Genomic DNA, 141,243 nt, shown 5'->3' on the forward strand with positions numbered 1-141,243 from the left:
TGAAATGAGCTATCGCTTGATACAGAGAAGGGGAATGCCCTTAATTAAATAAGCATTGAAGTTACCTCTGTTCGGCCAATGATCTTGGTATCATGAAGTAATCTATATTTTAACTGAACTTAGCTTGGGAAAAAGCTATCAAAATCACCGTCTTGGCAAGAATACCTCCTTAACTGCCCAAAATATCGGGCCGTTGCCTGCCTTTCCCCGGTTCCATTCGCAGTGATGTAACAAATTTTCACCGCTGTGATGACGAATACCGTTGTTTCCGTTGTTTATAAGGTTACAGACCCCGCTACACCACTACCGATTTGTCTTTTACCAAATATCGACGTCAAATGAAACGATTCCTTCAGTACGTGACTCGTTGCGTGACACGTTAACGCGAGAAGCGTCGTCTGTACTCTTGATGACAACGGCCAATCAGATTGCAACATTATTGGCAATTGTGGTAAAGTTTTCCTTTCAAATCAGTGTATATGACATTATAATAAGTAAGATCTTTTGACAGGGAGCCCACGTCACAAAGTGTGGTTTTCAGTGAGGCCCTGCATAAATCTAACGTAAGGATAACAGAAAATATAAATATGGTTATCAAGAAAAGGATAAAAGGGCATAATCAATAGAAGAGACTCCATATTTTTAACAAGACGTCTAAAAACTGAAAAATCGGAAATGTTCCTAATGCCGTCTGGGAGAGCGTTCCAGTCATCTACTGCATGACAAACAAACCGATGCTGACCCCATGTACGCTTTGATTGTGGTTTACAAATGTTGTTATTAAAACGAGTGTTATAATCATGCATGTCTTTAAAATGATTAAAATTAAAATTCCAATCAATTAGTCCATTCAAGGACTTAAAAACCAAAAATAGACGATGAGATCTTCGTCTTTTTTCCAATGTATCCCAACCAAGTAGATCAAGAGCTTCTGTTGCTGATGAATGCTTTGGCATATCTAAAATTAATTTAGCTGCTTTATTCTGGAGTAATTGGATCTTGTTCATCAGAGTGGTGTTGGATTTATCCCCCCAAGTCACATCAGCATAATCAAGGATTGGCAGCACCATGGCTTTTACAAAGAGTTCCCTTGTATTTCTTGGCATAAGATGTTTTATTCTCTGTAAAACGCCAAGCCTCTGAGACACTTTGGTCTTAATGTAATCCACGTGATCAGTCCAAGTCAGATTCTCATTGATAATTACGCCCAGATACTTGAACGAATTGACTCTGTCTAACTCCTTCTCCTTGATTATTAATGTGAATTCTTCTAAGGTGTTAAGTTTCCTTGGACCGCCAATGAGCATGAATTTAGACTTCGAGATATTTAGTGTAAGTTTATGCTCGTAGAGCCACTGAGCTAGCCTGTCCAGATCCTGATTCAACATGGTCTGTAGGTCACGGGCTGATTGAGAAGAGCAGTAGATAGCAGTGTCATCAGCGAATAAGGTGACCGTAGTGTTCCGAAGGACCTTGGGTAGATCGTTGATGTAAATGGCAAATAGTAATGGACCGAGAATAGACCCCTGAGGAACACCAACGGAAACCTTCCGCGCAGGAGAAGAGGCTTGACCAATCACAGTCTTCTGGTAACGAGAGGATAAGTAGGAATGGAACCACTCAAGATTCTTGCTGCGTAATCCTAGAGATTTGAGCTTCCCGAGTAAAATGACATGGTCAACGGTGTCGAAGGCTTTCTTCAGATCAATAAAAACTACACCATTTACTAAACCTTTATCCATATTACTTAGCACTTCATCGGTAAACTGCGTTAGAGCTAAGGCGGTAGATCTTGCACGTCTAAAGCCAAACTGGTTCACAGCAAGCAGATTGTTGGAGTCGAGGTAGCCGTAAAGTTGAGAATGAACAGCTCTCTCAATTACTTTACTGACCGTGGGCAGGATAGAAATGGGACGATAGTTATCTTTATCGGACTTATCACCTTCTTTGAAAAGAGCAGTCACTTTCGCACATTTCCAAGATGATGGGAATTGACCCTTCTCAAAAGAGAGGTTTATGATATCCCTCAGAGGTGAAGCAAGTACATTTGCTGCATCACGGAGTAAACGTGCACTGATGTTGTCTAGTCCTACCGCTTTATTGGTTTTCATTAGGCGCAGCTGCTTTTCAACAAAGGCTGACGTCACATACTTGAGAGAGAACGATAAGGTAGGAACTGCATCGTACTGAGTCGGTTTTAAACCACGAAAGGCCTTTGCAAGGCTCTTACCGATGCTTGAAAAGTGATTGTTTAGAGTTTCTGCAATGTCTTTGGGGTCAGTCTGCAATTTTCCATGACCAAAAACTGCATTAATTTCATTGTGGTTAGAGGGAAGTGTCTCTTTAATTGCTTTCCACATCTTGGAGCTGTCACCTTTAGTATCTTCTATCAGCCGACAATAATATTTCGATTTCAGCTTCTTTTCCTCGCTATTCGCACAGTTCCTCAATTTTCGGTACATTTGCCAGTGATACTGCGAGTTCTTACGCTTCTGAGCCTGTTTCCAGTGGTAATCTCGATCACTCCGAATTTCGAGGAGTTTGTTCGTAACCCATGGTGTCTTTGTCCCCTTCACACGCTTTGATTTTATCGGAGCGTGGTCGTTTGCAATGCTATTGAAAAGACCTTCCCAGAGGAACACGGCATCATCAACATCATTAGCACTTTCGATTATGCTCCAAGGTAAGTTGCTGAGATCACGCAAGAATGCTTCTTTGTCGTAGCTTTTAAAACAACGATACTCGAGCAACTTTGGTGGAAGTTTCTTTACACCTCCCTTGATAGTACAGAACACAATGCTATGATCGCTGATGCTTGACTGCAGAACATCGGACTGCACGACCCTGTGAGTGTTGTTAACGAACATCAAGTCTATCGTGGTGCTAGAATTCTCAGTGACCCGAGTAGGTTTACAAATAATCTGAGAAAGACTGTGTTGTAATGCAAATTCATCAAGTTTACGGCGTAACTGATTCTTGGTGGAATAATCAATATTATAGTCACCCACCAAAACAATATCGGAGTTTTCAGTGTCGATGTGATTTAGCGAATCAGCTAGATTTGAAATAAAACCATCGATGTTCACATCATCAGGTCTGTAAGAACAGCACAGTATCATTCGTTTGCATTTAGGTCTCTTGATTTCCACCCACAGACATTCAAAGTTATGCTTTATGAGATCAGACATAACGACAAAGGGGATTCCATCCCGGACGAAAATTAAAACTCCTCCACCACAACTTTTGGTCAAACACTGTCTATCCTTACGCACAAGCGAGTACCCTGGTATCGTGATCTCATTGTCCAAAATATTTGGAGCTAGCCAGGTTTCAGAAAGAGTCAAGATGTCAAAGGAGTGTTTGTGGACAAGTTCCTTTACATGATCGAGTTTGTTTACCAAACGATTAACGTTTAAATGAGCAATCTTGAAACCCCGTAACATGCGAACGTCAGAATGAAAATCGTTATTGTCTGACCGTTGCTGAGTAGTAGTATTGCAATGAGAGTCATCCAAACAGTCTATGCCAGGGAACAGACAAGTAAAACACATCCAGGTAGAAGATTCATTAGTTGCGAGAGAATAATATTCGTCAACGCCCATGTTCAAGCATTTAGCATGGTGCCATTTGTCGCAACCGTCACACTGAATAGCTCTTTGGTTTGAGCGACATCCTTTAGAACAAATAGCACACGGATCTTTCACCGGACCGGGGTTGGAGCTCACATCCCCGGCTAAGAGCAGTAAGTACGAGGCAGAAAGACTGACGTTAGCCAAGTAAATCGAAGCTTGAAGTTTCCAAGATGGCGACGAGGCAACACGTGTTGAGCGTCTTGGTAGACCAGAGTTTCGTCCAGGAAAGCTGGCAGAGTTTAAATTAAGGGCCAGAAACAAGTTTCCATCATCAAAAAGCCTTTCGGGTACAGATGAGTTGTCAAGCGATGTTGCAAATAACAATACTAGGACAAGAGACGCGCTACACCGAGAGAGCCAACCGATCGCCATTACATATTGATCCATCAAGGCCGAGCCAATCGTCTTAAAACTAGATGATTGGAGTGAGGTGGCTTGAAATTGTACCTGTCACGTTCTAAAGTCGATGGAAATGGATACACACGAATCTAATCTATACATCTGCCATGCTACTTTAATGATTCAATCCTGTCTTACATTACCTGCTTATCTAAATCATGTATGGCGCACGAAGTGTACCTTACAAACACTACATCCCTTTCTTTTTCATTTAGAGCCACAACGATCCTAAGATGTCAACACAACGGAGAGTCGCTTAAAGCCTAGTACAATTGAAACTCATAAAACGGCTAGCCACAAAATCATTCATCCTCCCCTTATGAACAGTAAAAGTCACGACAAAGTTTCTGATAATGGCACTTAAGTCAAAACATAGTCCTTGATAATGACACTCAAGTCATAACAAAGTCTTAAAATCTTTCCGGCGGTTTTCTGACTCTAATCGGTCTCGTCACAACCGGGCTGCTCAGTTTTTCTCGTTCTGCTTCCGGTTCCACAGGATCAGTAACATCAAGCGTTGAAGTTGTTTCCCCCGGGTTCTCTGATGTCTCCTCATACTTCTTTACATGGGTTGTGTTTCGCATTAGTTGAATTCCATCTGGTGATTCAATAACAACACTGTTTCTAGTCTTGGTGATAACATCGTAAGGCTCAAGAGCAAATGATGTTGATAATTCATTTTTACGCTCTTGTTTGACTAACACTTAATCACCTGGAGCTAGGTAAGACTTGTGGGTATTCCTCTTCTTGTCTGCATACCATTTGGTTTTGGCTTTCATTTTTCCATGTCTGTCTCGCATCCCGCTCTCTGTGCTCTCCTCTTTCAGTTCGGGTAATTTAGTACGCATATTTCTGCCAAACAAGAGTTCCGCTGGGCTCACACCTGTGGTAGTGTGAGGGGTTGACCTATATGCTACCAAATACTTGCGCACTTCTGTCTTCCATTCTTTCCCCTCAGCTTGAGCTATTTTCATCCTCTTGAGGAGGGACCTGTTTTGTCTTTCCACTTCACCATTCGCTTGTGGCCATAGTGGCGTGGTCTTCCTGTGTTCTATACCGTTATCCTCTAAATACTTTTCAAATACTTCAGATCTGAAGTGTGGACCGTTGTCACTTCTGAGTGACTGAGGTAGTCCATGCGTGGTGAAGATTTTCTCCAAACACTCTATGACTTCTTCTGACGTTATGGAACGCATGACTTCTATTTCATAGTATCTGCTGAAGTAATCAATGATGACTAAGACAGATTCTCCTGAGGGTAATGGGCTTAACAGGTCAATGGCCAAATCTTGCCAGGGGCCACTTGGTAATGGTGTTAACTTGATTGGCTCTGGGTCTGCTGGGCTGCTTACAAGCTGACAGCCATAACAAGTTTTGCAAAACTTCTCGGCTTCCCTGTCGATTCCAGGCAACCAGACTTTTGATCGCAACCTCTGCTTCATACTGACAATTCCTGGGTGTCCTTCATGGGCAAGGTTCAATACTCGAGGTCTCAGCTTGCTCAGTATGACAATCCTGGTACCACGAAGGATCAGCTTGCCAATAACACACAGTTCGCTACATACTGACACACTGGTACGTACTGCTTCTGCTGGTCACCTTTCCAGTTTCCATCTTTAATGTACTGGCGTAGTTCCACAAACTCTCTGTCTTCTGATGAGGCTTCTTCGATTTCACGTGTTGTCATCGATTGAGGAGTGGCAGTTGCTGCGACGAACCTGACAAATTCATCCGACACCTTGTGCGCCGATGATGGTTCTGCTTGTCCATTCGCATGCAACAAGCGTGACAATGGGTTAGCAATATTCTGCTCGCCAGGTAGGTATTTGACTTGGAATTTATATGGCTGTAATCGCAGGATCCATCTTTCGATTCGTGCACACGGTTTGGACCTGCTCGAGTAGATTGTTTCCAGCGGTTTATGATCAGTATACAGTGTGAATTCAATGCCGTACAAGTACACATGGAATCGTTCACATGCCCATATGACAGCTAAGGCTTCTTTTTCTGTTTGCGAATAACGCCTTTCCACCGCGCTTAAACTCTTACTTGCGTAGCTAATGACTATTTTCCTGCCTTGCTGCTCTTGGATGAGGATCACACCGAGGCCCACCGGGCTTGCATCTGCTATGATTAGTGTCTTGGCATCTTTATCAAAATAGCCAAGATTATCTGCACTTGATAGTCTCTTCTTAAGCTCATTGAATGCATTCTTCTGCTCTTCTCCAAATTCGAAACGAACACCCTTTTTGGTCAACTTTCGTAATGGCTCCGCGGCTGTAGCGAAGTCCGGAATGAAAAGGGCATTGTAATTTGCCAGTCCCAGAAAGCTTCTGACTCCTGATGCGCTTTGCGGTTCTCTTGCATCAACGATCGCCTTTACCTTGTCTTCAGCAGGACCAATACCATTGTTACTTAGCACCAGTCCCATGAAGACCATCTGGGTCATATGGAACTTACACTTCTCTGCATTCAGTGTGAGGTTCTTCTCTTTCAGCCTTTCCAAAACTCGCTGCAATCTTCTGTCATGTTCCTCAGTGTTCTTCCCATGAATGATGATATCATCTGAGATGTTGGCAACACCTTCGCAGCCTTGTAATGATTGTTGGATGACGTGCTGGTATACTTCTGGAGCTGAACTTATCCCAAACATGAGGCGCTTGTATTGGTAAAGACCACAATGTGTAGTGAACGTTGTGATGCTTCTGGAATCTGGATGGAGTTCTAACTGGTGGTAGCCCCATTTTAAATCCAGTTTACTGAATATGGTGCTCTGGTTGAGGCTTTGGAGCACTTCGTCCACTGTAGGTATGGGATAACGTTCTCTGATAATGGCTTCGTTAGCTCTGCGCATGTCTACACAAAGGCGTATTTCGTCATTCTACTTTGGGACTACTACAACTGGACTAACCCACGGGGTTGGCCCTCTACTGGTTCAATTATGTCCATGGCTATTAATTCTTCAATCTTCTCCTTAACCTTGTCTCGAAGACTAAATGGGGTACGCCTGACTGGTTGCGCCACTGGGGGTACATCTGGATTCACATACAACTTAACTTGGAAATCTTTCAACTTTCCCACACCCTCAAAGATCTCCTTGTAATCAGACATGATTGTCTCACTACATGTCACGGTGCAGATCTGGATTCCTAATTTCAACACTCCAAGCTTTATGGCAGTTTCTCTTCCAAGCAGTGCCGCCCCTTCGCCATTAATAACAACAAATTCAGCTTCGGCCTCTTTTCCCTCTACTCTCGCTTGTGCTGAGAATTTTCCTAGAACGTTCAGCGGCTGTTTACTGCCATATGTATAAAGCTTCTTATCACTCTTTCTCGACACACACTTAACGTATCAAACTTTTGGTTAGGATTTTGGCTGTACAATAAGTCAAGCTTTCGCTCCTTATATGTCCTTATCTATTGTTTGAAGGAAAAGGGTTTTTTGTTCGCAAGACAAAGGTTAGTAATCACCGGCGCGTAGCCAGCTCACCGAGCGCGAAATTTAAATTTCTTCGGAAGCGATTAGTGTTACAAACACAGCCTTTGTGGGGGAGGTTGTGGTAATGACTGTTGCAGCCTAGACACATCTAAAAGGGGTGGGGTGGGGAAGTTTGTGTCAAGAAGAGCGAGGTCTGGACGATAAGTAAGCGAAAACTTACGCATAATAGCTTTAATAAAACGACTCTGAAAGTTGATTGAAACTTTTCGGAAACTCGTGAACCATTACAACTGCAGCTTCTTCCTGAATTCAAACTCTCCTAGGCTAAATACAACTTATACATGTCATTTGATCTTTTTCGGGCCCATTCACGTTCCCAAAGCCCATTTCGCTTCTCTTAGCCTGAGCCGGCTAAGAGAAGCGAAAACGGCTATTGGGACGAGAATGTTTCTGGCCACGATACTACTCTTCCCAGTGGACCGCTGAACCCAACGAATTTTTTTACCGCTTTAAAAGTAATGTTGTGAAATCAAACACGTAGTACATTGAAATGCACTTGACTTTGACGTATTACGTGATGTTCATTTAAAAACGTTACTCTAGAGCTCAAGGTGGCAAAAAAATTCGTGGGTGTAGCAGTCTACTGAGAAGAGTAGTAGCGCTTTAGCAATCAAACTTGGAAGTTATTTGTATTTGAATAAAAACCGCTGGTTCACAGTCGAATCAGAAGTGTCTGTTAAGTCGGCGCGTTATCATGCTAAGAACTCTAACAGTGAAACAAAGTTTAAATCCTCCGCTTTTCCCTTTCGCTCATTTTCCTTAACTCCATTTCATAACGCGCAATATGAGTATAAAATTTGGCGCCAACTTAAGATACACGGAGGGCGGACAGTAAAAAATGATCCTAAAAATTACCTCTATTAATTAACTGCGTGCGTGCCGGCAGTTTAGATTCTTCAGCGCAATGAATATAAAAGAAAAAAAGTCCGCAAACCGAAGGGAACAAAGAAAGTGTGACTTCACACCTTTTTACGTATAAGTGACCTCACTTTTCCTTTGTCTTGCGCTCAAAACTTAGCACTCTAACAGTGAAACAAAGCTCTATCCCTCCGCTTTTTCCCCTTCCCTCATTTTCGTTAACGCCATTTAAAACCTGCCATGCGACTACAAAAGTTAAAAAGAGAACGTTTTTCTCTGCCTATTATTGTAGTGACCTGTTGTAGTCACACTCAAGCAACGTTTATAAATAGAGGGAGGCGGCAGCGGGCAGACTAATTAAGGGTATTCTTCTAAAGTTCAACAATAGCATAAAAAGGTTCGCAAACCCCATCCGCAGTCAGAAATTGCTTTCTACAGTTTGCGAATGAGCGTAACGCTAACACTATGAGTAAGTTTTACGAAGTCTCCAAAGTACTTGACAAGCGCGCAGATGCCGATAATCGTGTTCAGTTTCTTGTTCGCTGGCGCGGTTATGGGAAAAAGTACGACTCTTGGGTGGACGCCGAGGACACGAACGAGTACCTGAAGCAAGTGTTTCGCACTCGAAACCAAGGTAACCCTGGCTTGCTTCAGACCTTGAGCGTTCTTATCGCCGAAAAGTTGAAGATGAAGAAACCACCGTCAACAAGCATCGTGAGACGTGTCTCCCCAACTATGCCGATGGATCCCGAGACTTTCAGAGTTGTTCAGTGGGCTACCTTCAGCAACAAATCTTTTGCGAGCGACTAAATTTTCAGTGCCTGTTCAATAGCTTGACACGATAATGCCTGCTGGATGGTCATTAAATACTTTCAAAACTTCAACTACTTGTCGGTTCCAGTCCGGCCAGCCTGTTGAGTTAGCTCTATTAGAGCGAAGGAAAGTATTTTATGATCATTCCAGGTGTTTGCATTGTCAAGGCGGAAATGGTGCACCCGTCGCTTGTGAAGATGTGGTGCAGAGGATTGTTTACGGGTCAACTCTACTGAAGGTCTCATTCTACCGAGAGCGGAATAAAGAAGCCCAGAAGAAGCCCAAGGAGCGTACAAGGCTAACTTGGGCAAAACCCAGAGTCGTCAATAAGTAGAGTACAGTTCGGTGACTCACCGTTAGGTAGGTCCCGTAAATAAAAACGACTCCTTTAGGAGCCACCACACTACGAGAAAGAAATGACCAAATTGCAATAGAATGTGTTATTCTGTTCTTCCACCTTACTCTTTTGCAGCCACTTAGTAAAGAATTACTTCCCGCCTTGAATGAGGAAGCCGCGGGTTTGATTTCACCCTTAACGAGTTTCGCCCATAAAGCGTTTCGCCCAGACGTGTAGTGTGTATATGAAAGAACATTTTCCTTACCAACAGAGTGAAAGTCAATAACTTTTCATTTAACTTGGATGAATTGCCACATAAAAAGCAAATATTTCTACCATTTTAAATTCCTTTCAAATTTTTGTCTTGATTTGCCCACAATACATGTGTAAGAGATAACATTTTACATACTAGCACAGAAAAAGTCAATAACTTTTCATTTGGCCAGTTAACCGATAAAAGGCTAACATCTTATCAAAGTTGTTACCAACTTGTAATTAGGACCGCGCGTCTATTCGTAAACAACACTGGGTAATTATACATTGTTGCTTTTCGTATTTAAATTACGACTTCACTTTGGAAACAATGGAACAATAAATTGTGCCAACTTCGCACCTTTCCGAGTAAACTTCAGTTTTCTTTTCAAGTTAAAGGTGGAGATTTTTGTAAGACAGAATGTTTTTTTTGGTTAGAACTTTCAAACCGCACGCTTTGCAGGAGTCAGAAAAATTAACGCTTTCAACAGCTGGACTCTGAGTCAGATGGCCCGGGTTAAAATTCCTGGCTGGGGCTTGACGTTGTGTCCTTAAGCAAGACGCTTCACTCACATTGCTTTGTCTTCTCGGATAGGACTATAGCCGGAGGTCCCGTCTCCTGCACCTATCAATTAGTTAATTTCGGCAGGGGACGTTAAAGAACCCACGCCACGAGATTACTGCGATGTGGTTTGGCCTGGTTAGTGGGAATGGGGGGAGGGGGCATCTGTAAAATTTCTTTTAATTGTAAATTACAGTTAACAAACAAATACATGCACTGTTTTCAGTTTATAGAATGCAACTTTAAGCGATTCAACTCTACTTAGTGTCTAAGGGCCTGATTACATGAGCCGGGCTGGCCCGGTTAGCCGGGCTGATTTCTTTTGTTTTGGTGTTCGCCAAAGCGTGAAAACAAAAGAAATCAGCCCGGCTAAACGGGCCAGCCCGGCTCATGTAATCAGGCCCTAAGGTACAGAATTAGATATACAGTAATAACCTATAAGTTGATGAGTTATAAGATATTTATCAATCGAGAGTGTTTTATTTGAATGTTCAACAAGACTGAAGGAAGCAAAGAGGAAATGTCCCCTTTGCTGTAAAAAGATCAAACTTGTGGTAAAAAACTATTTCTAGTCGGTCAATGAGTGTGTAGTTCCATCTCCCTTGCAGAGGGAATATTTTAAGGTTCCCCACTCACTCTGGAAACTTGGTATTCCAACATATCACAGGTCTTCAGCCTTCTTCTGCCTCTTCATGGTGGTAAATTGAAATGGACCCTTCTGGATGACACTGCAGGGCTTCGTCTTCAGAGGAACTGTCTTCTTCAGTTTCTGGACTCTCTGATACTCTGTGGTAAGCTCTCTTCTTGCGCTTCAGTTTATTGCACCTGGCAAATAGTTGCCGGGTTTCTTGTTCCATGACCTGCAAAAATTTTTACAGATTCAGGAATGACTTTCATTTCATATATTTCTCTGTATCTGTCTACATGGAACATAACAGCTGTGCAAAGTAAATATTTCCTGCATGCTTAATGATCAACTTCTTACAAGCTGTGTGTAAGGCCTGTAATAAAACAATCTGTTGCCTAACACTTACTTGCACTGTATACTTTGAGTTCTTTCCACCCTTTTGAGAGCCCCTGTGGAATGTCTGTGATTACCAGTGGTTTTTTTTTCCACTGGTTGGCAGTTGAAGTTTATCAATGTGCCATGCATTTGGAGGAACTGGGGGACATGATAGACAAATGCTACGGTACAAAAGACATAAATACAAAGTAAGTTTAGGAGGGGACAAATGATAAACTCATTACCTCCATCTTTGGATTACCAACCTATTTCTGTTTGAATGGTGATTTGCATGCATTTCTAAAATAAGTACATAGACAGTTAGGAAAATATCACCTGGAGGAGTGAAATTTTAAAACTCAAAATTCTCAAACTTGGATAGAATGAAACTCTAGTGGAAATTTTACTCGGGCTTCCATAGAAAAACCAGAATCTTAAATGGCAAGTCGTTCTGGGGGGTCATGGTCACAGGCATTCCTTGCTTAAACTGTGGAAACTGGGGATGAGAGTGCAACAACTTCTGTTGTCATGTGCTCGCTCTTCGTAAACAACAAATGTACAGATGTTGTGTTTCGTGAAGACAGCGTGCAAAGATTTACAAACGCGCTTGCTGTTTGTGGTGGGTCCACGCTAAATAACTATAATGCCGAGACGAACACCTCACTTGTTGAAGAAATTAGAATGTTCGTGAACACAACTTCGAAGGTTATGCTAACAACAGCGAATTGGATTAGGATAGTGACAGAAGCAACTTGAGTAGTAAGGTTAAATATCTAAGCTTAGCTTTTCCGTTAAATATCCTGTTTCTGTTATTGGTTTTATTGGGTTCAATACATGTTTAGTATGATTTGGTATTTTGTACATAACCACTATAATTATTATATAAGCGATCATGAATGTTGGTTTGCTCTTCGCATGGAGTTGTAAGTGCTTAATAGAAGTGTATTTTCATACCATGAATGTATGGTGTGAAGTCATCATCGTAGAACAGTTCCATAAACAGCTTTCCCAAGTCTCTTGCATGGCCTTCAAAATTATTTGGATGGATGTAATCAGGGTGATCCTCTTCCACCTGTAGGGCCCTCATCAGTGTCTTGAATCCATAAATGTCACAAGAATGAATATAACCATTTTAAACCATAAAATCTTTTTTTGTATTTCTTGTTGTAACATTTTCATTGCTAAAAAGGGCTTAATACGGAGTGAGGGAGTAAATAGAGGAAATATGGTGAACTCACTCTCCACAGCTCACTGACTCCTTCTGCATCCATGTCCCCAACAGCTTCCTTTACTCTCAGGATGTCTACCTTCTCTAGTACAATTTGTAGTTGTTTACCATCCAGTGCTGTCCACTTTCTTTCATATTTCTCTGCCGCTGATTGAATTCCTCAAAAAATTTGAATTCTACCTTTATTGTACCCATCTCAGCAGTCAGCACTTCTTTACATCCTTTATTTACAACTGCTTCAATAACCTGAAAAATTAAAAAGAAAAAACATGATGAGAGGAAAATATGCAATTGTGTGTTGGTAATAATTATACTGAGTATGATCCCAAAAACACATCCTTAGCAACTCATTTATCTGATGAAACAGTCGTCCCATAATGCGTAGAAACATGTGGAGTGTATCGATAACAACAAACTGAAAAGGTATTTTCAGTGGTGGGGGCTGTTTGCAGCCTTTCCTACCATCGGTAGTGGACTTTTTTGCTAAGCATTCACAATCTGCTACATCTCTCTCGATTGGCCATTCCTCAACTAAAACAAGAAATTGAAAGTGAACTGTTTGTCTAAACTTGCACATTATACTTTAATGTTCTTTTGCCTATTTTGTGGATGGAATGGCACAAACAGTTAACATTAATGCAAGGTGAATGATTGTTGGTGTACAATGATTATTTGTGCTTTGTGAGTGGGTGGGCATATGGGTACATTTATTCAAATATCAACGAGTTTTTCTCATTCCATTCATGAATCTTGGTTTCTTTTGTATGCCACTGCATTTTTTTTTTTCAGTTTTTTTGCACTCCACTAATCTTTAATTGTTACAACCAGTAGTAATTGCTTTCAATTGATTAATTTTGTAAGCATACGTACCATCCAGGTCATTAATCTTGTCTTTGGTGCAAAAGCACCATATACAAAAAAATTTTGAACAAGCTGCATTCAGCCCATAAACAAGGGCCAACAACTTCCAGTCAGAACAGCAATACCTGTACATGAGGAAAATGTATCTATTTTTAGTAGAAGTTTAGTTATTATTACATACTAATGCAAATACTGCAATCTGATTGCCTGAGTTATTGCACGTGTATATTTAACCATTATTTACTAAAGTGAAGGTGAATAATGGTGGTTATTTACCAAAAGGAGGAAATTCATTGTTATGGCATGCACACTCGGCCTCATCAATTACAACAAAAGGGATTGGATTTTGCTAGGAATAGTTGTATAGCTACCCACCATTCAACATCGAAGTGTTCTCCATCAATCTCTAAACCCTCTGATTTTACTGTCTCAATTTCTTTGAACGTCTTGCCTAAACACTCCTTTAATTCCTCATAGTCCTCTTTCCCTATTCTAATCAGAAAACATTATTTTTAGAATATTATTATTGTTGAATGAAATTGTTTGGAAACAAAAAATGGATTTCATTATGATGATAGTGTTTTACAGAGTAAAATCTCTCTAGAAGTTCAGCAGATCAAGAACCTCCAGCCTGATCTTGTCTTGCTTTAACTTTAACCACAGATTTTTGTCAATCACTTTGGTGCTTGCACCCGAATCAATTAACATCGCAACTACAACTCCAACCACAGTCACATCTATTTTCTCAGGTGATGTAGCAGAATTCACAGTAAATGCATATTCATCTTCATCTCTCTCACTTCTCACATACCTGACTGACTTCTTTGTTTTCCTTTCTTTTGTCTTCTCTTCCCGCCTAGGTTTGGGAGGTTTGGCTGTTTTCGTTTTACACTGTGGACTGAAATGGTCAGCTCCTCCGCACTTATGGCAAGTTTTTCCTTTCGCGGGACACTCAGGGTCTCTTCCAAAATGTCCTACTTTTCCACATCTGTAACATGCTCACTTGGCAGACTCCTTTTCTTTGTCTTCTTGCTTGTCACGGACGAAATCCACGTCCTTTTTGCCTTCCATATTGTCCAGCTGTGACCGAACTCGCTCGTGATTTGCCGTCGAAAGTAACAACTCTAAGGTTAAGTGCTCACCCTTTTCCAGTAGTTTCTTCCGTAGTTCATGTGATTTACATCGCTGCAAGACTTGATCACGTATCTTGTTATCAGCTTGGTCGCCGTAGTCACAGTCTTTGACCACATGTCTCAATCGTGTAACAAACTGAGCCACGATTTCGTCGTCCTCTTGTTCCATGCTGCGAAACAGGTGATTTTGGTATGTCGAATTTACCTTTGGAATGAAATAATCGTTCAAAGCCTTCACCGCTTTTTCGTAATCTTTCGCCTCACCTGTGTCAGGTAACGTTTCGAAAATTTCCTGAACAGCTTCGCCGGCCGAATGAAGGAGTAAAGCTCTCCTCTGAATTTTATTATCCGCTTTATCCACTTGGATGAGTAAGCCTTTGCTATCGGCATAAACTGAGAAGCTTTTCAACCAACGCTGCCATCGCCTTCCCACGCTTGAAGGTTCACCATGTGGATCGAATGGTTTCACACTCGTTAAATCGTCTAGCTTTATTGACGCCATGTCTGGGCAGCTGCAACTTCTCTCCTCGTCGCCAGATGTCACGTTCTAAAGTCGATGGAAATGGATATACACGAATCTAATCTAATCATCTGCCATGCTACTTTACTGATTCAATCCTCTCTTACATCACCTTCTTACCTAGGTCATGTATGGCACACGAAGTGTACCTTGCAAACACTACAGTACCGTTTTCTGAATTTTAAACATAAACTTTGAAATAAAAGCTAGCGCTAAGAGGTCACGACGTTTCGACCTCACTGAGGTCATTTTCAAGTGAGTGAGTTATCCGAATCACCATAAATATGTTGAAGCAAGTTGAAGACGATAAAATGTGGCGAACGCTAAAATATGTGAAAAAGTGTAAACAATATCTTTTGAGGCCCATTTCCAACCGAGATGCCTTGCGCGCCCGGATCATTTTTCATATATGAAAAATACGCTATTTTCCTCGTAGTTGCCGAATCGCTTTGATATCTTCTTCCATCTTACTAATTAGGGCTTTCAAAGTGCCATCTTGAGTCACGTGCGAACAACAAACTATCGTAGTATCCATATCAGTAAATAGTTTTTAATTCTTACATGTATACACCTTTGCCATAATGGCGGAAAATCTGATGGAGGTCTGAGAGTGGTTATGAGTAATTTCACGAAAGCGAGGCCACCCGGGCAACACATGGCGACGCGACTATACAAACTCTCACAATTCCTCGAGCTTTTTAACCGAAAATGACATTCCTGGAGCTTCCTTAGGAGATAGAAATCTCTCGCAATTCAAGACTGAGGACTTGAGACTATGGTTGAAGGGCAGAGGTGACCCAGCGAAAGGTTTAAAGACAAAAGCAAGCTTGTGACAAGGCTAGTTTCGAGCACAAGATGCGTACTTCGAGGTGTTTTGATTGCTTGAGAAAATTGTCAATTGTGATTACTTACACTTAAATTGACCTAATTTCTTATACTTTAATACATCAAGAGCGGAAAGGTTAAAAACATCATTGATCCTGATCCCAATAATCTTTATTCTAAACGAAAACAACTGCGCTCGGCAAACAACACAAGTTCACACTCCGCCGCTAAACGACATGTTCCCGTCAAATTCTCTGAATCTAGTATGTGGAACTACTCACTTCAGAAGATGCCTCTGTTTACCAGAGCGGAATAAAACAATCATATAACACGCTCTGGGGTCTAGATAATTGTAGATTTCCATTAAAATAGCGTTGTTAGGAAACGAAGTGTAGCAGGACACAGCAAAATTGTCGGCGCGAAATCTTTCAATAGAAAAAGTCTACTTTTTAAACATTCATTCTTCTTTGAAATGCTTTCTATTTCTCTTTAGAGCTCTTCTATTCTCATTTCATACTGTTTCACAAGCGCGACAACACTCTGATCACTCTGAATGCATGCATCCTTCGACTCGACCAAATCGGTCTGAGTTTCGACGTCTTTTGTCTTTGCCTAATTTTCGACATTCTTTTCATTAGGTTCTACAGTTGTAATATGACTCTCTAGCTGTTCATTCGATTTATCATTTACGCTGCTTTCCGAGTGTGCACACCATGAATAAATCCCTGAATGATTGATGAGTAGTTGTTTTACTAGTGAATCTTTGAGGTGGAGGCTTTTTTCGCGCAGCGAAGTACGCCACTGAAATACCGAAGGTACAGCATTGGTTTGAAGGCATATTTTTTCCGCAATACTTTTCTTCAAGTCTTCCATTTTAAAATGGTGCGAGCAGACCATGGTTGAGTCCAAGACTTTGAAGCTTTTTCCTTCCTCTCGACGGATTGCATGAAGCCATTGCTTTCTCGCGAGTTTTACTTTGGGAAACTTGAAGTAGTTCAGTTCGACGCTTCCACAGGAGGCAAGCATTTTGGACTGAACTTCTCGGCTGATATGCTTGCTGGGTCAAAACCGATGACCGAGATCTTTTGCAAACATCTTTCCTTCCAACTCTCTAAGCTTTCGGCATGCTCAGAGAGCACTGGGATACCTTAAGATGAATGCCAGATACTTCTATCGCTTTTTTCTTTCTGGATATTCATGTAGTTGGCGAAATAATACGGCGATAAGAGAGAGGGCTTCACTATAGAAATCGACTAATTATTCATAAATTTGACACCCGAGGGACACCAACATGGCGGACGCTAACTTCAGCAAAGCTTGTGACGTCACCTGAAACCCAAGAATTAACTTGAGCCTTAGCTATATTAGTAGTCGATTCTTTGAGAAATAAAGCTTTTTGGATTGATTGATAAATTGTGCCAGAAACTTTTCGACAAGCGCTCACAAGTGTACAAATCCATGCCCGGGTGGCCTCGTCCCCATGCACTAGTCTTAGTTTTCACTCGGCCGCCGCCATTATGGCAAAGGTGTATGACGGCGAAAAACGTCATTTGAAAAGTTGATGCCGCCGAAGAAGCGGTCTAGAGGAAGGCCGAGTCTGCCCGGCTCGGCAAAGGTTTTTCGACTTCGAGAGTCTGTGTATGATTTATGGAGGGCAAGGAAAACAACCATGGGTTTCGGTAACACTACAGACAGTGCTTTTGCAGAAATGTTATTGCATTGTTCCTACGATGGAATTAGAGACTCCGGGGAGATTTTTTCGAGGTGAGAATAATTATTTGACTGATTTTTACTCGAGATCCTGAGATATGTATGTAAGCGATCTCATTTGTACAAGTCATTATTCTATAATTGAAATGCGTAAAGTAAATCCGTTTTGGCCAATATTGGTTATTTGTTTATATTTTATTTAGTCACTTAATCAACATCAAGTAAGTTTTGTACAAGTTTTATACACAGACTCGATCTATGATTTTTCAGTCGCAAATATTTAGCTGCAAATTTGTTTACTGTGTTCTTCACCAAATCTTTGTTTTTCTTTTTAATAGTGTTTGTGGATGACTATCAGAGTTCGCCATTTAACAATAGCGCGATTCCAAAACAAAAACAAACGACTGCAAAGGATCTCGGATGGAAATGGGCCTTTAAGAAAAGTACGAAATTTTTTAATTTCGAAGACATGTTTAGATGCTACGAACATCATCGTCAGTTACAGATTTGAAAAACCGTTAGGACTATATAACAACTAGGCGAAACATGCATAATTAATTATGATTAAGTGACAAAAACTACATATTTGAGTGAGTAACAAAGTGTTGGAAAGGATATAAAGCCTAAAGCGTAAGCGTCATGTTGACGTGATGAACTTGTTGGTTTAAATTAGGCTTTTCCAAGTTTATGTGCATAGCCTCCTTAAGTTTAAGTTAAAATTTAGTAGGGGCGAATCAAGGATTTCAAAACAATCCGCAGAGCGAGATTGACGACAACTTTCTGAGTTTTGTAAATGTTTCAAGATATGCGAGGACTTGTCTGAAGAGAGATGTTCACAATATACAATGGAAGAGAATAAAAGAATCAAGGAATAAAAGAATAAAATAATCGTAGCACGAATTGTTCTAAACAAATAGTTTGGCGCGAATTGAATCGCACTGTTTGTTTAGCGTTGGTTTCAGTTCTTTGATAAAACATATTTCAAAAACCAGACAGTCAAATTTGTTCTGACACTTCCTTAAGATTCGAAAACTCTACAAATGTAGTACAAAAACAGTTGGCTGACCTCAGTCGGAAGATCAACGTAGATATTAGCCCAGTTTATACAGGTAAAAAGATCAAGAATGAAATTAGAGTCAGGGAAGACAAACCGCCTCTGGTGAGTCAACAATGCGTGGTGTATTCATTTCAGTGTGGCCTGTGCAATGCAGGCTATGCCGGCTACACTTACACTTACAGCAACGAATTGAAGAACACATCAGTGTGGCCTGTGCAATGCAGGCTATGTCGGCTACACGTGACGACACTTACAGCAACGAATTGAAGAACACAAAGGATCGGCAATCGGACGCTACCTCAGAGAGCAGCACGACATGGAGCAAGAAGACATCACACAGAGTTTTCGAATCTTAAGGAAGTGTCAGAACAAATTTGACTGTCTTGCTTTTGAAATGTTTTTTTTTTATCAAAGAACTGAAATAAACGCTAAACAAACAGTGCGATACAATTCGCGCCAAACTATCTGTTTAGAACAATTCGTGCTACGATTATTTTATTATTTTATTCCTTGATTCTTTTATTCTCTTCTATTGTATATTAGATACAATGAATATCTGAAGTTCATATATCTATCGTGCATTATACGTACCATTGTATATTGTTTACACTTTTTCACATATTTTAGCGTTCGCCACATTTTATCGTCTTCAACTTGCTTCAACACATTTATGCTGATTTGGAAAACTTACTCACTTGAAAATGACCTCAGAGAGGTCGAAACGTCGTGACTTCTTAGCGCTAGCTTTTATTTCAAAGTCGACTTCTAAGAAACTACTTATTAAGATTTAAACATAAAGCCTCGCAATTTGCTGGTCGTAAATTACAGTAAACAACAATATAAGCAGGGATAATCTACCACACGAGTCTTGCAATTGCAAGAAAACCAACATTCCAAATTCCAATTCGATCTGGAACAGTGGACAAGAATAGCCACCCAGTGGATGTCCATTGTTAAATCATTATTTATTTATTTATTTATTTAATTTGTACGTCTACGAGCTTTGTTTTTTCGAACAGTTGATATCATTTCTGAGTGTTGAAATTCCCTAAAAGTATTGTTCAATAGAATGTTTTAATTTTAAAAACGCATACATTCAGAATTTTTAAAAATTTTAAATTAACCCAAATCTACACAATTTTCTATCGGTGAATTCTAGTAAACAACGATTTAAGGTGGCTCGTACCGGTTTTCATCTTTTTGATGGTTTGTAACTTTGAAAGAACACAACAGAAAGACTGACCAAGGCCAGTTGAACACTTTTACGGGGTTGAATTACATAATCATTGGTTATCCAAAAATAAGTGTCATTTCGTCACTAGCAGTTTCCATGGCAACGCTTTCATAGGCTTATTCAGACGTATTTTTTAGCTTGTATTCGAATGACATTAGATTTTGTTAGACATTTAAGAATAAACACTAGCGAGACAAACACACAACGTTTCGATGACTCCATGTCATCATTCTCAAGTGAGAAGGGAATAATTAACTATTCATTTTTATTCCCTTCTCACTTGAGAATGATGACATGGAGTCATCGAAACGTTGTGTGTTTGTCTCGCTAGTGTTTATTCTTAAATTTTTAGCTTGTGGCTCAAATAATTCGAAAACTAACCGGGTGACCCCCTGATTTTTTTCAGTGATTGCTTTTGGCACTTGAAAAGGAAAATGCACAAAGATTTTTAAAAAATTCTACGGAGCGGAATTTCAGAAAATCTACAAAAAGGTCAATTTTCACACATCACAAATTTCTCTCCGTAGAATTTTCTAGTTTTTTTTCTGATCTAGATTCTATAAGATCGACATTTGCTCATGATCTGTTTTAGCTACCGCTGACAATTGCGTGTGCTCGCGCGAGCACCTACGATCTGATGTTTACAGACGTTTACTGCTTAGAGAATCAGTAAACAGCCGTCAAAGACAGCCTCCCGAGCTCATCTTAAAAAACCTACACATGACTTCTGGCTATATCATATTATTTTCCTTCAAGTTTCAAAGTCTTCTTCCACTTTAGGTAGATTATCCTTCACTTGAGTTCTTCATTTTTCGCCGTCGCAAGATTTCATATCGGTTGAATATTTCTTTTAAATGTGAAGTGAAGCAACCTTTACTTCTCCGAAAATAGTCTTCGTTATCTTAGTTTCTATCTCCTGCATTCACAGTGGCCGCTCAACACATCAAATATAAGCTCTTAGGTAAACTTCTCACAAAAGTAGGAAAAAATTCCACGCGCCGCCATCTTTGTTTTGAATTTTCATCTTTTGATCCCGCACTTCTTTCGCACGTTTCTCTCACGCGCGCCACGCAAGAGTGACCTGTTCCCCACGCGAAGGAAACTGGTACGAGCCATCTTAAGCATGCCCAATCTACTATACGCGGTCTTGAACATGCAAGAAATTCGTTCGTTTTCACTTCTGAGCAGCGAACAATTTGGTCACGAAATATTCCCTGGTCATTTTTGCCATGTTATTTATTCATAGTTTTCGGGTAGAACACGGTTACCTGGTAAACCCAATACAACTGTAATAAACTTAAATTTTTTCCGCACACAACTTGTGTCTGCACGCTATGTTATAGAAGAATCGCTATAAATGCACTCAAGTAGTTCAAAGAGCACAAGGTGCGCTTGGCTGTGTTTTTAGTAACTCTGGCGCCTTTCTCGGGCTCTCCGAACTTCCCGCGTGCATCCATAACTCGATATACGCACGCAAAGCATGGAACAATTCTTCATTACTACAACTGCTTAACATACGTCAATTGTTCGCAGAACGGCTTGAAAGTTTTCATTTGAGGTTAAGCTAAGAAATGTTTACCTAAAATCGTTTCAAGATTGTCGCAAAAACTAAATATATTTCTTAGAATTAACGTCGTTCGTACTCTTAGAACTAAATTTCAAAGTTACAGATCTCTAGAGGAAGATGGACAATAAATATTATTTTTCCTAATAGCCACCTCGAATTAGCATGTTCATAGTTATGAATTAGAGTAATCTCAAAGGGATTGATTGGTTGCACCAAAGTTATAATAAAGGGGTCCCGTGGATTGATAAAAAGCAAATATAGTCTTCACCGATAAACAGATCATCAATTCGAGACAGGTAATTTTGAGAATACTGTTCGAAAACGACAGTTACCATAGTAGCTATTAGGTATTACGAGAAAAGTTTTGCTTTGATCAAAACCATTGTCAGCCTTTGGACAGCACCTCGCTAAATCATCAACACTATGTAAATTTTTTCATACTTCATCACAAAAAAAAAAAAATCCCCTGCGACATTTATGACGTTCATCATAATATGATTAACAATAACTTCATTTCAATCATAATGCAGCACTGAGTATCGAATTTTTCACACAAGCTTGACTTGCAAATAGATAATAGTTTCCCGCCAGATTAGCAACAAGTTTAGGCTAAGGGAGCATTTTAAACTTGTTGAAGTAAGCTAGCTCTGTTGTACCTACCCTCCTGAGATAAAAGATGGATACGAAGTAGAAAGTAAGTATCTGCACTTTTCCTCGGAAAAAATTTCTTCCATAAATGAAATTTCAGAGAGTTACTCGGGCAAATATCCTTAACTTGTTTTTTTCGTTTTTGTCTCTGTTTGCCGATGTTATTGATTTTCAATTCCCTTCGACCTTCGTACGTGTATGTTAAAGTGTGCGTCTAAGGATATTGCTGAGCTACTGAAATATTGTCGGAGAAATGGACGTTTGGCCGATAAGCGAAGAATCTTTGTACATCTGTGAACTCCTGAGGACAAAAGTTCATCCTAGGGCGTTATATTCCAATATCTAAGACAGCTAAAAAGGGGTTCATGTGCCTTCCATTAATTTCTACAACCCTACCATACCCTTGTCATCCACAGACCGATCGCTATGCTTCGTCACTTGCGAAGAGTCAAGTTCCTTTTATGGGCATGTCAAGTGTTTGGGTAAAGTATTCCATATTCACGGCCCAATGTGTCTATATGACACCTTCCTGTTCCCTCCAAAGCAATATAGCATCATATACATTTAACTTAAATTTGATTCAATATTCTTGAAACGATACAGGAAAGGTTTCTGACAATAACTTCGCTCAAACTCAATTTGTTGCTGTGCTATATGAATAACCGAAGGACAAAAAATATTCAGTCATATTTATCGGCTCTATCTAGAACTAAAGTAACAATAGGTGATATTTACTATATTGGTACCACATAACGATACACAGCAACACCCTACATACGGTGGATGACGCATTTGTTTTTTTTTTTGGGACTCAACTGAGGATTCGATGCCTTTATGAACAATATTCGCACCTTTACATCCAACATGACACGAACTCGACGTGACACATTAGTACCTTAATTATTTGTATATATCACACGTCTTAGAATATATATATTTGAGTCATCTTTCGCAATATATCTATTGCAAAGCCGCCATAAACATAAGTAAAAAAACAGGCAAAACAGAACAAACAAATAAAAAACAGCCGGATATGGTCTCGTCTTTGAAAAGGGAGAGCTCTCTTTGAAATTTCTTTTGTCCTCTTTGAACGGCATAAATTTTAACAGTATAATGATTGAACGGACACGCTCCACACAGCCTGGGGTATTTTGGCAGAGTTTTGGGTCCAATCTACTTGATCCAATGCTTATCTTGGTCAGTTTGTTTACCGCTTCCCCATTATTACTGAGTTAGCGGTTTACGCATAGTGAGTCACACTCAGGACACTCCGAGGTATCTCGAGGTAAGTTTGCAGGTATCTTACAAAATGGGATTTAATCATACCCACTAAAATAATGCGCACTAAAACTTAAATGTTTTAGTGCGCATTATCCGAGACAAAAGAAAACCACTTAAATAAGGGGACCAACTGTAAAGGGGAATTTGGAAGCCCAGATTTGTAAACAAAGACGAGATCAATTCTAAAAATACAAATACAGATATGCATATTTTGGAAAAATTAGATAACACTTAAAAAAGAAAGATGACAAAATCTTACGCTTCAATAAACTCGTGTTTTGAATTTTAGGTAGCTGCACGTCTTTTAATCTCAAGAAGAACTACTTTCTTCAAGTTTGATGTAATTTAATCAATTTAATCAAGTTTCATATTGACAAACAAATCAACGTTTGGTTACGATGAATATATGAATATGTATGATGCATGACGTTCGCAGTAGATAGCGCTATTTACGCAATAGCGAAAATCAGACCTGAAAAAAAAAAAAGTAGCTGAAAAAAGATTTTTAGATTTTCTGACTTTTTTCAGGTCTGATTTTCGCTATTGCATAAATAGCGCTCTCTACTGCGAGGATCGTGCATCATACGCATCTCTAACCGCAGTTCAAAATATATGAACTCCATATATTCATCGTATCTTATTTATCATCACGGGTTTATTACGAATCAACTTAATGGCCTGCTCCCAGTTGGCTCAATTGGTAGAGCGCTGCACTAGTATCACAGAGGTCAGTGGTTCGAATCCCGTATAGGCCTGATTTTTTTCAGGTCTGATTTTCACTATTGCATAAATAGCGCTCTCTACTTCGAGGATCGTGCATCATACGTAAATCAACGTTTCTCAGCGTCTTAATACAGACTTAATACAGTTTCTCCCAGATAAAACTGTGAGTTCCTGTAAATGTGCACTCTGTTTCGCGAATGCCCTCGATCAATTTTTCTGTCAAAAATCTCCAAAAAAACAAAGGAAAAGAGGAATGTTAGGTGTAGCGTGTTAAGATTGATGTCCGCTTCAAGATGCTATGACTCATTGCATGACTATTTTGCATTCTGTGTTGAGATATTGAAAGGATAGTCAAAAATGCAACTAAACGGTATAATTTCCCAAATATTTATTCACCGTTTCGTATAACTAAAAAGCAAATGATAGTGCAAAATGTCGCAGGGCCTATCCGCATTTAGGTAAGGCTCAGCATTTGAAAATTTCATTCCATTTTGGATATTGAATAAAAAGGAAGGAATTGAAGGAGAAGAAGAACAATATTTACGGGTCTCACGACGGTTATATTTGAAAGAGGTTTCCTAACTATTTAAGATATGGTTTTAGCCTGGGAAGATGAATTAAGTTGTGTAAATCCGTTAAACCTCCAACGCTGGCTGCGTGGAGGTCGGGATCTGTGATAGCTGCAGCTAGAATTTAGTCCCACAATGCTTTAATCCAAATCGTCGTTAAAGGATTAGTTGTGCAAAGTAGCTCTACTTTATAAGATAAAGTGGTGATACGATATCATTTGCACTGTTTATAAGGAAGCCAGATTACAAGTAACGATAGGAGAAAACGAGATTCATCCTCTCGAAAGATACATAACTTCCTGACACCAGGCTAGTGCAGGTTACATGGGTACCCTTTTACACGTCACTGCGGCGGTGCCTGGGAAACCATCGCCGAAGAAACGAACTTTCCTGAACTGCATTACGCGAAATTTGTGGCCACGGAATAAACAATTCTACGTCGTGTAGAAATAAATATAACTCACTCTAATTCCTCAACGGCGTAAGTGACGAAGGTTGAAATTAAAAAACAATCAATTACAAAAATTACACAAAACGCGATCTAAAGAAATAGCAAACAACACAACGGAAAGAGGAGTATAAAACACTTATACTGTTACGGCCACAGAAGAGACCAAGATCAAATACTGCAATATCAAATACTGCAATATCAAATACTGCAATATCAAAAACTGCTAAAGAACCCCTAAAAGAGAGAAAACGAAAGGGAGGAGCGAAATTGGCGCCACTTTACTGAACCGCCACGCTTAGTGCGAAAAACGAGCAAAAATAGGCATAATATTGCTATCGATATCTGTACATCTATCTACTATGCGAGATAGTGATAAAGCGGCATGGAAATGACAAAAACGGCGTTAATCATGAAAAAGTATAGGCATTAAAGGACGCTAGTTACGGAATTCACATCCCAGATCACGAGGCTAAATTGCCAGCATTTTGAATTTGCGAACGATGCTCAGTTAAGCGGGATTTTTATAGAGTTTGCCTGCGTTTGGGTTTGTGACTGTTTTTTCACTTTCTACTCTTACAGGATATGAACAAGAATACATAATGGAATGTAAGTATGTGAATTTTGTACAAATACAAATTCTTCGCAAATAATGAAAATTATTATTATTCTTTTCAATAGTCCATTTTACAGTTGTGCTTGGTTGCCAAGCCTTTGAATGGGAGTGAGGCTAGAGATGACCTTGTTATGATACAAACCTCGCTGCCTTTCAAATATAAATCACTTTGTTATCATGCTAACTAGATACAGGTCTCTATCACAACAAGGCCATCTTTAGCCTCACTCTGAATCAAAGGCTTGCCAACTAAGTACACAACTGTAAAATGGCCTATTTTGATGGAAATCAGGAAAATAGCCTTTGTTACTGCAGATTGTTTTTCGGAGGAAAATGCTGCGAGCCTCAGATGCTACCCGAAATATAAGCATTCGGATGAAAATTGAAGACTTTAGAGTATCTAACAATCGAACAATTCTTCTCATTTTATTCTTCGTAGTTATCTCCTTACATTTCAGAAAGCTAAAGGGAGTTGTGTACCTCACAGGTAACAGCCGGTTTCGATACCTATCGAGTTCCCTACATCACTATTCGCTACCCACAATTTTCCAATTCGCTACTCACTCAATTCGAGTTCAGTTAGCTGAGGTAGTGAACTCGGCCTGTGCGTAGACAACATGTAGCGAACTCGAACTTAGCTAACTCGTCATGTGGCGAGACCTGCGTAAACCACCTTAAAAGTTTATTCAAAATTGATGGCTAATTAGCTACTAGAAACGACGATAGGAGCATCAAGAACGTGGTTGATAAGCAACTTACTAAATAAAACACAGAGCTTTCTTACGTTCTAATCATATATTTCAGGGAAAAACCATGGATATGAAATTTACAAGGAAATCAAGGGGGAAAAGGACTTTGAAAGAAAGATGAAGGAGGCAGATACAGTAGGAACACTAAGTTCAAAGCTTTACAAGCAGCGTACTTCTAATAACATGTTAAACATTTCATACATCATGAAAAAAATGTTAATTTTTCAAAATTTTTAAAATTAATTTTATTTTCCTCTGATTGTGCATGTACATACACCAAATGCAAATATGGCGTCCAATTTGAGTTGCTATTGTTCTGGACTGACTAGACCCTCACAGATGTAATAATCCTTTTGTATTTCCACGTGAAGACGAAGCTAGTGAGTGCAGAACAATGGCAATTCAAATTGGACGTCATATTTGCATTCGGTGTATGGTGCGTGCTTCCAAAGCATAGTTGAGTCTTTAGTAACCAGATAGTACTTCCAAAAACGGGGGAAATGATAAAAAAGTATGTTCATTGCTTCTTTAATTTCTGAATTTCCTTTTTCTCGTGGAAGGAGTGTATTGTACATGATGGCAAAAGTGCAGGTCCAGATAGAAAATATTTCAATTTCATATAAGTAAAAGAAATCATCCATGAACGAGGTAATTATGATTGAAATTTTTTTTCGTAAAATTTTTTTTTTTTGTATCAGATTCTACCAAAATGTGTCTCCGATGGAATTAAACTTGGCATTGAAAAGGAGAAACTCAAATTCGTCTTTGGTGCAATTGCTCTGTTCAGCGGTAGGCGTCCAACGCATCCCATTGGTGTCGCAGCTCTGGGGATTGGGACGGTTGTGTCTGAGCCAAAATTCCCTCCTTGTGAGTTCCTTACACCTTGTAAATCTTTTCGCGTCTATCTCCGCCACGCATCTCTGAAAGGTAAAGATGACGCGATGTTAGATTTTCGGGGTGCCTCGATACGATTTGCTGATAGTGACAAAGAAGACAGCCCTTTCGATATTATCATGTCAACTGGGCGGCCTGCCGTCTTATCAAATGTACAGACGATTTATGATGCACTGGAATCCTATCGAAGTGGTAATGTGGAAGAGTTTTATCTGCATAATCCTGTTCGGTAAGTTGCATTCTAGAGAGCGTTGCTGGATACCTTCCCCAAGTATAAATTATGTAGATAATACATCGGAAACAAATAAACAAAAACGTAAGTAACTAAACAAGTACATGCCTAGATAGATTCATACAAAATGAAGAAATAGCAATTATATAATGTGCTGAGTTATACAAACATTTTTATTGCTGCTTAGTTAACGATCTTATGGAGGACCGAACATAGATTACGTCATCATATCAAATTAAGGTCCATGTTGCCATGCACTTGTTCAGTACGTAATACATGACAGATGATCTTAAAGAAATTATATAAAAATGTAAAATTAACGAAGTTTTTCCTCCTATCCCCTTCCCCCCCCCCCCCCCCCATTTCGAGATTCAATGTTTTGGTCAACACATGTGTGAAAAGCGTTCGACTGCAAAAGGGAGAGTTGGTTTTCGAGCGCTCTGAATGTGGCCGGGCAGCGCTTAGGAAAACAACATCCAACCACCTCAAACAACCGCAAGATTTAAACAAATACTTAGCCATGCAAACCTAACTTTTGATGAGGTGGTCTCTCATGACTGGAAAAAAGAATTCAAATTTGGGATTCCTTGACAAGGGACATTTTTAACTTGCGAAAATTTTCTCAAAGCCTACAGTGCTAACCATTATTTCTTTAGAAATTTATACCATACTTACTGATCCTTTCAATTGTCTTCGTCCTCCCTGGTAAATCTCAGATTTGCCAGCAATATAGACGGTCTGCGCCGTGCACCAAACTCCTATTACGACCAGCGATACTACTCCGAGACGATCTATGGCCTTAAGGCCTTTGACAGCATTGAACGTTACGTTAGATTCCGACTGGTACCAGCTGATGGGTCGGTAGAAACTGGTTTGCTGTCAAAAGATGAGCAAAGAAAGGCCTGGTAAGCTGGTATGATTACTTAAAGACATCTCTGACTTGCTTGTAGCGAACGTACGTCACTGTATGTTCTAATTTTCCCTACCTTATTTCTAAAATAAAGTTTCCGCACCACCTAACATACATCTCCATTTATTACCATTGTGAGGGAACGAGACCCACCCCCCCCCCCCCCACTCTCTCTACAATTAAACAACCAACATGTTATCTTAGTCATATCCATATGTTCATGGACTTAATGAGTACACATTTTTTGACTTTATTTATTCTTTTTCTACATCACAACTACCTTTTGACTTTACATATTAATTATAGAAATATATGAAATGTCTAGATCCTAACTCTAATTAATATTCTTTTTTAGCTTTTAAAATCTAAAGTTCTAAGATATTAGCTTGTTCAACACTTATATCACGAGACATGAGGTCGGGAGATTTGGAGACCACTCCCCATCTATTTGACGTCAAATAAATTATCTTATCTTACCTTAACCACGCAAAATCGAGATAATTGTTGCATAGTGTTTTTTTCCTTTTTTTTTTTCAAGTTCCTTACACTGGTAATGCGAAATAATACCACAAAAACTCAAGTATCACCATAATTTGATGTCTTTAGAATACTTTTATACAAGTTATCAACCAAGATTTTAAAGCCATGTAACCAGTTTAAACAGGTCTTCAGTTTCTTCCTATCCAGCGCAATCAGTTGAGTTAGCCTTCTGTTGAGTGTTCCTGTTGTATTTTTTTAAAGGGAGCACGAAAGACTTCCAACTGAAACTAGGTCAAAGGAATATTTGAAAGAAGAGTTCAAGACGAGAATATCTCGCGAACCAGTCAAGTACAAGCTTCAACTGACTCTTCACGAAGTACGATCAGACGATTCTCCAAGTATCCTTGATATCGGGCGATACTGGGACGAAAATACTCATCCCTGGTTGGACGTAGCTGATGTCACATTAACTACAATCCTATCCCCTCAAGCCAACGAGGCATTAAGATTTAATGTCGGAAACCTACCGAGCTGCATTTACCTTCTACAAGCTCGAGGTACGCAGCACTCTAACTGTATAGCTCATATCCGGAAAGAGGTATACCAAAGGACGCAGACAGTACGATTATGTAGGAAGGCAAACATAAAACCAGACCACGTGGCCACGTACAAGATAAGCGTGGAAACTGGTGAAAGGCTAAGGGCGGGAACTGATGCTAACATTTCGATATCGCTGACAGGTATTTATACCCAAAATATATTCTGACATTCCTTAAGCTAATTCTGTTACGTTCAGAGATCTTTTCAAACGTTTTTCTTCTGTTGTTGCTGGCGCATTTTCTTCAGGAACTAGAGGAAAAACTGAAAAGCTTCCTCTGTCCTCTTGGTCCAATGACTTTGAAGCTGGACACAAAGACGAGTACACCTTGCAAGCGATGGATGTTGGAGAGATATTGATGATCCATCTCCACAGTGACAGTGCATATTCGTGGCATAAACATCCGCATTGGTTTGTTAACAAGATCACCGTGACGAGCTCAGAGCAAAAGGAACCATTTGAATTTCCATGTTTTCGCTGGGTGGTTTCCGATATGACTGTTTTTCAAGGAAAAGGTAACTCAATTTTTCAGCTCGAAGTAGAATCCTAGATGAGCTTACCTCCAAATGAAGGCAAATGCATTTCAAGAGTATACTCACCAGGAGAATATAACCGAGAGAACTTATACCCATGACCCATGATAACGTTTTTTAGTCTATTTTAAATTTCGCACCACGCTGAGAAGTTATTCTTAAGTGATAATGCGGTCAACGATCTGATATCATAGGTCACTGCGGTTCCGGCCGTCAAGTTTCTGAATCAGTTTTAACATACGGTAACCTCTTATTCTCTAAAAAAAATTATAAATGTTTGCCTCACCACTCAAATGCTTAGCGTGCCTACATCAAGTTATGGATGCACGCGGGAATAGAGAGCACGAGAGAAGCGTAAGAGTAATTGCATTATTTCTCATTACGTATGTATTTGTACACGTTTTGACACCCTGTTAATTCTTGTCAGCTTGATTATTTCGTTGGCCGTCGTCGATAATATCCTTAGCCATTTTTATTGTGATGGCTATTGAGATAGCTCTGGGTTAGTATCACTTAGTTACCCAATAAACCTTTTTAACGTTTGTACAGCCATCCTTCCTTTCCAAGATCAACCAGAAGTAGTAAAGAACCAACGTATCCTTGAGATAGAGGAACGTAAAGAACAATACCTTTGGGGACGTCTTCCACCTGGTATCAACGATCTGCCAGGTTTTATACATGCTCCTAAACATGGTGATCTCCCAAGAGATGCACAGTTTTCTGACGAGGAATCACGTTCATTTCATCATGGCCGTCTTCGTGGAATAATTAATCTTGGGCTTTCTTATCTGCGCAGTATTTTTGTTAGCTGGGACAGCTTTGAAAACTTTCAGAGAGTCTTCACTGGTTTGACAGGAGATATACCTAAAATTTCTCAAAATGATCTCTGGATGGAAGATAGAATGTTTGGCTATCAATTCCTTAACGGCTGCAATCCATGTGTTATTGAACGATGTGACGAGCTCCCAACCAACTTCCCTGTTTCAGAAGAAATGGTTTCAAAGTTTCTCGACCGAGGAATGACGTTAGTTGATGAAATTAAGGTTAGAAGAACGCAAAGTAAACAAACCAGAATTAAAAGAACAAACAAACAAAACAGCTAACGAACAATCTCACCACAAAGAAAGAAAGTTTCTATTCTGAAATGCATGAGAAATGAGGCCTTAAAAGATTTCCGTCAATCACCATTATAGACAGTGCTGAGTCATCTGCATTTTAATATGAAAGTTTGCATTAATCAGAATTGACCAGTCAGGTTTCTGTATTGGTAAACAAAACCTCCTTGTTGAAAACTTTCCATATAGATCAGAAAACTCTTTAATTTAATCTGTCTTCTAAAGAAGTCCAAACTAGATCAAAATTATCGACTAAAGTTTATTCAAAATATTTTTCCCCTGTCTCGTTGGTTAGTTCAGTTGATGCCAGGTGACTTAATTGAAGTTATACGTCAGTTAACTTTTGTAATGCAACTGACCGTGGTAGACTTGGGCATTTTAATTATCGCCAACTCAGTCTGACAATATGCAATAGCAGAGACTAAAACCTGTCTCTTTTAATCAGGCAGGACACGTCTATATTGTTGATTACAAGGAACTCAGGGGAATTAAACGCAATGGCGAGGAAAGCAACTCCAAATCTTACTACGCAGCTGAGCCTCTATGTCTCTTTTATGTCAAGAACTCGGGAGACCTGGTGCCTATTGCGATTCAACTTTTTCAAGACCCCAACGAAGACAACCCAGTATGGACTCCAGCCGACAAGCACCATGACTGGCTTCTAGCGAAAATGTGGTTCCGAAATGCAGACCATCAAGTACATCAGGTCAGTAGCAGAATGCTTAATCGACTACAATCTTGGAAATTGAGGTCGGTTAGATTAGTGGTCGCCATCCGATCTTGAAGTTACGCCGTCTAACCAGCACGAAATCCTTTATGAGAATAAAAAAAGAGATTTCTTCCACAAATGCCATCCCATTGAGCAAAGATCCGATGAAATAGGATGTAACGCATCAAATTAAAATAGTCTTGAGTTTGTTCACTGTTTTTCACAGATGGGGACTCATCTAACAAAAACTCATTTGCTGATGGAAGCGTTTGCTGTTGCCTCATGGCGGCAATTGCCGTCTATTCACCCTATCTTTCAGCTTCTCTTTCCTCATCTTCGCTCTGTAATGGCCATCAACACCATTGGAAGAAACGAATTGATTGCAAAAGGAGGAATTGTCGACAAAACTCTGAGTATAGGTGGTGGAGGGCATATTCAGCTACTGGAAAAGACCTACAAGAATTTCAAGTTTGAGATGCTCTCTTTCCCAGACATGTTGAAAAAAAGAGGCGTGGAAGACACTGAAAAGTTGCCTAATTATTTCTACAGGTAAGCTTTAGATATATGTAAACAATACTTATCAGCAATGAATACATTCTGATGTAAATCTTCTTTCACAAACACGCAAGGACAAACGTTTTTGAAGGTATGTTGAGGCAAAATGCATACATCAGCGAGTCTAAATCAACCTTTTATCTGCGAAAGAGTCGGCAAGTTATTTCTCCATCTCTTAACGTTATCAAATGTACTTATCAGGGATGACGGGCTCCTCATGTGGAAAGCCATTTCGGGTTTCCTACAGGAATTTGTCGCCATCTTCTATCGGTCGGATGAAGATGTTAGCAAGGATAATGAGCTGCAGTCTTGGGTGAAGGATATCCACGATAACGGTTTTCCTGTGAGAGAAGGCGACGTTGACCACGAGTTTCCCAGCAGTTTGCAGACAAGTGGTCAACTTGTTCACCTACTGACGTGTATAGTGTTTGGGTGCTCATGTCAACATGCGGCGGTGAACTACGCTCAGATGGAATTTACCGGCTTTGTTCCGAATGTTCCGCCTGTAATGCGTCTTCCACCACCAACGAGAAAGAATGAAGTAACTCTGAAGACCATCATGGATACATTACCCAGCCACTATCAAACTGGTTGGCACGTTGCCACTGTGTACACTCTAACGAGAATGGCTGAAAATGAGGTAGAGACTATGTGTTCTGGTTTGCGAGAAAGGCATGCATGTGTAAAATCAGAACCAGTTAGGAAGAATTTAAGGGTACGAGTCAGTGGGTGAAAATGCAATAATTCTAGTGTATCCTGTTGATGTTGATAATACTAAATGTTAATGGTTACAAAAATAATGATTGCACTTGGGATAACATTACTCGAACTGTGTACTCTAGTACTGTGTACTCCAGTACTGTGAACTCCAGTACTTGAGTGCGTGGGTGTTATTTGGCTAGATGCACAATTAATATTAGCAATTCTGATTTATTTTACGTGGATCATTTTGTTTTTTCAGCGTTTCATTGGAGACTATTCTCAGAGCTTGTTGATGGGGAAAGAAGTGGAGAGTGCCATTTCTCGTTTCCAGGCTTCCCTTCAGTGGATATCTGATGCAATCAAGGAGCGCAACGCATCTCTTGAGTTTCCCTATCCTTGGCTGCTACCGGAAAAAGTTCCCAACAGCGTTGCCATTTAACTTTTTTTCTGTTTTTATTACTTTTTTTTTCAATTATATTTTCAACCAACAGTATCCAGCAGCTGATTCTCGATAATGAGTTTACTATGTATTCTCGCTTGATTCTCAAACAGTCTGGGGTCGTGTTCTGTTTTTGAAGAACTTGGCGGAACGCAAAGAAAAAGCTGCTTATTTTTTCCCAGGGAGAGAGAGAAGAGGTTTTTGCGGACATTATGCTTATTCTTCTAGTTTTTTTTTTTTTAACAAATTCCGGGGGTAACATAATATATCAACCATGTTGGTGTCATTTTTCGGCTTAGTTGTCTCTTTCGAGTCCAAACTCTTATTTCACTTGTAGAAATACTTATAGAAACACTTATGGAAACACTTGGACAAACCAGATCGGATAGTTATAAGGGGCCAAAAAAAATGGCACCTACACCCATTAGCAAATAAAATTCAACTATATCATATAGCCAATGCTGGCAAACTAAAAAGAAGGTAACTTTAAGTAAATACACTTAAAGTAAACTTTAAGTGTTCTTAAAGTATGAGGTCGTATCGGGTTAAATTTATCATTCATCTTTCTGAAGCATTTTGTTATTAACACAATTGATCGGTAATCGGACTTGAAGCTGGCATCACTTCACCTGAGCACTGTGCCCAGTCACAAGAAGGGCAGTTTCATTCCTGCTCAAAGCAAAATAAGCTGTTATTTCAGTCAACTGAAAGCTTACGACTGCAGTATGCCAAGCAGAATGGAATTGGCATGTTGTCATGTTCCTGTTTCTATTTTCTTCAATAAATGATGATTACACTACTTTTCTTTGTTCAATTATCTAACAAACTTGCAGTTGAATCGCAATTTCACTTTGGATAAGTATCGAATTGTTATCGTCTTGATGCAGACTAGAAGTTGCCTGTTGACATTGTCGCTCAAGGGATATTCATCTTCACACTGTTGGAATTCACAGAGAATTATAAATCTTTTCAAACATTAGAGCATAACTGAAAACGCTCACAATGCTTTTAATCAGACATAAATACAAACCTATTAGGTTGCCTCATCAAAACTGTGCGAGTGTGACGGATGACCAAAGCTATTTACAAATTTACACGGCTTTTTTGCTGTATACCTAAAGCCAAGTTCAGGTGTCGTGCTCCTGCCATGTCAACCTTAATTCAGAAATTAAGTTCGAGAAAAGCACGGCGTCTGAATTTAAATTTTTAATTAAGTCCGGCAAGCAATTGAGTTCGGCAAGTCCTGCCGTGCTACACGCCTATGGCGCGCAGCGATTCGGACGTTGTGCCTCCGCTGAGCCAAACAAAATTCATAAATTATGCTGAACAGATATATTTTAGCGGAATTATTCCCTTAAATATTTATAGCTCATGTACACTTCAAAGGAAATGTTTACCAAGTAGATACCGAGGCTCACACTTTTTTTATAACTCTCGTGTTTCCTCTCGTGTTTCCTCTCGTGTTTCCTCTCGTGTTTCCTCTCGTGTTTCCTCTCGTGTTTCCTCTCTTAATCAACTTGCACAAGGATTGATAAGGAGGATAGATACCATTTATATACATGTGGTTTGCACGTTACGTCATCGCCGCTATGTTGGTGGACGTAAACAATAGATACCTCATTAGCTTCTTTTGTTCGTCCACCAGCACTTGTTATTTTCACCATTGTTACCTGTGTCTCTAGAGATTGGTTACAAACCATCTATTGCGTATTTTTGTCTTCGAACTCAGAATAACGATTAAATTTTGCAACATTTCTTGCTAAAGACGGACCTAATCGCAATTAAGTTAGGCAGGGCAGAAGCATGACGTCTTAACCTGGCCTAACTCTTGGTAAGTTTGCAACGTTTAGTAAAACCATGAATTTTAGGGCGCCAATTCTTCAAATATTTGTAGATTTTGGATTCGAGTTGTTTGCCAAATGCCAAGAGGCATTCATTATTGTTATTGATATCATAGCAAACTAAATGTCCTCCCAAATTGGTGTTTCATGTTCCATTTTTGTAGGGGTAAAATAAAATCCTTCTCGCGAATGTTCGATTGTTACCGATCCATGTGTAGTCATTAAACCAGAGGAGTGAAGTTTTCCGATTTTACATGAAATTTATGTGGAATTCCTTCGTCCGGTGGAGAATTTACCTATTGCATGAAAGCTTCGACAAAGTTACAAATTTGATGCTAAGTTTATGTTTCGACAAAAAATAGAACATTAAAAAAGAAAAAGAAAATGTAGAAATCACCCGATCTACAGCCAAAAGGAAACCAAAACGCTTTTAAATCATGAGTTACCTCCTGAAAACTCTTCTTTACAATTGTAATATTCTGGTACCACGCATTAGACTCACCTATCAGACAGGAGATTTCACCACCAGATATTCCAGCCTAAAAATGAATCTTCGAGGCTTGAAAGCAAACTTTTCACACCAATATCATCATTGACATGCAGAGTACACATGTTGGCTTGACTTCGCGAGCGAATATTAGAAAGTTTGTCCACGTTGACATCGGCTGCAGGCACGTTCGTGGCTGAACAGACCGATGCGGGAAAGGCAGATCCACGGGCAGTATCCCCAGAGAAAGGTGGTATTAGGAGTGAAGGTGGAGGTGGCGCGGGCTTTCCTCCTCTGGCGCTTGTCTTTAAGTACCTCACGTCTATCCTTCTCAAATTGAGCAGTGGCTTGGTTGAATGTGTGGCGCCAGATAGCATGGTCTGTAGCCAGGTCAGACCACTCTTTCTGATCGATGTTGTAGGTGCTGAGTGACTTCTTTAGGCTGTCCTTGAACCTTTTCTTTGGAGCCCCTCTCTCACGATGTCCCATGACAAACAAGTTAGTTGCATCACCGGCCAACCTTTTCTATTTAGACTCCGCTTGCTGCTCTCAAGGAACTATTCAAAATGATGAGCCTCTATCCGCTGTCAATACGGTGGCTCTCTTTTCTATTCATTGAGGGGCATGTATTCTCACTTACAGAAGTATGCTCAGTTTTAGAGATCAAAAAGGCCCAAAATGTTGACGAGGTACATGCACTAACCCGCAAGTTTGCTCTTTAAGATTGTGAGTTTATCACGGATGGCAAAATTCATTTGCATATTTACAGGACTATTCAAAAACAAAAGGATCTACACGAATTCAAACAGATGGCTCTCTCTACTCCAGCTTATTAAGCGTGCGACTGCTGGGGATCAGATAAAGCAATCAAAAGGTTGATGCAAAAAGAAAAATTGAGCAAGCTTCAAATAGTTCGTAATATTATAAAACAGCCTCCTAATCAATGTGGAATATGAATACCTTGAGCAAAGAAAAACTGTGAAAAAGATATACGTCTTTTGCTTTAACTTTTCAAGATATGTCATTGCGAACTTTCTATGACTGTTCCTACGAAAATGCCTAAGCAAGATTGAGTGTAATTACTCTCAAGATGCATTCCACGTGCACCCTTGCATTGCAACGATTCCTACATGCTGAAGTAAAAACGACAACATTTAAGCATGTCGTCATTTATTGTCTACTTGAGTCCCCATTTAAATCAAAATCAGCCTTCCTCTATCAGAAACATCTTATTAACTTTTTTTAATGTTTTTCTTCCGTTTTTAACTTGGCTACTCTCTCATTAGAGACTGAATTCACCAAAAAAAAAAGCGTTGTACCCAGACTTACAACACTAAGAATAACTTGTTGCGACTCAAAAGTAAGCTTCCAACGATATCAAACTTTACACTCGTTGTTGCAGACAGCCAATCAACATTTCACTTCGATTTTATATCGGCCATCCTTTTGAATTGGAACGAATGTGGGCCTCTATTATGGTAATTTGATAGTGTTAAAAGTTCCCTGTTGAAAACTCGTTTACCTCGACATCTTGATCCATTTGCGGACAAAAAGGTGTTGTACAAAATTATCCCTTGAGGGTCATTTATCCAAGCTGCACGAACTTTGGACTACTTTTTCGAACTACTTTCCGGGCAATAATGGTCAAGATGATTAGAAACACCCATTTGATGCAATTCACTTGCTCCATAATCAAGATTGTGCGGATGGGAACATCAGTTTTATATACTGTTTTAGTTTAGTGCGTCAGTGCAACTGAAATTGATGCTTATTTATCTCAGTTTATGGCTCATTAAGTACATCGCAGCAATATATTATCCAAGAAATCAAATTGCGAGATTACCACATCCGTCCGACCGTACTCGAAATAATTGAATAATTCTGAAGATGTAGTCATTGTCCTCTGTTAAAAATGTTCCTTGCTCACTAATGCTCTTTGTCACAACCTCCTTTGCATCATAGTTAAGACAAAAACTAGGTCAATTAGGGATACGTTGGTAAAAAGCTGTCTTTCCTTAACTGGGAACCTAAAACAAAATAAATATGCTATTAGCTATCCGTTATTCGTTTTCTACGATCTTCGTAATATGAACTATGGTCTTATATAGTGAAGAGGAATGTAAGCATTGAAGTTACCCCGGGGGGTTCTCGATGTATTCCTGGGTGGGGAGGTGCGGCGCGGCCCCTCATACCCTGACCATATTGAAGACAAATATCGCTGATTTTCCTACCCTGTTTAAGACAGAATTCCGATTTTTGATACCCTGTTTAAGACATTTAATGTGCCTGGTATCAAAACCAAAATCAACGGAATTCAAAATTAATTAAAATTAGAGCTTGTAAAAATTTTGCTGTTTATCTTCCAAGAAAAGATATTCTGTTTAAGACAAAAATTGATAAATCGATACCCTGATTAAGACAAAAAATGATAAATTCGATACCCTGTTTAAGAGAAAAATCTCGAAAAACATACCCTGCCTGGCCGCACGTCCCCATTAAGCCCTTATAAGGCAGTACCCCCCGGAAGTTACCTATGTCCGGTCAATGATCTCGGTATCAACAAGTAATCTTTATTTTAACTGAACTTAGTTTGGGAAAAAGTTACCAAATAGCTTCAAATCAATTGCAAGGAGCATTAATTGAATAAGGATAGAGTAATGTCTATAGATGGCTTTTGTAAGAATTAGTGCGTTTTTCTGTATTTCCCTTAAACATTTCTTCCAGGAAGAGAGATAGTCAATCCAGTTTTGCTTGCAAGACCAGCTTCACCGCGGTCTACTTCGCAGGGTTACTCTCTGTTGTGTAAAAGCTAGATATTCTACAGCTAACAAGCTGTAGATGCTTCCGATTTTGCCGATGCTCTATTTCAGATTGATAACATTAAGGAAAACCTTGAACGAGTAAAAAATGTACGAGGGAAATTATTGTTAAGAATGGAAAACCAGAAAGGGATAAGCGGTGGCATATTCTACTCTACTCGTTCTGATCACTGGTTTGCTCACTCTGAGCTGCCCTCCATATGAAATCTTAGCTTGCAAAATGAAAATAAAGATACAGAGCTCCAATAATATTTGACAGGTGTTCTGGACGTGACTAGTTCTCAGCAAATATTCGAAACAAATACAGTCAAATTTGTCATATCTCTTTGCTCGACGACTGAAATATCAGTTTTTTTTCTAACCGAAAGTTCACGACTGTGAAATTGTAACTGTTTTGTTTTTACCCAGTTGAAACGTTCCTATCAATGCAGACCCTCAGATTGACTGTCTTAGTTTCGATAGGATTTATCATTGAGATATTTCATCCAGCCATAGTTAACAATTATTCACCGAAGTGGAGATGATAATGAATGGGGAGGATGGATATTTACCGAGCTTCTAAGCAGCGAGGTAAATACCCACAACTTTCACCAACACTAAGGTTTTAAACTACTTTAGTAAATATTACACAGAAACCAAAAGAAGGAGTTTATTTCTGTCAATATACCCAAAATTGTCCGAGATTAAACTCTTGACTTGCGATTTTCTCTTTTCGGCTGCTCGGTGGTGTATAATACTCGCCTGTCTCTTTAAAAGTAGCCAATCAGCGATCGCAAAAAGCACTATACATCTGCGAAGTAAAACCTAATCGGAGTTATTGTGCACAGTTTTTAATTGAACACACAGCACCTCTTTGCATGCTCATGTTAGCACAATAATTGATTTTTTCCTCTCTAGAGGCCATATAATTTATTTGCATTGCAGGATACTAAGTGTACATGTGTACATGCTTCTAATTTAAATTTATGATACTTTTTAAGCACATTTTATCTTGAAAAAGAGAAATTTACATTGTCATCTCACTTGCTATTTACGTTGATCTTGTACTTGTCTTACTTGTGCCATCTACGATTAAAATATCAAAACGGCTTCATCTTAACTTGGATAAGGAATATGAAATTTTTAGGGCACTCAATTGCTCTTTGTTTGTTTCTTTTTTGAAACTGTCACTTACTGATATTTTCTTGAAGCTTTTTGTCATACACCTACGATTCTCAAGTACGATGCGATTCTTACGGTACAACAAAGAAATCGAACGCAGTTTAAGCCAAAAATCAAAATTTTCTTTATGCCACAAATTTTCGTCAGCAGCCAGATTAATAAAGAAATAAATGACAATTTTTGGCCGACTTACCTGTTAAGTAGGTCTGTCGTGTAATTATTTCAATAAATTTTCTTAACTTCAACGGTAATGGTGTTTCGAAATAATACATGTATTTTTTTAATGTTTTCAGTAATTTTTTTTGCAAAAATTTACTTTTTCGTGGAGAGGCAACAAATTATTTCTTATCGAAATGAAAGATTGTATAATTATAAGCAAGGAAAATAGTCAGAACAGCGGTTGATCAGTCAGTGTTTTTCCACTTTTTTCTAGCATGATAGATGTCATTGATAGATCTCAGCATTAACATTTTAATTTTTTTTAATTTCTTTTTGGCCGTTACCAATTATTTTCGAGACTTCTATCACAACAGGTGCTTTTTCATATATCACTATTTTTTCTACTTATTACGAGAGGGGAACATCTGCAAAATTCATTCAAAAATTTGTGGCCTCTAATTTTTCTCCGCGGAGGCAAAAAGAGAGACATTTAGTGAGTCAAGCCGAGCAGGTCTGTCCTCCTCCATAAAGATTGCTAATGGGTCAGTCTTCAAACGAAACTCGACCTCGATGTTTCATTGAGACACCTATTATGATACTTATTGGTGAACAAAATGCGCCTTTAGCGTTCAATATTTTGGCAAACATCGTTCTCACGTTCACCGCAGTTTTGGGAAATGCTTCGATTCTTCTCAGCTTCGTCTATGTGCCCTCCTTGCGATCAATCTCAAATTATCTTATTTTTGGTTTGACCTTGACTGATCTTGGAGTAGGATCCATCGTCCATCCACTATACATATTTGTTTTATTTTCCGTTTACAAGAACAGAGTTCCTCCTTGTTCGGTTTTGGCAGCTTACAGCATAGCGACTTCCTTTCTAAGTGGTATTTCGCTCCTTTATATCACAATCATTGGGCTGGATAGATATTTGGCGATTAAACTGCACCTTCGATATCGACTACTGGTGACGGAAAAAAGAGTTGTTATTATGCAGATGGCTTTGTGGTTAATTAACTTTCTCCTTAGCCTTGTTTGGCTAAAGGGATTTCGTGTTTACTCGACTTTTGCTGCAACTGTTGTATCTGTGTCCCTTCTCGTCACTTTTTTCGTATATGTAAAAGTATATCAAGTTGTTAAGAGGCATAAGGTGCAAATTCAAGACCAAATGGAGTCACAGATGTCGCGGTTTGAAAACTTTCGTTCAAAGCGTTTACGAAGGTCTGCCATAAACACACTTTATGTTTTCTTCATGTTTTTACTCTGCTATCTTCCATTTTGTGTAATTACCGTCCTCAACAACATCTTAAAATATTCGAGCAAAACTAACATATTAGCCTTCGAGTTTTCTGCAACACTTATGCTTTCAAATTCATCCATAAACCCCATAATGTACAGTATGCGTCTTCCAGGATTCAGGACTGCAATCAAGAAAACGTATCGCGGAATACTTTGCTTAAGAATTTCTTAGGCTTGAGTCGAAGTTCTCTTACTAGCTGTCTTAAATATATATTTCGTGTATTATAAAAACGCCGAAAAGCATCCTTCGTACACTACATAGACTATATATAGAATTACTTATTTTTCTCGTCTTCGTTTATACCTTATCTAAGTGTTCTTACATGTTTCGTCATTAAGAGAAGAGCTATTCAGATTTAAATTTCTCATGCCGCTAAAGAAAGCAACGATTGATATAGCGACACATGTGAACAAATACTAGTGGGTCTCTTTCATAAAACCACGCATCTTGCTATCATTTTTAAAATGTGTGCCTTTGATAGTTGGTTGGTGTACAGAACTGGTATATATGGCGAGTTTTTTGAAGTCAAATAAAACTCGTTTCGAAAAACAGTAAGCAAGCGGCTCTTTCGAGCGACGAAATTAATTTTTGAGTTGACGATACATCATTCCCCAAACGCGATGCGAAAACTAAGTTTTCTGACTTGCTTTCCGACCCTATGGGCTTTTCAGTAGAACAGTGAATAGCATTTTTAAGTGTCCTTATGTATCAAATGAAGTTTTTTCTTATGTTCAATGAAAGATTTTGAGTTGAAATTGTACCGTTTTCTGAATTTTAAACATTAAGCCTCGCGATTTGCTGGTCGGAAATTCCAGTAAACAAAAATTCAAGCAGAGATAATCTACCACACGGGTCTTGTAAATGCAATAAATTTGCAAGTCTGAGAGCTTCGTTTTTCGAACATTTGATATCATTTCTGAGTGTTGATATTCCCTAAAAGTATTGTTCAATAGAATATTTTAATTTTAAAAACGCATAATTTCAGAATTTTTAAAATTTTCAGTTTACACAAATCTACACAATTTTCTACCGGTGAATTCTACTGAACAACGATTTAAGCATGCTCAATCTGCTATACGCGGTCCTGAACATGCGAGAAATTCGTTCGTTTTCGCTTCTGAGCAGCGAAAAATTTGCTCACGAAATATTCCCTGGTTATTTTTGCCATGTTATTTATTCATAGTTTTTGGGTAGAATACGATTACCTGGTAAACCCTACACAACTGTAATAAACTTGAATTTTTTTCCGCACACAAATTGTGTCTGCATGCTATGTTATAGAAGAATTGGTTCAGGTCATATCGCGCTATAAATGCACTCAGGTAGTTTAAAGAGCGCAAGGTGCGCTTAGCTGTGTTTTTAGCAACTCTTACGCTTTTCTCGGGCTCTCCGAAGTTCCCGCGTGCATCCATAACTCGATATACGCACGCAAAGTATGGAACAATTCTTTATTACGACTAATGCTAAACATACGTCAATTTTTGCGCAGAACGGCTCAATGATTTGGCTCTTTTACAGCTAACGAGTAACCCCATTGAGACCCTCATCAAAGAATAAATGTTTAAATGTTTAGTGTTTAAAGAGGAAATGTTTACCAAAAATCGGTTCAAGATTGTAGCAAAAACTAAATATATTCTTAGAATTAACGACGTTCGTACTCGTAGAACTAAATCTCAAAGTTACAGATTTAAGGAGGAAGATGGAAAATTAATATTGTTTTTACAAACCGCCACCTCGAAATAGCATGTTCACCGTTATGAATTAGAGTAATCCCAAAGGAATTGGTTGGTTGCACCAAAGTTATATTGAAGGGGACCCGTGGATTGATAAAAAGCAAGTAGAGTCTTCAACGATAGACAGATCGTCATTTCAAGACAGGTAATTTTGAGAATACTGTTCGAAAACGACAGTTACCATTGTAGCTATTAGGTATTACGAGAAAAGTTTTGCTTTGATCAAAACCATTGCCAGCCTTTGGACAGCACCTAGCTACGTGAGTTTTTTCATACTTCATCAAGAAAAAAAAAAACACTGCGACATTTATGACGTTCGTGATAAATTGATCAACAATAACTTCATTTCAATTATAATAGAGCATTAAGTATCAAATTTTTTACCCAAGCTTGACTTGCAAATATATGATAATTTCACGCCAGACTAGCAACAATTTTAGGTTAGGGGAGCATTTTAAACTTGTTGAAGTAACTTGTTATATCTGCCCTCCCCCCCCCCCCCCCCCCGGGGATAAAAGAAGGATACGAAGTAGAAACTATGTGCACTTTTCTTCGGAAAAAATTTCTTTCATAAATGAAATTTCCGAGAGTGAGTCGGGCAAACATCCTAAAGTAAATATCTTGTTTTTTCGTTTTTGTCTCTGTTTGCCGTTGTTATTGATTTTCAATTCCCTTTGGCTTTCTTACATGTATGTTAAATTGTGCATCTGAGGATATTACTGTGGTACTGAAATATTGTCGGAGAAATGGACGTTTGGCCGATAAGCGAAGACTCTTTGTACATCTGTGAATTCCAGAGGAAAAAATTTCATCCTCAGGCGTTATCTTCCAATATCTAATTGGATGATAACGTAAGATATCTACAAGACATCTAAGGGGGTTCATGTGCCTTCCATTAATTCCTATAACCCTACCATACCCTTGTCATCCACAGACCGATCGCTACGCTCGTCACTTGCGACTAATCAAGTTCCTTTTAAGGACATGCCAAGTGTTTGGGTAATGTATTCCATATTCACGGCCTAATGTGTCTATATGTCACCGTCATGTTCCCTACAAAGCAATATTGCATCATATACATTTCACTTAAATGTGATTTAGTATTCTTGAAACGATACAGGAAAGGTTTCTGACAATAACTTCGCTCAAACTTAATTTGTTGTTGTGCTGTATGAATAACTGAGGGACAAAAAAATTTTTCTTATGAACTTATCGGCTCTGTCTAAAACTAAAGTAATAAAAGGTGATATTTGCTATATTGGTGCCACATAACGATACACAGCAATACCTAACATAAAGTGAATGATGCATTTTTTTTTTTTGGGGGGGGGGGCACTTAAATGAGGAATCGATGCCTCTATGAACAATACTCGCACCTTTACATCCAACATGACATGAACTCCACGAGACACATTAATTCTTTATTTATTTGTATATATCACACGTCTTAGTATATACATTTGAGTCATCTTTCACAATATCTCTATTACAAAGCCGCTATAAAACATAAGTAAAAAACAAGCAAAAGAAAACAAACAAATAAAAAACAGCCGAAGATGGTTTCGTCTTTGAAAAGGGAGAGCTCTCTTTGAAATTTCTTTTGTCCTCTTTGAACGGCATAAATTTTAACAGTATCATGATTAAGCGGACACGCTCAACACAGGGTATTTTGGCAGAGTTTTAGGTCTAATCTTCTTAATCCAATGCTTCTTAGTCAGTTTGTTTACCGCTGCCCCAATATGAAAATGAAACGAAAGGTCGGAGCCGAAAACGGCGGCACTTTACTGAACTGCGCTTAGTGCGAAAAACGAGCAAAAACGGGCACAGTACTGCTATCGATATCTGCACATCGATCTATTAGGCGAGATAGCGATAAAGCGGCATTGAAATGATAAAAAAAGGCCCTAATGAAACAATATAGGTCTAGTTACGGAGTAAAAAGAAATAGATAGTGAGCTCAATTTACATCCCAGGTCACGAAGCTAAATTGCCAGCATCTTGAATTTGCGAACTGTGCTCAGTTAAGCGAGACCCTTAAAGAGTTTGCCTGCGTTTGGGTTTGTGACTGTTGTTTTCATTGTCTACTCTTAACTAGGATACACAATGGAATGTAAGTATGTGAACTTTGTATGGAAACAAATTCTTCGCAAAAATGAATTTTTTTTTTTTTTTCAATTTCAATAAAAGTCAGGCAACTAGGCTTTGTTACTGCAAATTGTTTTTCGGAGAAAATGCAGCGAGGCTCAGATGCTACCCGAGAAATGAACATTCGGCTGGGAAGCGAAAGGCTTTAGAGTGTCTAACAATCGAACAATTCTTCTCATTTTATTATCCGGAACTATCTCCTTATATTTCAGAAAGCTAAAGGGAGTTGTTTACCTCAAAGGTAACAGCCGCTTTCGCTGCCTATAGAGTTCGCTACATCATTATTCGTTACCCACAATTTCGAGTTCGCTACCTATTCAATTCGCGTTCAGTTAGTTGAGGTAGCGAACTCGGCCTGTACATACGCAGCATGTAGCAAACTCAACGTAGCGAACTCGTCATGTGGCGAAACCGGCGTGAACCACCCTTAAAAAGTTTATTTAAAATTCATGGCTAATTAGCTAGCTAGAAATGACGTTAGTTACATCAAGAATGTGGTTGATAAACACCTTACAAAATAAAACACAGACCCTTCTTACATCCTTATAATATATTTCAGGGAAAAACCATGGCTATGAAATTTACAAGGAAATCAAAGAGGAAAAGGACTTTGAAAGAAAGATGAAGGAGGCAGATACCGTAAGAACACTGAGTTTCAAAGCTTTACAAGCAGCGTACTTCTAATGACATGTTAAACATTCAACTCATCATGGAAAAATTAGTATTAATTCTGCAATATTTTTAAAATCAATTTTATTTTCCTCTGATGGTGCATCTACGTGGTGCGTGCTTCCAAAGCATAGTTAAGTGGATGGAGGGATGGATGACCTTTATTTAAACACGATAAAAATTTAAAGCTACAAGCTTGTGGCGTCGTGTATTTCTAATTAAAAAAATAAATCCTAATGTGAATAAAATGTCAAAATATTAACAAGATTAGTAACTAGTGCATTACGAATTATTTACGAAAATTCATTACCTGACGAGGGAATTCCGCGCTAAATTGCACGCGAAAACCGATATATCGCACGAATCGCGAAGCGATGAGTGCGATATCGGTTTTCAAGTGCAATTTAACGCGGAATTCACGAGTCAGGTAATGAATTTTCCTTGAATCTCATAACTGAATGAAAATAAGAAAACAAGAAATTAAATCGGCAATATTAATGTTTGTTTGTATCCCGAGCGCGCGCTCTAGGAAGCCATTTCAAAGCAAACTGTCAGAAGTGTCATTATGTTAGCGAATAGAAAGCAAGGTTAGTCGTACATGTCATGTATTCTATCACGAATATACCATAAGCATCATGGGATGCAATAAACCACAAGGTTGAACACGGTATGGCTGTCTTATCATGCAGTACGTAACATGGTGTCAGGAGTAGGATTAGAATTTCTCCAAAATACAAAGTTAACACGGCGCTAAGTGACAACAGAGATTTGAAAGTGAAATATGTACCAGGATCTGAACTCTCTGTTGCAGATGCACTAAGTAGAGCATACTTGGAAGAGACTAAAGAAAACCTCATCCCAGATCTAGAAGTAAATGAAGTTCAGCTTACAGCGCACCTTCCCATCTCACAAGAAAGGTACAGTGAATTCCAGCAAGCTACTACAGCTGATCCAATCCTGCAAGCCTTAAGCACAGTTGTTTGAAGTGGATGGCCTTGTCACAAAGCGGAGCTACCATTAACTGTCCGCGAGTATTGGTCGTACAGAGATGAAATCTCAGAAATCGATGGGTTGTTATTCAAAGCACAGAAGCTATTGTTCCTCAGAGTAAGAGAAAAGAAATGTTAGAGCTCATTCACAAGTCACACCAAGGCATTGTGAAATGCAAGCAGTGAGCCCGAGACATACTATTTTGGCCAGGGATGTCATCTCAAATTGAAGAGAACGTGTCACAGTGTTCCTTGTGTGCCCGGTTCCAGAAAGCTCAAACAAGAGAACCAATGATAATTATAGACCTCCCAGACAGAATGTGGTCGAAAGTTGGAACTGACCTGTTTGAGTATAATGGGATTCATTACATACTGTGTGTAGATTACTATTCAAAGTGGATTGAACTTGCTAAGTTTGACAACTTAACCAGTGGCAATATCATCTGTCATCTGAAGAGTCAATTTGCTCGGCATAGGATACCTGATGAGCTTATCAGTGACAATGGACCCCACTATGCCAGTTCAGCATTTTCTGATTTCAGTAAGAGTTATGGTTTTGTCCATACTACATCAAGTCCTCACTTCCCTCAAGCAAATGGCGAAGCTGAAAGGGCACTTCAGACCATCAAAAATCTCCTCAAGAAAGCACAAGATCCTTACAAGGCATTGCTGAACTATAGAAACACTTCTTTGGATGGTATAAACCTATCACCTGCTCAGCTACTCATGGGTAGAAGATTAAAAACTTCCCTACCAATAATGGTTGATTTGCTTAAACCCCCACGATCACAAGCGATTCAGCAACACTTTCAAAAGAGAAAGGAGAGAGAGAAGTCCTATCATGACCAAAACGGTAGAAAAGAGTTTCCCCCCTTAAATCCAGGTAGCAAGGTGTCCATGCACCACGAGAATGAATGGATCGAAGCTACTGTCGTAAACAAGAATCACACACCGTGGTCGTACATAGTTCAGACACCTAATGGTAAAGTTTACCGAAGAAATCGACGCCATCTTCGCACAAGAGTTTCACAAGTAAAGAACAAAGAGACTAATGCAGCACCGATCACACAACCTGAGAAAGCTACTCTTCTTACTCCAACGGATATTCAAAGCAAACCTTGTGGACCAGGAGCAACTACAGATCATGGTCCACCAGCAGAAATTCGTACCCGGTCAGGTCGGGTGGTCAAGCAACCGAAACACCTGAAAGACTATGAGCTGTGACTTTTGTTACAAACTTTAAGTGAACGATCTTACTTTTTGATTAAGCGTTCTTTATTTTATTGCATGCTGTTGTTTACAGTTTGTCACGGTAGTTTCATTGTTTATTTCAAAAAAAAAAAAAAAGGGACATGTCATGTATGCTATCACGAAAATACCATAAGCATCTTGGGATGCAATAAACAACGAGGTTGAATTCAGTACGGCTGTCTTATCATGCAGTACGTAACAGTACACCTTTTAACCTTGGAAAATTTTATTTGCACCTCGTGCTTGATTCAGTTTTACATTAATTTTCGAAGCTTTTAAACAAGCTTCACACTATTTAAGGATAATAGTGGTATTTCACTGAATTTACAAGCCGTTTATCGTTAACATCTTTTTTCAAAATTTCAAATAATTTGCTCGAGAAGGAAAGTAATTTACACCTTTTACCTCTTTTAGTGGCAAACTGAGAGAAATGAAGTGTGCAAGCGATCAGTATTGATTTCAAGTGCAATAACTTCGCGATTAATACGAGGTAAGTGCCTTGAAGTGTAAATACGTGTATTGATCGATACTTTATTCCTTTAAAAACAAACAAGTGTTTCATGAAAAGTCCAAAAACGTTAATCTTTTTATTTGTAGAAATTCACTACAGGTGCCATTAGCTGAATCGTTGGGATGAGCATTCGACCGAAAGTTGATGGAGATATTCACTGGAGAGTTGTTGAAGGTTGCATTGGTGAACAATCCACCTAGAACTCTTACTGCTAGATCATCAATGCCGTTATTCATCGATGTTGTGTTATTGTCAACTACTGATGAAAGTGTAAGGCTGTTGACATAAATTTCTCGCAAAGCTTTAGTGCGTGGACCGTCGCTAGCGTTGGCAGCTGTGACAGTCGTAGTGGTACGACTGAAAACCCAGCCAACTTACTTGACATCCTTTGTTGTTTTTCTAAAAGATTATGGCTGAATATGGATATTGAGCCCGGGCTGACGTGACCTGTTAGCTCGGAGATTAGTTTTTCTGGGCCGTGTTCACAGGATTTTCTCGCTTTTGGGTTGTCGCAAGCGAAAGAGGTTTTTCATGCTTCTCCAAGAATTTGAAGTTCAGTTCAAAACAAGGAAGAACCTCAGGCTCACTTTGAAAACGCTTTGTTTGTTTTTGCTCTTTAGAAGGTGAGAACGGTTTTGAAAAAATTTTGAATTGACTTAGAAACCAAACTTTGTAGCAATTTGACGATAGTTGTTGTGCTTAGTGACGTAGATGCGAAACAATTTCGCTTAGCCTCGTTTTCAACTCGCAATTCCGCGCTGAATACCTCACTTCGTTAACCAATCAGAATGCGAGATTTTACTCAATGATGCGATTCTACATTAAATTTATTTATTACGAGATAAAATCATTACTGAATGGGTAAAATATCACTAAAATGTTCATAAATAATCGTTATATATAAAATCTGCATTTCTACGCCGCGTTGTCGAGGCGGAGGTAGTCTCGAATTTAAAATCCTTGAAGTAATCTTTTGTTCTTATCAGATATCGATCTTTGTTGCTCAGATGCGATGTTCTGTTCTCATTGAGACAAATCGTATTCCACAGAACGGTGCCTCCATAAATCTAGTTTCGAATCTTGGTACTGATAAGCAGTCTCCACCCCGTAGTGAGTATCCATTACTCCTTTCTATGTAAATATTATTAGACAGCATGCATCGCAATTCAGGCAAGCTACCGTTTTGTGCTTTAAAAAAATCTTAAGAATGTCTATTTTATAATATAAATAAATCGTGGGCCACCGATCATAGGCCAGCACCTCTTTTGAAGGCGTGTCTCTTGGCAAGTTAAAAATGATCGAGATGCTCTACAAAGAAGTCTTTCAATTGAATCAAGTAAATTTGAGTTACAACACGCTCCTCACAGTACTAGTCCGTATTTAACAGAGGGCAAAATAACCTTTAAGTAGAAATCTCTCAAAACGCTTTTTGGCAAGAATCTAGATCGTTTTAACAGGTCTAGTTTGCTAGCAAAATTCTTCTTAACATCCATTAAATGTTCATCCTATGTTAACTTGTGGTCGACAGTCAAGCCTAACACACGTGCTTTAGTCACCCAGTTTATACTGGAGTCACCCAATAACACCGGGGCTATCGGCCCCATTGGGTCTTTAGTAACTAGATAGTACTTCCAAAACACATTAAAAAAAGAAAAATATATTTTTTCATTGCTTCTTTAGTTTCTGAATTTCCTTTTCCTTGTGGTAAGAGTAGCTCAGGCACTATACATGATGGCAAAAGTGTAGTTCCACATAGAAAATATTTGAATATCATATAAGTAAAACAAATCATCCATGAACGAGACCATTATGATTAAATTTTTATTTCGTAAAATTTTCTTTTTTCGTATCAGATTCTACCAACAAGTATCTCCGATGGAATTAAACTTGGCATTGAAAAGGACAAACTCAAATTCATCTTTGGTGCGATCGCTCTGTTCAGCGGTATGCGTCCAACGCATCCCAATGGTATCGCAGCTCTGGGGATTGGGACGGTTGTGTCCGAGCCAAAATTCCCTCCTTGTGAGTTCCTTACACCTAGTAAATCTTTTCGCGTCTGTCTTCGCCACGCATCTCTGAAAGGTAAAGATGACGCGATGTTAGATTTTCGGGGTGCCTCGATACGATTTGCTGATAGTGACAAAGAAGACAGCCCTCTCGATATTATCATGTCAACTGGGCGGCCAGCCGTCTTATCAAATATACAGACGATTTCTGATGCACTGGAATCCTATCGAAGTGGTAATGTGGAAGAGTTGTATCTACATAATCCTGTTCGGTAAGTTGCACTATAGAGAGCACTGCTGGATACATTCCCCAAGTATAAATTATGTAGATAGTACATCGGAAACAAATAAACAAAAATGCAAGTAAATAAACAAGTACTTGCCTATATAGATCAATACAAAATGAAGAAATAACAATTGTATAATGCGCTGAGTTATACAAACATCTTTATTGCTTCTTAGTAAACGATCTAATGGAGGGCCGAAACATAGATTACGTCACCATAACAAATTAAGGCCCATGTTGCCATGCACTTGTTGAGTAGGTAATACATCACAGATAATCTTAAAAAATATATATAATTATAGCAAATTAACGACGTTTTTCCCCCATGTGTAAAAATTGTTCGACAGCAAAGGGGAGAGTTTATTTTTGAACGCTCTGAAGTGATGTGGCTGGTCGGCGCTTAGGAAAACAATATCCAGCCACCTTAAACAGCCGCAAGATTTAAACAAGTGCATAGCCAGGCAAACCTAACTTTTAAACGAGGTGCTCTCTCATGACTGGAAAAAAGAACTCGAATTTGGGAATCCTTGACAAGGGACATTTTGAACTTCTGAAAATTTTCTTAAAGCCCACAATGCTAACCACTAGTTATTTATAAATGAATACCATACTTATTGATCCTTTTAATTGTTTTCATCCTCCTTGGTAAATTTCAGATTTGCCAGCAATATAGACGGTCTGCGCCGTGCACCAAACTCGTATTACGACCAGCGATACTACTCCGAGACTATCTATGGCCTTAAGGCTTTTGACAGCATTGAACGTTACGTTAGAATCCGTCTGAAACCAGCTGATGGGTCGATAGAAACTGGTTTGCTGTCAAAAGATGAGCAAAGAAAGGCCTCGTAAGCTGGTATGATTACTTAAAGACATCTCTGACTGGCTTGTACGCTACAAACCAGTCACTTTATGTTCTAATTTTCCCTACCTTATTTCTAAAACAAAGTTTCCGCACCACCTCAAATACATCTCCCTTTATTACCATTGTGAGAGAACAACCCCCCCCCCCCCCACCCTCTCTGCAATTAAACAACCAATATCTTATCTTATTCATATTCATATGTTCATGGACTTAATGAGTACACATGTTATCACTTTATTTATTCTATTTCTATATCACAATTACCTTTAGCCTTTATATATTAATTATACAAATATATAAAATATATGATCTTATTTCTATTTAATATTCTTTATTATTAAAAACTGGATCATTGGATAATGCAATTCAAGACTTTTTTATTGGCTTAGCCATTCTGGTACATGAGCCAATATACCATAAACTACAAATATGGCAAGCGTATGCGTCAGCTTCAAATCAAAAAGGGAGATAAAAATCCGGTTTTTTCTTGCAAAATAATAATTTCTTGGGGGAGTTTTTAATAAAACAATTATTCCACTCGCGCTTGTTGGATATGAGATTATTATAGCCAACTCGGCGCTATGCGCCTCGTTGGCTATCTATCATCTCATATCCAACGCGCACTCGTGGAATAATTGTTAATTAGCTTTTTATAATTTACAGTTCTTATATTTTAGCTTTTCAACACTTATATCATGAGCATCAGACTAGAGAGATTTGGAGACCGCTCTCCGTGTATTTGACGTCAAATAAATCATCATATCTCATCTTAACCATGCAAAATCGAAATAATTGTTGTATGGTGTTTTTTCTTTTTTTTCTTTTTTTCACGTTCCTTGCACTAGCAATGCGAAATGGTACCACAACAACTAAAGTATTACCATCATTTCATGTCTTTAGAATACCTTTATACAAATTATCAACGAGGGCTTAACGTCGTGCAACCTGTTTAAAAAGGAATTGGGTTTCTTCCAATCCATCGCAATCAGTTGAGTTAGCCTTCTGCTGAGTGTTCTTGTTATATTTGTTTAAAGGGAGCACGAAAGACTTCCAACTGAAACTAGGTCAAAGGAATATTTGAAAGAAGAGTTCAAGACGAGAATATCTCGTGGATCAGTTAAGTACAAGCTTCAACTGACTCTCCACGAAGTACGCTCAGACGATCCTCCGAGCATCCTTGATATCGGGCAATACTGGGACGAAAATACACATCCCTGGTTGGAAATAGCTGATGCCATATTAACTACCATCCTATCCCCTCAAGCCAACGAGGCATTAAGATTTAATGCCGGAAACCTACCGAGTTCCATCTACCTTCTACAAGCGCGAGGTACCCAGCACTCTAACTGTATGACTCATATCCGGAAAGAGGTATACCAAAGGACGCAGACAGTACGATCATGTAGGAAGGCAAACATAAAACCAGACCACGTGGCCACGTACAGGATACGCGTGGAAACTGGTGAAAGCCTAAGGGCAGGAAAGGATGCCAACGTTTCGATATCGCTGACAGGTATTTACACCCAAAAGATATTCTGACATTCCTTAAGTTATTTCTGTTGCGTTCAGACATGTTTTCAAACGTTTTTCTTTTGTTATTGCTGGCGCGTTTTCTTAAGGAACTAAAGGAAAAACTCAAAATCTTCCTCTGTCCTCTTAGTCCGATGACTTTGAAGCTGGACACAAGGACGAGTACACCTTGCAAGCTATGGATGTTGGAGAGATATTGATGATCCATCTTCACAATGACATTGCATATTCGCGGCACAAGCATCCGCATTGGTTTGTTAACAAGATCACCGTGACGAGCTCTGAGCAAAAGGACCCTTTTGAATTTCCCTGTTTTCGCTGGGTGGTTTCCGATATGACTGTTTTTCAAGGAAAGGGTAGCTCAATTTCTCAGCTCGAAGTAGAATTCTAGATGAGCTTACCTCCAAATGATCGCAAATGCATTTCAAGAGAATACTCACCAAGAGAATATAACTGAGAGAACTTATCCCCATGACCCATGATAACTTTTTTTAGTCTATTTTAAATTTCGCACCACGCTGAGAAGTTATTCTTAAGTGATAATGCGGTCAACGATCTGATATCGTAGGTCACTGCGGTTCCGGCCGTCAAATTCTGAATTAGTTTTAAAAAACTGTAACCTCTTATTCTCGAAAAAAAATATAAATGTTTGCCTCACCACTCGAGTGTTTAGCGTGCCTATATCAAATTATGGATGCACGCGGGAAGTTTAGAAAGCAAGAGAGAAGCGTAAGAGTAATTGCATTACTTCTTACTACGGATGTATCTGTCCACGTTTTGACACCCTGTTAATTCTTGTCAGCTTGAATATTTTATCGGCTGTCGTAGATAATATCCTTAGGCATTTTTATTGTGATGGCTATTGAGATACCTCTGGGTTAGTATCTCTTATCTCCCTAACAAACCTATTCAACGATTGTACAGCCATCCTTCCTTTCGAAGATCAACCAGAAGTGGTAAAGAACCAACGTATTCTTGAGAAAGAGGAAAGTAAAGAACAATACCTTTGGGGAAGTCTTCCACCTGGTGTCAACTATCTGCCAGGTTTTATACATGCTCCTACACATGGTGATCCCCCAAGAGATGCACAGTTTTCTGACGAAGAATCACGTTCATTTCATCATGGCCGTCTTCATGGAATGATTAATCTTGGGCTTTCTTATCTGCGCAGTATTTTCGTTAGCTGGGACAGCTTTGAAAACTTTCAGAGAGTCTTCACTGGGTGGACAGGAGATACACTTAAAATTTCTCAAAATGATCTCTGGATGGAAGATAGAATGTTTGGCTACCAGTTCCTTAACGGCTGCAATCCATGAGTTATTGAACGATGTGACGAGCTCCCAACCAACTTCCCTGTTTCAGAAGAAATGGTTGCAACGTTTCTCGACCGAGGAATGACGTTAGTTGATGAAATTAAGGTTAGAAGAACGCAAAGGAAACAAACCACAAATAAAACAACAAACAAACAAAACAGCTAACAAACAATCCCACTACAAAGAAAGAAAGTTTCTATTCTGATATCCATGATAAGGCCTCAAAAGATTTCCGTTAATCACCATTATAGACGGTGCTGAGTCATCTGCATTTTAATATGAACGTTTATATTAATCAAGATTGAGCAGTCTGTTTTCTATATTGGTAAACAAACCCCCCTTGTTGAACAAAACTTTCCATATAGATCAGAAAACTCTTTAATTTAATCCGTCTTCTTCTTTAGGAAAAGAAGTCCAAACTATATCACAATTATCGAATAAAGCCTATTCAAAATGTTTTTTACCTGTCTCGCTGGCTATTTCAGTTGATGCCCAGTGACTTGATTCAAGTTACACGTCAGTTAACTTTTGTAATGCAGCTGACCGTGTTAGACCTGGAAATTTAATCGCCAACTCAGGCTGACATTATATAATAGCAGAGACTAACATCTGTCTCTTTTAATCAGGCAGGACACGTCTACATTGTTGATTACCAGGAACTCAGGGGAATTAAACGCAATGGCGAGGAAACCAACTCCAAATCTTACTACGCAGCTGAGCCTCTATGTCTCTTTTATGTCAAGAATTCAGGAGACCTGGTGCCTATCGCGATTCAACTTATTCAAGAACCCAGCGAAAATGACTGGCTCCTTGCGAAAATGTGGTTCCGAAATGCAGACCATTAAGTACATCAGGTCAGTAGCAGAATGCTTAATCGACTGCAATCTTGGAAATTGAGGTCGGTTAGATTAATAGTCGCCATCCGATCTTGAAGTTACGCCGTCTAACCAGCACGACCAAGTAAGCTACAATCCTTCCAATAGCTTTATTTCTAAATACATATATTTCACTGCAAGAGGAATCCTTTATGAGAATAAAAAAAGAGATTTCTTCCCCAAATGCCTTCCCATTGAGCAAAGATCCCATGAAACTGAGGATATAACGCATCCAATTGAAATAGCCTTGACTTTGTTCACTGTTTTTCACAGATGGGACTCATCTAACAAAAACTCATTTGCTGATGGAAGCGTTTGCTGTTGCCTCATGGCGGCAATTGCCGTCTATTCACCCTATCTTTTAGCTTCTCTTTCCTCATCTTTGTTCTGTAATGGCCATCAACACCATTGGAAGAAACGAATTGATTGCAAAAGGAGGAATTGTCGACAAAACTCTGAGTATAGGTGGTGGAGGGCATTTTCAGCTACTGGAAAAGACCTACAAGAATTTCAAGTTTGAGATGCTCTCTTTGCCAGACATGTTGAAAAAAGGAGGCGTGGAAGACACTGAAGAGTTGCCTAATTATTTCTACAGGTAAGCTTTAGATATATGTGAACAATACTTATCAGCAATGAATAAATTCTAATGTAAATCCGGCTTTGTTCCGAATGTTCCGCCTGAAATGCGTCTTCCACCACCAATGAGAAAGAATGAAGTAACTCTGAAGACCATCATGGATACATTACCCAGCCACTATCAAACTGGTTGGCACGTTGCCACTGTGTACACTCTAACGAGAATGGCTGAAAATGAGTTAGAGACTATGTGTTCTGGTTTTATGAGAAAGGCATGTATGTGTAAAGTCAGAACCAGTTAGGAAGAATTTAAGGGTACGAGTCAGAGGGTGAAAATGCAATAATTCTAGTGTATGCTGTTGATGATAATACTAAATGTTAATGGTTACAAAAATAATGATTGCACTTGGGATAACATTACTCGAACTGTGTGATTGCCCTCGGTCGGACTTCGTCTTTCTTCCCAGTACTTGAGTGCGTGGGTGTTGTTTGGCTAGATGCACTATTAATATTAGCAATTCTGAATTATTTTACGTGGTTCTTTTTGTTTTTTCAGCGTTTCATTGGAGACTATTCTCAGAGCTTGTTGATGGGGAAAGAAGTGGAGAGTGCTATTTTTCGTTTCCAGTCTTCCCTTCCGCGGATATCTGATGCAATCAAGGAACGCAACGCATCTCTTGAGTTTCCCTATCCTTGGCTGCTACCGGAAAAAGTTTCCAACAGCGTTGCCATTTAACTTTTTTTTCTGTTTTTATTTTTTTTTTTTCAATTATATTTTCAACCAACAGTATCCAGCAGGTGATTCTCGATACTGAGTTTACTATGCACTCTCGCTTGATTCTCAAACAGTCTGGGGTCGTGTTCTGTTTTTGAAGAGCTTGGCGGAACGCAAAGAAAAAGCTGCTTACTTTTACACAGGGAGAGAGAGAAGAGGTTTTTTCGGACATCATACTTATTCTTCTACTTTTTTTAAACAAATTTTGGGGTAAGATAATATATCAACCATGTTGTTGTCATTTTTCGGCTTAGTTGTCTGTTTCGAGTCCAAACTCTTATTTCACTTGTAGAAACACTTATAGAAACACTTATGGAAACAAATGAATAAAGGCTGATAGTTTCGAAAGAAACTGTTTGGGGCTGCGTCGGTGGGAGTAACGAAATAATTTGGATATATCAACAAAGTTGAAATGGTAAATTGGCCACCGTAATGATTACAAAAGCTGACGTTTCGAGCGTTAGCCCTTCGTCGGAGCGAATAGAGGAATTGTGGGTTGTGTGTGCTTTTAAAGGCAGAAAATGGAGCTACGTTATTGGTGGGTGCATGGCAACGAGAAAAACATGAATAAATTAGTGGAATGAAAAGCGTTCATTGATCCCTGTGGGATTGAGACTGCCGGTTTGAAAGATGAGCTTTTGTTCAAGATTTTTACGGCTTTCCGTGCCACCTAAGTGCAAGGAAAGACCGCAGATTGCCATATGTTGCTTATAATGATTAGGTAAATTAAAATGTCAAGCGACTGGTTTAGATGTGTCCTTGTCATTCCTTTCCACGTCTCGAAGGTGTTCTCGGAATCGGTCACCTAATCTTCTGCCTGTTTCGCCGATGTATATCTTTTTGCAATAAGTGCAAGTTATGCAATAGATTACATTAGCGGAGGTGCACGTGAAGTGATCGGTGGTCTTAATGGATCGTTTAGGTCCCCATATTTTATCAGTGTTGTGAATGAAAGGACACGTTTTGCATCGTGCACGAGCGCATTTAAAAGTGCCTGGTTGCTCATTAGTCTGAAAAGAACTTCTGACCAAAAAATTGCCTAAGTTTTTGTCGCGTTTGAATGAAATGAGCGGAGGCTGCGAAAAGATAGTGCTTGTCTCTGGATCGTTTTGAAGTAATTTGAAGTTTTTAAGAATGATGGATTTAACTGAGTGGTTGTGAGGGTGAAACGTGAAAATATATCCAACTTATGGAAACACTTGGAGAAGCCAGATCGGATAGTTATAAGGGGACAAAAAAATGGCACCTACACCCATCAGCAAATAAAATTCAACTATACCATATAGCCAATGCTGGCCAACTAAAAAGGCAACTTTTAAATTGTTCAAGTTGGGTAGTCCTTGAAATTAAAATCAAATCATTGTTCTCAAAGTAAAGTATGAGGTCGTATCGGGTTAAATTTATCATTCATCTTTCTCAAGCATTTTGTTATTAACACAATTGATCGGTAATCGGACTTCGTGTCGTGCAATTCAAGAAAAATCGTGTTTTCCAAAGTGGAAAAATTTTTTAGTGAAAAAGGAAGGAACATATTTCTCACTTGGATAGGCTACTCTGTAGACACGATTACTGTCAGGTTTTTTTTGTTTTTGTTTTTTTTGTTGTTTTTTTTTTTGTTGTTGTTTTTATTTCAGTGATAAAAAGGAAAAACATCAGTTGACATTTTCCCTTCAGATCATTTCTTACTTAGTTCCCTTTTAGTTGGTTTTTCCGCTACCTATTTTAAGCCAAGAAGATGCTCGTAAAATGACTGATGACGTACTGTTTTGGCAGCCGCTATAGCTAAGGTCCGCGAAAAAAAAAACAGAATTCTAATAAAATAGAATAAGCAATTTTCACGCTCACGTTTTCAAAGTGATTTAATTAATAATTAATCAGTGTTTGGCGGCTTAGTAACTCAAGCAACATTTGTGTATGTCATAATGGGTTAAAAGATGAAAGAGAGGTGTCCTAGCACGGCATCAATTAGTTAAATGCCCATTCTTCTTAGCCGTAAACATAAAGATCATTTTTATTCGGTAATGTATTGTTTTACACTTGATCAGAGGTTGAAGGTAACTAATTTTTTTTGCAATTTTTTTAAAGTTTTTTCAACCGGATATAAGTGTTTTTTCATCCAAATGAATCCTGGAATATTGAACACTGTATTGCATATGTTCATATTGACCTTGTGGGCAATTAGCTTTTAAAAGGACTAAGCTGTTTAAATGACTCTCGATCAGGCAGTTCATGTTTTGAGTCATAGCCACGGATAAATATCAGACAACGCATCAAGCTTTCTTAAATCAACACTGAGATCAAAAAAGGTCAAAAACGGCGAGGTTTGACAGGAAATACGAAGCTACTGCAATTTCAGAGATGAGTTTACCGGTAAACGTGTCTACAAGTGAATGCTTCGTAGATGTTCCAGTCACAATACTTATTGGGAAATACAAATACGCAATATTGTTGAATGCTATCTTCAATATCGGGCTCATGTTCACTGCATCTTTGGGAAATATTTTGATTGTTCTCAGTTTTGTGCTCGTTTCGTCTCTGCGGACAACTTCGAACTGTGTTCTGTTTGGACTGGCCGTGACTGACCTTGGTGTCGGCCTTATCGTTCATCCTTTGTATATCATGGTGTTATATCAAGTCTACGAAAATTATATTCCTGATTGTAAAATCATGACTGCCTACAGCGTATCGACAACATTTTTTGCTGGTGTTTCGCTGTTGTATATCACATTTATTGGTTTGGATCGATTTCTGGCGATTCGACTGCATTTGCGATATCAACAACTCGTCACCGAAAGACGGGTCAATATGATGCAGCTGTCGATTTGGGTGACAAACGCCTTACTTAGCCTTGTTTGGCTTGAAGGGTTCCGACTGTATTCAACTCTTGCAGCAGTTGTCATAGCAATTTCGCTGATGGCTACATTTGCAGTGTATATCAAAATTTACCTGATTGTGAAACGCCACAAAGCTCAAATACACGAGCAAATGGAAGCACAGAGTGAACAAAGTGAAACAAGTAGATTGAAAAAACTGAGAAGATCCGCCATAAATACATTCTACGTATTTTTTGCCTTCTTAATATGCTACTTTCCCTTTTTCGTCACTACAGCTGTAAACATGATCTTCAGCGGCGCTCCAAACCTTATTATGGTCTTGATATACGAGTTCACTGTAACACTAATGTTCTCCAACTCCTCTTTGAATCCAATCATGTACTGTTTACGGTTACGGGATTTCAGAATCGCCGTCAAGACAACTTATCGTCGCATCCTTTGTCTGGATGCTGTAAACGAATGAAATTATCCAAGATTAGGTGTTTGGTACTGAGTACTCTTGTTCTTGATTTTGTTCTTGCTATTATTCGATGACTGTGCTCGACATTTAACCTATAGCACGCGTTATTTCTGATTTTGATCGAATTCTCGGAATATTTTGCCGAAGTGACATTCAAACTGTGTCACAACCACTTCATGGAAGGAAGTGGTACTATGTTTATAACTGAAATCCCATATTTCTTCAGTATTGATCGTTTATATAGAAATCATATCAAATTTTAAGTTGAAAGTTTGTAATTCAGTAAAAGATCGATGTTGGGGCTATATTATGATTGGGTAAGAAACACCACATCTTCTTTTTCTCATGACATTTCATATGTTTCCCTGCTTTTATGGCAACCATTATGCAAAGAGCAGGCCACACCAACTTAAGGCCTTCTATCAACTGAGCACGAATTATCTTAGAGGGTTTTAAAAAACGATAATATTGAATTTTTTTGCACAGTTTAAATCGAACATAACTTCACTTTTCATTTGCTTATCTCCTCCGTGAGACTAAATTGCACTCAGCGCAGTTCAATTATCATCATTAATAACATGACAACGTAATTTTTCACCTGTGTTTAGTTTTGTCCATCTTTCATTTTCTTACGGACGCAAGTGATTGTAGAAATAGGCTGCTCAGGTTGGTCGAGGATCGTTCATACATTTTTTTTTTTGGTTTATCTTTATTTTTGTCATCAACGTTTGGTATCTAATTACCTCCAGTATATTAAATGGGGTAAGTTTCTAAGGAAACTGTGGTGCTGCATCGGTGGGGGTTGTTTGGTTTTATCAACTAAGTTGATAATGTAAATTGGCCACCGTAAAGAGTTTCAAAGCTGACATTTCGAGCGTTAGCCCTTCGTCAGAGCAAATACAGGAATTTCGGGTTGTATGTGTGTGTTTATATGCAGAAAGCTGAGCTACACTTTTAGTGGGAATATGGTGACGAGAAAAAAGGATTGGTTGATATCTATGAGATTAAAAGTGCTGATTTGAAAGATAAACTTTTGTTCAAGAGTTTTGCGACTTTTCGAGCTACCTAAATAAAAGGAAAGGATGGACACTGCCATAATCTGCTTAGAATGATAAGGTAGATTAAAGTGTCTAGCGACTGCCTTTGATGTGTCCTTGTTATTCCCGTCTACGTCACGAAGGTGTTCTCTTAATCGGTCACCTAGTCGTCTTCCTGTTTCGCCAATGTACATCTTTTTACAATAAGTGCAAGTTATGCAATAGATGACAATAGCGGATGTGCACGAGAAGTGATCAGTAATCTTAATGGATCGTTTGGGTCCCGATATTTTCACAACGTTGTGAATGAAAGGACAAGTTTTGCATTATACGTGCGCGAGCGCGTTTAAAAGTTCCGGGTTGGTCATTAGTTTCAAGTGAACTTCCAATTTACATTATTATCTGAGTTGATAAAAGAAAATAAGTTCCAATATAAGCCCGATGTCTCATTGGCTCATTATAGCTTAAATCTAAGCTAATGTTGAAATATCAGCATAAATGTACGAGCAGTAAATTTACTTAATAGACTCGCAGCCTTTTCCTTTTTAATATATATTTTAAATTTTTTAATTTTATTTTTCACTGACGTACCTTTTTAGCATAATGAGCAGGTTCGATTGCATTTTCCCTTCATGCGCCAGGACACCGCGGAAATACGTTTTCGTGACGTCACAGTAACTGGTCAGTGGTCATCAACTTTAGGCTGCCAATCGCTTCCATATGTTTGTAGACTGAGTTCGAAGAAGACATCGCCCTTTTGCGTGGTTTTTAGGTTGGAAAATATGCATGATACTTCTCAGTGTTTATTATATTTGATCCTTTGAATGTTTTTTAATACTAAAACCACGTCTTAACAAATAGCGGTATAGGGGAGTCATTTTGTTTGGAGTTGTGTGCTGTTTGCTGACTTAGGCTGGCCGTCCAGTTACGAAGCGCGATCTTGGTTCTTCAGTTGCCCTCGCCTTCAGAATTGTCAAAAACAGCGATAGTTATCCAGACAAAGCAGGAGATTAGTTCTGTAAGATACTTTTCCAGCGAGTCTGAAGACTGGTTAAATGAACCGATCATTTTGGAAGGTCTCAAATATTGCATATTTTCAGCGCCTTCAATCAATCGCCTATATAATAATCTTTGTCTAGCCTTAGCGCAGCAAACAATTCACAATTTCTTCGATTTCCACTTCCTTTGTTAACATTACTAAACAAGCGTTATTCTGTCGCAACAACAGCTACTTTAATTTCCCAAAGAGCTCTAATTGTTTTACCCGAAAGCATTTTCAATGAAACCCACTTTATTATTATTATTATTATTATTATTATTATTATTGTTATTATTGTTATTATATTTTTATAACTCAGTCATTTGAAACTTTTCCAGGCACATGTATGTTTACCTGAAGTATATTCCACTATCTTGCATGTGCATTGTATTAATTTATGCAAATAATCAACTACTCTTCTTCCATTCATTTTTTTTAAGATTAGCTTAGCTTTGCTTTACATACACATCTCATGCTCTACCACTGTAAGGATAATTATGATCATCCCATCAGTAATATTACATCATATCCCTACAAAACATTGTTATGAAACATTCCTATTTGACTTGTAGCCATTTTCTTTCAAGGTGGCAAAATATATGTATATTGCAAAAATTAGTTAAGAGTTTCTTATTGACTACAACTAGCATAGCCATACCAGTGCTCCCCTCCCCAGTAATAAGTTGGGAAAAGGACATTTGTATGGTGCTATCATTGTTTACGTTTGGGAATATCCCTTCCCCGATTTTTATTTCACTGGATAGGCACAGCAGTACACAGGCTAATTACAAGCTTTTGGTTACTCCTCATAACTTTGTGTTAACTGGGAACTGACAGCTGACTTAATCTAATCAATTTTCTCCTGAACATTTTTAACAAACAACTTTGACTTCAGAAATACTTCTGATAATTTCCCTCTGACATTTCTAATTTGGAAGATTAGTCATCATAATCATTATGTTCTTTCCACCTCCATAAACACCTAACATAAGTTCTTTGTTTATAATTCAGGCAGCTTCTGAATATAAGAAATCAAGTTTAGAAGATAGTTGATTCATTCAAGGCTTTTGCAATACGAGAAAAGACAATACAGTGCTTTATTCACATAAATCGATTAAATTATAATTATTTTACCTTACAGTACTTTTGTTTTTTAAACATTTGTTTTTATAAAAATTTGTTTTCAAGTAGTAGCAAGATGGTAATGTTACTTTGTGAATCAGGGAGCTATATAGACCAGAAGTATTCTGTTAGCTTACTACATTTTATGTTGCAGATAGCAGTAAGTTAGTAAAGAAAGAAAAGAAAAAGCAAAAAGAAAGAAATAAAATAAAATGATTACTGAGGGAAGAGCAGCATAAAAAAACACATACTTCAAATTATTCATAATTGTCATGGGAAACAAAGACTTGTTGGGAAAGTAAATTATTGCTCAGAAAAAAAAATACAGCTTAGAAAAAAAATTACAAACTAAGGTGGAAAGTGAAACTTAATTTATTACCATCACAATAGACATTTTGTACTTAAACATACCTCGGTTTATTCTTCCTCTAGTTGAGCCAATTTTTGTATTTTGGGGGGCTATGATACACACAATAACGACTGGGGATAGGGTGTCCGTGCTACACGGGCGTGTTTTGTCTTCTCAGCGAATCTGACCGGAATGCTGTTGACATGCCGATTTATACGGTTCAAGCCACTGCTTTACAAACCTGATGGTGCAGCGTCCTCGGCCATTCAAAAACCGTCTCATTTTTAGCCATAGTGCTTAATATGCTCTTCTATAAACAAAACTTAGTTGCCACGGAGCCGCCAATGAAAAACAACAATTTCATATCGTGTGCAAGTTCAGTTCGGCTTTGGCAAATTATATAATTGAGCTTGAGAACTATCCAAAAGGTGAACGGAGTTTCAAAGCTAATTTTACAGTATTCTTTCTAAGTTTTGCCTTTTTACGCTGTCGATTTGACTCACGTAGGAAGACCGAAACAGACTTGTCGCAGGAGTACTGACGCAGAGGTGAAGGCCATCGGAACAACATGGGCACAGCTGAAGAGGACCGCACAGAACCGAGTGCGTTGGAGGAATGTTGTTACGGCCATATATGTTCCTCAGGGGACCAAAAGGCTTAAGTCAGTAAGTCATACAATTCTTATTTTGTTAGTTTTCAGAATTAAGTATTGGATCAACTAATAATTCGTCAATTGATATTTTCATTTATTCTCATCACTTGTCTGCTTGATATTGTGTTGATATTGTAAGGAGAAATTCTGCCTTGATCACTCATGAGAGTTAAAGGGTTAATGGTCTGAATTTACTGAAAGAACTTGGTCCACTGCATATGTAGACAGAGTTCATTTCAAGAACATCCGTTCAGATGGGACCAGCTCGCTAACCAATGTAAATCTGCACAGGATACCAGAAAAAAAAAAGACATGTTATTGAACTTAATTTTACTTTTCAAAGGAGTACTGACGCTTAAAATCTCCGAAAAATACAAATTCCACCTTACATTTCTTTGGCTTGCACTTTAATTTTGTGAGGTAATCGTAAGTTTTATCATCATCATCATTACTATTATCATCATGGACTCAGGAGATTTTTCTTTGTCCTACACACGAGACAAGACGAAAAACAATGCTTCGCTAGTTCTTTACCGAGCTCAAAATTTACAAAAGCAACGCCTTCAGTTCGAAATTGCTGATTCTAGGAGCATGAAAGACTCGTGTCACATATTGACCTTGTAATGGCTCAGCTCACCTTGGAGTCTGTATCGTAGTGGTAGAGCTATGGAGCGCGGAATCCGCCGAAGGCTGGGCTGAGGTTCGATTCCTTATGGGGACTCCGTATTTTTTCCTTTCTTTCCGCGCTCGTGACAAGACGAAAAAAATCTCGCTGTTATCGTCATTATTGTCAATATCATAGTTGTTGATGGTGTGATTGATGGCCCTCATATTTCATGGACTTTATACTTGCCCCGCTCTTCTTGGGCGCGATTGTCGGTTTTCTGTTCTTGCTGAAATATCTGGCCCCATAATGCATCACACTGCCATAATCATGTCGGGTTAGACTGACCGTGTTGACGAAAGACTTCCGATACTTTCTGAAGTTTCCGGCTCTTCCTATGAAAAAAACCTTTAATTAAAGTAGACGATCACAAAATTATTTTATCAGTGTCCATACTTACCTTGATCTCACTCTTGTTTAATAACACATTTACACGAAACGATGTACTTGACATTACACTCACCAGATTGAAAACTGCAATCATCGGCTTTAGCCATACACGTTTGTGTCAATTTTGATCATCAAGACTTGTTAGAAATACATTTGGAGCATCTTACAAAACATAATTTGGCCTGTGTTTAAAAACACCGGCCTTTTTCGGATGTGATCGGATCACCGACAGATATGCTTTCACCGGTGAGGATAAACCCTCTGGCCCGCGCGTCTCAGTGAGACAATGATAGGTATGTTACCATTGTCGATGCAGAGTCGAAGCATATCCCAAGTTACTTCTTACCCTTGCAGCATCTATATTATATGTTAAATTAAAAATTTAATTTCTTTTGCCGAAGCAAATAACATTGAAACAAATCGCCGGATGCATAGAAAATAACAATACCTACCATCTTTGACGTTCTCAAAGTGTATAGTCAAGTATTCATCTCTGTCAGGGCGGGATTGCTCGTGGAAAAACCCGAGGGCATGTTCTGCAAAGAGAACAAAACGAATAGAAAGTACAATTTTACCAATTTTTTTTCATGGTTGTGGAGCAGGTTTCGATGACAAGATGGAACCATGAGACACAGAAACATCGGAGCTCAGCTTCATATAGTTTTGCAATGCTTCACTTTTCTGAATACTTATTGGTCCGTAAAACTCGCGCAAATTTTTAAACAAGTCAGATTTAAAACTAAAACAAATCGCGCCTTAGGTGTCACTGGCATTTTTCCGCTCGTTTGCTTGTTTTACTTTGAATTTCTATTGGCTTCTTCTGATTTTCGGCTTTGTTCTTACTGATTGTTGTTGCTACTTTAGTTTTATTGTTACAACCTTCGATCGAAATGCACTTTACATAGTAAACCAAAACCAATGCAAAATCGATCACTATCGGGATTAATTTACTCAGACTTACCTATTTCGTGTGACATTGTGTCCTTGCCCCTTTGCCCTAACATCCAGCAGCTAGACAGAGCAGTTGTTTCTTCCCAATACGTCCCACGTAGGACGAACTACTAAAGAAAGAAAATTTGTACTAAAAGTTTATTCAAAAAAGCTTTTTTTATATCTCACATAGTTATAAAATTATACACTAACATTATCACGGTGATGACTCTCCCTGGTAAGATTTCAGTCATCTAACCTTACTTTCATAACATAAACAGAGTCGTTCTGCCAACAACAAGAAGGAAATTATTTCGATTCTTTAATTTGTCATTGTCTCTTAGAGTTCAGAGACCGGCCAGCCGGGCTCGCGTGCATAAAAACCTACCTTATTTCCCCTTAAGGCACTGGGATATTTTTAGCTTCCCCCCCCCCACCCTCCTCGTGTAAACCATCGGATTCCCAATACTCTATCCACCCCCCCCCCTCCCACGTACACTTTTTATTAATTCACCCCCTCGCTTCCCCCTCCGCCCGCGAATAATAAAAAGGAATGGTCCCCTAAATCTGTTGAATGTTAAACTTCTTCCGGCGTTCTCAAATTCCATACCCTTTGAAGAACTCTATTTAAGCCTTCTCATCTGTCCTCTGCACAAACTGGATGCAGGTTTGGCTGCTCCAAATATCCATACCAGCTTGGATTGCTTTCATTGCCTTTCGTTGCGTGGCTGGTATATAAGTCATTAAATAAACGATTAATGGATAAGTTAAAAGAAAAAAAAGAAAACAGGAAAAGACGTAACAAGAACAAAACAAACTGAACAGGAATGAGATTAGTAAAAAAGTATTTAGGGTGAATAAACTGAGATCGCGGAAACTTCAAAGAGGGAACTGTAGGCGCTCGTGATACAACTTGATGTAATCCGTTACAGTGTCACGAAATAATTTTTTTTTTTGCTGTTTTGTTTTCTTTGCCTTTCTTATATACTATTTTACGAATAAATCGCGATCGTTACCAAGACTGGGATGAATATTGTAAGGAACGATTCCATTCGGCCACTGTCAGTTTTTGACGCTTCCACGCCAGCTCATCAAGATCAAGCCCAAACTCAGCTGCCAACCGCTGACCTGGCTCTAGAATCATATCTCCTTCAAACAGGTCCGGATCAAAGGAATCTTCATTCTCTAATGCATTTAGAGCAATGAAGATTTGGTTAATAAATTAACTTAGCAAAATCAGTCAGTCATCTTTAAAGAATACAGAATATTAGTTGGGTAGGATAGAAATGTGCGATGGAAGGTGAATGATCAGAGGGAGCTAAGGAAAAATTTATTCAAAGACTCGTTACATATAGAAAAAGGGAAAAAAAATTTACGCCGTCCGCGTTTTGGACGATACCTCCAATAGATCGAGCAACGGGATGATGATGTAATGGGGGTGTTTCAAACTCTTTTATAATTTTTTAGTCTAAGAAGTGGTTTTGCATTGCTCATCCAATAACACCGTTCTGCTGACTGTCCCCACAGTTAAATCATGGAAACATCACATCATGGAAATTCCTTGAGCACTGCGCTGAGTAGTTTTTTCTTCTTTTTTTTTTTCAAGAAAAAAAATTAATTAAGACACTTTCAAAAATTGTTGATACGTCCTATTTATCATGAGGGATATCCAAGACTTCTGGAGGACTTCAAGAAGGTGAAAACACGTCTAAAAACAAAAATATCTGTGTCTAGTTTGAATTTACAATTCACCTCGACTGTTGGAATCCAGCAATGGGATGAGTGAAAGAGCTTAAGATTAGTTAAATATACTTATTTAGTAGGGTACTGGTGTAAATTCCGCGTGTATTGTGAAATATCTGGTGATTTTGAACTCCACCCGTAATTTCATGAAACTTTTTTAATTTAATACATACCCTCAGGACTCTGAGCACACACAGTAACCAGACACAAAGCTAAAACAACCAGAACGTAGTTCATGGTGAGAGCTGGCTCCAGAAAGCACAAAGGTTGTACTTACTAGAGAAAAACAACTGAAGCCTTTAAATAACAAGATTTATTGAGTCACCGAAATCTGTTTAAATAACGGTGTCCATGAGTTTCTTTTACCAAACGCAACATGCACAATTAAAAATCGCCGGTTCAACAGATTTCAAGGTGAGCTCTTTTGTAAAGGAGAATTCTATAACACCTCATGGCTGAGGTCCAAACCTGACCAATCACATCGAAATGTGCCTCCTTTGAGTTTTTAAACATACTCAATCTCACGAAAAAAGATATTTACTTCAGTGAAGGGTAGATAATTATTGGGCTTTTGATTTGTTCTTTTAATCTTTAGAAGTGAAATTGCTCAGTCCTTTCTAAAGAAGTAAGATTTAAAAAAAATGTTATCTGAAAATTTTTGACGAGAAAAAAGCAAATGTTGCATGTAGAAAACTAGTCTCTTGCGAAAAAGCCTTATTTTAAAAAAATGCATCTTTGGTTTGATATCTTCCCCTCCTGAAATACTTTTATTTCTAGTGTCGCAGAAAACAGATTCGATCACATGATCCCTTTAAAACAAACTAAGTAAAAGAGTGTCTATCTAAAGGACACATCTCACGGCTTTAAATGAATTTTAGCAGTCTGTTTGTACATCTGTTCCAAATACACAGACATCGTTACTACTTGCAAACGACTGTAACTGCCGCTTCAGTTTAAGGGTCACACCGCATCGTTTTAAAAAAGGGCAGATGATTACATCCAAACGAACGCAAGATATATGAAAATATACGAGACTACTCTAAGGATTCGAAACAGCCAACTTTGAAATCGCATGCTCTGCCTTGCTTTTTGGTTTTTCATTTTGTTTTCGAATAGATCATTATCCTTGCTCTATATTATCGAGCTAGCCTGAATGCATCACATCACAGGACCTTAGCAAGGATTTTCTGTACCCAAGAGAATGGATCTCAAGTGGCGCCCGAGGTGCGAATTTGTAGAGAGCTATGGAGATTAGGGTCAGATTATCTAACCAAATCCCCGCCGAGGATGAGCGCCGATTGGGCTAGGGCAGGCTCAGTGAAATTTTACCATCAATGAAAGTTAGGGGGAGCCTGTTTAAATGTTCCCCTCAATGAAAAGACCCTGCTTTTCTATAATTCATTCCTTTGAAAAACACACAAAAACAAAACAAACAAAGCAGAAACAGAAACAATAAAAAAAGACACCCTCATAAAAAAAAAACCAAAAGAGGACACACAAACAAAAAAAAATAATCATAGAAAAAAACAAACGAAACAGTTTTCGAAGTATGTCAACCTCGAGGCAACGACCCTTTGACGTTTTGTTGATTGGGTTTCAAGCGCAACGCAGAAGTTTGTTAGAGAAGTCGTATCCGCAACGACTTAAAAAGCTGAAGAGTCCTAGCCGTGTTCACTGAGATACGGATTAAATGTTCACCGTTTCCATTGATTATTCTGAAATTTTGGAAGATATAGAAAGGATATAATGTGAGGGTTGGACACTACGTAGAAGTAATATATCAAAAACTCGTGCTTCGTGTTTCATCAGGGGTTCCAAACACCGAGAAAAAGATGGAAGTACGAGGCCGCAGGCCGAGTACTTTCATTGTTTTGAGGTGTTTGGAACCCTTGATGAAACATGAAGCACGACGGTTTTTGAGATGACTTCTCAAATGAAACAATTAAACCACAGTCCTCCCCAAATGAGAGAACAATAATTTATGCAGCGATGCAATTTTGCCATATTCCATAACATTACGTTAACATGCATGCATGGTTTATTGTTTTGTGTAGTTGGTGAGTGACCATGAGAGATAACGGAGCGACAAGATTTAGGGACCCAAAAACGGTTTACGAATAACGCGCGTTAGTCGAAAAGCTATTCCCTCGTTTACCAAATGTAAGAAAAAATGGGTGGTAACAATTTTTTGGCAAATGGCAAACTCCTCCTTTTTTTATAGCTCCCGTGTTCGACCCAGAAGCACTCTTCGAAGATTATGATTTACTCAAGGTCACACAGCTTTCTACCAGCATTGAAGAAATGGAGCAATTGCAGAATACCGGGCCACCTCATTTACCTGTGTCGGAAGGGATGGAGCATAACACAATAGAGGCTATTCTTATTCAATGACATGTAAATTAGTGGCCAGGTATTCTGCAATCTAGCCGAAGAAATAGATGCAGTAACATTGAATTACTAGCTCAGCAAGTTTGTGATAGAGATGGTTGAGAAGTTGGTGGAGAAACATCCACCAAAGACCGTTCATGAAATAATGTTGAGGTCATTTTTGGAATTGTTGTTAACGATGTATTGATTAGTGAAAATGCTCATTAAAATGCAAGTATTTGATCTGAGATCCAAACCATGTTTCATCTCAGATCAACACCCTTAAGATTTTCATCTGAGTGCTCATTGGGTATCAAGGTCCATGCATGTGACCCAAATATGCCTCATTCGTTGGCTGTTGCCCTCATGCATTATTAATGAATTTGAGAAAGTGTATTCCAACTCTGTCAATAATACTCTGACCAAATGCCTCTTGCCAACAACCGGCTTTCCGTAATCCTCTATAAGCTAACATTATAACATAACCAAAGTAAAGCGCACGCTCTGATTGGTCAATTTAGCGTCCCCCTATTTGCGCATGGGTGTACGTTGCTGACGTGAGCAAATGCAAATACTATTTTTCCGCGCGCGCTTGTTTTTTCTGGTCACGTAAGATTTTTTAAATAAAAGGGAACTCGTTAGCTACAGTGTATCAATGTTATGTTATAAAACAAATGGTAAACACCACAGCGTACACTATTGAGTTATGGATTCACTTGGGAGGTTTGCTAAGCACTCAAGAAGCTAGAGTCGCTCTCGGCTATCGCCTCGCGCGACTCTTACACTTCTTTCGTGCTTAGCAACCTCCCGCATGCATCCATGACTTAATAGTGTACGCTGTGGTGTTTACCATTTGTTAATCAGAATGCACATTCTCCAAACTGTTCTCCAGACATTTCCCACGGTATTAACATGGAAAATTAGTTTAACAATCACGGGCTCTTTTAAGTTAGTGATAATTTCATTTATTCCTTTGACCTTAATGTCTGTCTTGCCCTTGTTAAATGTTCCCAAGGAGAAATTGCATGCCAGTCACCGTGAGGGAAAAGAAGATCTTGACTAAGACTAAAGAGACCACCAGAAAACATGTTCAGTTCGTCCTGCAATGCTCAAACTTTAATATTCTACTGCCGACCCAAAAGGAAACTGACAACAACAAAGATACACGATGTACATAGCAGGCCATATAACATAATTATATAACTGTAGCTGTTATTCCCCCTTTCAAACGCATTCACGACCTACAAATTGGCGTACGTAAAGAGTCTTCTTATGCAAACTCAGGCAAATAAAAAAGCATGCTTATAAGTTACTGTACTGCTTGGATGTCCATCACTCCTTTATCCCAGTTCTTCTGGAATTCCATATCATTCTGTAGACCTTTTTCCTTTCCGAAGGCAAACCGTTTTGCTCCAGGGGTCGTTGACATGGCTTGCCCCAGCTGGTATGCCTCAATCTTCAGGCCCTCTTCAATCGGAGTTTCAACAGCAGCCAGGACGCACCGTTTGCACGCTGTAATGGAACCTGCAGGAAACTTGGCTATACGGTTAGCCAGCTCTTCCACGAATGGCCCAATTTCGTCTGGGTCCAGCGCACGGTTGATGCTTCCGTATCGTTCTGCCAAGTCAGCATCAAAGTCATGTGCCCCCAGAATGATCTCCATGGCTCGACCCATACCGACCTGGCGTGGAAGTCGCTGCGTTCCTCCACCACATGGCACTATGCCCATGCCGACTTCCATCTGCATGAACACCGACTTTCCCCTGGCGGCGAAGCGCATGTCACAAGCCAGCATAAATTCGTGACCACCCCCGCGGGCCATTCCTTCTACCTTGGCAATGGTCGCTTGAGGAAGAGCACTGATCCGCTGTAATACCGTTTGCAGGTATAGTAATGGATCATCCATGGAGCGTTCAGAAGCTGGAATCTCGGTTAACATGTCGATATCTGCATGGCATACAAAAATGTCAGGATGGGCAGACTGGAATACTACGACCTTGATGGAACGATCCGGCTCCAAAGCTTCGGCCAAACGATTGAGATCGTCCAACATCGGCTTTCCTTGAACATTCACTGGAGGAAAGTCAAATGTGACCCAAGCCACACCTTCCTTGATCTCTACTTTAAAAGTAGTGTATCCTTCATAAGCCATGATTGTTCGTCTTGAGAAAGCTATGCAAATGAAATTCAAAGAAAATTCAAAGAAAACACAAAAATAAATCAGTAATCTTCATGCTTACATTTGGGACGGGGGAATAAAAGTCCCTTAAGGAATGAGAAAATTTATTATTTCAAATCATTATTGTTAACATTTGATAAGTAATGGTAAAAGGACTGAGTGGAGACCAATTCGGTCTGCATTCATTCGAGTAATAACAAAATCGGACGACCGTGCAGCTGGAGTCCGATTTGTTCATCACGAGTATGATTACAAACTGCATTGGACGACACGAAGTCTTAGTAGCAATTAATCATAAAAATTACAATTTCCGAGAAAAGAAGAATAGCCAAGTTATGAAAGAGACAAAAGCTGCTCACTGTACTTGCAGTTGCCTTTGATTTAGGGCATATGTTTTTCTCAACGGTTCGTTTGTCGAATGGGTGCTATTCGGAAAGTAACGCTCGTCGACCGTGTGATTCTCGGAAAGCCATGCTTGACGACCATGTGCTGTTCGGAAAGCCCCGCTTTTTTGTGCTGCATGTTCGGAAAGGTTCAGCCACTGATGGACAATTGTACGGGAGAAATTTCAATAGACGCGTAACGCCATCGCAACTCAGTTCATACTGTAATGCCAAATTTAGGACGACATTAATATTTCTACGTGCAAATTATTGAAATGTCCGGGGGAAAATGAAAGAAGGCATAATTGGACGATAAGTTTTTCAGACACATACTTTGATTTAAAGGCTTCGATATTCATAATATTGGAAGCGCCATCAAAAACTAAAGCCGATTTTAACGCATATTTAGAACAATCTAGAGAAGATAAAATTGAGCTCTTGTGCAGAAGAATGCACCGATGACTGAATAAGCCATTTTGTTCTGTGGACTGAAGATATCTAACCCTAATCCTAGGAAACTTTGTGTACGGAGTTCAAATATATTCGCCAAAACTTTACTTCATGCTACCTCTCTAAAAACTTGTTATCGAGGGCTATGACCATAGTTAATAGAGGGGGTCCCTCTATTAACTATGCTATGACTGATTAATCGCCAGCAACGATTGTTATGTAGATTGACGCAGGGAGGCAATCATAGAAGCTCTAATTAATTTAAGTTGTTTACGTTTTACAGAGCTGACGTATTTTTGATTACCTAATATCATCCGTAAACTATTGCATATTCACCGCGATCACGATGTTATCGTTTCAATAGACTTCTTCAGTCAAGTCAGGCTGACAACAATTTATTCAGAAACCATCAATCATCCAAATAAATTGTTGTGCTGAGTCAGTGGGCGAGTGAAACATTCGTTTTGGTCAACTATAGGTTAACCAAGGAAGGTATACGGCTGTAGAAAACTTTTAAAATTTGCTTGAATTTTCGAGCCGAGCATTCGTGGGAACAGCTGACTACGGCTATCGCTCAAAGAATACAAGAATATAAAGAAATACCTTTTGGGAAATAGATGTAATTATCATATCTTTGTGAAGTAAACTGATTATTGTGCGTTGCAATGTTCTCATTGCATGGAAGTCCCAGGTATTAAAAATCCGGAAAATATGCATTATATTTGCCACTGAGATTTTTGCACAAAGGGTAATGGGTGAGAAATTGTTAGTCGTTTGGAAAAAGCCAGATAAAGCAACGGAGCTCAAAGCGAATTGATGGCTTAAGAATTTTCGTGCATTTGAATTAGGCGTCCACTAAAGATTGCTATATCCAGTTTACCCTTGATAAACAAAGCAAGCTAGCAACTCGATCTACCTATGCATCAATCATAGTAACTGACATCATCGATGTCAAGAAGATTTTTTTGCCCCATGCGAAGTCGGCTGCAGCGTATACGGTGAAACTAAACTCCACCCTGGGGAAACTATTTAAAGTTTAACGTTTGCACTCGAGGGCAGAATTCGATCAGTTTGACCAAGTTCGCCCGCTTGACAAATAGAGAGAAGAAAATTCCAAATACGAACTCTTAACATAATGTCAAAGCGATCATATTACCTTGAATTGCTAACTTTAGGTATGGCTGTTTAATTTCAGTGCTGCAAAGAGTACGCCTTTTTGCTTCCCTTTGAGAAGTGACTCCTGAAAGCGTTGGAGAACGAATGTGTCTGGGCGTTGAGCGTCAGTGTGCTTATTCCAAGATAATTACTGAGGCGTCACTGCCATGTCATGTCATGTCACGCTGTCGCCATATCTCTTTGTCATGTTTTGCCACGCCTGATGTTTTGTTTTATTTTGAAGTACACTTGAACGTCTTTACAAAAGTTACTTTTGCCCGTTTAAATAGCCCCTTTATTTGACTTCGTCATCCCCTGTAACTCCACCCACGGCTCTCCCTTACTCAGCATCTTTCATCAGTTACGTATCATCTTAATTTTAGTGGCCTTAAAATACTTTCCTGCTGAATTTCACCTATCTGCATCTGAAGAGATAGGATTGGAGGTTTAAATAGCTATTCTGACGAGGAGTAGTGCAGAAAGGAGATTGAAATGTCTAGAAATCCAATCACATCACGAGACTACGTACGTTACTTTTTTTATCATCGAAAAACAAGACCATGGCATTGGCAACCCCTGAATCTACGAAGGGAGGGGGGGATAGTCCCGTGTTTTGTTTCACAAACTAATTTTAAGTTTTGACCGAAATTTGTCAACAAGCTTCTCGTTAAAACATTCAGGTCATATAGATATTGTCAATGGGAGACTTGCGCTCGCATATATACTCCTTTATTAGTATTAGCTTAATTAAATTGGATGTGTTTCGTGAGCATCCAACACGGGAGCGGTTTTCTAGAATCGGGGTTAGAACAAGATAAAAATAGCAAGTGCTTCAGAAGTAATAAAATCATTACGTGACGCGTGACGCATAACAAATATGTTTGGAGATAGTTAGATCAAAAGCCGCTGCTTTATTAGGTGGATCGCGGGCATGGAATGGAAGTTTTTCGTGCTTATAGGACTCTTAAGTGGAGTCTTCGTGCTGATGATTTTTCGAATCCATTCTCTCTGTAGCGTCCCTATCGGCCTGTTTAGAGGATTTTGCACAGTTCGAACGACAATGAAGTATTTAAGCCAAGAAGAGGCTCAAAACATAGATTTAGAGTTGTTTGATGAGTATTCGTTTAGTGTAGATCAGCTGATGGAGCTCGCTGGACTGAGTGTGGCCGTTGCACTGACCAAAGCTTACCCCAGAGGACAAGATCATCCGAACATTCTTGTATGCAGTGGTCCTGGAAATAATGGAGGAGACGGATTGGTAGCAGCCAGGCATCTCAAATTGTTTGTAAGTCTGAAATGAGATCAATTTTAGGCCAGTTGGTCCTCTGGCACTCAAGTTCCATTTTTTTCTGTTTCCTCCTCACAATCTAGCTCATATGGTGGATCATATACCTGCTCATTTGTAATTCAGCTTAAACTTCAGTTACTCCAGGTTTCGTTGCTATCTTTTACCTCTACGTGAAGAAAATTTGATGACGAATCATGCAGAGTTAAGGCCTTTGTTTTAATGTTTAGTTGTCTACATGTTTGTTGTTGTTGTTATTAATAGTAGTGGTGTCGCTGGGAACTTTTTTTCTGAGAACCAAAGGAGTGCTAAATTTATGAATCTCTCAAGAACTTGTTTTGGTGAAGCACTGTTAAGGGCCCACTAGGCATTGTTCTTTGTTTTTTTTGTTTTTTCTTTTTTTTGCAAAAAGATCAGTTCTGTGAGACAATTAAATGCACCAGGTGAATTTTTGTCTTACTAAGTTTTTATTAAGGCCTACCAATCTTCAAAGGCACTCTCGTCCAGCCTCAGAGCAGGACAAATTTTTTGTCACACATGAAATCTGACATATTTTTCAATTTACAAGCCTTGAAATTTTTTATCTTGTTTTTTTAAATACAGTACAACTCTTTCATGCAGAAAACCACTAAAATATTTGATTTTTATGTGGCAATCAAATGGTGAAGATGGAAGATTCAGATATCGGTATACCCAAATCATAATCAGAACATAACTATTATGGCTACTAAGTCTACATTCCAGTTACATCTACAAGTCCAACTGCAAGGGGGGCATTGGATTTCAGTTTTGCAATTCTGGCTGATTTTTGGATTTGTTTTTCGCTTTTTGGTTGTTGCTGTTTATTACAGTTTGCAGATTTTCCATTTTTCTAGCATGTGTTTTTTTGGTTTTTGTCAAAAATACAAAGGGGTTTTGGATTTGGTATCTCATGTGATATGTTGTAGGTTCTTCCTACAGTAGAAGCTCAATTTAACGAACCTCAATAATGAAGTCCTCAGTATAAAAAACAATACTTTTCAGCCCATCTAAAGTTACAGTAAAATGTATGCCACAGAACTTTGATATATAACAAAACTTGATACAGCAAAATCCTTGTTATAATGAACACAATTCAAAATCCCAAATGTATACAGATACCCCAATATAATGAACAAACATCAACGCCTGACCAAAGACAAATGCGAAATAGAGCAACAGTGCAGAATTATACAGTAGTGTTCTAGTGTTTAGTACTGTACACACTGTTCATGTTCATCATGACATTTGACAAGTCAGCACAAAGGAAGGGGAACTCCCACACTCTTTCTCTTGAAAGAAAGGCACATTTTAACGAAAGACAAAATTTAAGACAATCAGAGAATTTTTTCGATTAAGTGTCTTGATTAGCAATTTTAGAGTAAAGTAACGGACCAATTTCCCAGTCCCTTGGCACTTTGTTAAATCTAGGTTCTACTGTGTTTGGTTTCTGGTTTCTCTTTGATCTGAGCAACAATTATTTGCCACCATCTATCTATATGCCCTGCTTGTCACCACATCATCTGATTGATTAGGATTTTGATACCTGGGATGTGGAAATTTCTCAGTTTTGAGGGTTGTGCATCTGGTTTTTGGGCTTGATAAATTTTTTTGTGGTTTAGGATGATTTTTCTTGTGGTAAACAAAAATTTAGCTGTTTTCAGTATGTCCATGATAGACAAATTTAAAATTTGACAGAGATAAATTTTGTTGAGATTTTTGGTGGAGCCCAGTGCACCAGTGCCCTTAATGAAACATTGTTTCAGTTATCAACTTTAATCCTTTACAACCTAACATCAGCATCCATATTCTCCATACTCTTCTCTATACACATCTTTTGGTACTGGCAAGGAGAATTTGTTTTCCAATTAAAGTTCTCTGGGTTGGCAATCATTTCCTACATTCTTACGATCATAATGAATGACTGACGGCTGTGTTATTATCTAACTACACTACATAGACGAAATAACACCCAAGACAAGTACAAATATCGCACTGTAATTGTACTGCAGAGAACCTGTTAGACAGGTTTTCTTGCATCGCACAAGCAACAAAGTGGATTGAAGTTACCAAAAAGATGGCAGACAATTTAAATCATTTTTCTGACGACAAAGAGTCAGAATGGCTGGCCAATATTGATCCAATTGCAAGTTTGTTAGATAATTGGACAAAGAAAAGTAGTGTAATCATCATTTATTGAAGAAAATAGAAACAGCAACATGACAACACGCCAATTCCATTCTGTTTGGCATACTTCTGTCACGCACTCCCCATAAATAAATATCTGCGAAATTTACCCACGCAGAGTCTAACTCTGATGATGACTTCCGCACAGGTTGTCGAAACATCAGTCACTACCACCGACAACAGTCTTCAGGACTACACTCACCCAGATGATCAGACTACACCTTTACAAAAATTCTAATAAGATAATTATTTACTACAAGGAGGAATTAGATGCATGTCACTCTTAGAGTGTAATGGGTTAAGGTGGTAAACAAAGAAAATGCCACTTTAAATTTCCTTGACCTTGTACCTCTCATAAATGATCGACATGTAGCCTCTTCCTAATCCCATCACTCTCAATATATATCAAAAGGGAAATTCTCTGCACTGTCTGTTTTACATTTTGATTTTTTTATAATTTTCTCCCTGAGAATTACTAGTGTTAGATAAAACAATAAACATTAATGAATATTTTTCTTTCTGCTTGTTTCCCTTCCATTTGAAAAAATATTGATGCCGTAAGTACAAGCTCTTGGGTGTGTCAATTAAGGGGTGACAGTTCCAAAATATCAGTTATCTTGCAAACAGGTTATGAGAACAGACTGGAATTTTTTCATTTTTTTTCAGTAAAGCTTGCCATTTCTTCTTTAATTTCCCTAATTCCTCAAATAGGAAGCATAACCTGTAAATCTCCTATACACCATACCAAGCATACTGCTCCCTCCAAACACAAAGTGCCTGCTCTTTTTGTTTTCAGTTGGTGACCCAAATTTTATCTCTGGGAAATGCTTATGATGAAAGGTTGTCAAAAGGTGACTTGGAAAATAGATATTCTTGAGGCCCTGAACTGGTTCTTACCTAACTCTATGGCTCCCAAGATCTGATTGTTAATTCTCGCTCTTAGCTACTACACATTTCCTTGTAAATTAGCTATGGGAATTTGATGTTACATGTAGATTAAGATTATAACCCTTACTTGGTAAGTTTGAGTATACTCACTTCCTGTTTGCCAGATTATGTATCAATATTAATGGAGAAGTTACATGTTAATCACTTAGGGAGTCAAAAAGTTAATGTTTTGCTACTTTTTGACATTGTTTTCTGTTTTCATCAATTTCTTTAGGGATACAATCCAAAGATATATTACCCAAAGAAGTCAGAAAAGCAGCTTTTTAAGAATCTTGTTACACAGTGTGTAAGGATGGACATACCATTCATGGATGATATGCCTAAACCTTCACAGATTGATTCTGAGTACAAGTTTATTGTGGATGCCATATTTGGCTTTAGTTTTAAGGGAAATGCAAGACCACCATTTGCAGATGTATTATCAACCTTAGAAGAAGTTACTATTCCTGTTTGCTCAGTTGACATTCCGTCTGGTGAGATTAAGCACAGTGACATACCTGATACGAACCCACTTTCAAAGGTTACTGTACATGAACACAGCCACATCATGTACGGACTAGTACATCTAGAATGCATCTACATTGTGCTTTGTGATGAAGCCATTATTTTTAATTCATTTATACTTAAGTTTTTTGTACCTTTTGTTTGTTTGGTGTGTAAAAAAACAACATTATTGGAAATGTTCTCATAATTCTCTTTCTACAAAGAAAATCTATAAATTAAAGAAGTAAAATCACCTTTTATATTTATGTTTTACCATCCCTTAAGTGCAGTATACTTCTGTCTTGGCCTTAGCTTTTATTTTTAATTTTGTTTCCATATGGAAAATGACAACTTACAGTTTTTACATAAAGGTTTTTTTCAGCTTTTTCAGAACACCTGACAAGAATATCTGCCAAACAGAGTCCTAGTTTTGAAACACTTCACATTTTTACTGCCAGGTTTCTTTTTCTTTGGGAACTACTTTTTTGGGGAAATATTTCCAAACATTGTTTTCTCTAATGTTATTATGACATGAAAATGAAATACCACCAGAATGTTGAACAAGAATAGCCATAAGCTAAGCAAAAGAGAGTATACTTAAGTAGCTGTGCTCAGTCACATCCATGATATTAGGGAGTTTTATTTATATATTTGTTTTCCATTTATTTCATATCAAGGATGGCATGTAGAAAATGGAAATCCAGCTGGGATACAGCCAGACTTCCTCATATCTCTAACAGCACCCAAGCTTTGTGCAAAGCACTTCAAAGGGAGATTTCACTTTCTTGGAGGCAGATTTGTTCCTGATTCACTGGCACAAAAGTACAACTTGTCTCTCCCAGATTATCCTGGAACAGAGCCGTGCATACAGCTGTAAACAAAGGGACTTCATAATACAGCACAGTGACTTTGTCGAGAAGTGTCCTCTGTAAATTGAATTTAAAAAATCAGAAACATTCTTAACATTGTGACTATTGAGGAAGTTTGATGTGATTGGCACATTGTACATGTAATGCCTTTCCTCTTTGTTTTCTCCTAATAAAAGGAGCACCAGGAACTGTGCAGAGGCTGCAAACTTATCTGGAAACTGAAGTTGTTGTGGCTGCACTTATTAAAAGGAATGTAAATATCACTCATATCAATAGCTTTTGTCTTCAGGTACAAAATGTATTGTGATTTTCAGAAGTAAAATAAAATCCTCACAAAAATTTTAAAGTCACTTTCTGTACAACAGTTGTAACCCATCTTGTTCAAAGAACAGTAATAAACTGCAAACATCCATACTGTTCCTCCAATTCATTTGCATTACATACACATATGTCACACTTGTACATCAAATATGTCGATCACATGCTTACAGGGCATTTTAGTCACTACCTTTTCATTCACAGCTTACTTTATGTTAATAGTGGCCGACAGTCAAATGTCAACCGTGCCTCTCTTATCATCAGTGGTTTTATACCTGCTGATTCACCCTCCCTATGCATGTGTGTCATCTCTACAGATTAAAAAATGTTGAACAGGCACTGTGCAATTTCCCAGACAGCACTCACAACTTTAACTTTTTGAAACTGTTACTATGACATTAAATTTAATTGCTGCTAAAAGTAGTGTACAGTCAAAGTTGTATCAAGTGGTCATCCACAGGGAATGTCAGGTTGAGGGGTTGACTGCCTAACACAGGTTCCAAAAAATAGGAAAAATCTAATAAAAAATGATATAAAAAACCATATTACACCACTAAATGAAAAACAAATCGCCCAAAAATACTATTAACATTGACCTCGGAAGTAAGTTTACATAAGAGGGGGAAAACGTCCGTATTTAGAAAACTGACTGCAAAAAACCATGGTGAACTTGCTTAATACAGCTCTCCTGTATTTGTCAACGCTAGACCGCGTGTTTGGATCCAAAATGATTGACCCAAGGGTCATGTTTCAGTTTGAAAGTCTGGAAAAAAATGTGTACTGTTGGTAATGAGGTGACTTCACTGATTATTATTTAGAAAAAATCTTTAAGCTCAGCAGTCTTTCCTCAAAGTTGAATGTACAAACAAACATATAAATACATTAATCACTCGCATATAGATAGTTAATATTTCAGTCATAGAGAAATTGGATGCAAAGTATAAGTCAGCGTCAATTTATTTGCCACCTTGATCCTTTCTTCGTTCCTCGACAAGCATCACTGCATTTCCAATTAACTGTTCACTTGACTGTTACCCTCCAACTGATGAATAACCATAGCTGAAAAAGTGGTATTCGGAAAGAGTTCCCTATAACCCCATACATTAATTATGCATTCCATTAAGACTAAATATAAAGGTTTCTTTGCAACACTCTATGCATAATTAATGTATGGGGTTATACGGAACTCTTACCGTGGTATTCTAAGCATTCCATTTCACATATTTCATTAAATCTTCCAAACTAGAGTTCCATTTGGCGTATTTCTTGAACAATCGAAGGACTTCTTCCTGACGGCCGTTAGACGTTGTTTCGTTAATTCGTACCATTAGCGATTTGGCTAATGTCTCTTTATGCATCTCCAGTTTAACGAGAATATTGTTTACTTGTAGGTAAACGTAATACGAAAAGGTCAGGAAAAGACTCCAGAAAATGATCGACAGTATAAAACCTTTAGGCGAAATTATTCCCATCCTTTTAAGCCTTCTCCAGATTCGTAAAATTGTTGGATTGTACCGAGCTGCTCCTTGCGGCATTCTGGATTTTGCAGGGTCCGGTTAGATGCTAATAATGTTTGCACGTCGATATTTTTCTTAGCCAAGTCCTGTTTCGAAGATGAAATGAGATCTGTTATGTTAGACTGACATTAACTTTCGTTCAAATGCAAAACTAGCGCATCTCAATGTGTTGAGACAACAAAATAGAATGGCAGGCGTACATACACTATTTCCCAGGCCCGCTCGATTAGGATTTGTAATAAAAGTGGGAATCGTGGAACTCATGATAGCATCTGGTATTGAGCCTGATAATGATCTCGTCCGCATGTCTGTCTTAAGTTTGCAGGTTTATTGATAATAGAAAAATAGTTTACTTCACATACCCATGCTTTGAAATCTTCGACAACCTTGAATTGGCTGCTAAATGAGTTTGTCTTTTAAAATCCCAACTAAAGACTGCGATTTCCTGAGACTTTGGGAATAACAATTTAATATTTGATTCTCTTTATTTAATTTATTGTGCTTTGTCTTTCAGACCAATTCAGATTCAAATATATTTGGAGAAAATGTATGAAAACAAACAAACAAGCAAACAAACTAACTAAACAAAACCGCGAGACAAAGGAAAATCAAAAAAGAAGCGAAACTGTAAAAATATGTATATAAAGAGGAATGAGAGAACGAAAAACTGTCTTACTGCTCGTCTGAATTGAAGGTTTCTTTCTACCAAGGGAAAAACTAAACGAGAAACCTAATCGAATTTGTGATCATCGGCCAACTTCGAAAGTATTCCAACGCCTCACTTCTAACTCGATACAAAAACTAACTTTTGTTATGTCCCTGCAAACACAACCTGAGGGCAAATGATACGTTGTTATTTTACGTCTAGTGCGAGTAAATTATCCAAAAGTCTAGTCTATTTAACATTCACAGATTGAATTTCAAATAGCTGCTTTTTTTGTTTTTGATTTCAAAAATGAACTTTTAGTTTACTTTAGCTATACCAGTTTGAAATGAACGCATTTTTTTGGAATATTTCTAGGTAGGATTTGGATTTTGATAAAGTTAATACTTATATTCATATTCGAAAGCCTGCTACAGGTTCATTAGTGATCATCAGTTTTTATCATGTTTTTGTTGCAAGTAAAGCAACGACTTTTTACGTTGAAATCCTCGAGTTAATCGCCAGAAGAGCCAGTCTCTTAATTCTAATATTTAGAGAAACTCGCGTAACCAACATTTTTGTCGGTGAGCGCCTCTTGTGCTTTGAAGCAGCAGAGCAAATAAGCATTTCATCAACCAGATTTGGTTCACTTGACATGTGACGAGTGAAATTAAACCAGACGTATCTCTAGAATTATTTTGATGACTCCCTTTAAAAACAAACTCAACTCTTAGATCGACTGCGACTGCGATTACCTGCAACTTTGGGAATAACAATTTAATATTTGATTCCTTTATTTCATTTATGGTGTTTTGTTTTTCAGACCAATTCAGATTCAATTATACTTGGAACCAATGTATTAAAAGGAACAAACAAACAAACAAACAAAACAAAACAAAACCGTGACACAAAGGAAAACCAAAAAAGAAAAAAAGAAAGAAGAATGACGTAAGGTTCTTTTTCATTCGAAGAGGGATTCTATCAGTCGTTCTAATAAATCAAGCCTTTTAGTTTTAGCTACCACATTATATCCTGAATCATGCCCATCAACAATCTACCTGGCATCGGCCACCAGTATTGCATATCATGCCATGAAGTTCCACTGAAATGCCGTAGGTATTGTATATGGAAAACTACGAACTGTTCTCAAAGTGCTATCAAACTGAATGAGATCCAGAAATTTTTGCACATTTTCTTTCGAAATTTAATTTGATCATTATTGTTTAAATTCTATTTCCAAAGCTCTATAGTATCGATTATTCCCTTCAGTTACCTTTCACTAGACAAAAATAGACCACAATAAATTATATTTGCTGAGCCAGTCGCTTTGCCACTCTGCGAGCTGTATCCCATGGGCTGTTAAGAGTTATTGCGGCAACCATGGCAACCTCTGCTCGGTCAAACCTGGAGCCCATTGTGGCGGCTTGAGTCGTGACGTAATCAAAGAAGGGGTCGGCCACCCCTTTCCTATATCACTCAGATGGTTATGCAATAGATACGTTCGATCCGAAGAAGTCGAATTTTTTGACAAAATATCATCTAGTACCTTGAGATTTCAATTAGTAGTTTCCCCCACTAAAGCGGCTAGAAACTCTGATCAGAGTCCAATACTCAACTCATTGGTCCTGGATAAAGTGAGTTAGTGTAAGTCTTCCCACGAGGCCTAAGATCGAAGGCAGAAGTTCCATTGCCTATCAGGAAAATAAAATACAAAGCTCTTTACTCGGTAGGTCGATCAGTTTTTTTCGTTATGTCATTTGTTATAAAAGTTAAAGCCGGCTGAGTTATAGATATATTTCCCAATCCGGGCTAAACACGGTCGAAAAAGAACGGCGCAAACAACGGTTTTACGTAGGGTTTGGAACTCGCTTTCTCCGCACTTGCTTGAAACGGATGGTTTCGTCGACTGCAAAGCGATTTAAATCGTTCGGAGTAGCCTTATATTTCATTTAATACGCAGCCCTCTTTTTAAATTAGCGTTTAATCACTTTTCTTTTGCTATGAGGTTCCTATACCAGTTCCGAGAAGTCCGGAGAGGCAGGCCGAAGGTTCCCCTACGAGACAAATCTTTCGAGTTACCATCGCTGCTCTTCTTCTTGGTAAATCTGTGCCGTGTTATTTCGTTTTAAAACTGTTTTCTTTCGTAGTTCGACATGATTTTGCTCTGGGACAAAACAAATTTAATTAAAACGAAACGAGTTAGAAAAGAAACGATCATGGAACAGAGCGATGGAATACAAAAGATCAACTTGTCGGCGAAGCTCTAGCTAGCCCATTGCCATCGCCTGTGGAACATCGATAAGAAACCTTAGCATACATTTTGCGATGGGAAACTGAAGATGAGCGTCTCTAGATCTAATTATAGATCGTGATAACTTGCATTTATCGGTTGAACCTTGGCATACATCCGAAATATACGTAGTTGTTCTTTCTAAAAGAGTGAAATAAACAAAGACTGCTATGCGGCCTTCAAAAATCAAGCCCAACAACAATTTCTGAAACACTTTCTGAAACACTTTGAATGTTTCATCAAGGTTAGAGGAAAAAGTGAAAATTATGTATTTTGAATTCCACTTTCAAATGATTAAACATCATCGCAGTCAATGGCACAATTTTAACAGATCCTGAATTGAACGTTTCTTTCCACCACAAGAAACTAAACAAAAAACGCAATTGAATTTCTGACCATCAGCTAAACTCCAAAGGATTCCAACTCCTCAATTTCAACTCGATACGCAAACTAAATTTTTTATGTCCCTGCAAACCATCAACCAGAAGGGAAGATAATACGTTGTTATTTTACGTCTAGTGCGAGTAAATTATTCAAAAGTCTAGAGTATTAAGCATTCACAGTGAATTTGAAATATTGAATTCCAGATAGTTGCTTTTTATGTTGGTAATTTTACAAATGAACTCCTAGTTTACTTAAGCTATGCACATTTTAAATGAACGCAATTTTTACGAATATTTCTAGGTAGGATTTGGATTTTAATATATTTGTACTCATATTCGAAAGCCTGCTACGGGCTTAGCCTCGGATCAGTGATCATCAGTTGTCATGTTTTGCTCGCAAGTAAAGCACTGTATATGACGTTTTACGTTAAAATTCTCGAGTTAATCGCCTTAAAAGTCAGTCTCTTTATTTTAATAATTATAGAAACTCGCATGACAAACGTTTTTGTCAGCGAGCGTTTCTCGTGCTTTAAAGCAGCAGAGCACATAAGCACTTTATCTACCAGATTTCGTTCATTTGACATGGAACGCGTGAAATTAAATCAGGAATATCACTAATGCTATTTTAATCTTGATGACTCCTTTAAAAACAAACTCAACTCTACATGTTTTGGAAATTCACGCTGCTGAGATAGATATAAACCCTCCATTCTAGTCTCAATGAACAATCTATATATTTCATATAGCTGCAATTTCAGTTCTGCTGCATCAAATTTCTCACATGCACTGAATTATGCCATCTATGATTAGATTTTGAACTGCTGGTTGGTTAAGACATGTTCTACTTATTGCATGCATGTAGAGGCCAATCGCGTTACTAGCACTAAAATCAAATTACGAAAGAGTCATTTTGTTTCGAGCAAGTTCTAAATAGATAGACTTGGATTTTCTCAAGAGAGGAGGATCATTCTCTTGTTACTTTTAACTGGGTGCCATGTGGCTCTTAGACTGGACTTCACAGTTCTTAATTCAGATTCCGTAAAAGGTTTATTTTCTCAACGTGTCATGCAACCTAAGCCCTTGGACTAGTAGCCGCCTTTTCGGTGATGCGGCTTAAATTGCAAAGCACTTAAAAGCATGAACAAAGGAAACTATGTAAGCGCCAAAATAAGCTCTCATATTTTCTAATTTGACATAATTGTATTCAGCCAGGTGCAGTCGATTTTAAATTGTAAAAAGTATACTTCCTTTGCTAGACGAACAATTACTGAATTATGAACAGCAAAAATGCAAGAGAATCTGTTGTTTCCCTTCACAAATTATGTTGTCATTCGCATGGTAGAGCCAAGACGAGCCGGTTTTTACATATAATCTACCGGCCCCGCCGCCAAAGTAGGGCTTCGAATCTAACTTGAAACGCTACCCGGCTCGTAAGTAAAAGGTAGGGAAATCTGTGGAAAGCATTCTTTTTCCGTTGAGATAGTTAAATCGTTCTTTGTCCTTCGTCGCGAATAGGGGAGAATCGATGTCGAATCAGTGCCTCACCCAAAACCTTCTGATTGAAAAGCGATGCGTGCAATGTCCATGATAGGTCTTTATAGCCTTTATTATAAGAGTGTTATACACGGCTTTAATAAATAAACTGATTCCTGATTGTGCTGTATAGTTCAGTGATTATTGGATGACATATGACATTGTATGAACAAATACATAGCACGAGAGCTGCAGGCGCCAGAGAGTGTGCAGGTGATGTTCCTAGCGCATTTCATGTCCTCTGTACTCTACAAGTTAACAGAAACAGGAAAAAAAATAAATCAAATTTCTTTAAAATTATTTAAATTCCATCTGAACTGGTTAAGGTACTATTCAAGACGCCAAGAACTTTGTTTACTCGATTTGCTCCCTTTTGCTTCGTTTTGAGTTTACATATGGTCCTTCGTTTAACAGTTCGTTTAATTTTCTTTCAATTTGTTGAAACAAACTCCAGGAAACAATCAACAAACTATGGTTTATATTTTTCTTTTAATCTGTATCATTAATTTTTCCCACAGGAGGTTTGACAAAGAACATTTGCAAAGTTTGTAATAAAGAAAGATGGCTCCTACACCTTCGGAAGCGTCCCTGGATAAGCGACGTTGGCTAGTTATGAGCATATGTCTTCATATTGTCGTCACTCCACCTCTCAGAGAAATAGTTGCTAAAAAAATGGTTTCACTTTACGATTTGATGAAGCGGAAGAACAAAATAGACACTCAAACCTATCTAAAGTATCTGGAAAAGCTTCCAGGAGGCAGGAGAGATCTAAACTACGAGAGTATCAACAGAAACGACCGCCTTGAAAGCTCAGATCTATACGATTACAAAGTTGGAGATGTAGTGTCTTTTGCTAAGCTATTTGTTCAACCTTTTATGGCAAAATTCACTGCCTTTGATGACTCCTTCGACACCTCAGCCGCCTTAGCCGTGCTCTCCTATGAAGGATTATTTAAGCCCCAGGTCACCAATTCTGCTAGAGACGTTAACTTTCACGTGCGTACGGAATGGGCACACCCAAACTTTACTGCATGGACAGCGGAGCATTATGATAATTGCTTCAGGTTCCTGGTGAAACTGGTTTCCCAATTATCGAGGCAATTTCCTCATTGGACCGATAATACGCGTATCCTGGGAAGACTACAGTGGTGGAAAGATAACGGTATGTTAGAGTGCCTTAAAAGAAATTAAATATAGTCGTAATATTGATAGAGTCAAATCTATTCTCTCCTGGTAATCTATATCTTCTTATAGTTAGTAGCATAACCGCCGCCCAGGTAGCCCAATGGATAGTGCGCTGGACAGTCGTGCGGGAGGTCGAGGGTTCGAGCCACGGCCGGACCAACACTCAAGGCCTTAAAATAGTTGAGAAGAATTTGCTATCTTTCTATAACATCAGAAATGGTTAGATATTCTAGTCTTCTCGGATAAGAACGAATAAATGGAGGTCCCTTCTCCTGCAGGGTTGGGGCAAGAGACGTTCATTTCCCACGAGATTACTGTGTGATGGATCCCCTCCCCTGGGGTGGGATGGTGGGTTTGTTGTGAAGGCCGTAAGTTAGATAACTCATTGGGTTAATTATGTCACCTTCGTTAAATAAAGAATATTGTATTGTATTGTATTGTAGTATGGCGGGGAAGGAAGTTTGTTAAAGATCCATTCGTGCCACAAAGCTTAATTGATTGCGATCCTCCTGTAAAATATCCCTTAGAATTCACTAACAGAGATAGTTTTGGCTCACATTTGTTTAATGATTAATCTGAATACATCTGGCGATACATTTTAATTAAATAACTGAAGAGTTGTTTTTGTTCTAAGTGTTATTTTGTTTCAGTGGCGCTTCATAGAGCGATTTCTTTGAGGTGAAAAGTTAATTGCTTGTGAATAGCCTAAGTTTGTAGTAAAGTCTAATAAATTATGAAAATTATCTACCCTACATTTAATTTTATCAAGGTAAGTTGATCTTAAGCAAATCAATTAAACTAAGGGAAACAACTAAGAAGAGACTGCGGTGAAATAACCTAAAACGTTAGCGGAACGATCTATTAACTAACCTGAGACGTTGGTGAAACGACCAAAGACTTTAGCGAACTGTTAGTCAGCGAAACGACTCGTAGGCAAAACGAACGCAATTCGTGAAAGACCATGTCACTTTGAATGACAGAGGAATACTCTGAGAAAAAGAACTTCGAGTGCTACCAATAGGAGTCAAACCAACGACCTTCTGATTAGTACTTCAAAGGCTCTACCACTGAGCTATCACAGAATTGAGGTTTGGCCGTTCAGCTAGGTCCATTGCATGCAACCTGAAATCGATTATAAAAAAAAGAGAAAAAAAGTGAAGTTGTTATGTTTATCTTCGTTATATATTAAGAGCACTTACCTTAGACTTAACAAACTCTAGATCAACCAATTTATGACCAACGTTAACTTCCTTTTAACATTTCTTAACAGGAACTGATTTTTGTTCAGGGAGGCTAAATGACCCTGACTTTCTTCGCGACTGTTTGGAAGAGGTAAAAGCTTTCTCTAAAGCTTTTGCTGATTTAAGAGAAACGTTGACTGAAGAAGTTGAGCGTCAGATAAGTGAAACTCTTAAATCATTCGAATGTAAAGTAAGAAAGGAAGTGGAGTTACTTAAAAGTAGACAGTCCAGGCTGGAAGAAAATCAGAATCAGGAAATCAAAGAACGAAGGGATGGACAGGAGGACCTGAACAGGGATCTGCGTGCGATTCATCGGGAGATTGCAAAAGTGAAGTCGACCGTAGATTCCCTTCGATCAAAACACTCAAAACTGGTCGAGGCTGTGGAAAAGGTTAAAAACCAACAAGAAGAACAACGTGGGAAACGGGAAATTTTTTCCGAACAATTAAGTTCCTTACGGACGTTTCTGAGAGAACTAGAAAAAAAAATAGATGATTATAATTCTGTCACTTACGAAAAATTTCTAAAGCTTGAAAATGAAAATAAAGCTTTGAAAGAGACCGTTTTTGCAATGCAAAAGGAACTAAAAGATAAGCAAGATAAGACCGAAATCATAGCCCTTAAAGAGACAATTCGTGAACTGCAAGTGAAGTTCGAGTCGCTGACAACAAATGATTCCAATACATACGAACAGATTCAAGATCTAGACCGCGTTTGAAGAGAGTCATCTCTTTGCTCTGGTTTTGGAACAGACTTAGAGCGGAAAAGTTCGAAACAGCCAGGCTTCTTTACTATAATTTCTTTTAAAAGAGACGTATACATTCCATTTAGAGCCGTCTTGTAAATATGAAGTATTTCATTTTAGTGCCGACTTCATATCTAATAAACCATTACCATTACCATTACCATTAAATCATCAAAGAATTAGGTTGCAGGGAGGTACGGCCATGCAGTCAGACTGATATGAACAATTTTGTACTTATTTATTTTTTAGACCAAAGAGAGAATTGGCGGTTACCCTAACTGTTATCATGTTATTTTGGTCGCAGTGTGCTATGTGAAATGCCTATTGTTTCGTAAATTAATCAAAACTATACCTGTACCACCAAAGTTGCAAGCCCCTGCTGAAAAAATACAAAACAAAACAAAGCAAAAAACAAGACAAAACGAAACAGGACAAGAAAACAAAAACAAAACCAACCAAAACAAAAACACAAACCAAAAAAAGCTGAGCAAACAAATTAACTCATAAACCCCTATTAAAAACCAACGAGTAACTGGAAAAAAATTTTACCTTTCCAAATGATATCCCCCTCACAAAAAGAGATCTTTTGCCTTCAAACCATACTCCGCTGGAATTTCCAGTTAGCTTTAATACTTTCATTTGAATGTTTTGGCTTCAGCCTTTCTAAGGAAGGCACAGATGTTTCATGAAACGGTGGTTTGGCTTACTTTCCCTTTGAGCCTGATAGCTTGACTGCTTGATAGCTTTCTTTGTTTGAGCATTTAAAAGTTTTTAAGCGCACCCAGATACCACTATTTTGGTCGTCATGGCAACTGAATTTATGAGAAAAGTTGCCAATTTAGCAGCTTTTGTCAACGATAATTACGTGTCCGGCGTTTATCATTGTAAATATTCCTGACTCAAAGGTCAGTTGAGACTCAAGCATTACTCTAGATTGAATAGTTAAATAAAGAGGAAACCTATATTAGAAATTAAGCTTAACAATGTCTTAATGTCTTATAGCAAAACATCTCACCATCGTGATAAAAAAGAAAGACTTAGGTTATAATTAGGCCTTATCATTGTTAAAGACCATTTATACAGATCTCTACAGAATGTGTGAGCTGTTTCCTTTTTCTTCTAGACTGCTCTACCAAGATCTTAGGAGTAGGTGCGCTATTAAGGATATACAAACATCTGTGTACACAGCATCTAAACGAAGATGCAATTCTGACTATTTGAACAAATCTAGAATTATATATTCGACTTTCTGATATAATTAATACCGGAACGCCTCTATCGAATTTCCGAAGTAATGCCGCGACTTTGAAATATAAATTCGACGTTTCTTCGAGGGAGTTTCGATCAATAATAATAAATAATAAATAAATGCTTTATTTCAACTGAAAAAACTGATCAGCAAATTCAACAATAAAAACGCTGGTAGAAATCAGTGATCAGTACATAAAAATACTATTAAAAATACCATTCACCATCGATACAAGCTAAGATTAAATTAAAAATTACCAAAAAATATTACAGTAATAAAAAATTATACACTACATTTATGTTGTGCCTTATCTGATTCTATCAAAAGTTTAAAAGTTTTGATTTTAAAAATTCTCAGCGTTTCACAAGCACGCAGTTCTTTGGGGAGGTCGTTTCGATCCTTTGCAGCAGCATACTCAATGTTGACTGGCCCATAGCTGTTTTGTATCTTGGGAGATGAAGTTCCCTAATATCTCTGAGGGATTTACAGCGAAGTTGTGATCTCAATGCAATATACTCTTGAACTTGCTGGTGACAGTGATAATCACTTACGATTTTATCAGTGTACTAGTTGGAGACGTAAATAAAGACGCCTGTTAGATAAAGTTAACAGGTCAAGTCTCTCCCTCATTGACTGTGTGTACGTTAGGTGATTTGTTCTTAAAATTATTCGCATTGCTTTGTTTTGCAACCTTTCCAGGAAATCTGAGTTCTTCTTGCTGCAAAAAACCCCATACGATGCAGCCATAGTCTAAAAAGGTAAAATTGTCATTTTGTAAATCTTAATATAGCCAATTTTGACTCATTTGATGACTCTTTCGATGCTTCAGCTGCCCTGGCCGTGCTTTGTACTCCAGAGGTAAGCTCTCAGTCTTTTATCATCTCTGGGATTTTTTACCGGTTACATTTACCAACTGTTTATAATCGCGTATTGCGTTTGAATTTAAATTACTCGGGATCACTTTTGTACGTACGGCTCTCAGTTGCAGCTTGTTCGTTTGATCCCTCATTTTTATGTCCACCGGGGTTCCATCGGTCCTTATTTTGGGTCATTCATTTGTCAGGCGTCTCGCATGCGATTTAAGATCCCAATTGACCCTCGGCTCCATAACGATTTTAAACTTGCGGAGACTGCGTCTGTTCAGTTACACGGTGTTGGCGGACGTACTGTGGCGAAGCTTCGGTCGTCCGATCTTTGCGTGGCTGAACAGATTGCTCCAGATATTGTCATTCCCGAGATTAGAACCAACGATCTTGTGAATACGAGTCCTGAGGTCGTTGGCTCTGAGATCGAGCGTTTGGTTTGTCTTTTATTGGAGGTATATAAAGTTTGCGTCGTTTGTGTTTGCCGCGTCATTCCACGTGACTATTCATACTACGGGGCGGCCTCTTTCTTCGAGCCTGTTGCGATTCAACAACAGGATCTCGAGGTTGTCCTTTCTCCCATCCCCAATGTTTTTTGTTGGCTCCATAGCGCCTTTTCTCACCCCGGGAAAGATTTGTATTTACCCGATGGCGTTCATGTTAATCCAGCGGGTCAGTACCATTTATATCGTAGTTACAAGGGCACCATTTTTCGGGCATTGCGCTTGCTTTAACATTTTCCTTCCACATATTTTGCAGTTTTGGAATTTTCCCACCTTCCACACCTCACAATAATAGTACAGTCATAGGTTTTTACACAGTAATATGGTCTTATATTATTGCTTCGGGGATTCGTCCTCGGTAATTGTATTTTATATTCATTTATTTCATTGTATGAGGATTCTTCCTCCACATTTTTCATTAGAGGATTCGTCCTCGGTAATTGTATTTTATATTCATTTATTTCATTGTATGAGGATTCTTCCTCCACATTTTTCATTAGAGGATTCGTCCTCTTCTGTATGGATTCGTCTATTGCTTTTGCTGTGTGAGGATTCTTCCTCCACATTTTTACTAGAGGATTCGTCCTCATCGGTATGGATTCGTCCATTGTATTTGCTATGTGAGGATTCTTCCTCCACAGTTTTATTGGAGGATTCGTCCTCATCTGTATGGATTCGTCCATTGTTTCCATTCTCTTCCCTGTTAAGTTTTATTTTGGCATAGGAAGGATGCTGCTGCGTCGACATTTTGTCTGACAGGCTTTCCTTGCCACTTATCTTGGTTTTTTTTCGTTACTGGTACTTCCATTTTATTTTTATCTTTTAATTTTGGGCACTATCTGGTGGTTTTTTTCCCCTTTCTTTTTCAAACTTATTAGGCCTCCCAAGCGCTCAAAACGTTTAAGGACGCCTTCAGCAGAGGCGGTTGCAATTGCAGCCGGGGGGCGAACATCCCCGAAGAAAGACCAGGCGTGCTGGTTCACAGCCCACCCTTGAGAACCAAATCTCATCCACTGGTAACGACACTGACAAGTCTTCCCCAAGTTCAAGTGCAGCTTCCGTTGAGCCACAAACCCCCTCTCTTCCTCCTGATTTATCGAAGCAACTGGTAAATCGGGTAGCGGACGAAGTAACTCGACGCCTTTCTCCCCCAGATGATCCCAGATCCATTTCCATCAGCCACACCCCTATGCCCAGTGCATTTTCCGAATTGCGGCTAGATTCCACCTCACCAGGACCAGTCAGCGTTGCCCCTGTGCCTGGCGCATCTATTACAACTACGGGAATGGTGGGAGCTATAATGCACGCAAGTACCCACTCAGCTTTTCTCATCCCCAAGTCTTCCAATAGATGCTAGGGTATCAGAGAAGCTCCGTGCCAAAATCTGGAATAATGAGTACTTTGATTTTAATACTTTACTTTCTAATCCAGTTAAGGAGAAAAGATACCAGGTAACCATTTCAAATTCTGACGAGGACAAATTTGCCTGCTACTCCTCATGCCTTACTCTGGAATAATACTCCTGACTCGCAGGGGCAGCAATTGTGTTCATTTCAGAGTTAGATCGCAGGGGTATTTTGGCGAATTTACTTTACATACATCTCTTAGGCCGGGGCTGACTTGCGAGGGCAGCAGTCACCTATTCAATTTCCCACTTATTTTTCTATCTTAGCATTGTCAGATAGCGCATCTGCCATCAAGTTCATTTTAATGCTGTTGCTATCTGTCTGTATCCCGAGGTAGTACTACAATCTTGCAGTTTGTAGGTGTATCTTAAATCATAAACATCTTGGGGGCTTACTTGCAAGGGCAGTGGTCTCCCAGTTAACAAGAATAAGAGTTTACAATTATTCGGATTTTCTTAGTTATATTACATTTCCCCTTCTGTTACCTTGTAATAGAGAAGAGGAGGCTGCTTGCAAGGGCAGCAGTTCCTGTTTCCATCGCTGCATTTCCTTTGGGTGGGGCGATCATCAGGATTGCAGAGAATCCTTTACTGGGCCATAAAATGTTTCATTTTGTTCCTCGTAAATTTATCAAGATCTAAAAACATGTCTTTATTAAAGCGGCTATGGGCCTTTTTTCATAGCCATTTAACTTCAACCAGTGGTTTGTTTTGATTTGTTTTGGGGCCCCGTAAACGAGCTTCAGGATATGCAGCACTGATTTATTTATATATGTAGACTGGACAAAAGGGAAAAACATAAATGAAATTCTATTTAAAAGTTTAAGTTTAGGGTAAATTCTCGAGGTAGTCTATGGCACGGGATTGTTCCATGATAATGATTCTTCTACCATGACGTCAAGATACTTAAAATGTCACTGCTGTTTTGATATTGAGCCTCCGTAAAAATGTCAATATCTCGGTTGGTTTTGAGTGCTTTGTGGAACGCAACAATCATGGCTTCCGACTTTTTTGTATCAATAATACTTTTCGCAGTTAGCACATGTATAACCAAGTCAAAGCTCCTTGAACAAAGCTCTCATGGAGTTTGTAAACGGTGAGCCTTTCACGAGTGAATCCTACGAGCGAAACTTTGAGGGAAACCTTGATCGAACTTTTGAGGAAACCCATGAGCACTCAGAGCAGCAAAAGCCCAAACAAAGCCATTAGAAACATCAGCAGCACACCTGATCAGTCCACAATATCCAACCAAAACACTTTTGTGGCCAAGCAAATGAAACGCAATCAGAAGACTTACCTGATGATAACAGAAATCATATTGTGGAATATTCCTTGTCCGTTCCCTGGTAAATTTTGTTTTTAATAAAGCGTTCAGGCCACAATTGTTCTAAAATACAATTTTAAGCGTTCATAGTCTTCTCACTGCGAGCTGCCAGTATATTGTTATTAACTTCATTTTAAATGAGGAACCGGCGAATTATTATAGGGAAAAGCGAAGCGTTGTTTTCGTGACTGGCTATTTGTTTACTCTCTGTGAAAATCAGTATGTGTACACCCCTGAACGTTGAAAAAAAGTAAGACGACTTGCTATCATGTATCAGGCAAAAGAAACAGCTGAAATTCTCAGTCTGGACTTTTTAACCAGTCTGCAGTTTGCACTCTGCGACTTGCACCTAGTATGTATGTTGTACCCATTCTGCAGTCAGCATTTGGTACTGACCGATAGCCAAAATGTGCACCCAACATCACCCCAGCTGTTCAAAGCAATTCCAAGTGGTCTCAACTTTATCCGAAAATCTGACAGCTCCAATTTCAAACTCCAAACAAGTTTTTGCTGCCCAATGGCTGAACAGTATAGACCACTTTCATAAATGGCTGCTTGAGATAATGTATTCTTTTGAACTTTGTACTGAAGAACGAGGTCAGAAGGGCTAATTTAAATTTAAATAAAAGAATATTAATCCGGCAGCCATTTATGAAAGTAGTCTATACCTGGATATGCCGGTCGGAGGAACTTTATCCAACTCGAAACGACTTCTTGATTCATCTGAAACATACACACCACTTAGAAAATAAGACATCAAGCAACACAAAAAAATAGAAGCCTTTTCTATTCTCGCTGGATCAGGTATCCTGAGGCCTTGACTCCCAAAACCGGCCCTTCTCTTATATGTAAAACATATCAAAATAGTATACTCCGTATAAAATATGTTTTCGCCCCAAAGAAAGAGAAAAGAAAATAATTTTCAAAATAAAAATAACGGATCAGAAGAATTACCAAAATATAACTTGTAGCGACCAATTTTTAGAAAAAATTTAGTGTAATTAGTCCCTGTAATATAAACTTCAACATATAAGCTGCGAATTTGTGATACCATTTTGTGTAGTGTTGGTATTGTGATGTAAAAAATGTTTATGTTTTTAATGTAACAGAAATGTAAGTAAAGTATCATTGTAGTTAGCGCAAGTATTGTAACGTAAGTAGTGTCTTTTTTGTAACTCTGTTATTTTTTTTGTTTTGTTTTGTTTTGCTTTTTTCTTCCTTTTTGTAATTAGATAAATTAAAAACTTGTGAACAAAAGTTATAAAAAAAACTATATTCGAGAGTTACCCATTGGCTGCCTACGTTTTCATGCAAAAGTGTATGTTTCTGTAAAAAGGGGAATTTGATTATCTTCAAAACCCATTCAAACGAAACGTATCCACGACTTAGTCACAGTTTCCATTGGCTTTTATAATGCACCTTATTTTCATAAGCCTAATGAGGATTTCAAAAGGTCCGACCATGCAGCCAGACTGACATGACTTTGTACAGCTTTGTGGGATCTGTTCCTTTTGGATTTGGGAGCTAGAGAACATATGTTGATTGCGTCTACTGTTACCAGGCAATGCAAAATACAAAAGGCTAATTGTTTCGAAATTAATCAATATCCCGAAAACAGTTTCAAAATCCCTCATTTTAAATTTCCGGCCAAAGTTGAGTTTGAAGCCCTGATTTGATATGGAATGAACAACATAAGTTGTCGCTGGTATTTGTGCTCTAGAAGGGACAAACAATTTGACTTAAGAGACAAATGCTTTTGGGGCTTGACGGGAAAACGTCTGACCAACCTCTAAGGTGACCTCACTTACAGGGTCTAACACGAAGATGATAATTGATAAAAAATGAATCGAAATACCATTTAATAGCAATACCTGCTTTTTCTGATGTTTACATATACCTCAAATTGTACGTTGATTAACAAAAATGTTTGTTCCTTCAATTACTTTTGATTGATTTTTATTGTATTCGTAGTGAAATTTCATTCATATAAATATTTCTTGATATAATTGTTGATTGGTTTTAACATCTGCTTTAAATTGGATTGTATCAGTGTATGAGCGTAAAATGTTTCTTGACACCAAGGTTACTTGAGACTCAAGCATAACTGGAGACTAGAGTTATATCTAAATAGGTTGCATTGTAAATTAATCAAAATTTTCTTTAAATGACACCTCTATCAAGCAGTACACTTTTAAAAGAACACAAAAAGTGGTCCGGTTGTTCGATCGTAATAGGGACCTTAAGCAACCACGACGGCGACGGCAACGAGGACGTGGAAAAACAAGAGATCTAATTGGCAGAACAATAGCTCAGCACGTGCATTTTGAAACTTTGTACATTTCTTAGCCGTCCTATGCAAAACAACAACGTGAAATCGCCAAAATTTGCGTCGTCTGCGAACCGAAACCGCGACGACAAATTATTTTAATTTCCATTTGGAAATCAACGCTACTTTTATACGTCATGCTGAAGTTGAGCTGTGGCGCCGTATGTGACAGTAAGCTCCTGCAGCCATTTTTGAAGTTCTAACTAAGAGTAGAAATTCATTTTTTAATCGAAGTTTTCCTTGGCGTTGCCGTCCTGACTGCTTATGGTCCCTAATAATTAGACCTACAGAACGTATGAGCTCTTCCGTTCAGGATAGCACGATCCATCATCTAGAGGGAGTAGCTGCTTATCTGCTGTTTACGGTGAAGGGATATACAAACATCTGTATGCACAACCTCAAACAGAAGATTCAGTTCAGAATATCTGAAAAAATCTACAGTCACATTTTACCAAACAAAATCTCAGCCTCTCTTTGCAGCGTACATGGGGCTTATCATAATGACAGAGTTTCTGGAAAGTTAGAATTATGGATGGAGTGGGGTTTGAAAACGCCTAGTTTATAGGGAGTTGCAAAGTTAATCATCAGAATTACTTTAGTTTGTGTTACCGGCTGTCCTTCCGAGTCGTATCTACCCAAAGATAGGCTTTACCGTAAACTGCATTTTTATCCAAATGGACCATGTGAAGTAAATCATTTATCGGTAAGAATGTCAAGTGTTCAATGGTGTTGATCTTTGTAGACCCAAAACAATGTCTTTATAAGCACAGGATATACATAAACTGTGTAGATAAAAAACACTTTCTCTGTCAAAGGACTTCTCAATTATCCCGGCATGAGGGTCAGTTGAATATCGGTTCTGTGAAGTAAAGAGACAACTCACATTAACGGCTACCTCTTCCTATCTCTTCTATTTTTTTAATGTCATTAATCAACTCAGAAATCTAAATGGCGGTAAAGAAACTCGAGCAAGGATTATTTCAGATAATCCAATGGTAAATGTTTGACAGAGGTGCAGCTTCCGATATGGAGAAATACCGTAAAATTGTACATCAGATGGGGTTTTTCATGACGCCAATGTGCATTCGATGAGACGTTGACCAACGTTTTCCAGAATCCAAAAATGGTCCGAATTCCCACTCCTTGTGTCAATGAAGCCGCTTCTATAAAATCAATAGAAACGTTGTTTTCAGTAGATCCTCTTAGAGTTCGAAAGTCGATGGCCGTCGTCAATCAAACGAAGCCCAGAATCGTCTATGGAAATATCGGGAAGGGAGCATAATCCTGTTGTTCTTGTTACAAATATAATGCGGTGGAGTAGGAGGTTGGGGTCAGGGAGGCTCGAGATTTCATCCCAAAACTAACATTCGGAGGGTAAAGGCTCCCAAGTTTAGTTACAAAAAATACTGCCGACCCATTTAATTTTTTTGTGTAAAATGTATTTTATCGAGTCTTATTTTCCACAAAACATTTCATCAGGATAGTGTCAAGCGAGATGTTATGTTGTAATACTTACTTATACTTTTGCGTGCCTAAAATCGATTGTGGACACACAGGAAACTCTGAAGATAGAACTGAAATAGGTTTTCTTAAAATATGCTCAGGAATGAAGCAAAAGACACGGGGAAATTTGAGAACAGGAAATTGCTAGGTTTGGCGTCCGACACCAATCCCCCAATCCCACTCCCCACATTTGAAAAAAATATATATTTCTCTTCCTCTATAATACATGTCGAGAGTTGCGAATTAAAGGCATGGCACGAAAGCTTCAGCCCTCATTCAGACCCAGGATTACGGGGTCAGGCATGTGACCAGTGAATTGTTAAGTAAGCTCTTATCACCAAGTGATAAGTTTGAATTTTGCTTTGGCAGGAGTCAGTTCGTCCAGCCTTTTGTCGGCACTTTGCCTCGGTCGCTTAACTGCAAAGGAACGACGTCCTCAAATAATCATGAAGAGAACTTTTGTTTTTCTTGCCGCTGTGATACTGCTATCAGGTAGGAAATACGACAATTTCCTTTAAAATGCTATTCACTAACACCGAGTCAGATCTTAAAGGATCCAAGCATAAGATTTCTGCGCCAATAAACTGTTACTGTGCATTGTATGAAACCGATATAGGAGAAGAGAGCCTTGGAAAAATTTCTGATGTAGCAGCGAAAATTACGTTAAAGTTTGCTTTTCGACCCGGAAAGATCTTACCCTTAAGCGAGCATCAATAACAGTATTAGCGCGATTAAAGGAAGATACACAGTACTTATCCCCTTCAGTTGTTTGAGAAGTCGCTTAAGATGCAAAAAGACGTTTTGCGTCAATAAGACATATGAGCCTTTTTGTCTTTTTTTTTAATTTTACAATCTCATTGCTTTTTGGGCCCCAGGCCAAGAGAAACATGGCAGTCAACTTTAGATCTTAAGCATACAGTATGCTATGTTTATGTTTATATTTAAGCGCTTTGCTATCTGTTTGGAAGCTAGGGAATTTGACAAGAAAGTGATATCTCAGACTGATAAGTGAAAAGGTCAGCTTTAGAAGTCATAGAATTTGGGCGTTTAAATGATATGTATCCTTTTGCAATATTATGGAACTGTTTGTCATTTCAGCTAAATAATTCAAACGTTTCAAAAGTTATTGAGTGAATTAAAAAGACAGGTGTCTATTTTGATCCAAGCGGCATCTGCAATTTCTTTAGAGCAATTTATGGGTCAAATCGAAAAATAATCCTCATCATACCTTACCTTGCGGCTTCCATTCCTTCGTTTTCAAACAATTCACGGTTTGCGGTTCATTTTGATCAGAATGTCACCATATCCTGTTGGAACACTAACGACGGCTTTTACGGAGTAATCAAGTATTATGATAGCCAAAACAGGGTCTTTTCAGGAAAAAGATACCAACATTAAAAATCTTCGCGCGCATAAGGAATGTTGGCAGTCTTATGCAATTCTGTTTTGAAGCGAAAGCCTTTTTTTCGAGAAAAAACATAGAAGGATTATTTCAGCACTTTTGAGCCTTGAAAGAAGTAAAGAACTGCGCCCACTTTTTTATTGTTATCACCAGAAATGTGGTGTGAAGTATTTTCTTTCCTTTTTTTTTTTCTTTTTGCCTGCTCTTTTCCTGAAAGAATTTGAATAAATTGGATAACATCACTACGTGACTGAACGCATGATATAATTCTTTCAGTTATGATTAGGCTAAATTAAGAAAGTCTTTCAAATATAACTTAAAGAAGATAGACATATAATCATAAAATACTCTAAGGATTACGCTTCGGCTATAAATTGAAGGGAAAGAGTTAATTCATCAGCAGTTTCCTCGCTGAAGTATTGAAAAATTGTGTTTGTAACCAATACTACATCTAGTTTAACAATGGAAGGTTAAGATGCTAAAGACTGGACTGAGTTGAGGAGATCCAGAAACAATTTCAGCCCCTTTGATTTCTATATTTGGGTTGCAATGCCAGACAAGACTTAGGGGCCGGTCGCACTGGGCAGATTTTTTGTTTACTCTGTAAAAAAAAAAACTATCAACGCGGAAAAAGGCATGAAATTTAAGTCACGTTTTTTACCTTTGAAAATTTAGCTTCACGTTTTCCTTTGTTAATCGTCTTTTTCGTCGGTATTAATCTTTTCATTTCTGCACAGTCGTACTTAGGATAAATTTTATCACTTGGTACTTATCTTTTCAGAAAAACTATGATCTCGCGGTTTGTCTGTTATTAAAGGCAATTTTCTCAGTCGCAAAAATGGCGCAAAATGGCATTTCCCAGATCCTTCAACCCCTCAATAGGAATTCTTTTTATTCTCTTCCCTACATTCCTGCAATTCACAATTTGAGAACTAGGAGCTAAATCCGTAGGGCAATCAATCTTACCCTCATCGCTTGTCTGCTTGAAAGATCATTAATATTATAAGGAAAAAGATAATATTCTAATATTCTGGGATTTTTTTTCGATCCAGAAAAATTCCCATAGATATATTACATATTTCATCTCTTAGCTGCAGATATTGAAGCGAAGAAAAGGAAATCAAAAGGAAGAGAGAGAACGTGCAATCGATCGTGCCAAGGCTACCGAATGAAAAAATCTTTGTGTGGAAGCGACGGCCAAACGTACAAGAACTTTTGCCTGTTCAACAAGGCAAGATGTAAAGCCAATAAAACCGGCGTCAGTCTGACAATAGAGCATACTGGACCCTGTCTCTGCTCTCAAGTACTGCCAAAATGCGATCAGGATGGTAACACCACGAAACAAGCCGTGTGCGGAAGCGACAATACCACCTATGCATCATTATGTTCCTTTCGTGTCGCTCGTTGCGAGGCGAAGCAAAACAAAACCAGGTTGAAAGTGCTGCACGCGGGAGAGTGTAGAAAACCGAAGAAAGCAAGAGTATGCCCGGATTTGAGTCAGTGTTACATTAAAGAACTACCCGTCTGTGGCAGCGACAAAAAGACTTACAGAAATCCTTGCTTCTTTCGGGTCGCCAAGTGTATTGCGAAACGGCAGAACCAGAAGTTGTCCATCAAGAGGAGAGGTGAGGATGCATGGTTTTTTTTTTCACAGAACTAAGAGCAACAAATATAAAAAATTTAAAGGAAAATTTCAAGGCCTAAATTGTGACTATATGAAAAGGTCAAACTTCTTTAAGAGGTTAAACATCAGTTGAAACATTCTCCACTTGATTTATGTCTCCGTCGTCGGTGCTTTGAGCTGTACCTAAAAAGTGAAGCCGTTAAAAGCATGTTTTAAATTTCCTCAAAGGCAAACATGATCTGGAATTCTTATTAGGCATTCTTGTACGTTTGTTTACAACTCATTAAAGGCGGTATTCATGGATGAACACAAGTCAAAGCTAGACGTTTTGAATTTCAGAAACCAAACACTAATTCCTTCAAAAAATGCGCGTTCCAAATGGGATCATTTATATTGAAATCTTGTTTACTCCTTGCGGGAGAGATGTTTATACTTCACATACGAAGATTTACCGACGGAAGAGGGATGAGATAAGTTTTCATTTTCAAGCTGGTCTGAGTAGCTGATGGCCAATCAAATGGTGCTTATTACATATGTCGTGTGCGAGGAAAACGATACGATACTTTCCATATTAATTACTTGTCTTGCGAACGATAGCACGACGTTCACTGGCAGCAAATGATAGTGCTTTCTGACAATTTTCTAAAATTTTAAAATGTGTTTTTTTCCATTTGTTAACGGTGAAGATAGACCTTGTTATGCTCTCGTTAATTTTCACCAGAAATTTCACCCTTTTTGCCGCGATCGATCGTTTTATTTCTGATTAATTATCCTCTAACTCGCGCGTAAATATCATGCTGGCGGCTTTCTTATAAAATATTCTACAATAATGTCTTAGCTTCTTAAAAATGCTCTTTGGGATATGTAAAACCAAATGAATCTCGATCCTCTGATAACTGTTTTCTTGTTTTCATTGCTTTTTGTTTTTTTCCTTTGACGTAATGAAATGCATGCAACATTTATATTTGCAAGGTTCTATATACACAATGCCTTTTCTGGCATTATACACCCGTTAACTTAAAGTCACGACAACAATCCTTTTCAAAAATACAATAGAAATCTCAGTAATTTTCCCGAAAATTAACAAAAGGGAAAAGATATATATTTATATATGAACACATGTTTTGCTGAACTTATATTAGAATTTATCTAAGAAAGACTACGGTTTTAATCTTTTCTTTTTTAACCTCTTTGACCCACAATAACTTACGGAAATCCTTGCAGACTGATACACCTCCCCTGCTGTTTTGGCTCACCTTAGTTTCCTATCATTCATCAGTTGTGAAAATGCACATTGTGTGATTTTTAAAATGCGCATTGAATTAGAATTAGTTCTTTCAATTTTTCTCGCCGCAAATGCGATACATTCATGGCAGAATTGAACTTTGTTCGTTTAAATCCCCCACGGCTCGTAGATAACAATCTTTGGTCAATCACGCTTAAGTTATCATTTATAGACCCATTATTCAACTATAACGTAAGGTGCTTACAAAAGAATTGTTCCAGAGCCTTTGAAGCTTCTTAGACATTACGATTGTTGTTAATTAACTGCCAATTACGTATTGGAATTAACTTTGAAATGCTCCTATCTGTATTTAGTTCGTGCAACAATATCGAATTGCGAAAAAAGAGAGCAAAATCCATTTTTGGCGGACACGTGTGAAGGGTCACTCAAAAGAGAACCGATGCCACCTGTTTAGACTTGATACTGAGAGGTTATTGAGAGAAACTTAGTTAAGGAGAAATCTAGCCAACAGTGCAGGCAACTTATAAGGGTTAGTTAACACTAAGAATTGCGCAATCGTTTATTCAAACGGTCATGTTTAATTTGGAGTTAGATTCGAAGGTAGGGGGGCGGGCGGAGGCAAAAATATTCACTCCCCCACCCTAACACCCTCATTTTTTCACTGTGGCTCGCCCCCTTGTAAAAATCTCTTTCTCTCCCAACCTTCCTCTTCCATAAACATCGAAGATGACGGCCATAGTTCTCTTTAAGAAAATACTCAGCACTCGCTCGCCAAAATTACGTTTGCTATGCAGGCTAAGATAAATCAATGCGTGCCCCTGGGGAATATTTCTTTCTCAAAATTACCATTTTTTTCAGTTCCTTTTATTCATGGTTGAGTTTTGTAACGGAGTTATATCAAATAATTTTGGCAGAACTTATCAGCAATGGGACTGACATTTTCTTGTTGTTGTTGTCATCAAAGTGGCCTATTCCCTTTCCATGTCATCAACATAACATTTCTCGTTTTTTCAAAGGAAACGAGAACCAAATGAAGAGGTTGATTTACCTAGTCTGACCAGGGCGTGATTTGAGTAAAAGATCTTACACTCAATATTTGCTTTTAAGAATTACATGATGTAAACTCTGAAGCGTTCATCGGCTTTAAGGAGATGTTCTGATAGTTCAGGGAATTCGCTTGATGTGGGTCTTCGTTCATTAATGCGAGTTGTAATCTAACATTTCTTTCAGGGGCGTGTGGCAAACGAAAACCTTCCAAATCGTGTCCAAAAAAATGTCCAACCAAATATCGACCCGTGTGTGGCTCAAACAATAAGACGTACGAAAACAGCTGCCTTCTATCCATTGCAAAGTGCGCACTGCCGAGGAAAGACAGGAGCTCCCTCCAGTTGCAATATAATGGACCCTGCAGTTCGCCGACCACCCCAAAGCCTTGCCCCAGATGGAATGACTGCAAAACTGTGAACAAACCCGTGTGTGGGTCGGACAGGAGAACGTATCCTAACTTGTGCGTCTTTCGGGTCGCTAAGTGTCTTGCAAGGAGAAACAAGCAAAAGCCTCTAAAGCTTAAAAACAAAGAGGCGTGCAAGAAACGAAAGAATAAGAAGGAAAAAAGAAAGGAAAAGAAAAGAAAGGGAGGAAAGAAGAATGGTAAAGGCAAGTCTGGTTCCAAAGGAAAAAACAAGGGGGGAGACTAGCGACATTTTGAAAATACCGCGGCTAATTTAAATTGTTACGGAGAATCATTTTCGATCACACCGCTTAATGAATTGAGTCTGTTGTGGATCTCCTAAGATTACGGCCGAGCATTAAAAACGCGTATGTTGAAATTGAAGCCAGGTGCGAGGCTTCCCTTGTATAAATGCAATAGATAAACAGGATTTATCATTCCTTGTCGATGGCCTCGCACTTACCCTCTTTTTAAAGCAGATTAGGGCATTTCGGGATTTGCCTATTGCTTCAGCAGAAAACGTGCGTAATGTTTACCATATGTTTAAATGACTTTTCCTTTTAAGAAAAAAAATATGTAGATCTGCTGTTGGGCACACGGAACATTGTTTAAAGTAAATGTTTCCCATTGATTCTTTGGAGTAAAGAAAAGTACTGAAAAAGGAAAATTATCATAAACGATGCATCGATCCCGTAATAGGTCACTAAGCGATTATCTGAATATTCTGAAAATCAGATAGTTTTTAATTGATTCGTAGGCTGCATCCTATCTTTGTAATTTCAGCACATTCTTGATGAAAGGGGTTAGTGCTCCATGCAAGTATTAAAAAAAACTGAGTCGGCAGGAAAAGCAATGATTGATGTTAACCGTTTTTTTCTCCTTTTTTCTTTTCCCACGAGTACTTTGATAACTTCTAAGTGTTTGCTCTGTATCAAATTGGTCATAAAGCTGCTGATACATGGCCTTCATTTGCTTAACAGTTATTGCATAGTAATAAATAATAATTTTCCATTTGCTAGAACTACCCATTGATTTATTGATTCTATTGGTATCACTGAGAGACCATTCTTCGGGACTCTATTAAATGACAGTTCACAATCATTTTACGAACCTTCTCCCTAACCTTCTTGGTTTGTATTCAGTGCGAGGCTGAATCTAAAGTAATCTCCCTGCGACTATGCTCACTCACCGTGACCGGTCAAATTAGCGGGAAATACTCTACTGTCCAAATCAAAAGCTGTTTTTGAGGCCAAAATATGGGATGCCTGTGGAGGACCACGTTAAAAATTCATAGTATCGTCGTAATCAGGTATGGAGTCTAACAACTTGCTTGTCACGAAGTTGGTAACTATCACGTCGGACGTTTGACTTGCATGATGTCTTTATTTTCGCGCGAAAGGTAATCGGAAAAGTTCACGTGGACTTTCCAACACAAACATCACTTCCCTTCTTCGAATTAATGCGTTCTCAGAATTAATTTTGCAGGAGAAAGTACTCAAGTGATCTTCGCCTGCTCTTATATTTAGCACCCCAAGCCTCCCATGAAACCGACTTTCTCTGAGCGCGATAGAACACTACGTAAACATCTTGCGTAAACGACCCGTCATCTTATTTCTCGCTGATTGTTCTTAATGAGGTATGAGGATGGCAAATTTTTACCGAAGCTCTCTGAGGGAAAGAAAAGCTAAGTCATGCCTATTTGTGAATTGATCCCATGTAGAAATTTCAATCAAAATAATCGACGAAGGCGCCCAATCTTCACGCCATGGGGAAATTTCCAGCACTATATGGAAGCCATATGGAATATTTCAAGTTCTGAGAGGAAAAGTAAAAGTTAGAAAAGATGAAGACTGACGATAAAGGAAAATTGAGCTGATGTCCTTTCTTACACTCATTAATGAAACTTCATTACAATCCTAGCAAAGAAACGGAGGCGAAGGGGCCCTTAACCTTTTCACTTCCAAGCTCTCATTGGTAATTCTCCTTACTTTCTAAAAGACAATTCTAATAATGTCAGTTTGGAGAATTTGGTGTGGATCAACTAATAATCCTTTAATTGATATTTTTCTTTAAACCCGATACTTTTTTGCTTGATATTGTATTAATATTGTAAGGAGAAATTCTGTCTTGGTCACTCATATGAGTTCAAGGAATTATTAGGCAGTTTCAATGAATACATGAAGCTAAACTTGAAACAAAAAAAGGAACCCTTACCGGCATGAAATGTTAAATCGAATCTGAGTTTTTTTCGATGCATAAAAAGACTATATAACCATTTTTTCGATCATATTTTGATCTTTTTATTATTATTATTATTATTATTATTATTACTCGAGTAGTAGCTAAAATTTCAAATAAAAGTACCCTCAATTTTGACCAAGTTCAAGCAATATTTATCTTACTCTTATCTTTATTGTTATTGTTATTATTATTGTTATCATTATTTGTATAACTATTGTCATTACTTTTATAAACTGTGGCTATAAAAAAATCATATATTTTATCATATATGATGGGGCTTTTGAAATGTCTGAATTGTAAAACTCGTACGTGTTGGTTACTAGGTTTTCTGGCCCTAACGAACAAAGACTTTCCATGAGTTCCCAGAGGAAACTCCGACATAGTAATCATCACATTCCCACCTACCGCCATTTGGAGACAGCAGAAAGTGATATGTCCCCCCCCCCACAAAAGCAGGGTGATTACAGAGCCTTGCTGTATTACCCAAGCCCAAATGACTCCATTTTCCTACAAAATAGGCATTGTCATATCCCCATCTGCTGCACTGTCCAGCTAAATAAGAATTATCATCAGCCATTTTCACATACGAGCCACAGGAGAGAGGCATTGTATTGGTTTGATAACTGAAAAACTGGACAACTGCTTCACCAGCGCTGTTCGCTGTCGTCATGACGTGGAAAGTTCTCTGCTTTTTGCAGTAGAACCTCAACTGAGTGAAAGACAAATGCTGTCTCAGTTGCTGCATGGCATTATTTGAGAGGAACATCTGAGATTTACTGATTCCACGGTATGATGACTCTACGGAGAATGGAAAGCGCTGGTTTGAACTGCCAACCACCACTTCAGACACAAGAAGCCATCCTCCTGAAATCGGATAAAACTCTGAGTTACAAACCAACATAATAGAAACTATATATCGAATGAGTAAATAAAAAAAAAAAACAAACAAATATTTTAAAAATAGACGAATAACCGAATAAATCCATAATTTAATTTGGAGGTTTTCTTCCTTACTGTGATCTCCATCAGATTATTGGTAAATTAGAGGCACGTAACTAAGCTGTTTCACTGTATTTTTCTTATATTTCAACATCGTACGAAACATAGAACTAAGAACTTGTTACCATGATTTTCTGACGTCACCCTTGTTGTTATATCTGTTTAGGTTTCGGGGTATGGTCTCTAATTACTCTATTATAATTTTTCCTTTGTTGGACCCCATCATCACTATACGCTATAATAGTAGAATAGGGGAAACTGTGAAGAGAAGTATAATAAGCTAAGCTAGTTCGACACGTTTGTGTCAGGTAATTCCGCCCTGAGAGTAACTCAAATATTAGTACCATGAGTTCTCAATCACTTATCACAAACTCGTCACTAGAGCAATAGCATACCTCCGTCTGTTGTCATATCGCAAAAAACCTTTAAAGGGTTGCCATTTTTCTCAGGGTCGATCCAGTATCTTCCATTTTTTCTAGAAAGTCCTAAGTCGTGCATTTCCTTGCAGGAATGAGCAGGATTACTGGAGTACAAGCCAAGGGTTGATGCTAAACAAGCGAGCAAGCAAAAGAAAAAAAATGATTTAGGCTGATTAGAAATGCAAATATTGAATGACGTCACTTCCAGAGAAGTGTTAGTTACCTTGGCATGTATCGCTTTTGTAAAACTGACTACTACCATTCAAAGGATCTCCTCCTCCTCCTCCCCCTCCTATGGCTTCGCATAGTTTTTAGGTCCGAAGCCTAGCTTTTTGGTAAGTTACGTTGAATGGTAACAATATGGACCAATGGTAACAATATGGACTAATGGTAACTTCATTGCAGCAAAGTTAGAACCTGGAAAGCAATTGCAGATAGTTTTGCGAAGGGTTGATAGGTTAATAGTTTTTCGCGTTTGCCTTTTATGTATCGTACTTACAGCATTCAAAGCCATCTCCTTGGTATCGGTTATCGCAAAGACATATGTATGAGCCCTCGGTGTTAATGCAGCTTGCTTTACGGCTGCACGCGTCCAGGTTTGTATTGCATTCATCTAGGTCTGAAGATTAAAATATATCAGCTGACTTATGCAATATAAACAATCAAATAAAGACACATTCTAAAAAAACTTTTTTTAAGAGAGATATAATATCTGTATTCTGAATCTATGAAGTACGGTAAGAAAGGTAACGTCTACCCAGATTCAGGGTAAGGCAGAACTGATTTGGAGCAGACTAATCATAGAGAGACGATGGTAGGCAAAGAAAGAGTGGAAAAAGAAATGGAAGTAAAGCAAAAGCAGAGTTTGGCGAAGAAACGCGATGAAAGGCAAAGAAAGCCAAGGAAGGGAGAGCTCAAGTAGATCGACGAAACGGGAGAAAAGAGATTAAAAGGCGAAGAAAGATTAGTCTATTTGTCTATTTTTTCACATTCTTTTCATCTCACAACTTTTATCATTCGTCTGTCCTTTCCAGACAAATCTTGATTGAAGACGTAATATCTCACCTTTCTTACAAGTGTACTTATGACAGTCGCTGCACTTTACGTCGTTCCATTCGTAGCGATATTTTATGCCAAGAGCGTGTACACAATCCTCTTCTTTAAAATTATTTGGCTGATTGTTAGCCCAAGCTGTAAAATTCCCTCTTCCTCGATCCACCCACGTAAAATTACTCTCAGATGATCTGTCATTGAGGCCAAGCCACGATTTTTCTCCATTATGGCGATGCTGTATGAAAACGTTTTCTTCGCTGCTTTCAACATCAGCAATAGCTGAATTTTCATTTCGACAATTTCTCAAGGCTGTAGTCCAGTTTGCACAAGTTTTACTTGTAAAGTAGCAGTGACCATTGAAATAGCTCCACCCAGGTTCACATATGTCTGTGTGAGTGGTAAAAGCTATTTTGTCAATACAGAGAAGATTTCTGCCATGCAGTCAACTCAGAGCGCGATCGAGTTCCAGCTTCTACAAAAATACATCGCCCTCTTCTTGACTTGCTATACCCAGGTAAAATCACATTTCAACGTAGCATCATAGCACAATGCCCGGGACATGACAATGAAGATAATGGAAGAAAAAAAAAATTGAAACATGGAACACTCGATCTAACGATCCCCAGCGTAAACATCCGTCTAAGCGCGACTCAGAAACCCTTGATCATAACACACTTCTGTATGAAATACGACGTTTCGGCGACCTCATGACGCCATTATGAAGGAATGAAAGACATCTTAAATTCCAAGAATTAAGCTCAAAAGGTTTTGTTGATATTCTTCTGAGGATTCGATTAAATGTTTGAACTAACAAAAACTGATTTCTCTTTCGTACTAAAACGAAGTTTCACAAAGGCTTAAACAGCAATTAAAATGCTCTATCATTTTTAAGACGTAATAATTATGACAATTTCCAACTTACCCGTCAAGACTGCATAGCTTAATGATACGGGATCGTATCTGGTTTCATACAATTCTTTAAGGCAGGCTCTGAATCCCGTAGAATTCATGTTCTGGAAATAAACATTTCTTTCATTTCCAATCAATAAATGAAGAGTAATTGTAGATAAGCATGTTTCATTGGTGAGAATATTGCGGAAATTCAGAAAGAAAAACTGAAGCTAACCTCAATCCATGCTGTAATCCCATTGTGAACTGGGGCTGAATTTCCGTTGTCTGTGCGGTGATTGGCTGTCACTAGGACTGATGGTGTGCTGTTGTAACTTTTGGCGAACAGTACGAACTGTTTTTGCAATAAGATCGAATACTACTTCATGAAGAAAATTTTTCTTTATCCTACTTCTACACTATATCATTACAAGCTGTTTACCTGACAGTAGGCATTGTTATTTTCATCTAATGGAGGATTTGTGTTTGGAAATTTGACGAAACCACGTTCTTTGAAGAATGGCTTGTGAAGGTCGGTAAATGCCATCCAATTCTGCAATACAATGTTATAGTTATGCAATACTGACGTTAACTGTTATGAAACATGCATGTGGGTTTGGCGCCCCTCTCATATGGCTCCTTTGTCAGTCGACTATGAGTTGGTTCATACAGTGGATTTTTGTTTATCACAAGCAAACCATCGAAAACAACCCTCGTTTCTCCATAAGTGAACTAGCGTTGAAGAAGTTCTTTTAGCGAAAGGATCTTTCTGGAGTTAAATAGGTTCCACTGGGAAATTCAGTGCTACTGACAGCACCTGTTCGACTTGCGCTTCGAGGGAAAGAAGGAAGGAGGAAGAAGGTGGTAAAATAATGAAAAGATGGGAAAATGCGGAGAAAGAAAATTCAATACAACATGAGCTAGAAAGGCGTCATACGGGAAGAGGAATGAAAAGTACCCACCACATTGATGTCCTCGTGCTTTCCGTCAAAGTTCTGCATTTCGCGTAGACAAACTTTAAAAGAGTCCTTGGTCGCATCCTCCGTCCAGATCAGAGCTGCATCATATTCTATACCTGTCCTCAGATGTTCAGCTGTTACAAGAACTACTGGTGTCGACTTAAACTTGTCCTGAGGTTACCAAAGAAAAACGATACATGTAAATGGCACATACATACCTTTTAAGAAATGACAGACTAGAAGTGAAGTGTAATCGTTTGTTTGACGACAAAAGCTTTGACTGCCGTTAACTGGCCTCCGTCAGATAAGGCTTGGAATAACGGTAACCAAGCGACAGGACAATGTAGGAAGAGGAAATGAAGTTTTTTTTTCTGTGTTGAAATTCGCATCTCAAACAAGCAAAAGAAGGAAAATTCTGCATGGTCAAAAAATGTAAATGAAAAAAACTAAATAACTAACAAGTGAAAAAAGCAAACAATTTAAACATCACCATTTTAGTACCAAAAGGGTATCTATGATTTGAGATGTATGTGCTTATCGTAATTAGATAAAAATACAATGAAAAAGGGGGGCACAACAGCGAACATTTTCCAGACTAACTTTTGAAAAAGTCACATCTGCGCACTTGGTTCCAGACCACCACTTTTGCATCTTGATAATTCCCGTCATTCCGTTGGGCGGCGCGCCTTGGTATGCCACCCAAACAATTGTTGCAAACGGGTTAAAGTTCCTTGATCTTCTTCCAGACTGCATGGCACAAACTGTAAAGTTATATGTGTTCGTATCTTCAATCCACGACGTAACAGCGTCATGAACTCTTTCTGAGTCATTCAAATTCATGTGAGTGACGGTAATTTGTACTTGAACCAGCTTTTCCGGATAGAAATGGTATGGTGGGAAGACTACTGTTTGACAACTGAAATCCGACCATCTTGGTACTCGAAGTTCCACTTTGTCTCGAACTATTGGGAAGCCTGTATGATATACATAAAGGCAGATATTTGATTAAGAAATAGGTTTTTTAAATGTATGAAAGAAATCCACATTCAGGTCTGCAAGCTCCATGATTTGAGGTGGACAACTGACTCGCTTTAAAGAGGGAAGGGAATTCAAATGATTGATGAATGGGTAGACAGATGGGTGGATACATAGATATGTAGAAGGATGGATAGATGGCATGATATGGAGGCCTAGATGGATCAAAAGATGGGTGGAGAGAGGAACAGATGGAATGTAGGATATCAAAAGTTTTCCCTTATTAACTGAGACCTCTAACTTACCTACACAGCTTCCTGGATGGTAAACAGAATTTTGTTCCAGTCCCTTGCAGTAGTTCAACTTATACCAGCAATGGTTGTCATATGTTGTTCCATTTGTGGTGCACACAGGATCTTGATACGAGGGACAGTCTTCGTGACAAACACAACGAGATTCGTGGGCACTAAATGTTTTGCAAATTCCAAATGAAGGACAATTCACTCCAAGGCATGGATCAATATCTGTAAAAATTTAATGATAAAAAAGGCTGCACACCAAACTCCAAACTACACTATTACGTTATTTACTGTTTTAGCAATTTAGCAAATCCAATTGCCGTTTTCTTTTTTCTTTTTACACTTAAAACTGAGAAACAGCAAAAAAAAAAAAAAGAAGATAGGCAAACAAACAGTCAGACGGAAATTAGGGGGAAAAAGCAGCACAGAATTCTTTAAAAGAGCCAGACTAAAGTAGTTAAGAATAATGATTTTTAATTGATCGGGCCAAAACGTGAACGAAAGATTGATGAAATGTTAATTTCAAGGCAACTTTGAAAATAGGGTAAATTGCATTTCGCAACACTTACCTCCAATCACAACATAGTAGACAGATAAAGGGTCATGTTTACTTCCTGTTCCACTTAAATCTTTCACACAAATCGTCATGGATGTGAGGCGAATTTCCTACATGTGGCAAAAAAATTAGAGTGTGTTATCAGTGCTATCGAACCGCGGAGAATCAGCTTCTTGTTCTCAGCTGCGGAACACACTTTTTTTTCAAAACAATAACAAACGACAACACGATAATAAAATTTTTCTTTGCGTTTGCCCCAAGTTCGTTCTAAAGGAAGACACAAATAAATAAATCACAGGGTCCAGTAATACCTCCACCCAAGCTGTGACTATATTGTTTTCCGGTAGAATGAGGTTTTTCTGCTGACGGTTGTAGTAGTGATGAACAGAAACCAGCACAACTGGTGAAGCATAGAAAGTAGTGTTGAACTGCACATCCTAAAAGAGAGAGAAAGTAGTCTCGCTTCTTTAGAATACTTAGAGAATTAAAACAGTCATCACTTTTAGCTTCAAATAGGATGAATAGATAAAACACAGCTTTGAGTTCATTAAGTGACAAATATTATTCAAAATAGGAATGGGTGGACGGACAGCATATCTTCAGCCACCTCACCTGACAGAAACCATAATTGTCCTCAACTTTTGGAGTATTCCTGTTTTCAAACCAAGCTTCCCCCGTCAAAGTAAAATTTAGGTCTGAGCCATTTCCATCAAAAGCAAACCAGTCCTTGCGAAAAAAAGTTTCAAAAATAAGAGACACAAAAGATCCATAAATCAGTTTGATATGAAAGCTCTACCACGGTATTAACTTCAATATCATAACCGTTTTCGGAGACATATAAGCATGGACTCTCGTCACCTGAAGGTGATAATGAATTGCTATGGCAGGTGCCCGAGACTGTCATCAATAATTTCTTTGGACTTTTACAAAGAAAGGTGATATAGACAGATTCTTCCGAGTGCTGATAATGTTTCCGAATCAGTTTCGAGTTTCTTTTTCTTTTTTTTTTTGTTAAGTAATCATGTGCTACAAATACCATCAAAATCAGAATATACCAATCACTCCGATCGTTTGGTCAAGGCTCGATCGGGCTTCTTACCTTCCTCTGAATTCTGTAGTGTTTTAAAAAAACAACCACTGAAAAATCATAAAGTAGCGCTCAATAGAAACTAGGGGAAACTGGAAGCCCATCACTGATGACGGCCTTCTTCGGAGAACGGTAAATCAGTTCGCTTACCACAATTGCATTTTGGTGTTGTCCGTCAAAAGGGAGGAACTCCCGTATGCACACTTCGAAACTTCCACGTTTAACGTTCTCCAACCAAACATACATGGCGTCATTGGGTTGTGTATCACGATTGTACTTAGCGGAGACAAATACGTAAGGACCAAGGCCAAAACCCTGCAAGTTTTTCAATATGATCTGAGCGAACGTTCTCGTTACGGATACTCTGTACTACCATAATTAAACTTATGCTACTCAGCGTAGTATTACAGATGGAACTTACATTGTCTTTTGCTGTTATTACCGCCAATGTATCTATGATACTTTCTAAACAATTAGAGTTGAAAGAACGTTGTTCGAGAAGTATTCATGAGAATGTCTCGGGGAATCACACGTGTTGAGAATGTTCTTTCCGTGAAAGGTCTCGTTATCTTCAGATCAATCGTTTTATCTAACTTTCCTTTTTTGAAAACTACAAAAATCACAGGAAAGCAGGTGTTTACGGCTATTTTTGGTATAGTATATGGCAAGCTTCTTCAGCATAACTACTTTTTCTTATTACACGTGCTCTTCTTCGTCGTTATCTAGTGAATTAAAAGCTACAAAAAGTATGTTGACAAACTTGTGAAAAGTCCACTTTGTTACACTTTGTTTCTGTTGTCCAGATTCCGCTGAAAACAAGACTTCCGTGTATCATCCCAGGATTATCTTGGAACGCCACCCAGTTGATGACACCACTTTCATTTCTTGCGGAGCCTGTCTCACGGACACACACGTCAAATCCACGTGTGGTTATAGATCTAACCCACATAGCTGATGGAGAGTGAACACGAGAAAACTCTTCGCCATGGCTCAGTGACACGTGAACTTGCACCTAAAGTTACAAGGTGCGACTAAAAAATCTTAAATTTCCTTGGGAAGTGATGTTATGTTGCTTATCTATCAATCGTGACCTTAAAAGGTTAAATCGAGTCTTGGTTATAAAGCTTCGACTGCAAACTCTGATAGTTTAGATCTTTATGTTTGTACTCCGTTGTCTTTGTTGCTATTGTTGTTTTAAAATACGCGCTTACCTCGAAAAAGAAAGTATGAGAAGAATGTAATTCGAACCTGAGGAAAATGCCACATTTTCCTCTAATCATACCTTCTCGGATCCACTGAACGTCTTAGGAAATGCAACGCTGGTGCAACGAGGCAAACGGCAGTGATAAGAAGGAGTGCAGCCACTGTTACAGCTCCATTGTTCAAATGTTTGCGTGATGTTGAGCTTACCATTCTGAAGATAAGTTTCTGAAAGCACAAAAGGAAACGGTTGCCATTTATGATCCTATTTTTCGGCTACGATCTCTAAATTGTTGTAGGACCCTTGTAGTGTGAAAAGAACGGCGCTCCCGGTAATCGCGTCGAGGCAGTCCTTTTCGAGGCAAAAGTAAAAGAAAGAAAAAACCTTTTTTACATGATGAGGTGCACATAAAGCCCGATATGGGCTCTCAGTCAGTAAAGACCAGTGAAAGTATGCTTTACACCTAATTCTTGTGGACACTAAGCGTTCTCAGTCTTTTCCCTTGACCATTTACTCGCAAGAAATACAACTATTTTTCCTCTTAACATGGACTAAATTAAATGTCATCATTTTTGCTGTAACGGCCTAAGTAACACGTAGTTGGCGATCCATCAACTCTAATGAGATCAAAAGAATATTTCTCTTAATAAGATTTTAAAGTGCCTGTTTACATAACACCAGTGCGGTTGAAATGCTTTCTCCTTTTAATCCTCTTTGCCTTTCCAGATTGTTCTGAGCAAAATTTCTTTCTACTAAGGTTAAGCCACTTAACACCGGAACTTTGCATCAGGTGTTTCTCGCGTCCTGCTCATTGGATGAAACATCGTTTGCAAACAGCACGCATAAAAAAAATTAGTCCAAAAAACGTAATTCAAATATAATAACATTTCACCAGATTTGCTTATGTAACAATTAATAAGCTTAAAATTAAACGATTTCAAGTCTTAAAAGATTCGCCGCCTCAAAGATATAAGAGAGCATATTTAATAAGATTTAAAGACCACGCGACTTCGTAAAATTAAGATCTATAACCTACTTAAGTAGAAACCTAAATAAGTTTGTCATGTTATAAAGAGCAATTTAACAATGACGTTTCGTTAACACGCATGAGAAAATTCTCAGCTTTCAAATATCCACATGTGAAGCTAAATATTTCTTTGTAATCTTGAGAGATAATCCTGAAAAGAGTTCGTAAGTTTTTAAGTCAACAAAATTACAGAATAACCACATGTCAATGGTAAATATGATATGATAACACAGTTAAATGGGAAATAAGCCAAAGGGAACTCGTGAGACACACGCGGACGTGAGCCCTTTAAATCCTCTTTTCAGCCGGTTGAACAGGAGATGATAGATACGACAGACAGTGTATTTATGAACAACTCCCTATGTAAATTTTTTGTTTTTTTATTAGAGCTAATGATGTTTTGATCGAAAACTGTCGCTTGAAAAGTAAAACATTATATTGAACCCGCGAACATAGTCAACTGAAATTGTCTGTCTCAGACCGTTTCACATATAACTGAATGGTTTGCTTACGTTTTATAAATGGAATGAGTTCAAATTTTTAAATTGTTTTCAAATTAAAACTCAATGTAAGATGGTGGCAGATGCAACCGGTAAAAAATAGATTTTTATCACGAAACAAATAATTTCCACTTTTAGTGTGAAAAAGCTCCAATGCTTTGAAGTTTGAAAAACTTAATTTCTTAGTTAGCGATAAAATTGAAAAGTAACATCAAGTAAAAGGAGAGTTCCAAGGGCAAATATTGCTGGGGCGTATGCAGGGGTGGTTCGGGTGGTTCGGTCGAACCCCCTAAATCTTCCCTCAAAATGCTGGAAATCATGTTTCCGAAGACCTAATTTTCAAAATCTCCCAGGTGAACATGGCCTCGGACAATTCTCCGAACCCCCCTTGACTTAATCCTGGATCCGCCCCTGTATAATTATAGTTCGTAGTGCACATCCGTATCTCGCTTGATATTTGCTTCAGAATTTCCTTTAAGAAAAAAAGAATTGACGATTTCCCATGCTAATAACCAATTCTCTAACCTTTCACTGCAACCACAGCATTTGCGAGGATGACAAACGGTAAAACAATCGGATGAAGATTCATTATGAAGAACGTCTTGTTGACACACGAGATACGCCTACAACTAAATATGTTGCACCCTTCGTTTTCTTTTATATGAACATTATATCTGGCTAATGTACAAAAATTAAAACATATGTTTGTTCCAAACATTGGAGATGATAATCATGTTTACGCTGCATTCCAAGGTCAGGTTAGAATCACTCCGAAGGGATGCACGAAAACCAATTACATAAATTTTGTCACGAATAATGACGACAGCTTATCATCTCTTGTAGGACCTGGCTCGAGAGATCATATCAGGGAATGAAACGCAAATCCAAATCATCTGCGTAGTGTTTCAACTAATTTATCATACCTGAAAGTTTGGAAGCTGCATTTCGTTTGCGATTGGCTTACGATACCTTATCATGTTTGCTTTAATAAGCGTCCCTCGTCAAAATATGGTTGGTTTTGATATCGATGTTGGATTTTTCAAATGGAAGTGATAATATTCTGATAATCATTCGTTCGGGATGGGTTTACCCTTAGTCAGAAGAGAGATTTCTGAGTTTCTGGAAATCGGGTTTATTCCAGTGAGGTGTTTAACCTCGTATTATGATTAACAGGTTGTAGGGGATACTAATAACTTCTTCAATTAACAATGAGAGCTCTCTCTCCAAGAGGGGTTTATTCTTTTCATTAGATTTTCTTCGAAAGTCAAATAATGTCGTAGTTGAAATTAGATATTATGATATAATAAATGTATAAGAGAGGCTGGAAAATGTTATGAAAGATTGTGCGATACTTCACATATTGTGGTTCCATTTATGGTCTCTTGTTTCAAAAAACTCTATTTCCAAAAGCAAATCACGAAAATTTCATTTGTTAGATTGTATATTCGAATTTCAAAATTGGAATATACACTGTACAAAAAAAATGTTCCCTGAAAAACATTTTTGGAAGAAGGACAAATTAAAGATGGATAAGTTCCCGGTGAGTTTTCTCCTGAAACAATTTAATAACAAAACAGTAATAGAAAAAAGCTTACGAAGCTACTTAGTAAATGATTAAGATAACGTAGCCTTCCCGATTTGTAGATGGGTCTTCATCTGCCTTGTTGATTAAATAAGATTTTATCCATTTCTTTACTTTGTTTTTTAAACCTACTTAATTCAGTGAAAAGGGCAAATGATGATGTACTTGAAGACTTCCCTCCTGTTTCCCATGACCTATCCACAATCTATGCAGTAACGGCGTGAAGTCCTGAAGCCCATGCGACAAAGGTTTTGTCTGTGCGTTAGAATAACTTTTTTGAGTTTTGTCATCAGAGACTTGTTTGAGGGATACCCTCTAAAAGCTTTGGAAGGTCTTCGACACTGTACACAATTCGCGTTTGACCTTCGTGGTCTCCAACGATAAACATTGGAGAATCTTGGCCCTCGGTTTCATAACTACTGCATTCTTCGTCATCGTCGACTTCGTTTATTGCGAGGTCAGTATTATCAAATTCTGAAATTGCAATCTGCGGCACTTCCTTCACATGGTCCATATCAGAGTCGGTATCTGCCTCTTCTATGTGCAAAGTTGGAATCGTAAAGTGTTTCGTTGAAACGCAATCAGAAAAAGTTGTTTGGTCTTCGGGTAACGTCTTTTTTTCAGGCTCCTCACATACATTCATAGCTTCCTGCCAAGTGTCTTTTTGTGGATTTTCGTTTTCATTGATGCAAACGTTATTTACAGCTGATGTTGAATTGTGCCCATCTGACGCATACTGGTGACAGTCGTTTTGCTTACGTTGTATCGGTTTCAGTGGTGCGAATTTCTTAATCTGTGGTATCGAGGGCATTGCGCTTTTTCCAAGCCTGCGTAGTTTCTGTTTTCCATGGGGAGATACGTTCTCGATCGCGACACCAGACGTTCTAATGTTTCTATCCGTTTCTTGAATATCACTTCTTTCGCCGGCAGCTTCCCCGGATGGAAGATCGATCAAGTGCAATAATTGTTCAGAAAGTCTTCTTAGACTAGGATCTCTTTTATCCTTGGGACGATCTTCCATCTTTGGTGGAAAGGAACACAGGGAAGCCCTCTTCCTTGGCGCCTCTGATTCGGCCTGCCTGAGTTTCATCAGAGACATGTCCGTAAGCATCTGCAATTGATCCCTCTCACGTTCCGCTTGCTGACGTTTTTGAGTCATAGTCGAGATCATCTCTTCAAGTCGCTCTATTTCAAATTGTGCCTCTTCTAATCTGAATTGGAATTCTTCTTTCTCTTTTTCTGCTTGATCCAACGCCTCTCGAGTATCTCTCATTTCGTTCCTAGCAGTTTCATGATGGATGGCTAACTCATCCCTCTGTTTTACCACTCCATTTAGCTGTGTTTTCAGGCTTTGTATTGTTCTATCACTTGTAGAAATGTACCGCTGATACTTCTCTTCTAGTTGGTTGATGGAGTCTTTTCTTTTTGGTGAAATCAACTCTGGTGCATCGAAATCTTTGCTTACGGATTTCAAGGCTGAAACTAATTCATCCCTCTCGAGCAGGGCATCGTCAAACATTGATCTAAGCTCGTGCATATTTTTTTCACTTTCGTACTTGTAAAGTGTGTACTTTTCTTCAGTAAGGCGTTTCACCTCTTCCGCGATGTAGCGTGCCTGTTCGGCTTCGACTGCACGATCATTTGCCTCGTTTAATCGTACTAGAAAGGTCTTCGTCATTAGTTCCACTTCTTTCAAACACTTTGTTTCTGCCTCTTGGACTTGAGCAAGGATGGAGTCTTTGGCAGCTTCAGCTCTTTTCTGGAGAGCTTTCGCTTTCAACACTTCCAACTCGGCACTTCTAAGGCGTTGTTTCAATTTTTCCTGATCATAAGATATTGGTATGTCAGTATCGTCCCAATCCATTGCTGCACTGCCATCCACAAATGATTCCACCATAGTATCTTTGTTTTTCTTCACGACCAATTTTGAATTTTCATCTGCAAAATTCTGCACGTTCAGTGGGTCTGTTGGTGAAAAATACAATTAATGAGGCATTAGACAACCCCAAGTCTACATCAACTGCCTATACATAGCAGTTTCATTAACACTTTTCCGCCAGAACCCCAAAGTGTACGTGAGTGACAAGCAGTAAAAGTCAAACGCAGTATGACTGCTCACACAATGTACGAGTACTGAGATACCGACTACCTCCGTTCCACAATTTGTAAGGGAATCAGGGAATCACAATTGTCTCACCTTCCAAAGAATGAGATGAACAACTTGGAGTCGACGATCCGGCCTTCTCTGAAAGTGAGTCACGAAGATTTTGAAAGGTCGGGCGAGCCTTGGGTTCCTAAAAGAGTAGTCAAAGAGGCATTGTTATTATTACTGCTTTGGTTTTGTAATAAGGCGTTGAATGATTTTAAATTGCGATTTGACATGATAACACTATATTAGGTAATGTATAGTACCGTTTAACTGCAGGGAAATAAATCAGTGACTTAGCTGGTCTATTTTCCTACATACTATGTGCTGTTCAACATACCGCTTGCAGGCACATAGCTATCTTTTCGATGAAACTCGAAACGTTGTCCAATACGTCGTCCTTCCGTTTGAGCTTTAACACCTTATGATCAAAGATAAAAAACTGAGGTTAACCATTAACCCTTGAAAGTGATAAGAATATAATTTCTCTTAACAGCATCATCCCTGAATCAAAGAGCAGAGGAAATGATCACGATCACTAGCTTTTTTTTCGCTGGAATTTGTCTTATTTATGATGCTGCACTCATTATTTCTTAGCCTATGCTTGGGTACAACAGATTTTGTGATATTAACGTGTCATGAACAATTCACGTACGGCAATAGTTCAAGACGTGAAATCTATGATGAGGAATTTTGGTAACCTGGCGGCAACTAAGCGAAATTCTCTGTCGACATCAATTGCTACAATTTTTGTAATTTCGTCAAATTGACAGAAAATAGGAATTCTTTTGCAGAGTTGGTCAAATCAAGTTTTTTCAAAAGCACTTTAATTCCTGTTTTGGAGACGTTTCATTCTTACGACGATAAAAGTCTGAAGTCTGAAACCTGAATTCTTGCAAAAAAAAAGTCACGTAGTCAGTTCAAAACTGATGTAAATACTTTCAACGGACCTGCTCTAGATCTGTTATTGGTTCCTGGATCGCTGTAGTAACTGCATAAATAAATAAACCTGCAAAATTACAAGGTCAGTTAATAAGGAACAAAAAAAATCTGCTAAAGTAAAGAAAAAATTGTACGTAACCCTTAAACTGATGTTGCTCAAGCTTGAACTTTGATTTGAAAAATCGTAGTGCAATATGTATGAACTTACCGTAGGCCCAGACATCTGACGGAAACGATCCTGAAGACTCAGAAAGTTCAGGAGCTGGAATCGGGATCTTGTTCTTGTAAACGTCGTCCGAGAGTGCTCCCTTGCACCAAGGAGATCTATATTTGCCCAAATTCATTTCATCTTAATTTTTTTTAATTATTCATCTTCCTTCTTTTAAATTTTTCGTAATAATTTTTTTATTTTTTCCTAGAACTTCAGTGACTTTTTTAGGGCTTTTTAGTCATACCAACAACTTACAAGAGTATGAATTGGGGTGACTAAATCGAGCCTAGTGAAATGTGAATTTTAGTGACAAAAGTTTTTTGTTTTTATTGGTGCTTTTTGTTTGTTTGCTTGTTTATTTGTATTTTTTCGTTTTCCTCATTGCTTGTTTGGTTGGTCATTTCTTTTTTTCTTGTTTATATTTCACTCTGCCTTTGCAAATAGTGACTCACCTCGCACAATGAAAGCCCGATATTTTTATCATTCCTTTATCGCCTACAAGACAGTTCTTGGGAATCTAAACCAGCACGACGAAAGTAAGCAAAGAAACGATCAAAAGAATCAAAAGAAAATAATAACTTGAGAAAGATTTTTTTGTTCGCTTTATTGTATGAATTGTGTTCATTTCTTCTTGCCTATTTTTTTTTTTTTTTGCGTTTTCAAGAAGGAATACGAATCTCATTGATTTGCACCAGATAGACTTTTGTTCATCCTCGGAGACCCAGGGGCTGTGGGTCGATTTCAAGTTAGGGTATGAAGAGTCCCTGGGGACATTGTCTTACAAGACTAGTTCCAAACGGTCGCCGTCGTTCTGCCATCTGATTGGTGCCAGAAAATCTTTGTGTTTTTCTGCCCAGTCAGAGTGGAGTGTACTTTAGAGTCCTTTCGTGTGTTTTATCACGGACATATACTAGTTGCTCGCTATGTTTGTTTGGGCCGTGCGACGGAGATTTGCTTGAGGTGAAAAGTTTCAGTCTCAGCACACAATGTAAGAGAAATCGGTCAGATTGTCCGCGAAAATCTTACCGGAAATTATACCGAATACTTTCGCAGGTATCACTAGAGAACGTGTTTTAAAGTTTGCGAGGTTTGTATACAACACGATGGTTGCAGTCATTGGCCGTTTTCACGGATTATCCATCTGCTCCATTTTCCGTCTTGGGCTGAATTCGAGACAGATCAACTGTTGAATATCTTCCGTCTTGCATTCACATAAGACGGATAGAACACGGGTATTTTCTTAGGCGCGGTTACAATTCCACAATATGGCAGCGTGTTTATCCTCCTCCATTCCTTTTTAACCACTTGTACTTTGCTCTAAGTTGTGCCACAGTAAACTGGTAGTTCTCGTCTTTCTCTTTACCTTCTTTCGCCAATACATCATCAAACTCCTCCAGTATCTTAATAAAAATACGTTCGTTTGCAGTCTTCTTCAGGGCTAAAGTTTTTAGAATAAATGCCCAGGGTTTGTCTCTCTCTTCCAAAGGAGACAAAACGGTGGGAAAAAGGAAGACTTCATTCTCCTTCCACATGTTCTCTTTTAGTTTCTTTCCTGCTTTCCTTTTCGCCACTTTAGACGCCATGTTTTCCTTCCCAGAACTCAGTGCGATCTTTCTAGTTCCAAGCTTTTCAGGGCAAAATGAGATAACTTTATCCGTCCTAATGTGAATTCAAGACGAATTATCCATCTTTGACGGATAATTCGTCTTAAAATCCGTCTATATAGACGGATAATCGGACGGATAATATTAGACGGATTATTCGTCCAAAATAAACACCGTCCCGTTTTCACACTAAGACGGATAATCCGTGTGAGACAGATAATCCGTCTGAGACGGATTATCCGTCTCTAGTGTGAAAACGGCCATTGATATGTCGCTTTAAACGTTAAACGAGATTTGAGCTTAAATCTCTCTAGATTTTTTGCATAATTTGCTGAAACAGAAGTTATTTCGTCGCAAGGGCCACGCAGGTATGTCGAGCAACTGGCGCTTTCGCCTAAGTAGCTTTCTGCTTTCTGTGCGCCAAAATCTAATCTTCGCTTTGTTGTAAAGTCGTTCACAATACGGCTTAAGTTCGTGGACGACCTCCAGCAAGCGCTTAGAGAAAGCTTAGCTGTGTTTCCGGTTAGCTAATTAAAATCTGAAAAAAACTTATTAACGAGAACATCGTGGGAAGGAGAGGTTTTTTCGGGCAGTTACCGAAGGGGTTTGGAAAGAGTTTAATCTTTCAACTGCCGCCTAGAGTGTTGAAATTCTTCAGCTAAGAAGGCCACGGATTCTCTTCTAGTCCCTTGGTCATTGTCATTTCACCTCTTCTGTCGATTTTTGAAGACCAAGTTAACTACCTTAGATCATTGGGAATCGATCCGATGCTACTTTCAATGGGAAAAACTAAACAAAAGACCAAGAAATAATGGATGGAAGGGCAGGTTTGCTTTATTGCAAATGTCAGCTTAATAGTACAGGGTCATCTAACCACATCTAATAAGCAAAGTTTCCACGCTTTGCTTTTCTTTTTTTTCAAGCGAAGATGAGATTAGATTTTGGCACGCACAGAAATTTACGCAAGTACTAGTTGCTCGACATACCTACGTGGCCCGTGCGACGAAATAACTTCACGGGATTGGCAAAGTTTCAGTCACAGCAAATTATGCAAAAAAATCTAGAAAAGATTTAAGCTTAAATCTCGTTTAACGTTTAAAGCGACATATCAATGACTGCAACCATCGTGTTGTATACAAACCTCGCAAACTTTAAAACACGTTGTCTAGTGATACCTGCGAAAGTATTCAGTATAATTTCCGGTAAGATTTTCGCGGACAATCTGACCGATTTCTCTTACATTGTGTGCTGAGACTGAAACTTTTCACCTCAATCAAATCTCCGTCGCTCGACCCAAACAAACATAGCGAGCAACTGAGCTATTAGTATTTGTCCGTGTTAAAACACACGAAAGGACTCCAAAGCACACTTCACTCTGATTGGGCAGAAAAACACAAAGATTTTCTGGCACCAATCAGATGGCAGAACGACTGCGACCGTTTGGAACTAGTCTTGTAAGACAATGTCCCCAGGGCCTCTTCATGCCCTAACTTGAAATCGACCCACAGCCCCTGGGTCTCCGAGGATGACTTTTGTTAGGAGTACAACTCAGTTATATTATCCGTGTAGTTGAAAGAATGTTTTTGAGAAAATCAGTTAATTACTCAATCATCAAAATTGGTTATGTTTCAGAATCAGGAGGTTAAAGCGGCTTAGTAATACAGCAAGGCTGTTGGTACCGCATAGATACGAGATACCAAAACAAAACAAACCATTTTTAAATCAAGCAACAGACAGCTTAACATAATGCAACTTTCCGGATTGCATCAGTTGGATGTAAAGCACCTTAAAAACTGATGCCTTCAAGTATCTACCACGGTGTTTGTACCTACCAACTCGCCGTGTACTACACTACATTCGTGCAGATAGACCATTCCGTTGATCACTTGATTCATGATGTGCCCTAACTCCGTGGGATAGGATAGCAGCAGAGAAGAATTTCTGGTCAGATAGTCTGAAAGGTCTCCTTCAAATAGTAAAACAAAGTGACAAAAAAGAAAAGGATTTAAGAAGAAGGCAACTGAATCAACCTCACATGTCAACTCGCACTTGATGTCAGTGAATGGGTTTCTAGTTTAAGCCCGTTATTAGAGACTCCATATAAGCCATATTGATGAACATCTTTCCAAAGAAGTCTTAAAAAAGAAAAGATAAATAAGGATGAAAACAAAAGCAGCTTGAGGTGAAGGAGTTCAAGTTAGGCTACTGTGGTGGGAAATGCCGTCATGATATTCTCTCCAAAATAAAGACATATTGTATCTCACAAGGAAAGGGAAAACTGTGACAGAAATTACAACGAATTAGCATAGCCTGCATATTACCATTAGGCAAATTTCCTTGAACCATAAAACTACGGGGTCCTTTAATACCCACTCCTTCCAGCCTTACTACATTGTCGTGATTAAGGGTCCTGCGAAAGTAACAGAAGAGGTTAGAGATTGTTAGTCCAGCAACCAAGCACTCGCCATGCTACTCAGTTATCAGTCAGTCGTTTGCTCAGTCATAAACCTTTTATCTAAGTCTCTCAGCATAAATACTCGAGAGAAGAGTATCCACACAACACTTATTTCTTCTGGATCTTCATGGTGATGAGCAGAGCACTTTAAACCATGCCAACATTCTTCTTCGTACTCACATCATCAGCCTAGACTGGTTACTAAACTTCTCCTTCAATATATCAGAGCTCCCCTCGGGTAAAACATGTATCAAAGCATCCTTGCTGTGGAATTTTCCATAGCTGACATTCTGAAAAAAAATAATGCATTTATTAATCATATAATAAAAATCTCAATCTATTTGGAGTTTGTTCTACCCGTTGAAGGGGGAGACTGACATCTTGGATCATTACCTTACTACCCTGTGGGTACCTCATTCAACTTGCCAAGAGTGGTTTTCAGCCAGTTCAATCGTACTTTTGGGAGGGTGTTTTTATATAATTTTCTACCCAGGCTAGTCAGCCAATAGAAGCAAAGTTATAATCGATGATCCTATGTTTTAGAATTGACTCGAATAGTCTTTCCTCTAGGGATAGTTATTGACTAAAAGTAATGATGCCCAAGTTTGAAGAACAAAAATGTTTTCGTCATCAACACTTTCTATGGGTAAAGACGAGTTAAAGTTAGCAAACGAGCTAGAGGGGGTCCTCCTCCTGCAGAAGTCCATACATATCGGTTTTAGTGGCATGAAACGACTTATGCGCTGTGTCACTAGGCCGATTAACTAGCTGAACATTCTTCCTACCTGTTTGTTTACAGACGGACATTAGCTAGTTAAACATGACGTCTGTTTTTACTAGGAAATTTTAACCCACTATTAACTCGGAAGATTCAAATTACAAATCCGCGCAACTTTAAAAAATGGCGGGATAGGAAGCGCTTTTAATGAGTTCACTAGTACTGATTCTCGCTAAATTTTTGCAAAAGACAAGGAGTTTCGTTCAGAGGATGCGATTAAATTCTGAGCAGATGCGAAGGATGCTACAGAATTCTGTAATCCTGGCAAGTCAACGTGCTTGTGCTTTCGCGTCCGCTGCTCGGGACTGAGGTTGTCGAGGGTGACGCATGTGGCATAGGAACTTGCTATGAAGGAACTGCTGGTTGCTCGTAATGAGGGAATGGATTCTGCATGCCGATGCTGTGAAACAGGTAAGGCCCTGGACGAGGGATCTGAGCTTCCAACTGGTCCGGAGGAATTGTAAAAGGGCGAAAGAATTGGGAAGTGTTTTGCAATTCGTCAGCCATGTTTACAAGCATACAAGGTTTTGTTTCGACACAACCGCGAGGCGAGCGTCTAGAAAATAATTTTGCCAGATTGTTTGGCATGTATCTGTCACTACACGCGATGTGATTGGCTGCAGTATTTCAGTGTCAGGACAAGTTAAACCATCTTGCGAGGTAGTATAACTCTGCGTGAGTTTCCTGTCGTTAAGGCGAGAAAACCCGTTTTTTTTCCTTGTGAAAACAGTTGACATTGTTAACTCGTTAAACACTAGACAAAGTGTTTTCACTGTATTTCCGGACTTTTTTGATTTTATCTGGTTGAAATTGTCCTTGTGAAAACACAAACAAAGTATGGCCTCTATCCACGGAAGGAATGCAGGTCCAAGGTATAGTTTCCCCAAGCATCTTGTTAAGTCTTCCTGAGAGTTTGAATCCAGCCTAATAACATAGTAAAAAAAATCCGCTAAGGGCCCTAATCCTAGGACTTAAAAACTGTCCTCAGCGGGTCCTCTGCATATCTCCTTTCCGACAGAAAAACCTCAGTTTACGAACGACGATCTAAACAGGCAAAAAAACTTTCAGAGTTATTCATGCCCTCCAAACTTACCCATGGAAGATCTGAGTCATTTTCTCCTCCATTTTCAATATCTGCCCAGTCAACCCTCCAGATTTCTGAAGTGAAGAAACATTTCACTGGTCACTGAAAGATGCATGCTGCAACCTTGGATGCGAGAGATTGCAGTAGAGGATCAAATACCAGTTTAACCTGACCAAGCAACGATACAAATACGTCTAACAACTTTAAATACGTGCCGGAATATGTCATTGTTATACCACTTGACTGATCTATGCTGTTGTATAAGCTCATATTTCGACCTCAATGTTATTGTTTTTTAAAGATAGCCTCTTTCGTCTTCTTTGGCTCCAAATTGTTCGAGAGCTGCTAAGCTATAACAAAGTCATCATTAGAAAACTCTCGTTCTTTCTTTCTTTCTCGTTTTTCTCTACAAAATACTTATTGCGCCAAAGTACAATTTACCGTCAGCGTTTTTAATGGTTGGATACTTTTCCAGGGTTATTCCAAGAGCTGCAATTAAACAAAATGTATCACTTTAGATGAAATCGTGTACGGATTTTGAGCAATTAAAAAAACATTTTAAGTATCTTTAAAGAAAGTTGGAAATGCAACGAAATAATTTTGAAAGAAATAGATGATAAACTCAAAGATTATTTATGGTAATTTTACGGGGCTGAAAAACCCAGTTGCACACAAAATCTTGTTGTCTACAATAAAGCCCTTGTTTCATACCAGGACATTATATGATGAATCACTCAATTATAAGTCTCATTTTTGGGGTGTGATCTTTGGTTCAATCTATCGATTCGCGGTTATTTTCACATAAATCCAAATCCACTTCATATTAAATATCTCATTGGTACAAAAATATAATGCGTCGGGCACATTCGTTTTTCGTGGGTATTTCAGAGATATTTAGCAGAGCTTTGGGTAAAATTCGTTAGTTATCATTTGATGCTGCGTTTACTGAGTTATTTGTCAAAAGAGGTGGAGGTTATATAATAAACTCAGTTAAAGACCTCCCTCTCTTCATAGCTTACTTGGATGTTGCTTGCACTGATCCAATAGTTGCTGTATACTATCAAACTGCAGGAAATTCGCATAGCACACTGCGTCAGATTCGTCTTTAACACGATATTTCTGGGTTGCCTCATCGAGAAGAACCTCTATGTGCTTCACTGTTCTGTCCATTCTTTCAAAGAATAAATGAAAAGAGTACTATAGTAAAGAAATGAATGAACAAATAAATAAATACAAGAAAACAAAACAAATATTTCATTTTGGAGAGGGGAGGTAAATAGGTTTTGGGTAATTTTTGTTGAGGTTTTTCTTGTAAGACAAACAAATACAAGAGCATTAACACAAATTTGCAGATAAGGTAAGCTTTCAATAGCCATGATTGGGATGAGATTTGTTAGTTTTCCTATCATTTATCAATTCTGCCGTTTTAAGGTTGTCGCTGCCATGAAATTTAGCGTTTCTAATCAAACGTATGGTGTACTTTACGAAAGGTCACCAACCTGAACGACAGGATGGTTTTAGTCCCCAGTCCATTGCTTCTTAAGATGAAACATCCGGGAACCTAATTGGTAAACAATCATCGCTTTCAGAAAAGGAATGATCAGAGACCTACTTACAGAGAGGATTATGATAAAAATTCTGATACTCAGGCATCTTCTGTTTAATACAGATCCATTAACCTTCAATGTGATTCCTTGTTCCGATTCGCCTCTTTAAGATATCCTGGAAAAGGCTTAATCAAAATTTAAATCTTACAAGATGAGGTGTTTCTACCATTATCACTGTTAGTACCTGATCTCTTAGAATGGCCGTTGTAATAGACGTTGGAATTTCGCCAAAAAACCACCTACATTGGTGTACAAATATGGGTTAGCAGATATCATGAATGAATTTTGTTATAATTGACTCATTGGTGACGAGCAATACTCCTAGTTTACGTTTTATCTTCAAATCAGTTCGACTTAATAGGCCTTATGTAATGGAAGAGAAGTGCAACAATAACTTGTCCTGGTGAGCATAACCTTGAAATGATGACTCGTTCGCCAACAAGTATACGGGCGAATTAAGATCAGTCGGTAAGATTAGTACAGGAGTCTTACGATGTACAAACCTCGTTCTCCATTGTCTCTGTCTTTTTTTTTGTTTTTTTCTTTTTGGCTCCTTTCGTTTCTTTAATTTTTTGTGCCTTGTCTGTTTCCTTTCCCTTTTGATAATTTCCTTTAAATCTCAATCTGAAAATTGCAGCTTTCATAAAACGCCGAGTCCTTTCATTTTCATTTCTTCTTTTCTTTTCTCGAGATCTAGATTACAGCTTGATGTAGAGATAAGAACCACAGCAGAGAGTGTACATAGACATTTACTTACGGTTCCTCTTCGAGATCCTTTAGTTTCACAAGATGTATTGGAATGTAACCATATCCACTCGTCCTTTTAGGTGGAAAAGTACTCTGTAAATGTTACCATTAGCCGTGTGTTTTTTCGGTTGCATGGAGACAAGTTATACTGATATAATATGTCGATGCTCCTGTTGCAAGCACTATTTCTGATTTCTTGTTATTTTATTTAAGGGAAAAGGGAAAGGAATGGGAAGTGGGAGTGATTTAGAAATTTTTAGAATTTTATGCAACTAGACATAATCAGGATTTTGAAACGTTAGCCAGCTCTAATGTAGCGTATAACGATATAGCTAAACTGTATATAAGTAACGTAATATCTTAATGAAAAGAGCTCTAACTTACGATGTAGTTGAAAAAGCTTTCCATTCCACACTACCAGAAGCACCAGACACCGTCAGGTGATCACCCTACAGCAACAACGATAAAATGATATAGATTGGAAAGTAAGAATAAATTATGACTATCCTGGCCTATGCATGAATAACTCCGTAGTGGATAAATAAATTTATGATTAACAGTTAAGTCTTTAATTCAATCTGTGACGACCTCGCACTAGAATAATATGAAAAAATCCGGATTAGCCTGTGCCGTTCAAAACCAAACGTCTTGCATCATACTTGCTGAACTTTTCTTTTAGCTATCTCGCTCCATTATCCGTGAGTCTTACTGTGCAAATCGAGATTGATATCGCACAATTTCTCATCCATATTTAAAGAATTCTGACCCTTTGGTTTGTTCGCATTGTCTTCTTACGTTAAAGAGCAGAATCGCGACTGTTTCAAATGACAGGTGATCATTTCTTGTTAGAAGTAGTCCCAGAAGCGCATACAATTTTCGCCTAAGAAAAATTTTCCCATAATAATTGATAGTTATGACTTACCGCATTGAAAGGAAGGCTTCCTGGCATATCTGAGAAATGAGTCTCCAGTGCAACTACTCCGAAGCCATGAAAAGTGATTGCCGGTGATAACTAACGAAACAAAAAATAATAATGATAATAATTGTAGTGGTAATAAGAAAAATTTGATTGTTATAATAACAATCATGATAAAAATATTTGTAATGAAAATATCGATGGTGATCAAAATTTTTATCATTTTTTATTGGTGGTATCATTAGAACCATAAATGAATTCACAGTAATATCTTTGTATCACCTTACGCTTCTTTACGGTTGGAATTCCTAGGAAATAAAGGAGAAGAAAATTGTCAAAGGAAGGCATCATTTTAGGTCAAGGTGTTATCATAATCGAATGTGTTTCAATTGGTTATCGAATAACTGGCTAGACTTTGACATGGTATTGAAGAGAGAATGTCTTTGGTATCATGCGTGCGTTTTCCGACAAAGGCAGTTAAGATGAGCCTTCAAATACGCAGAACAGAACCTCTCGTCAATAAATCGCAAAGCAACGAACTGATACTAATGACGAAACTGACTGTACACTAAAGCAGGTTGGCCAAACGTTAATTGGGAGAGGCCAGTATGCATGCCTACCTTTGATCAGGTATTTACTTACCATATATGGTACTTGGTTTGCATCCGGGGGAACTTCGAAACGAGGTAGCTTTACAACATGACCATCCCTTGCCGGTAAAGCGACCCGAGTGGTACTGGGTCAGGCTTACTGGATTGTCCAGACAAACTGAAAATTTACCAATTCGGTTCACAGAGTACAGCGAAATTAAATGTATGCACCTCACGCCCCAAACAGGTTCCACCTACTGCTGCTCATAAATCAGTATAAATCAGTCCAGTTTTTTTTTCTCAAGGAAACCAGAAAGGAAGCTCCTGAGATGATATTCCAAAATGGATTGCGGCTCATTGTACCATTAATTCACCGCTTGGAAACAAAATTGCCTTTGTAAATGCGCGACAAATACGAACGTTTTCTTTAGGGCATCATGGAAAGTGTATAAAGCTTGCACACCTGATCGTAATGAACACAGCCACGACTCCAACTCGTCCACGTCATAAGCGGAGAGATAAAGGGTCCGAGTGTTAGAGTTGTCCTTCTTGGTGCGACAGTGATAGGTTACCTGCAATTAAGAGATACTGTTCTTATCTATTCAATTCATCGCCCAACCTCGAATAAGTGCCCGACCAGTCGGTGGGAAAAGTCGGTGAGCGCCTAATCTTGAATAAATAGATAAATGATAACCAAAAAAATTACTAACACGAATAAATGAATAAAATACTCGGCAGTTTCAAGCACCAAGATACTTAAAATGAAATTGCCCTCGTAAAATATGACGACAACGAAGGTCAAGTAGGACATCGCGTACATAAATGTGAACAAGGGCCCTCTTTGCTTTTTCTCTTTGCTTTTTCTCTAAATGTACATGGCATGTATGCAGGAGGCGGTCAAGTTGGGCAAATCACTGTACGTAAAAGAGATTATAACGACTGAGTCAGAACTGTATGTCTTTTTCTCTTAGTAGCTCATTCACTTTGGCTGTGTTTAGTTCCCATCCGCATTTTCGCGATATCATTTTAGCATAACTACAAATACTTATACGGATCGTTTTTCCAGTGACACTAACCTGAAAACAAAGCGCTTGGCTGAATGCATCATCGTCCACTTCTTCGACGGATTGGATGTGGAGCAGCTCGAGAAAAAAATCAGGTTTTTCTCCTTTTGTCTGAGAAGGGAAATGAACAGAAAATTGATAAAAAAAAAAAATCATGATATTTCATGGGGTACGATTATTTGACCGAATCAATGACTTCGAAGTTCTTTTCATCCAGATCCAGATCTGCTTCAAGTAAGAAATTTCCTTGGTGCAAATTTACTGCACATTTATTTCTGTTGCTTTTTTTTTACTCCAACGCCTGAGTATGATATATAATTTAAAAATTATTAAAAATTCAATGTGCCTGTTTCTATGTGTGCACGTTGGTATTTGAAAAGGTAGCATTATATCAGTTTTGATTCTTGTTGTTGTCAATGTTTTTGAGTCCGAAACTAAACACAAAGTTTAAAAAGCACCGACACATCGGCCGAGGTTGACCTACGATAAAATTTCCAAGCGACCGGCATTTCGTATATTTTATGGCCTAATCTGCTAATCAACAAAAGTATTAAGTCTTTCCATAAGGCCACTGCAACTGCATTCACTCACGAAATGTTCTCTCCTCGTGTGATAGTCACCTTTCTCTTATTTAGCTATAATTTGTGATCTTTCTAGTCGAAGGAAATCTTTGATTACAATAATTTTGTTTCACTTAGCTCTGCGTTAAAAAAAATCTTCTCAATCAGTTCCGCGCGGCCCTTACAGAAAGTTTCCTTTGTCTGGCAGTCGTGATTACTATTTTTTCAGTTATAAGATATTTAGTGAAAGCGATTGACCCTTAAACTCTCAGGAGTTGTTAAAATGTCACTTCTCCTTACAATTTCAATAATTTGAAGTTGTCTTGTAATAACGTTATGAGAACAGCAAGCTTTACAACCTTAGTGCATAGGTATTATTTCGGAATAAGGCCAAGTTCTTCTGTCTAATTTACAACGAAACAAACGGCAGTAAGAATAGATGGAGGTTATCAGGACTTAAAAGCTTAAGCGGCGTTATTTATTGCCTCGGTCTTAGTTAAGCTGCAAAAAGGCTAGGGAGAGAGTCTTTTCCGCGGCTTACGCGACATTTTTTCCGTTTGATAAGCTTGTAATCCGGTTATAAAGCTTGTTGTTGACTTTCACCTTTTTACGCATAAAATATCTCTTATGCCACCCACTCTTTATGTTATTGGATAATTACAATAACAATAACGGGAAATTGAATAAACATTTCGCTTCTTTGTGTATGCTTGTACAGAATACAGACAACTTAATTAAACAGTGAAGGTATCTAAAACGAACTGTACTTCTGGAATGTGAACTTGCCCAAAAGCATTGTCTCAAGAAATCATTTTTTTTCTATGTGTATTACTTTTGTTCGAGTTCTTTTTCAGAGATTTTTCATTGAAAATTAACCATAGGAGCGTGCTTCTAACTGACAAGTCTAGCGCATAGTGAAAGAAACTGTCTCTTTGACAACTTAGAAGAAGGCGTTTGGTCATATATTTGAAGTTGTCGTGTAATGATAGCACAATTCAGATCCTAAAAATGTATGAGAATGTAAAGAAACAATTATCAATGTGATTTAATCAATCTGTGACAATCGAAGATCATCTGTAGGGATTTAAATGAGACCTTCATGAAAGTATCAACTGTTTTAGGTTTAGATCGCCTAAATCGCATTTGCTCAATTAGAGTGAGACCTCTCATCAAGTTAGAAATTGGCATTTCAGTTATAGCGTCCATGCATGTTGAATAAGTCGCTGGGAATGTCGAACCAATCAACTCCATAATCCTATTTATAACTTCCTCAAAGAGATATGAGCAAAGTAGCATAATGAGCCAATGTTAACTAAAGCAGTCACCGGATAGTTTATTAGAAGTTTCGAACTGCCCTAGGCTTCTGCTGGTGCTTCTCAAGGCAAGAAAACTGCTTTAAAACAGACTCAAAGGGTTTGTCGCTAATTACTGACATTTGAAAGTCTATTAATAATTGGTTTTTGTGATAGTAACGGGTTAAAAGGTTTGGCATTCTCCACAAATCGTAGCACTAAAGCACTTACCCACTGTGCCGAACTGCGGTAATACTCCAGAGAGCTATCGTTCAATACCCCAAAAACTCCTTCGAACAGTGACTTGGCAAGAAAGCTCTTTCTTTTGGTCTTTCGTACCAGAATATTTCCGCAGAACCTTGCTCGTTCTTTTTTGGATTCCATGAAGACGAGAAGAATTTGTCGCAACTGCAAATTGCTTGAGCAAACTCATCTTACACCGCTTTGCATATTGGGAAAACGGAGTCTTATTTGCTCAGTGCGTTAGTTAATAAAAGACCAAGGCTCTGCCCATAGCCGCGGAATTCAGTTAGAAATCCTGCTTTCTATTTACGCACAACGTTTAGTTTTCAGGTCTTGCTGTTTGGCTCATGGCTTTAGCTTTACGCCTCACATTTTGTCGTTTATCGCCAGTACTTTAATAGATATGGGTTCTGGCGATCTCAGTAAATTGACAGATGCCGTGCAAGTCAGTTTGTTTTAGGTAGAGCAATTTCATACTGAAAGAAAAAATCTGTCGGAACTCGTTAGAGATTTGTGTACACTAGACATATTTCTGTAGTCATGAAAATTGACATGTTAATGAAGTAGCCATTCCTCGTTGAAAAACGTTCGCTTCCAAACTGATTTCATCATATATAAATAAATTAATCCCCAAAGAACTGTAAAAAAAGTACTCTTGATATGGGATTGGTGGTTGACTATGATTTACCATGATTTACTATGATTTACTATGATTTACTATGATTTACCATGATACAGACAGACGGTTAATGACGTCGAAGAAAAGAAAAAAGATTTATTTCAGTGGTTCGTCGAACGTCGGTCAATAATTTTTTGGAAAGGTCTGCGAAATTATTTATTCGATATATAGAATAAACAATCAAACTGGCTAATCGCACTCAAGGTTGATGACCACGATATTTCGGTGGACTTCTTTTCACCCATAACCTCAGAATTGATTGAAGAAAAAAAAGATCAAACGAAAAAGAACACCATATGGGATCAATGTTTTCCCTACTGTTTTCTTTCGTTTAGCACCTGTTGCACGATGGATCAATATAACGGTAATTTCTCGCTTCTCTCCGACATTGGAACTTAGTAGCAGCACAAGACTCTCTTAAGAGCACCCTTTACTTCAGTTTTACATTCCTGAAAACAACAAAGAGTTTGGAGGCCCTAGACTTATTTAATCAGCGTTTTAATATTCTTCTTTTTAGGAAGAATAAAATGGAAAATTTATAGTTTCAAAGCCATCTTTGACCTTTGGTGATTTAACTAGCACGTTTTGAAATCTTTGTGTTACTTCGATAGACTTGTGTGTGAAAAGGTGATCAATTCAATCGCAACTTCTTGAGCCGAATATTCGGGCATCTAGCGGATACCATAGTTAATCGTCTCCTCGATTAACTATGAGGATACCTACGAACCAGACGAAAATTAAACATTTTACAGTATCGACTCATCTATTTTAACAAATTTCTGACTTTTTTCAGCCAACATGGTTGGCATTTTTACTTTAGTATAAGATAGGAGAGGATTTCCAATTGGACAGCACAAATAGTTTACCTGTTAAACTTGCAATTGTCTAACTCTTTCAGTTCTGCAAAGTCTCTAGAACCTCTAGTGCAGGTTTAATTAGACGTGCCCAATTTCAATCTAGGGATGTGATGATCGACATTGAAACCTCTCGAAAGCTTTCCCGGTTTCCAAGCCAAGTAAATCGACTAAAGATAGCTGATAATTTCCTTTTTTAAAGCGATTCATCAGCCTTTTTTGTTGCAAGTCCGTTCTCTTTCCGCTCAATTTAGTGTATCTGAGCCATGGGAGTAGATTGTTTTCTTTCACCAAACTCGCCCCGCCTGTGACCTATATATTCTCAGATATATGCCCTGTTCTCAAAATTTTTGACCCACTCTCAGACAAGATAGTATAGTTATTTTTGTCGTAATCAAGACACCTACCCAGTGCTGGGACCCAGTGCTATAACCGGGCTTACGTCAGCGGACGGGCCAATAAAGCGATCACGAGAATATAAGGAAATTAGATTAGTACCTTAGTTACTAAATTGAACTGAGGGGAAAATTTTTTTTCAAGGGCACGAGAACTCTCAATTCCGTCTTCATTATGTTGAAGATGGACGACAGAAGTACAGAAATTGAGTCGTCTTCGAACCTCTCAGAGGAACAAAATGACATCACAGGCAAGCTTTTACTGTTTATGATAGAATAACGTTCTGTTGTCGCACTTCGAAGGTGCAAACTTTGGAGATGTTGGGCCTTCTTGCTCCCTAAAACAGAAAGGTGTTAGAGTTCCCATTACCCAGAGGTCATCGGTCTGTTTAATACCATCGTTTGCCGGCTTCTTATGACGATAAAATCCCCTTGAAGTAAGAGAAGATTTTGGAAACCTTTGTTGCTTGTATTTGTAATTTTTTTTCCGCACTAGATATACCCAGCGGTAGCAGAAGCAGAGAAGGAAAGAGTAGAAGAAATCTAATTGGTTTCTGGTAGGAAAATTTCTCTATTTTTTCATACTCTATGCTGCATATCATAGTACTTCTTCAGGAGCCAGCCCAATAAACTATTTGTCTTACTGACAAGGTAACGATCGACCAATGCAAGGGAGCTCAAATATCGCCTATGTACAATTTGAGAGGGGATGATTAAGTCTGTTAGATATTTTATTTGTTTCACTGTTTGAATTGCTGTTGAAAGAAATAGAATTGTTTGATATCAGCTGTTGGGTGATTTTTGTTATGTGTGTTAAAATATGGATACAGTGATTAGGCTATTAGTTTCCCTAATTTTTATTTTAATTTTGTGCATGATTTAGGTTGCATAATTTTTATTTTAATTTTGTGCATGATTTAGGTTGCATAATTTTTATTTTAATTTTGTGCATGATTTAGGTTGCATAATTTTTATTTTAATTTTGTGCATGATTTTCCAGGCTTCTTGGCTTATGTAACAACTTTGGTTATGTGGTTATGTTGAGTGCTGCTCATGATATTCTTCATGAAGAGAAAAACAGTGATCAAGGAAACCAAGTATGGTTTGCACTCTTTCTGGAATAATAATAAGGAAAACCAGATTGCACAATTTACTGCTAATAAAATGATTGTGACATTTGATCAAGAACCACTTACACTAGTGATGACTAAACTTTTGACTGTTCTTTTGCAAACTACAGTTAACTGTCATTATTATACATTCTCTTACGTCTACAGACAATAGATTTTTAGAAGTAACATCATACCTATAGACAATAGATTTTATATATGTAGAAGTGACAATTGTACCTACAGAAATTGGTTTTATGTGCTCTTGTCTTTACAAGTGTAGTTCAGGAATATTGCTTGGCTAGTAATTAAAGGTTACTCATGTATCTATTTCTTCAGTGGTGGTATAAAGCTGCACAACCTTGAATAAATCACAGTCTTTAAAGAGTGCTTCTGACTTAAAAATGGGAGCTCTAATTGACTGAGAAATTTGCCATTTGCCAAAAATTGTTACCGCCCATTTGTTCTTACATTTGGTAAAGGAGGAAATATAGCTTTTCGACTAATGCGTGTTCTTTGTAAACTGTTTTTGGCTCCCTGAATCTTGCCACTCCATCTTCACTCATGGTCATACACCATCTACACCAAAACAACTAATCATGCAGGCATGTTAACATAATGTTATGGAAATGGAAAAATTGCATTGCTTCATAAATTATTGTTCTTTTATTTGGGGTGGACTATGAAAAAAAATGTATCACTGCAGAGAAGAAGTTGTCTCAAAAACTTGTGCTTCGTGTTTCATCAGTGGTTCCAAACATCTCAAATCAATAGAAGCACTTGACCAGGAGCCCTGTGCTTCCATCTGTTTCTCGGTGTTTGGAACCCCTGACGAAACACTTGCACTTGTTTTTAATACATTACATCAGAAGGTGTTCTTGCTTGCAGTCTTGAATTGAAGCAGATGAGTGATGGAAAAAAAAATTAGAGATTACCATTTTAACTAAAAAAAATTGAAGTTTTTAACTTTACATTTATGAGATACACTGTAAATTGAAAACTTCTTTTCAGGCATTATAGTATACATAGTGTCTTGCTAAATGAAAATCTAATTGATATCTTGCAGACTTCAAACAATGCAAGTTTGACATTGGATATTAGTGGATCATTTAACTCAACTGATGGTTTAGAATGTAACCCTCTGTCGACTGGGGTATGGAAATAGAAATTTATATCAATTGAAAGTAACATTTTAAATGCACTGATAAAACACAATGGTTATCTGAAAATATCAATGTATACATGTACATATACACGAAAATGCTCTTCAGTTCAGGGTCAGTATGGATAGGGGGCAGTATATTTTCACTGTGGTAACATATCATTTTACTAATGAATGTATTTTCCAGACTGTTCTTTTGGCTGATATTTTACCAACACTCATTATCAAGATTACAGCACCCTTCTATATGCAAAGAATACCATACAGGTGAGATAAAGATCAAGTGTATTTATTTATCAATTGTTCAGACAAAAAGCAGAGAGAGAAAGAAGAAAGGGTTAATTACCTAGAAAGTCTTAATGATTTATGCTGTCTAAGATAGGAGGGGCTCATACATGTAGCAATGTCTCGTAGCTCAGTATATGCAGTTAAATGAGAAAATGGTTTGGTTTACACTTTTTTAAACAACAGCAATTCCAATGATGGCCAGACAAACCATCAAAATCAACTAAACACACTGCTGCAACTGTAACACTACATTTAACTGCAACAACTAACAAACTGCTGTGCTGTGAAGTGCATTAAACAACATCCAATACTGACAGCAATTAGTTTTTGCAAACACACTAAGTACACCTCAAAAATAGTGGCAGCTTCAAAGGCACGCACTATCACAATAAACTGTGGGAGTTTCAAATGTGCAACCTACTACAACCCACACAAAACAGCATTAATTCCTACAACTGGGCAAATTAAAACCACTGTAACTTCCAACAAAACAAGCTACACCATATAAAGCCTTTTCTATAGACAAGCCCTGAGGTTTTATCTCTCTAGAGGTAGAATTCCTGGATATTAGAAGACATTGTGTACTGAACTTGAATGTACACCTACAATGTGTTTTACATGCCATGCAAATGCTAGTCTGGCACATGTATTATAAAAGCAGTACAAACTATAAAGCAAGCACAGAATATTACTATTTTGAGAGACGAGCAGCCACCTTATGAGCAGGCATGATTATAAATGGGGGTCTTGCATATGAGGTGAACACCAGAAACATGATGTAATATTATTTAAATAACACTTAGTCTAGCAAAACAGTTAATTTGATATTTACATTAGCTACAGTGTTGAAATTATGTACAGATATTTTTTTGTACAAGAAGATCTATATTCAGTTTGCAGTAGTTACACAAAGCACCTTGCCTGATAAGCTATAAGTGACAAAATTATCTGCAACAACCTTTCAATGCATTCTTTTAAATATTATTAAGTAATATCCCTTAATAGTATTGAGTTTTGCATTTTTGAGTGTGATATTCTTATGGTAACCTTAAATTATTTAATTCTCAGTTCACTTCCTCTTTTTCAGCATACGCATGGCAATATGCGTTTTGTTTGCCTTTGCAAGTTTTTTCATTGTGGCCTTTTCTCAAACACTCTGGTTTAGTTTGTTAGGTGAGATTTAATTTAACAGTTTGTTTATTTAGTTTGTCTCAAAATAATTTTTTTTCTGTTCCACCAGCCCAAACTTATCTTAGTATTTGCAGCATGGAGTGACCAAGAGTACTACTTCTCCCCCCTGGGATGCTATCACTGCATTGCTGCCAGCATTTAAGTGGGTTTCCCTGATAATTCACCAGTACCCATTGCTTCATGAGTAAAGTCTGTGTTCAAGCTCAGTGGCCCACTGAGCTAATCCTGGTTTCTTTAGCATAAGCAACCGCAATGTAGGAATATTATTACT

The 141,243-nt window shown here is 38.4% G+C and overlaps 12 protein-coding genes, 1 long non-coding RNA gene and 2 pseudogenes across 27 annotated transcripts in view; 8 read left to right on the plus strand and 7 right to left on the minus strand.

Moving 5' to 3' along the window:
- Positions 1-6,926: 6,926 nt before the first annotated feature.
- On the minus strand, positions 6,927-7,856 carry LOC148723721 (uncharacterized). The gene is made up of 2 exons (XM_088734482.1): positions 7,842-7,856; positions 6,927-7,373 (listed from the first exon to the last, which is right to left on the minus strand). Exons 1-2 carry the CDS (start codon positions 7,854-7,856, stop codon positions 6,927-6,929), a joined length of 462 nt encoding a protein of 153 aa, XP_088590608.1.
- Positions 7,857-10,752: 2,896 nt separating this feature from the next.
- LOC148723722 (uncharacterized) lies at positions 10,753-12,688 on the minus strand. The gene is made up of 4 exons (XM_088733524.1): positions 12,593-12,688; positions 12,309-12,447; positions 11,386-11,536; positions 10,753-11,211 (listed from the first exon to the last, which is right to left on the minus strand). The coding sequence occupies exons 1-4, from the start codon at positions 12,623-12,625 to the stop codon at positions 11,163-11,165; spliced, it is 372 nt and encodes a 123-aa protein (XP_088589650.1). The 5' UTR covers positions 12,626-12,688; the 3' UTR covers positions 10,753-11,162.
- Positions 12,689-12,939: 251 nt separating this feature from the next.
- LOC148723723 (uncharacterized) lies at positions 12,940-15,279 on the minus strand (annotated as a pseudogene). Its single transcript, XR_015991796.1, has 3 exons — positions 14,255-15,279; positions 13,819-13,935; positions 12,940-13,568 (listed from the first exon to the last, which is right to left on the minus strand). The product of XR_015991796.1 is annotated as an uncharacterized LOC148723723 (transcript).
- Positions 15,280-23,255: 7,976 nt separating this feature from the next.
- Positions 23,256-34,489, plus strand: LOC111319948 (allene oxide synthase-lipoxygenase protein-like). Its single transcript, XM_088733096.1, has 12 exons — positions 23,256-23,422; positions 25,741-25,767; positions 26,579-26,658; positions 27,222-27,646; positions 28,366-28,554; positions 29,301-29,779; positions 29,886-30,152; positions 30,720-31,213; positions 31,731-31,991; positions 32,221-32,543; positions 32,751-33,189; positions 33,511-34,489. Exons 2-12 carry the CDS (start codon positions 25,761-25,763, stop codon positions 33,688-33,690), a joined length of 3,144 nt encoding a protein of 1,047 aa, XP_088589222.1. The 5' UTR covers positions 23,256-23,422; positions 25,741-25,760; the 3' UTR covers positions 33,691-34,489.
- A 5,941-nt stretch (positions 34,490-40,430) lies between these two features.
- LOC111347101 (adenosine receptor A3-like) lies at positions 40,431-42,005 on the plus strand. Its single transcript, XM_022954361.2, has one exon. It carries the CDS (start codon positions 40,696-40,698, stop codon positions 41,623-41,625), a length of 930 nt encoding a protein of 309 aa, XP_022810096.2. The 5' UTR covers positions 40,431-40,695; the 3' UTR covers positions 41,626-42,005.
- A 6,891-nt stretch (positions 42,006-48,896) lies between these two features.
- LOC148723724 (allene oxide synthase-lipoxygenase protein-like) lies at positions 48,897-57,722 on the plus strand (annotated as a pseudogene). The gene is made up of 10 exons (XR_015992069.1): positions 48,897-49,022; positions 49,373-49,375; positions 50,606-51,030; positions 51,701-51,889; positions 52,941-53,419; positions 53,526-53,792; positions 54,361-54,854; positions 55,376-55,603; positions 55,898-56,219; positions 56,757-57,722. The product of XR_015992069.1 is annotated as an allene oxide synthase-lipoxygenase protein-like (transcript).
- Positions 57,723-59,165: 1,443 nt separating this feature from the next.
- LOC148723725 (octopamine receptor beta-1R-like) lies at positions 59,166-60,574 on the plus strand. The gene has a single exon (XM_088734362.1). The coding sequence runs from the start codon at positions 59,334-59,336 to the stop codon at positions 60,270-60,272; it is 939 nt and encodes a 312-aa protein (XP_088590488.1). The 5' UTR covers positions 59,166-59,333; the 3' UTR covers positions 60,273-60,574.
- Positions 60,575-71,651: 11,077 nt separating this feature from the next.
- LOC111343929 (uncharacterized) lies at positions 71,652-74,902 on the minus strand. The gene is made up of 2 exons (XM_022951133.2): positions 74,731-74,902; positions 71,652-72,734 (listed from the first exon to the last, which is right to left on the minus strand). Exon 2 carries the CDS (start codon positions 72,712-72,714, stop codon positions 71,872-71,874), a length of 843 nt encoding a protein of 280 aa, XP_022806868.2. The 5' UTR covers positions 72,715-72,734; positions 74,731-74,902; the 3' UTR covers positions 71,652-71,871.
- Positions 74,903-75,638: 736 nt separating this feature from the next.
- Positions 75,639-80,931, plus strand: LOC111343938 (NAD(P)H-hydrate epimerase). The gene is made up of 3 exons (XM_022951142.2): positions 75,639-76,014; positions 79,382-79,640; positions 80,328-80,931. Exons 1-3 carry the CDS (start codon positions 75,661-75,663, stop codon positions 80,525-80,527), a joined length of 813 nt encoding a protein of 270 aa, XP_022806877.2. The 5' UTR covers positions 75,639-75,660; the 3' UTR covers positions 80,528-80,931.
- A 3,527-nt stretch (positions 80,932-84,458) lies between these two features.
- LOC148723726 (uncharacterized) lies at positions 84,459-90,534 on the plus strand. Of its 2 annotated transcripts, XM_088733443.1 has the most exons (4): positions 84,459-84,723; positions 85,003-85,096; positions 87,722-88,365; positions 89,659-90,534. In XM_088733443.1, the coding sequence occupies exons 3-4, from the start codon at positions 87,765-87,767 to the stop codon at positions 90,345-90,347; spliced, it is 1,290 nt and encodes a 429-aa protein (XP_088589569.1). In that variant the 5' UTR covers positions 84,459-84,723; positions 85,003-85,096; positions 87,722-87,764; the 3' UTR covers positions 90,348-90,534. The 2 variants fall into 2 exon arrangements, with proteins under 2 accessions (XP_088589569.1, XP_088589568.1); XM_088733442.1 differs by lacking the exon at positions 85,003-85,096.
- Positions 90,535-97,582: 7,048 nt separating this feature from the next.
- On the minus strand, positions 97,583-104,085 carry LOC148723727 (uncharacterized). Of its 3 annotated transcripts, XR_015991436.1 has the most exons (4): positions 103,784-104,085; positions 99,561-102,756; positions 99,096-99,207; positions 97,584-98,903 (listed from the first exon to the last, which is right to left on the minus strand). It is a non-coding gene; the product is annotated as an uncharacterized LOC148723727 (long non-coding RNA). The 3 variants fall into 3 exon arrangements; XR_015991435.1 differs by having other exon boundaries at positions 97,583-98,903; positions 99,096-102,756; XR_015991434.1 differs by having other exon boundaries at positions 97,584-99,207.
- On the plus strand, positions 99,923-106,290 carry LOC111344040 (serine protease inhibitor dipetalogastin). The gene is made up of 3 exons (XM_022951249.2): positions 99,923-100,039; positions 102,041-102,574; positions 105,050-106,290. The coding sequence occupies exons 1-3, from the start codon at positions 99,994-99,996 to the stop codon at positions 105,514-105,516; spliced, it is 1,047 nt and encodes a 348-aa protein (XP_022806984.2). The 5' UTR covers positions 99,923-99,993; the 3' UTR covers positions 105,517-106,290.
- An 841-nt stretch (positions 106,291-107,131) lies between these two features.
- LOC111343760 (uncharacterized) lies at positions 107,132-118,217 on the minus strand. 8 transcript variants are annotated; one of them, XM_088732357.1, is made up of 17 exons: positions 117,999-118,183; positions 116,028-116,173; positions 115,506-115,757; positions 114,896-115,060; positions 114,271-114,384; positions 113,970-114,095; positions 113,672-113,768; positions 113,109-113,237; positions 112,429-112,802; positions 111,832-111,999; positions 111,312-111,422; positions 111,108-111,224; positions 110,904-110,994; positions 109,994-110,368; positions 109,428-109,547; positions 108,905-109,057; positions 107,132-108,374 (listed from the first exon to the last, which is right to left on the minus strand). In XM_088732357.1, the coding sequence occupies exons 1-17, from the start codon at positions 118,060-118,062 to the stop codon at positions 107,845-107,847; spliced, it is 3,132 nt and encodes a 1,043-aa protein (XP_088588483.1). In that variant the 5' UTR covers positions 118,063-118,183; the 3' UTR covers positions 107,132-107,844. The 8 variants fall into 8 exon arrangements, with proteins under 8 accessions (XP_088588483.1, XP_022806681.2, XP_022806698.2 ...); XM_022950946.2 differs by having other exon boundaries at positions 113,109-113,327; positions 117,999-118,178; XM_022950963.2 differs by lacking the exon at positions 117,999-118,183 and adding an exon at positions 116,340-116,531 and having other exon boundaries at positions 113,109-113,327.
- Positions 118,218-118,589: 372 nt separating this feature from the next.
- Positions 118,590-135,727, minus strand: LOC111344114 (uncharacterized). 2 transcript variants are annotated; one of them, XM_022951324.2, is made up of 22 exons: positions 135,283-135,727; positions 133,212-133,310; positions 132,599-132,707; positions 132,188-132,313; positions 131,828-131,853; positions 131,552-131,641; positions 131,014-131,078; positions 130,640-130,702; positions 130,067-130,121; positions 129,775-129,836; positions 129,295-129,446; positions 128,717-128,764; positions 128,285-128,349; positions 126,594-126,703; positions 126,280-126,368; positions 125,791-125,924; positions 122,807-122,871; positions 122,352-122,467; positions 122,152-122,210; positions 121,542-121,622; positions 121,253-121,349; positions 118,590-121,020 (listed from the first exon to the last, which is right to left on the minus strand). In XM_022951324.2, exons 1-22 carry the CDS (start codon positions 135,433-135,435, stop codon positions 119,345-119,347), a joined length of 3,540 nt encoding a protein of 1,179 aa, XP_022807059.2. In that variant the 5' UTR covers positions 135,436-135,727; the 3' UTR covers positions 118,590-119,344. The 2 variants fall into 2 exon arrangements, with proteins under 2 accessions (XP_022807059.2, XP_088588482.1); XM_088732356.1 differs by lacking the exons at positions 131,828-131,853; positions 132,188-132,313; positions 132,599-132,707; positions 133,212-133,310; positions 135,283-135,727 and having other exon boundaries at positions 130,640-130,722; positions 131,552-131,748.
- The window catches only part of LOC111344190 (battenin), a 22,327-nt gene continuing 8,607 nt past the window's right edge, over positions 127,524-141,243 (plus strand). The window contains exons 1-6 of one of the 2 annotated variants that reach the window (XM_088732362.1): positions 127,524-127,602; positions 137,719-137,779; positions 138,223-138,319; positions 139,398-139,484; positions 139,681-139,760; positions 140,869-140,954. In XM_088732362.1, the coding sequence (XP_088588488.1) occupies positions 127,539-127,602; positions 137,719-137,779; positions 138,223-138,319; positions 139,398-139,484; positions 139,681-139,760; positions 140,869-140,954 (475 nt within the window). In that variant the 5' untranslated portion in view covers positions 127,524-127,538. Of the gene's footprint in view, positions 127,603-137,277; positions 137,474-137,718; positions 137,780-138,222; positions 138,320-139,397; positions 139,485-139,680; positions 139,761-140,868; positions 140,955-141,243 lie in introns of those variants that run through there. The other variant, XM_022951404.2, reaches the window with a different exon arrangement.

Source organism: Stylophora pistillata, chromosome 9 (genome assembly GCF_964205215.1).
Source record: "Stylophora pistillata chromosome 9, jaStyPist1.2, whole genome shotgun sequence".
Taxonomy (NCBI): Eukaryota; Metazoa; Cnidaria; class Anthozoa; order Scleractinia; family Pocilloporidae; genus Stylophora; species Stylophora pistillata.

Excerpts from the sequence above, each read along its gene's own strand:
- LOC111344040 (XM_022951249.2), top strand. The coding sequence starts at position 99,994 with ATGAAGAGAACTTTTGTTTTTCTTGCCGCTGTGATACTGCTATCAG. Across the intron at positions 100,040-102,040 it reads CGCTGTGATACTGCTATCAG|CTGCAGATATTGAAGCGAAG; the intron begins GTAGGAAATACG and ends TTCATCTCTTAG. Across the intron at positions 102,575-105,049 it reads GTTGTCCATCAAGAGGAGAG|GGGCGTGTGGCAAACGAAAA; the intron begins GTGAGGATGCAT and ends CATTTCTTTCAG.
- LOC148723725 (XM_088734362.1), top strand. The coding sequence starts at position 59,334 with ATGAGTTTACCGGTAAACGTGTCTACAAGTGAATGCTTCGTAGATGTT.
- LOC111319948 (XM_088733096.1), top strand. Across the intron at positions 26,659-27,221 it reads AGATGAAGGAGGCAGATACA|ATTCTACCAAAATGTGTCTC; the intron begins GTAGGAACACTA and ends TTTTTGTATCAG. Across the intron at positions 32,544-32,750 it reads TTGCCTAATTATTTCTACAG|GGATGACGGGCTCCTCATGT; the intron begins GTAAGCTTTAGA and ends TGTACTTATCAG.
- LOC111343938 (XM_022951142.2), top strand. The coding sequence starts at position 75,661 with ATGGAATGGAAGTTTTTCGTGCTTATAGGACTCTTAAGTGGAGTCTTC. Across the intron at positions 76,015-79,381 it reads CCAGGCATCTCAAATTGTTT|GGATACAATCCAAAGATATA; the intron begins GTAAGTCTGAAA and ends CAATTTCTTTAG. Across the intron at positions 79,641-80,327 it reads CTCAGTTGACATTCCGTCTG|GATGGCATGTAGAAAATGGA; the intron begins GTGAGATTAAGC and ends TTTCATATCAAG.
- LOC111343760 (XM_022950946.2), bottom strand. The coding sequence starts at position 118,062 with ATGAATCTTCATCCGATTGTTTTACCGTTTGTCATCCTCGCAAATGCT. Across the intron at positions 116,174-117,998 it reads TGCTGTGGTTGCAGTGAAAG|AAACTTATCTTCAGAATGGT; the intron begins GTTAGAGAATTG and ends TTGTGCTTTCAG. Across the intron at positions 115,061-115,505 it reads ACAAAGTGGACTTTTCACAA|GGTTTTGGCCTTGGTCCTTA; the intron begins GTTTGTCAACAT and ends AAAAACTTGCAG.
- LOC111343929 (XM_022951133.2), bottom strand. The coding sequence starts at position 72,714 with ATGGCTTATGAAGGATACACTACTTTTAAAGTAGAGATCAAGGAAGGT.
- LOC111347101 (XM_022954361.2), top strand. The coding sequence starts at position 40,696 with ATGGGTCAGTCTTCAAACGAAACTCGACCTCGATGTTTCATTGAGACA.
- LOC148723726 (XM_088733443.1), top strand. The coding sequence starts at position 87,765 with ATGGCTCCTACACCTTCGGAAGCGTCCCTGGATAAGCGACGTTGGCTA. Across the intron at positions 88,366-89,658 it reads ACAGTGGTGGAAAGATAACG|GAACTGATTTTTGTTCAGGG; the intron begins GTATGTTAGAGT and ends ATTTCTTAACAG.
- LOC148723722 (XM_088733524.1), bottom strand. The coding sequence starts at position 12,625 with ATGGATGCAGAAGGAGTCAGTGAGCTGTGGAGA. Across the intron at positions 11,537-12,308 it reads CTTCACACCATACATTCATG|CATTTGTCTATCATGTCCCC; the intron begins GTATGAAAATAC and ends TTTGTACCGTAG. Across the intron at positions 11,212-11,385 it reads ACTCAAAGTATACAGTGCAA|GTCATGGAACAAGAAACCCG; the intron begins GTAAGTGTTAGG and ends AAATTTTTGCAG.
- LOC111344114 (XM_022951324.2), bottom strand. The coding sequence starts at position 135,435 with ATGGAATCCAAAAAAGAACGAGCAAGGTTCTGCGGAAATATTCTGGTA. Across the intron at positions 129,447-129,774 it reads AAAACCATCCTGTCGTTCAG|AATGGACAGAACAGTGAAGC; the intron begins GTTGGTGACCTT and ends ATTCTTTGAAAG. Across the intron at positions 125,925-126,279 it reads TCAAGGAAATTTGCCTAATG|GAGACCTTTCAGACTATCTG; the intron begins GTAATATGCAGG and ends TACTATTTGAAG.